The 144,179-nt window shown below is 33.8% G+C and overlaps 2 protein-coding genes, 1 long non-coding RNA gene and 1 pseudogene across 4 annotated transcripts; all 4 read left to right on the plus strand.

Moving 5' to 3' along the window:
* The first annotated feature begins 19,853 nt into the window (after positions 1–19,853).
* On the plus strand, positions 19,854–22,853 carry LOC114759404 (uncharacterized). Of its 2 annotated transcripts, XM_028948577.1 has the most exons (3): positions 20,103–20,114; positions 20,186–20,292; positions 20,796–22,853. In XM_028948577.1, exon 3 carries the CDS (start codon positions 21,822–21,824, stop codon positions 22,548–22,550), a length of 729 nt encoding a protein of 242 aa, XP_028804410.1. In that variant the 5' UTR covers positions 20,103–20,114; positions 20,186–20,292; positions 20,796–21,821; the 3' UTR covers positions 22,551–22,853. The 2 variants fall into 2 exon arrangements, with proteins under 2 accessions (XP_028804409.1, XP_028804410.1); XM_028948576.1 differs by having other exon boundaries at positions 19,854–20,292.
* Positions 22,854–36,822: 13,969 nt separating this feature from the next.
* On the plus strand, positions 36,823–41,349 carry LOC114759403 (G-type lectin S-receptor-like serine/threonine-protein kinase At1g11410; annotated as a pseudogene).
* Positions 41,350–62,249: 20,900 nt separating this feature from the next.
* On the plus strand, positions 62,250–69,684 carry LOC114759394 (uncharacterized). Its single transcript, XR_003741912.1, has 3 exons — positions 62,250–62,456; positions 67,393–67,398; positions 69,673–69,684. It is a non-coding gene; the product is annotated as an uncharacterized LOC114759394 (long non-coding RNA).
* A 22,781-nt stretch (positions 69,685–92,465) lies between these two features.
* LOC114759398 (receptor-like serine/threonine-protein kinase SD1-8) lies at positions 92,466–100,649 on the plus strand. The gene is made up of 10 exons (XM_028948567.1): positions 92,466–92,594; positions 92,791–92,965; positions 93,099–93,336; positions 93,717–93,804; positions 93,949–94,132; positions 96,019–96,131; positions 96,282–96,492; positions 96,624–96,861; positions 100,116–100,254; positions 100,341–100,649. Exons 1-10 carry the CDS (start codon positions 92,466–92,468, stop codon positions 100,647–100,649), a joined length of 1,824 nt encoding a protein of 607 aa, XP_028804400.1.
* The last annotated feature ends 43,530 nt before the right edge of the window (positions 100,650–144,179 follow it).

Below are 144,179 nucleotides of genomic sequence, written 5' to 3' on the forward strand. Positions count from 1 at the left end.
TTAGGTTAAATGGAAGAACAATTAAAAGGGAAAAGGTTGCTACAGCAAGGATTCAAACAATTCACAGCCTACCAAATTGTGTTAACTCCTTGACAACCTATGGAATGAATTTGGAACACAGCAATAAGGGAAACTACTCAACAACAAAGCACAAAAGTGAAAATGCAACACAACTCAAAAACACTAAAGCTACTTTTTCTGAAGTTTGGGTTTTCAAACATAAAAAATTTTCTTGGCACACCAGTGAATTGCTTAGAACCTCAACAAGTAAGGCTCCCCGGCAACGGCGCCAATTTGATAAACCTTGTCGCTAGGTAATCAAAGTTTTACTAGGGAAAATGCAGCAAGTGAGGCACTACCTAGGTCATTCTTCACAAGGAGCCTTAAGTTGTATTTCAATTCTTAACAATTCACTTTTAATTATCAAATTACCAAGATGAGAGCTTGAGTTCAGAAAAAGAGAAATCAAAACAAGAAACAAATCTAATGAAAGGTAAATTGCAAATGAGATTCAGATGAAGAGATAGTAGTTCCCCTAGCAATTTATCCAACCTTCCTTGTTCAATCTTATAATTTGGAGTCTCTTAGTGTCAATTAAATGGATAGATTCAGCTACTGCTCAAATCTCTCTTAACATAGATCAGAAACAACTATCTTACTAGATTCATTGTTTTGATCTATGAGAAGGAAAATCAATTGACAAGAACACTTGAGAAGCAAGTTGCAATTCTCTAAGAATGACCACAACTGTGAATCATCAATGTATTCAACCAAAATTCAGATTTACAGAACAACAGTCCAAGTAAAACGAATTAGATTTACAAATCAACAGAGAATCCTCTATTCAACTGAACTAAAGGACACAACTCACATCTGAATGTTCAATCAGATCTAAATTCCAAGAAACATAAATCTAATCACTCAACCTTCACTCTAATCACAATTGTTCAACTGAAACAAATGACTCTTAGAATAGAAGGTAGAAAATAGATCTGAAATGACTCCCTGTTCAGCTCCATGAACTCAGGTCAGCTTCATTGCTAGAAGAACTTGGAAATTCAGCTACTCATACTTTGGATTAGGGTAGAAACAGCAAGAATTGATGAGAAATCCATGGTTGATCGGTGGAAATTGATGAAATTGGACGAAAATGGAAGAGAGAAATGAGAGAGGGCGGAGAGAGCAAGAAATTCGCGTTTGGAGGGAGAATGGGTAACTGAAAATCTGGTTCCAGCTGAAGCGCGCGACTCTGGTTTTAAATCTGGAAATTTTGGTCATCCGCCGCGGCGCCTCTGTCCATCCGCCGCGGCGCCTGGCCTAAAGATGCCATTTTGATTAGTGATCCTGAGCTTCATGTAGACATCAATCCGCCGTGGCGCCTCTGATCATCCGCCGCGGCGCCTTTCACCGAGAGTCCCTTAGAAATCCGCCGTGGCGCCTCTCCTATCCGCTGCGGTGCCTTGGACAGCACTGAAACTCCCTGAAATTCACACCCAAGCAGGGATCAAAAGTACACACATACAAAAGCATATAAAAGCATGTAAAAACACCTGCAAAACCTCACAATTCCTCTCACCAACTCTTATTCAATATGGGAGCTAATTATGCCCAAAGTATGCAAATATAGATGGCAAAAGCATGAGTTTAGGGCTAGAAATATATGCAAATAATGAGACTTATCAGTTGTCTACAACAAAATTATCAATCTTCATGCTTTGGTCATATGTGATTTTAGATTAAAAATTATTATATAATATTCTTTTGTTATAATTTGATCTTTTGAGGATGTTATATTATCTCATGAATTTCGTTGCCAACAAACACTCCTTGACTTATCAATAGCTTCCCATTGACTTGTTAATCTATGCTCATGAGCTTGTTAATTGGGGACATGAATAACAACATAATTTCTTATTTAGAATATATTACTCTTAGTCCTCTAGGAGTCCTATTTATTTTGAGATTTCAAGGGATCTTAAATTAATAAATTGTGTTGTTTGGGATCTGTGTGTTATTTTTCCTAGAAAGAAACACATGCTTATACGAAGTTATGCAAAAAGAATATTATACATATATATATAAGTATCTAATTGGCTGCACCCTTTTGGATAATGTCCATGGCTAGGATTTAAACTCCTGATACACTTTGTACCCTTTTTGCAATATTAACAACAGATTCTAAAAGCACAAATTGTGAGATAGAAGATGGCATCCAGTTGAAGTAATGTGATCAAGGGCAAATTATATATTCTGTGTATAAAGAAGAAAAACATAGGGGGTTGTTTATTATGAAGACTTTTTGACATTGATCAAAAGGAAGAAAAATATTTCCATAAGGAAAATAGAAGAATAAGAAGGAGAATTCAATCTTACGAAGACGTTTTGGCATTGATCCAAAACAAACATTTTAAACCAGCTTTTGAAGAATAGCACAAGAAACATTGGCAAGGGATTCCTAGGTTGAGCTTCAATACCCTCTTCATTATATCATATAAGAAATTAAAATATAAAAAATTTGCTATGATTTTGCTGCCTCAAACAACAATTCGTAGGTCAATGAAGCAATATTTGTACATGGAAGAATGTGTGTGTATTCCAAGGCAGGCAAATAGAAAAGAGGGAGTACTTTAGATGAAAAGACTAAAAGAGGTGAACTAGCACAGCGTATGTAGATCGGCTTGCCGACAGATCTAGTGGTTATCAAAATATGAAGGAAGTCAGCCATGAACTTCTTTCTTTCTGTTTTTTCTTTCTAAATCCATGTGGAGCTTACTTTGTATAAAAATGATTAATTTATTAATTGGGAAAGGATTAAGGACTAAGTTTTAACCAAGTTAAAAGTTTAGGAACTGAGTCGTGTTGAGTCAGAGACTGAGTCATAACTCAATTAAAATTTGAAAGACCCCAAGATTAATTTTCCCATAAAAATAATTGCTTCTTGATTAACAAGCAAATTACCAACAAGCGATTGGTCAAACTAATAAACGGTTTGTCTGGCTTAACTAGTGGTCTTGTGTTTCAGCCTTGAGTATGTCGTTGCATTAAAGCTTGTTGGGGGAGCCTCCACGGAAAGTGGTCTTGCAAAGCTCGATCTGTGACGTTATGATTCCCTTTGGTTTAGTATACCAAGCTTTATGAAATTAAGGATGTTCTTTCAAATCATGGGACTTGGTTCAGTTAGAAAGTTATTACTTGTTGCTCTTGTACTTGTACTTTTTGGATTTTTTTGCATAGACACCATTAAAACATCTCAGTTCATCAAAAATTCTAAAGATATAAGCTCAAACAATGCTGTGTTTGAACTAGGATTCTTCAGCCATGAAAATAAAACCAATTGCTAAATAGGAAGCTGGTATGTTTCTATCACCAATGTCATCTGGGTAAGCTTACAGAAACCAACCAATGAAGGATTCTTCTAGGATTCTTACAATATCTCAGGACAAGAATCTTGATGCCTTGAATGAAGATAAAGAGGTTATTTGGACTCATATATATCAAAGGTGGCATCCAATTCCACTGCTTAACCTCTCAATAAGGAAACTTGGTCCTCCTAGACGATACTGGGAAGACACTCTAGTAGAGCTTCAAACATCCAAGTAATACATTCCTTGCAAATTTGGTAACGAGTGCTAACCAATAGATGCGTGGGAAATTGTTTATATCATGTGTTCCTCTGGAATCGAACATGGCCATATCTGGAGGTTAGGTTCTTGGAATGGTCATGTATTTTGGGTTGGCCATGATGCATACTGTAGGGTATCTAAATGGATTCAATATAGGAGGTCTATTCACTTGACATATTCTCCGCCAAATGAGTCTTTCTTGGGTACTTTGATTTGAGTTCAGAAGGAAAGCTAGTGTTAACCATCTGGATGAACAAAATGCAAAGCTGAGGTGTGATCAATCCGAGATTCAATCTGATATTTATGGCTTATGTGGTGCATTTAGAAGCTGTGATTCTAGAAATTCCCCTAAAAATGCTGGTGAATGGAAATGACAAAACTGGACAAGTGGATGTGTGACTAGGGAATCACTGTAGTGTGGGTAGGTGAAAATGGGAGGGATACTGGCAAAGGTGATTTGTTTTTGAAACTTCCAAGAGCAAAAGTGCCAGATTGTGCCGATCAGTCATTTGTTTCTCATGACAATTGCAGCATTCAATGGCTAAATAATTGCAATTCTACAGAATATGCATATGATGCTGCAATTGGCTGCATGTCTTGGATGGGAAACTTAGTTGACATTGTATGGTTCTCAAGTGGAGGAGTGGATCCGTGAAGTGCATTCTAAACTTAGTAAATACAATATTTCAAAAAAATATATATATAAAGATATTTCTTGCTCTGTCTATCTCTTAATTTGTGCAATATACAGATTCTAAATTATTTACTGCTTTGAATAAAGATGGAGGGAAGAGGGAGTTGAAAGTGGCCATTATAGTTTCAGTGATGTTGGAGTAATTATCCTTCTTGTTGAATATGTTGTTTGGTTGGGGATGCTAGACATTCTGGTGTGTTTTCCATTTCAATATTTAAGTTGTTTGAAGAATATTTATGTTCTGTTTCTCCTACCTAACTGTCTTTTTTCATTCTTTTCTTTTATATTATGTTTGAATTCAGCTAGAAGCAAAAGAAATAATGGAACACTAGTGCTGAATAGAGCAGAATTACACGTAACAAAACCAATATGCAAACCAATCTTAAGACATGAAAATAACTAACTCGGAGTAACTGCCACTGTTTGATTTTGAGTCATTTAATTTCAACGACAACAACGTAGCTTTAATTGTATTAATAAGCTTGGAAGAGATGGTTATATGGTTTTGTCTGTAAGGTAGCTTAGTCACAGAAGTTCAAATTCTTTTCAAATAATATTTATCAAGTAATTGTTTTTTCATAACATATTCTTATAGGGAGAATTGCAAGATGGACAGGAAAATGTATTGAACAAGGGTTAGTAGGACTTATGAATGAAGTGGTTATTATTTCAAAGCTACTAACTGTGATATCCTATTAATTTTAACCCTAAAAATAGAAAATATAAAATAGATCAAGGGTTAAGCAGTGTACTATACGAATAGACGGAGCAACTTTTGAATTGAAACCAACGTAGGGACCAGCTTGTGATTTTTAAAATATCCAATCAAGATAGAATAGAATAGGAAAGTGTACCAAACATTTCAAAAAATTCTCAACAAACCACAAAAAATTATATAAAGGGTTTAGGACAATATTTGAGGCTTGAAAAATAAAAATAGTATGAAAATAATTTATTTTTCAATGTTCTATGACTTCATGAAATTTTGACTAATTAAGAAAAAATTGGACAAATTGAATTATTTAAAATATATAGGGGCCTCAATAATTTCTAAAAAAATTAAAATATTATTTGAGAGGTTATTATGAATTTTAAAATTATTCTTGGCCTCTAAAGATTCAGAATTTAGTTTTAAAATATTTAGAGCCAAATTATATTGGTAAAAAGCTAATTTTGAGAAAAATTTAATTGAAAGAGTTATAGGGCAAAATAAAATCTGAGAAAATTAGAAAAACCTTTTATCAAAAGAAAGCTATTGGTGCAAGAAAACAAATTTTTGGAAATAGCAGATTTAACAAGATCTAAGAAAAATCTAACAATATTGTGAGATTATACAATGTAATAACCATAAGCTTGGCAGGGCAAAATTTTTTCCCATTTTTCTGGTTAATATGGAGTCAAATAAGGAGAGAGAGGACCTAAGTATCCCATGAGGTGGCATCTTCATTCAATAGAAGGACACCTAAGGGGGCATATATGGCAAAATCAAGAGGGAGGAGAGGGCAAGATGGTGCCAAGTGTCTAGGGTAAGAATTGGATGGTAGACAAAGTTACCATTTGGTAAAGAATGGAGCCAATGTTATATATACTCTCCCCTCCCTTCCCTAGCCAATTTTTGGCCAGCGTTAAAAGCAAGAGAGGGAGAAGAGTTCAGTCAAGATGAGAAGAAGAAGGGGGAGAAGAGAAACAAGGCAAATCAAGGTGGATTCAAGTCCTCAATCAAGATAAAAGCTTGGTTTTCCTTCTTAGTTTATGATACTCTATGGATTGATGGTTTTAAACATAATTTTGATGGAGTTTGATAGTTGTAAATCCTAAGTGTATTTGCTGTCCAAATTGGTTTATGAGAACATATGAATGATTCAAAATTTATATATGGATTACGGGATAGAAAATGATTGATTGATGGTGTTTAAATCTTGTTGTTGGAAAGAATTTAACTTGTGCAACTTAGGGATGTTGTTCGTCTAGAGCTGGTTCACCATGCTAGGGTTTGATTTTTGTTATTTTAATTCTTTCAATGAGTTTAGAAAGTGAATTTGTGTAGGGATATGTAGAGAACAAGTGTTTAGAAATATTAAAAATGAAAATGAAATTTTTGAAATCCTATGAGTACCTCTCAGCCAAGAAGGAAAGTAAGGGAAGAAGTTGGATTTTGATAAATCTAAGTTCATATATAGATTCTACATGAAAAATCATGTAGAAAAGGCATGTGGGAATCATATTAAGGAAGATGATACTAAAACCCTAAAATAATGATTAAAGAGTTAGCGTTTTAGAGTTAAGTGTTTGATAGAATTATGCAATTGATTTGGAATGCTATTATTGTTTGATGGGCATTATTGTTGATTAAGAAAGGACTCAAGGACAAGGACAACAAACCAAGGGATCAGGTGTATTAAGAGGTAGCATAGAACTTACAATTTAATACTAACTTATAAGGTTTGTTGCTATGTGTTATTCTTTGTTTACATGCCATGATGTGCTAGAGAAAGCTGGATAATAATATGCTTAACTCCTTGTATTTTATGCCTTGTCTATATTCATTGTTGAATTGATTATTAATATGGTATAGTGCTTCCTTTCTAAGACATGAATGTTACTGATTATCTTAAGGATAACATGCGACATGCTTTGCTTGTTTAACATTGTAATTGTGGTTGTTTGCTATTAAGATTTTCATGAAATCTCACCCTCCTTTATGCTTAAATTAACACCATTTAGAGGCTGCAAGTACTCAAGAGAAAGGCAAGGAAATGATGTCAGCATGAAGAATGGTTATGATGTGGTTATATAAACTTATGATCAATGTGTTACAATGTTGTAATATATATATATATATATATATGTATCTTTTGATGACTTAATAACTACTTGATGATATGTAATATAAGCAAGGAGTAGTTTATATGGTATGAAATGTGGTAGAAGCATGCTATGAATTGTTATGGCATAAATATACAAGTATGACACTTGGAATGAGATAAAAGTAACCTAAAATAAGCCAATAGAGTCCACGTGATTTTGGGCAAATGGAGGAATTTGATCATAAAACTTGGCATATCAATAGATCTTATTTTTAGCTTTAAAATGAGTGTTAATTCATTAAAATTGGAGTTTTGTACAAAAATTTATCCTTATCCAAAGTTAAGCATAATTTTGAAAAATGAAAAATTGATCATATGAACTATATACATTGGCCAGAAAATTGGGCATATATGAGATAGATTCATCACCTGAAAGTATTTTTACTTTAAAGATCTTTCTGAAAGCTTCAAAGAGAATGTGGAATCACTTCATTTTGATTTTTGTAAATTTAGTTATGAGTTTTCAAAGTTCAACTAGTTTTAGGGTTACAATAAACAGTAACATGAGAACATTAATTTTTTAAATTTGATTTTTTTCAATTTAAGGACTAATGGGTGGTTTCAATTGCTTCTGTTTCATGTGAAAAGAGATTAGAAGTTAAGTTGTTATACTAACATTGTATGTTTAGGGTTTAGGGTATAGGTTTTTCTCCTACTAAGATCATTTGTATGTGATATATAAATAAAAATTTGGGTTCTTGCATGCAAATTTTTTTTCTTATTTCCAAATATTATTTATATATTTGTTTATTTCTTTGACATCTTGTCTCTAACCTTTCTTTTATAAGGTATTCTCTCTTTTCTTTTCTTTTTTTTGTTGTTGTTTTGAGCATGAAGTGGTGATATTCGAATGAGAATATTGAGATAAATATGTGGTCATATAATAAAAGATAGGATTCATAATGAACATATGCAAGAAAAAGCTAGAGTGGCTGCTATTGATAAGAAAATGGTAGAAAAACCATTTGAGATGGTTTAGTTATGTACAAAGAAGACTTTGGATACATGGGTGAGAAGAGTTAATCAAACAGTATAAAATCCTCTAAAAAAGAGTAAAAGAAGACTAAAAACAACACTTAATGAAGTCAGTTGGTGAGATTTTTCAATTAACAATATATCCAAAAATTTGACTTGGGATAGAGCTCAATGGCTTCTTGCGATCTATGTAGCCAACCCCACCTAGTGGGATAAGACTTTATTGTTTGTTGTTGTTGCACCAAGATATTCTCTCTTATTACACTAATACATTAAAAATGAAAATGTAATTTGTAACAGACCCCATAACAAGTGGTAATTAAACATCTCCAAAACAATAATTAATTCTTTAAAGATCAATAAATAGAAAAGAGTTAACCAAAATTATTTAGGTAATAACTATGGTAGGACTAATAAATCATATAATTAAGAACTATCATAGTTATATAAAAGATCTTGCTAATCACTTTGAAAAGTCAACCATGGTGAAAGAACAAAACTGATCAAATAGAAATCTACCATAGTCATTAACAAGTTATATCCACAACAGAGCAGTAGCTACTATTCCAAAATAGCAAAAATAATTAATGTAATAAGAAATAACTAGCACTTGACTTTTCATGTGTGTATCAAATCTATCATGAAACTCTAGGACCCCAAAAATACAACTAAAACCAATCATGAATGGGCTAGGGCATTTGAAATCCACCAAAATAACTACCACTACTGCCCACATCAATCCCAACCAAAATAACATTCACATACATCTAAAAAGGCTCCGTCCAACAGCACAAAATGAAGCGAAAAAATTAAACATATGTTAAGTATAACAAAAAAGCCTTAAAGTTTGACAATATACATTCATCAAAAAATATAACAAAACAGAGGCTATACAAAGTGGAAAGGAAAACTCAAGCCTTGGACAACTTTCTCTTGAGACCAATACCTAAACCCTCACCTGAAATATTAAATAACCGTAGGGTGAATAAAATTGACCCAATAACACAATTCCAATTCAACAAGTATATATGGAGTGATTACAAGATAGTTAAGTGGGCAAAGTACAATTTCAAAATAACATATAGGGTAAACATCTTTACAGAAAACAACATATAATAATTCAAAAAGTACTTGCATGCACAGAACTTCATCAACGATCCTCATAACCTCCTTGTAACCTCTAACAAAACCTATGGGCTATTCACACATAATAGGATTTTTCTCTTTAACAAAACTGCACCAAGCTCTCTAATAATGAGGTGTAACTCAGCCAAACGTTATAGAGCTCATATCGGACTATAGGTTCCCTTTTTCTTGGAATATGAAAAGATGTCATGTTCCTTAGGCTGACTCTTGACTTGGCTAAAGGAAGGGAGATACCAAGGGCCCTAAGAATGTTGAAGCTAGCTATTGGGCCCTAAGTGGCGGCTATATCACGTGGTATAAAATAATCAAACCTCCTACAATTACATTTCAGCACAAGCCAATACATCTCCATAAGCATTTCAACCATCCAATTCCACACAATCCAATATTCATAAAGTATTCTCTTATTCAATAATCACATTTTGTTCAACATCAATAAGAGAATCACAAGATAAAATAATTCATGCCCACTTAACTAATAAATTTATCAAAACATAAATTTTCATATATATATATATACTGTTCACTTCTTATACATAAATCACCATAATGTATAATGATAACATTTTTAATATCAACACATGATTATAATCACATTAACAAGTATACAAGGTAAATTAGAAAGTGGTTATCTCAAGTTCTTGATACAAGAATTAAAATGGGAGGATTTAAGACTTGAGCCCAAACCAAACTCAATCTATAATAATAAATTTATAAACATATATTAAAAAAAACTAATTAATATAGCATTAAAATAGTTTATTAATTAAATCCCCACAATTGGCTTACTTGAAAAAAAATCTTTAGGAAAAATAATAATAATTCATCTATTCCTCCAAATAACAATTTCTAGAACTTCCTAACTCTATTTCACTCATAATATTATTAATAAGAATAATTCTTTCAAATCATTCGAAAGCCCTCAAAAGTGCTCACTTTGATTTTTAGAGAAAAATAACCATACATCACTATGCCTCAAATCATCATTACAATCATATTCCCTTCTTCCATTAATCATTCCTCACTTATTAGAATCAACAAATTATAATATTTTTCTCAATTTATTCAAAACATCCAACTTCTACTAGTTAAAGTCCCTCTAACAATCATCAACATTCATATTCCAACAAAATCCTCAAAGCTTAAGCATTAAATCTTCAATATAACCTCCAGTGAACTAAACTAAAAGATTAATTTCAAAATTAATATCACCAGTATTACACCTCATAATTTTTCAACAAACCCTAACTTATATTTTCTCAAATCAATCATTTAAATAAAAATCTAGGTTATAAGACTCCTATTCTAACCCTATAAACTCCATTAATATTATAAAAATAAGTTAGAAGTCTCAAGGATTGAAAATCTATCAAGCTCTAACAAACTTTATTTTTCTGCCAAGAACTTGAAAAATAAAAAGAAGAAGGTAAATAAAAAAAGGTAAGGTGAAAATAACTTAATAAAATATCTATAAAGAGCCCCAAAGCAAACCCTCTTTCTTCCTCTCACACTCACTCACTCTCACCGGAAGAACGCACGGACCAGGAGAAAAAAAAAACGAAGCAACCCAACTACTCCTGGCCTAGTGGTGACTGGCTAGGTCACAAGTCGAGGCGGGTCTTTGCTCTTTGAGGGCAGGGGTTCAAAACTTCGCTTGTTAAAAAGGGTACTGGGGAGAGCTTTACTTGTCGCCCGGCTCGAATCCGGATTAGTCGATCCCGGGTAATCGGGGTCGGATGCCGGATGGTTTATTACCGAAAAAAACGAAGCAGGAAGGGGAGGGGGAAAAGCTTTGATGGTGGGGGTACACGTGACCCCACTGTTAAAATGACTTCAAACTCCCCCGGGCCCCACCCCCAAAAGAAAGTGCCACGGCCCACCAGGTTTACCCCTCTTTCCAACTTGTTTTTGCTATTATTATTATTTATTTTTTAAAACTATTATTTTTTAAAATTTATATATATTTCATCAAAATTATGATTTGTAATTTAGGCAGTAAGATAAAATTTAAATACTATTAATTAATCACTTTTTAATGAAACTTAAATCCTAAAACAAAATTTGGAATGTTACATGATTCAATAAGTGAAATTACACTTTATAAAATTTGGAATGGGGTTACTTTGCAACCTATACGATACAATGATAATAACAGTATTGTCTTGATGTGATTATAGACAACTTGCAAGGTTAAATCGATCTTCTCCTCATCACTAATATGATTTTCTTTCTTTTTCATTGCATCAACTTCTTTTAGGGCAATTTAATGTTTAGAAAGTTTGATACCATGTGTATATATATTTTTAGGAGAATGGGTGAGTCCTTTTTATTAAAGGGAAAAAAAAAAGTAACTCCACATATAAATTTAGTCGTATGGATTTATTTTTCACAATAAATTTTTCTAAGTTCCAAAATTCTTGAATAGGCAAGAAGAATCATCATCGTCAGCAAATACTCATGAAATATTGACTATACCTTAGCTTTCAATCTCATGGTTGCTTCCTACAATTTAAAATATTAATATATGTAGTTGTCTTCCTTCTTCATATCATCCACATTCTTAGCAAGTTTTCCAAATAATGACAAGAAAAGCTTCAATATAATCAGCAAAAGGTAAAATAAAAATAGACATTTCTGAAAAATCTGTAATCTTTTTGTTATTTTGATAGCCAAACTCACACAAAATTTCTTTCCTTGGTAGGATTATTATCTTTTCGAGTTTTACTACTTATATATGGCTACAGGACCGACTATAAATGAAATGATGCAATGAAGAAAATGAAAATTTAGTCTAAGAAGTGGATCAGAATTATAATTTCTAAAGAGCCAAATGTTACGTTCTTCTCATTACTAACGTATCTTATAGGGTTACTCTATGATCTATATAATACAAATAATAATAATATAGTCTTTCACGGACACCTTTATCTCATCATTAACATAATTTTTCTGAACTCCTTCGCTGCATCAACTTGTTTTGTAAACAACTTAATATTTAGAAAGGTTGCAATAAGTACCCTTTAAATAAATATTGTTTGACTGCTAATGAATGCATTAATAGGGAACAAAATAGAAAACAAATCATTTAATATCTTCTTGAATTACTGACAAAAGACATGAATTATGAAATATGTCAAAAAATCTGCCTTGTTAGGCCTAAATATTTATTATGTTCGCTGTATTTAGTGAACATTTATGTGCCAGTTTCCTCCTAATGCTAGTTTGTAAATGCGAGATGTGATTGGTGTTTGTTCTGAGCACTATATATCTTTTGACATATTTTCACAAACTTATTTATACTGCTAATCTTACAGCATAAGAAATGCATCTAACACCTACAGTGTGTGGGATATGGGTGACTATTGCTTTTAGTTAAATTTTGCTAAATAGTCTGTTATCAATGAGAACTATGCAAGTTCTATCATGTGTTCATTTTGTGTGAAGTTATGAAGACGCTTTTGGATAATATCCTTGGCTAGGATTTAAACTCATGATACACATTGCACCCTTTTTGCAATTTTTACAACAGACTCCACACACAAAAATTGTCAAATAGAAGATGGCATCCGGTTGAAGTAATGTGATCAACGGCAAGTTATATATCCTGTGTATCTGCTAACAAACATAAGAGATTGTTTATTATGAAGACTTTTTGACATTGATCAAAAGGGAGACCAATATCTCCATGAGTAAAATAGAATGTGGAGAAGGATTAAATGTTATGAAGACGTCTTGTGTCAAGACAATTGCTAGGACTGGCGTAACTATGGGGAATGGATCGGATCACATGAGAAGGAATCAGAGAGCCAGGAAGAAGCCTTGGAAGCTTCGATAGGAGGGGGCGTGATTGATTTTGGGAAATCTTCTCTCTGCTGGATTTTCTGCTACCTCTCTCTCCCTTCAATTTTCTTTGCTCTCTGCTCCGTCATTTTTGCATTTTATTGTTCTCATCGATATATCCAGATATTGTATTCCAATCCTTTGATGATGGAATGATAAGCATATATAGTTGTTCTGAGCTGATTTTGACATTTCCATTTGTGATTTATCTTGTAGTTTGACATTTTGACATTGACCCAAAACAAACATTTTAAACCTGCTTTTGAAGAATAGCATAAAAAACATTGGCAAGGGATTCCGAGGTTGAGCTTCAATACCATCTTCATTATATCATATAAGAAACTAAAATATAAAAATTTGCTATGATTTTGCTGCCTCAAACAGTAATTCGTGGGTCAATGGAGCAATATTTACACATGCAAGAATGTGTGGGGCGCACATATATATTCCAAGATAGGCGGATGGAAATGAGGGAGTACTTTGGAATTAGTATATCAAGCTTTCTGAAATTAAGGAGTGTTCTTTCAAATCATGGGAATCGGTTCACTTGGAAAGTTATTACCTGTTGCTCTTGTACTTTCTGGCTTCTGTGCAGATTTTACCATTGGCTTAGACATCATTAAAACATCTCGGTTCATCAGAGATTCTGAAGATGTAAGATCAAACAATTGCAGTTTGAACTAGGACTCTTCACCCCCCAAAGTACAACAAATCGCTAAATACGAACCTGGCATGTTTCTGTCTCCACCGTCTTCTGGCTAAGCTAACAGAAACCAACTAACGAAGGATTCTTATGGGATTCTTACAATATATGAGGACAAGAATCTTGAAGTCTTGAATCATAAAGAGGTTTTTTGGACATCAAATATATCGAATTTAGTAATGGAAACATGATCCTGCCAGACGATACTAGCAAGACACTATGGTAGAGTTTCAAACATCCAGGTAATACATTCCTTGCAAATTGGGTAACGAGTAGTAACCAAAAGATAGGTGAGAAAGTGAACTTTACTTCATGGAAGAGCCCTTCTTATCCATCAACTGGAAGCTTCTCTCTCAGCCTAGAGCACCCCAGTACTCCTGATGTGCTCATGTGGAATCAAATATGGCCGTAGTGGAGGTCAGGTCCTTGGTATGGTCATGTATTTCGGTTGGCCAAGATGTATGCTGCAAAGTAACTAAATGGATTTAATATAGGAAGGGAAGAAAATGGGTCTGCTCAAATGACATATTCTTTGCCAAATGAGTCTTTCCCTGATGTTTTTGTTTTGAGCTCAGAAGGACAACTAGTATAAAACACCTGGATGAACAAATGCAAAAATGAGGTGCGATCAATCGAAGATTGTATTTATGGCCTATGTGGTGCATTTGGAAACTGTGATTCTAGAAATTCCCCTGAAATGCTGATGAATGGAATTGACAAAACTGGACAAGTGGATGCTTGAGAAGGGAATCATTGGAGTATGGGTAGGTGAAAAATGGGACTGATACCTACAAAGGTGATAAGTTTTAGAAACTACCAATGACAGAAGTGCCAGATTTTGCAGACCAGTCATTTGTTCATCATGACAAATGCAGCATTCAATGCCTAAATATTTGCAATTGTACAGCATATGCATATGATGCTGCAACTGGCTGCATGTCTTCGATTGGATATTTAATTGACATTGTATAATTCTCAGTTGGAGAAGTGGATCCGTGTAACCCATTCTGAACTTGGTGGATGCAATATTTCAAAAAAATGTATATAATATAATGATATTTCTTGCTGTGTATATTTCTCAATTTGTCCAATATATGGATTCTAAATTATTTACTGCTTTGTATAGAGATGGGGGGAAGAGGGAGTTAAAAGTAGTCATTATAGTTACGGTGACAGTATGAGTAATTATCATTGTTGCTGAATATATTGTTTGGTTGTGGACTACTAGACATCCCGGTGTGTTTTCCTTTTCAATATCTAAGTTGTTTGAAGAATATTTATGTTCTGTTTCTCCTGGCTACTGTCATTTTTCTTCTTCTTTTTTTTCCTTTTATATTATGCTTGGATTCAGCTAGAAGTAAAGGAAATAAACGAACATTAGTGATGATCAGAGCATAATTATATCTAACAAACCAAAATGCAGACCAAACTGAAGACATGAAAATAACTAAATCAGAGTAATCCGCAACAACACAACTTCAATTCTGCTAACAAGCTTGGAAGAGGTGGCTTTGTGTTTTTGTCTATGAGGTAGCTTAATCATGAGAAGTTCAAATTCTTTTCAAATAATATTTATGATGTAACTGCTTTTTCATAACATATTCTTATAGGGAGAATTGCAAGATGGACAGGAAGATGCATTGAAGTCTCTAGAGCATCTGGACAAGGGCTAGTAGAGTTTATGAATGAAGTGGTTATTATTTTAATGCTACAAAACTGGAACTTAGTTAGACTTCTAGCTGCTGTATCGAAGGAGAGGAAAAGATGTTGATCTGTGAGTACATGCCTAAAAAGAGTTTGGATGCTTTAGTCTTCGGTTAGTTTATTATTTTGTAGTGCCTGTATCTTATCCATGGGCTTTGCAATCTTCTTTCTTTCTTTCTTTCTCTCTCTTTTTTTTCCCCTCTTTTGGTTCACCCACCAACTTTGTTATACATCCTTATCTTTTCCAATATGAATTTCACAGCGGTCTTCTTGCTTCTGAGTCCACTAGAGTTTGAGAAAGAATTATTAAAAAAAGGATATTAATCAAGTAAACAAAACCCTTGCATTTTGTTGAATCAAAATATGTATTTGTATTTTAATAAACTTTCTCTTGTTTTGGTAGATCCTATCAATAAATTAAGAAGGCTTTAGATTGGAAGGGAAGATTTAAATTATTCATGGGGATCTAAAGTCTAGTAATATTTTGTTTCATGGAGGGCTTAATCCAAAGATATTAAATTTTGGCATGTCAATATTCTTCCAAAGTAATGAAGATGAAGATAATACTACGAGGGATGTTGGAAGACAGTGAACATGTTTTCTCTCTTCCTAGTACTACAATAACACTAGAAATATTCATATGATTTGATCTCCAACTTTAAGGATTAAACGCAATGGCTACATGTCACTTGCAATGGAATGACTATCTTTAGACAAATCAGACGCATTCGGCTTCAGAGTCTTGGTACTAGAGATCATCAGTAGTAGGAAAGTGACATGGTTTTGTATAAATGGACACTCTCCGAGCCTAATGGTATATCACTCAAATTTAACTTTGGTATAATTTCAACAAAGCTGAGTTGATAAATAATTTTTATGCTGCTTTTGCTTTTGTCTTTTAGGCATGGAAATTTTGAATGAAGAGGACATTACAACTTCTATTATTCCTGAAATCTCAGAACCAAATTTTTAGGCATGCAAATAGGACTTTCATGAGTGGAAGAACTTACGAGAGACAGGCCTTCCGTGACCAAAGTAATGTCAAAGGCAGGTTGTATTGAGTGCACAATAATCCCAACAAAGCAACAAGGCATGCTCTATCAATAGCGCCGCTGGCACTGACATGCGAGTGAGATGGAAGACAGTGATTTAAAAAAGCAGTAACCAAATTAATATAACTCAAATGCTTAGAACAGTTTTCATTCTAGTTATGTGGGTAGACAAGCAATATTCTGCTAGAGCATTTATATGAAATATCTAAAGAAGTATTATTTCTGGTTCTTAATATGAGAACTAGTTTAATATTCAATTTTGTTTTAAATATAAGATCTCAATCTACTTTATCTCTCATATTTATCTATTTTTTTAAAAGTAGTTCTTATAGTAGTTGCACATGATAGAGCTTCTATCAAATGGTAGTTCTAGCTAATACTAGTGATTAGCAAAAATATTCTAGAAAGATAACACCTATTGATTACAAATAACTAACTTAACAAGCTTTCTTAATCTACTCAAATTACTCAGCTAGCTCTTATATTAAGAACTGGATATAGTATTGGACATATTTGTTCATTAATATTCTTAGTTAAACTTGAACTGCATATATATGACGCTTGAGCTCTAGTATTACCGGTTTATTCCCACAACCTGAAGTTAAAAATGGTTGCTAATGTTTGGAATGGAACTTCATCAGACTGAATTATATTTGTATTTTAAAGCCTCCATGAAGCTACGGATACTGGTATTTTGTCTTTGAATAGGATGCATGCATAGCTTGCGCAAATATATGTAGGCTTCCGTATCCATTGCTCATTTCCTTATCATTGAGATGAGATGGAATGTGAACGCCCTAAATTTAATTTGAATAGTCCATACACAGACACTATGATCCAATTAACTAATTTAAAAAGATTAAAAAAATCACTAAATTACTTAATTATAGCATACATTATTATTTTTTCACAATATTTATATGTATTATTAGGTTATATATCAATTTATCAGTAAGACAAATTAGTTTGAAAAAAATAATAAATATAAATATTTTAAAAATAATATAGCAACTTTCTTAATCTATTTTAATTAATCAAGAGTCTTATATTAAGGATCGATAGACACACATACTCTTGATCATGGTTGAAATATCCTCTTCAGAGTTTACCGACTTGGCCGCTCTTCAAGTGGCGTGTCTTTTACGTCGTCATTTTCAGTGGCTATTTCCTGGAGGAACTTGTGTAAATTCATGGTTGCCCGCTAAGAACTTGACTTCTTCTCTGACCAAAAAATTAGACTTGCCATCTCTTTGCTTGTTGTGAAAGACTATTGAAAAACAGCTCCACGTAGATTCCCCTACATTTTTCCATAAGAATAGTCCCACCACTTCACATGTCATTTCCACATAATTTCCCATCTCTTGGCATCCTTGATTCTGAAACTTTGATAACAACTGACAGAGACCTCGCTCTACTGGTGAAATGCTTCTGGCTTTGCTTATCAGCTCCAAGGTTTGGAACTGCTTTTCCTAAATGTTTCTGCAAATTTACAATTTCAGTAAACGCAGCTTTTAATTTTATTGAAACGGTAACGACGATGTTTTTTTTGTGCAACTAACATCATTTTGACACCGTTTTAGGTCCGCAACATTTTGAAATAACTTATGCTTTCAAGAGGGGAGAAAAAAAGATTTTATGGCATAAAATACGGTTGCCAAAATAGCTCACCGATGTGATGGTCACGGGATACTACTAATTACGGGGCACGAGGAGAGCAGTCTCTACCAGTCCAGGATTGACGGGTCAAAGAATTAATATCACAGCTTTTTTTAGTTTTGAGCGAAAAATATCAAAGTGCTTTTTAAATGCAGATCATAACCCAAGGAAGCAAAGCATGTACAAGGAGTGACGTTGTTAAATTTCACAACCAACCCCCCGGGGGGGGGGGGGAGAAAGAAAGCTAGTCACCGCTAGATATGGAGAAGATTAAGTAAATAAGACGTCTGGTTTTCTGGTCCTTGAAGTAATGGGATTACTACACATACATATATTCTCATGCCTTCAACTTTCTGCGTCTGTTGTTAATCAGGGTCTTAAACACCATTCTATGATCTGTATTCGTCATAGATTCCAACTCAGACTTGGATTCTTCTTTGTCCAACTCCGAAGTCATACGTGTGGCTAAACAGAAACCAAGAAACACAAGATTCTAGCTCTGGCGCGAATAGTCATTAGTCTTTCTTCCTTGTGTGCATGTGTGAGCATGGGTGGGATACATACATACATACAAACACATGGTGATCATCCATCATGACACATGATAAGGTGTGATAGAGATACAACTAGAAATAAAAGTGTGGGACCGGTTTGCATCAAAGTCTTCTGTCCTCCTGTGGCCAAAAGTAAAAGTCATTGCTCTTCCAGTCTTCCTTATGTCACTATGTTGAGCTTACAAGAAAATTTAGAGAGAGGGAGAGAGTGTGAGGGACTGACTAGTTGGGGTGACCGCAGTCAAGACTCCCAGCAGCACCTTGGCCTGGCTTCAAAGACTTATGCCCAATAATAACAACAGGGGAAATGCTCCTGCTTGTGATGAAATGGGAAAGAGACATAGATAGTAACAAGAAATGGGAACTGGTTTTTCTCATGGGATTACAGCCAATTTTTCTCATGCTCTTAAGCCTATGTGTAGGTTTGATCACTGCCTTAGACTCCATTACATCATCTGTGTTCATCAAAGATTCAGAAACTGTAAGCTCAAACAACAGCGCATTCAAACTCGGATTCTTCAGCCCCCAAAATACCACAGATCATTGTGTCGGAATCTGGCATGTCTTCAATTCCAAAATCACATGGGTGGCTAACAAAAACCAACCATTGCAGGATTCTTGTGGGATCATTACTATATCTTGCAGTATTGAATGGGAAGAAAAAGATCTTTTGGTCATCAAATGTCTCAAACAAGGCATCGAGTTTCACTGCCCAACTTCTCAATTCTGGTAACCTTGTGCTGATAGACCAAACAGGCAAGACATTATGGGAGAGTTTCCAACATCCAGGTGACAGAACCAGAAAATTGGTTCATCAAGAAAAAAAAACCTTCTGAAAGAAAATTGCCTTACACAACAAGAACAAAGAAAGTAGGAGAGCAAAAGGTTCAAGAAAACTGTGACACTTATAATTACTGTGGGACATATGGGATCTGTGCCTCCAGCAAATCACCAACCTCCAGTTGTTTGAAAGGGTTTGAACCAAGAAATATCAATGAACGGAATAACCAAAATTGGACGAGTGTGTGAGAAGGGCGTGACTACAGTGTGCAAGTGATGGAGGCAAAGATGATTGGTTTCTTGAGCTGCAGGTGACAAATAATCCAAAAAATTCAACGCCATCATTTGTTTCTAAAGACACATACAAAAATCAGTGCCAAAAAAATTGCAATTGTACAGCATATGCACATGTTTCTGCTTTTTCCTGCATATACTGGACAATAAACCTAACAGGCATAGTAAGACTGTCCAGTGGAGGAATTAATCTTTACATCCACCAAGCCTATTCAGAACATGGTAGGTACATGTTGAGTCAATTATTTGATCTTATGATGTTTCTAAATGAGTTTATAATGCTAACAGTACAGATAGGAAGAAAAAGGGCTTCAAAGTAGTTATCACAGTAACAGTGATAGAAGGAGTGATTACCATTGCCATCTGTGCTTATATCTCAAACGCGTGGACTGCTAAATATTCTGGTACATTTCCCAAATACCTGTGTATTTCAAGAATAATCATGTTCTCTTCATTGATTTGTTGCTTTGGTAAACTAGCCTGTGCTTTCCGCGCGATGCATGGGGAGCTTATAAATATGAAATTATTTCATCTTAATTCTCGTTAAGAAAATAATCCATACCTTCCATAGCATATCAACAATGCATTATTACATGTTTTTTAGGTGATACATTAATATTTCATGACGCATGCAAGATCCCAAATCTTTCCTTGAAATATTTGCTACATGCAGACTTGTGCATGCAATCATTTTTCACTCTAGATCACTAAATCACCTAAACTTAGCCTTCATTGTATCCAGAAATAATTTGAATAACAGAAATGGTTTGTAACAATTCTTAGCCATGTCCCCCCCCCCAAATATCTTTGTCAACAAATGAAGAAGGAAAATATATTATAATCAGTTACTGCTTGATTTCTTGTATTGATTTACTTTGAGGTATTTCAGATATATGATTGTATTCAGCAAGAAAAAAGGAAAGCAAGGCAAAGTTATTGCAGAAAAAAAGAAGAAACCCACTAGGAGATGTGAAAAATGCAAAACTTGAGAAGCTACCACTGTTTCATTTTAGAATCGTTGCAACTGCAACCATCAACTTCAGCATTGCTAATAAGCTTGGAAGGGTGGTTTCGATCTGGTATACAAGGTAACTAAATCTTAAGAAATGAATCTTCTTTCAGATAATTTCTATGATCTACTATGTTTCTGATATGATATTGTAATAAATAAATAACAGAATTATGTGAGTTAGTTAGAATAATAGTTAGTTACCAGCAGTTGGACTTTGCCTATATAAACAAGCTTATCTCTCATTTCTAAGTGTGCTGTATTGTGATCAACCTAATGGAACTCTCTGTCTCTTCTGTCTATTGACTTCTACTCTCTCCCCCTTCTCTCTAATTTCCCCTATTCTCTTTGTTTCTCTTCGTTTTCCCTTCTCTCTCTCTGTCTCTCTCTCTTTTCCAATAACATAACAGTGGTATTCAGAGCCAATCTTTCCTTGGCCCTACCTCTCTTTCTTTTCCAATAACATAACAGAGCCAGTCTTTCCTTGGCCCTCCCCCCCTACTTGGTTCTTTCTCCCTCATTCCCAATCAATTTCAAGTTCCATGGAGGAACATCTCCTCAACATCGAACAGAAATTGAATTCAGTCGATGGACTACAAGGCTCCGTCACTAAATTAAGAGGCCCTTCTTGGCTTGTCCACGCAGCTTCAAGAAATCATGAAACAAAAGGACTTGCTCTGTCTTCGACATTGAGGGTTCTTGGCAAAATTTAATTCCGAATTTGACGCAATTTCCTCCAAAATCTCATTGCCTGAAAAATGGTTGGTTAATGCTTACATCTCGATGCTGCAAGAAGACTATGCCAAACCAGTACGTCTGTTCACGCCTCGGACGATGTGCAAAGCCAAAAGCCTCGCAAGAATGCAGGAGCTCGCTTTGTAATGGAAGCGCAAGAAGCACGAGGCCCAAGAGGTATTCGTTGAAATGCAAGAATCGTCTGGCGTCAGCGAGCAACCACAGAAGAGTCCTCAAGATGTTTGTGAAGACAGCAACATCACAAGAACCACAAGTCTAAGTCTTCTTGAACCTGCCCAAGGTGCGTCGAGTGCGCCAAGGGAGACCAACACTGTAAAGAAAGGTACAAAGAGCTTTGGGCTTGCAACTTCTGGCTCTGAGCGAATTACGTCGAGCACAATGGAGCAAAACAAAGAAGCAAAGCCAAGTTCGAATGACCTTGGGGTGTCCACGCAGATGTTCTTGCATGCGACAATGAAGAACAAAGGCATAAGGACATGTACAAATGGAGTTAGGCTCTACATGCATGGTATTAATCTTGAGTGTCAAGCTCCAAGAACGCGAGAAAGTATGAGAATAGCATCTGGAAGAGTTTTGAAAACCACTAACCCTATTTCAGGCTCTGTTTCTTCAAAGATGGACTCGGCTTCTTCACTTTCTTCAAGTGTCGTCTCTCTATTGATCGGAAACAATGTGAAAATGCCATCTGGTGTTAATGGGTCTTCCATATTTCACTTCGTTGGAGGTTTACAGTGTGAGGATAGGAAGCAGTCATCAAATGACAGTGGGTCCCAATTGGTGACATGCAAACGCAACTTTTGGATAAACTACCCAGTTTCCAGGACTGTTCAGCCTGCAGCTAGCACTTTTCCTTCATATATAGGATTACAATTGGCTTGCACTTTGTTTAAGCAATAGAAGTATTTTAGATTTACACTGGATTTAGTAATATCAGATAAGCATATGGGCTTTATCTTTCAAGAAAAGGGCCCAAGTTCATTGCTGCAATGGATTTCTCATATTCAAGTTTTCCCTACAAGAATTTTAATTCGGATATGGTTCAAGGGAAAGTTAATCAAAATGCTTCAAGGATCTAGGTTGATGCAAGGTTCTATGTACCTTGACCCTTGAGGACAAGGGTCTTTGGGGAGGGGGGTATTGATATGATATTGTAATAAATAAATAACAGAATTATGTGAGTTAGTTAGAATAATAGTTAGTTTACCAGCAGTTGGACTTTGCTTATATAATCAGGCTATCTCTTATTTGTAAGTGTGCTGTATTGTGATCAACCTAGTGGAACTCTCTTTCTCTTCCGTCTATTGCCTTCTACTCTCTCCCCCTTCTCTCTTGAGGAATTAGAACCAATAATAAAACTATTCAATATATTATTTCTGAAGCCAAGGAGTACAATATATAACCAGCTAGGGTAAATCAAAGATAAAAAGAGAATCAAAGAAATCTATCCTAATCTGACTAATAATCCTACTCAAATTAATAATCTAAATACAAAGAATGAGACTGATAAATAAAACACACGGCTTATTAGGCTTCGGCCTTGTCTTCCAATACTCCCCCTCAAACTGGTGAGTAGATGTCGATCATTCCCAACTTGCTCCTTAGTCCTTCAAATGAGTCTTTGGGTAATGGCTTAGTAAACAAATCTGCCACTTGATTTTTTGTTCAGATATGGGATAAGTCAATGATACCACCCTCAATTTTTTCCCTTATAAAGTGTCTGTCAATTTCCACATGCTTTGTCCTGTCGTGATGCACAGGATTTAGGGCCATTTCTATAGCTGACTTACTATCACACCAAAGCTTTATTGGCCCAGTATGCATTAGTCTTAGTTCTTTTAGAACTCTAATCATCCAGATCCCTTCGCAGACCCCAAGGGCTAGTGCCCTCAGTTCTGCCTCAGCATTGCTTTTGGAAACTACTGGTTGCTTCTTACTTCTCCAAGTAACTAGATTTCCCCATAAGTAAGCGATGTATCCAGTAGTGGACCTCCTATCTAGCAAGGACTGCCCATGATTTGCATTCAAGTATGTTGTTCTTGCGGTTGATTCATGAACTGACTTACAACTCCCACAGCGTAGCTATATCTGGTCATGTATGAGCTAGATAAATGAGCTTTCCTACCAACTGTTGGTATCTTCTAGTGTCATCTGGTACCCCATCCTTCTTGTATTCTAAATTGCACTCAGCTTCCATGAGAGTTTCTACAGGTTTGGCTCCAAACATTCCTGTTTCCTGCAACAAGTCTAGTGTGTATTTCCTCTAAAAGACATTTAAACCCTATTTGGTTCTACTAATCTCCATCATAAGGAAATACCTCATCTGTCCCAAATCTTTCATCTCGAACTTAGCTGCCAATTATCTCTTTAACTTTCTTATGGTACTTTCATCATTTCCTGTGATCACAATATCATCTACATATACTATCAGGATAGTTATTTGATCACGAGCATGCTTTATGAATAGTGTGTGATCTGATTGCCCTTGTGAGTATCCCATCTTTTTCATAGTTGTCAAGAATCTTTCGAACCAAGCTCTAGGGGATTGTTTCAACCCGTATAATGATTTCCGGAGTTTACAAACCTTTGAGCAATTTGTCGGGTTCTTTAAGCCCGCAGGTGTCTCCCTATATACTTCTTCTTTGAGGTCCTCATTTAGAAAGGCATTTTTCACATCTAACTAATAAAGTGGCCAGTCTAGATTTGCTGCTACTGATAAAAGAACCTTAATGGTGTTGAGCTTAGCTATCGAAGCAAAGGTTTCTTGATAATCAACTCCATATGTTTGTGTATATCCTCGGGCCACAAGTCTAGCTTTACATTTGTTCATGCTTCCATCTGGATTGTACTTGATAGTGAAAACCCACCGACTCCGCACGGTCTTCTTTCCTTAGGGTAGATCAGTGATTTTCCACGTTTCATTCTGTTTTAATGGTTTCAACTCTTCATTGATAGCCTGTTTCCAATTAGAGTTACCAATAGCCACTTGAAATGTCTTGGGTACTCTTTCACTGGATAAGTTTGCTACAAACATCTGCATTCTAGAAGACAATTTATCATAGGAAACAAATTGGATGCTGAGTACAAGATCTTACCCTTTTTCTGAGGGCAATTGGCCACCCAAGTTCTTCAGGACCTAACATTGGATTGGAGACTTGGTTATGCCTTGGAATGTGAGAGACTCTATTATTTTGCTACTCCTTTGAGTGTTGTTGTTCTTCTTTATTATTAGATTCAGTACCATGCTCCTGGTCCATCCCAGTATTCATCTCAACACTATTTTCCTGATTGCTGTGGTTTTGTTGGGTAGAAGAAACTTGTGGGTTTGGATTTTCAGGCTTTGATTGAGTAGGGGAAGTTTGTGGGTTTAGGTTTTTAGAAGTTTGTGGGTTTTTGGATATGACCCAGTATTGGTTTGGTTTAGGGCTATCTTGGCTTGTTTGAGCAGCAGGGGTATCTAAAGTTAGCCATCCCTCAGTATCATAATTCTCCCCCTGAATGGGCAACTTGGGATAGTAGGAATCTTCTTCTAAAAATACAACATCCTTAATAACATAAACTCTCCTGGTTGTGAGACAATAACACTTATAACCTTTTTGGGTAGGAGAATACCCAAGAAAGATACATTTTAGAGCTCTTGGTTCAAGTTTGTTGCCCTTATCTTGGTGTATATATACTACACATCCAAATACTTTCAAGGGAATGTCTGAAACTAGGGGTGAATTTGGGTAGGTTTCAAGAAGTGTTTGGATAGGAGTTTGGTAGCTGAGTGTTTTTATGGGCATTCTATTGATCAGATAGGCTGATGCGAGGATAGCTTCTCCCCAGAACAGGTTTGGAACATTCCTGGCAATCATAATGGCTTGAGTGACTTCTAGGAGATGTTGATTCTTTCATTCAGCTACCCTATTCTGTTGTGGTGTGTATGCACATGAAGTTTGATGGTGGATTCCTTGTTGGTCAAGGAATTCCTTAAAGGTTGTACTGAGGTACTCTCTTGCATTGTCACTTTTTAATATCTTGATTGTCCCTTGGAATTCAGTTTTCACAAATGTGTGGAAACTCCTGAAAATGTTAAACACTTTCGATCTTTCTTTCATTAGGTATACCCAAGTCACTCTAGTGTGGTCATCAATAAAGGTCACAAACCACCTAGAATTAGAGGTTGATTTAACTCTTGCGGGTCTCCAAATATCACTATGTATTAAGGTAAAGGATGCGGTTGGTTTATAGGCTTGTTTGGGATAGGAATTTCTTGTTTGTTTTGCAAATTGGCAAGTTTCACAAAAGAAAGGAACTGAACTTTTATTCAATAAATTTGAAAATAAATGTTTCATATAATCAAAGCTGGGATGGCCTATCCTAGAATGCCATAATAATACATCCTTATTTGAAGAATTTGAATGGAACAAAGCCTTGCCCACATATTTATTGGTGATCCTAGAGCCTTCAAGATAATAGAGTTCGTCCCATTCTTTAGTAATACCATTCCTCCTCCTTGTTGTCAAATCCTAAAAACACACCCGGTTTCATCAAAAAGCACTCAGCAGTGATGATTTTTAGTTATTTTACTCACTGATAGTAAATTACATGCAAGCACTGGGACAAATAAAACATTATGTAATTCTAAGTTATTCGAAATCTCGACTGTTCCAACACCATAGACTTTAGAGAAGATTCCATTAGCAACTTTCACTTTGAGGTTCTCATCATGACAATACTTTAAAATTCTGAACAAAGATTTATTACCCGTCATATGATCTGTAGCTCCAGAGTCAACAATCCAAGTATTTTCAATGGTTACCATGGCATTTAGGGCTATAATAGAATTACCTGACTTTACCAAATTTGCTTTAGGGGTAGAGATCGAGTTATTATGCTTCTTAAGGATTTGTCCGAGTACTTGTAGCTCTTCTCGACTAAGAGTTTCTCCATTCTCTTCATTCTCAGCAGTTGCAACATACCCCCTACTCTCCGGTCTTCATTTTTGTTTCAAATTTGCTGGCTTGCCGTGTAATTTCCAGCATATGTCCCTAGTATGACCATTTTTGTTGCAATGATCACACCATCCTTTGGAATTCTTCTTTCCCCTCTGTTCCAGTCAATTGTTGCCTTTTACTATTAATGCTGAACTCTCTGAGGGTGCAGATACACTCAGGGTGAGTAGTTTTCTGCTTTCTTCACACCTGATCATGTTGAAAGCTTCGAATAGCGATGGCAGCGGCTTCATTCCCATAATTCTTCCTCTTACGTCATCAAACACATCAACAAGACCAAGTAAGAACTCATAAGTTCTTTCTTTTTCGACTAGCTCCCTGTATAGTTGGGCATCACTGCTGTACTTCCATTCATGGACATCAAACATATCCAACTGCTGCCACAAACGTGTGAGAGCAGTATAATACTGTGTCACTGTCATATTTCCTTATTTCAACTCCCTTTGCAACTTCTTGATTTGAAACAGAGTAGTAATATTCTCCATAGCCGAGTATGTTCTTTTTGCAGCATCCCATATCTTCTTTGCTGTCTTAACAAGCAAATAGTCTTCATTGATGTCTACTATCATGGAACTACATAACCAGGTCATTACTAAATTATTTTCGGCGAACCATGTATCATACTTTGGGTCATTAAGACTTGGTTGTGGAGCCTCTCCACTGATATATTTTTCCTTTCTTTTGCCTTGTAAGTACATCAGGACGCTTTGAGACCATTATAGATAATTACTTCCATTCAGTTTGTGAGTAACAAGCATCTGTGGTGTCTCAGTGGTCATACCAGGTTCTATTCCCATTGAAGAGGAAGAACCCGATGCAAAAGGGCTTGATGTAGAAGAGCTCAAACTAGAAGAAGAAGTAGACGATGCTATACCTGCTGTAAACGCTAATGAAGATCACCTCATTGTGCCAAACAAGGGCGAAAATTCTCCAGAATCCATCTTATTCACGTCGGGTTCACTATATTGCACGATTACGGTCATGCCTTTGTGCGACAAGTCAGTCTAGTCTCAATCGCTCTCTTCGTTCCAGCCAGATTGCTCTGTTGGGTTCGCTTAGATTGCACGATTATGATCGTGCTTTAGTGCGGCAGTTACTCGGTGCTTCAGCACAACAATTACTTGGTCTTAATGGCAGACGAAGACGCGCCCAGTGCCTCAGTTGTCGACGTGTCTTCGTGTGACCAAGTTAATTGACTTTGACCGTGACTTTTATCCTCTCTCTCTGGGCGCTCTGATAGCATGAGGAATTAGAGCCAATAATAAAACTGCTCGATATATTATTTCTGAAGCCAAGGAATACAATATATAACTAGCTAGGGTAAATCAAAGATAAAAAGAGAATCAAAGAAATCTATCCTAATCTAACTAATAATCCTAATCAGATTAATAATCTAAATGCAAATAATGAAATTGATAAATAAAACATAGCTTATTAGGCTTGGGCCTTGTCTTCCAATATCTCTAATTTCCCCTATTCTCTCTGTTGCTCTTCGCTTTCCCTTCTGTCTCTCTCTCTTTCTTTTCCAATAACATAACAGTTTCCTTTAATATTTATATATGTCTCTACATAATTATGTATTACACTAAGGAGAATTGCAAGATGGACAGGAAATAGCAGTGAAAAGACTCTCAAGAACTTCTAAACAAGGGCTAGAAGAATTTATGAATGAAGTGGTTGTGATTTCAAAGCTACAACATCGTAATCTTGTAAGAATTTTAGGATGTTGTATTGAAGGAGAGGAAAAAATGTTGGTACATAAGTACATGCCTAACAAGAGTTTGGATGCTTTTATATATCGATCAAGCTTTGTTCTTGGACTTTTAACTAAGTTTTTCCAAACAATATTTTATTGATCACTTGATTGATCAATCTTTAATCAATCATCTACTTGAACATTATACAATCTATGTTTTCATCTCTAGCATTCATTTATTAATAAAGCATTCGATCATTATTCTTTGAAAATCTGCTTCTCTCTCACTTAGCTTTATCTACAACGTGATCGATTAAACAGTTTTCACTCACTTGATCGATCATAGACTCATTTCAGTTAACGACAACAAGCTACAATGATTCTCAAAATCTGTTGAATATTACTCTTCAAGCTTTTCTCAGCCTTCCTGTTTATCTTAATTTTCTATTATAAGGGATTTAAAGCCATAGGTGATCTTAGACAGTTTCCTGCTTAATCTTTCAAAGGTCACTCTTTTCATTTATCAATCATTTGATAGATCATTAGTTAATTCATAACTTGATCGATAAATATAGTTATTTGTTTCAAATTCCTTCACTTTGTTTAATCGATAACATGATCGATCAACCAATTATCGGTCATGATTTCGATCAAGGATGTTTAGTTTATGTTTAAAGTACTTGATGATTGATTGGTTCCACTTCCAACTGTCATATGACTATCAATTCTTATTGTTCGATCAGTTATTTTCATGAGTTTCATTCATAAAGAAAAATTTATTAGTCTCAAGTTGTTAGATTTAAGGTCTTGATGATAACAAATTAAAGAATCTGTGTTTTAGTAAGTTGATTGATCACCTGATGGATCAAGGGTTTATCGATCACTTAATAGATAAAAGTCCTGTATAAACAAATAACTTAGCAGAAATGTTAATTGATAACTTGATAGATAAATCAATTTGTATGTGTTGATCGATCAATTGATTGACTATCGTTAACATTGTTGTGTATAGAAGTCTACAGAAAATTATCGATCAATTGATTGATAATATAATGATCGAACAACGGACAGATAATGGGACACAATTTTTGGTAAGTATTTATCGATCACATAGTTGATAAATAAGTCATCGATCAAAAAACAGATAAATGGTAAAGCTTCCTACTCTCATCTATTTTGTTTTAACCATCGTTTATCGATCACTTTATCAATCACAGGATTATCAATAAATTTTTCTGTCCTTGCATAATAACTTACCTGTTTATCGATATTTTTCTTCTATTTGAGTCTTTTTGAAAAATACTTTATTGATCACTTGATCGATCAACGATTTATTGATCAAATGATCGATTATCACCTTTTCACTGGTTTAAACTGTTTAAGTCTTTCTTCGATCACTTGATCGATCATCGATTTATCAATAAAATGATCGATCATCCAATCTTCTGAATATTCTGTTTTCACATAATGTGATCGATCAAACATTTTCCTGGCATTTCAGAACTAAGCGTCTCAACTACATTTTTATCGATCGCTTGATTGACAGACCACTTGCTCGATCATCACAAGATTTGTGCTCTTCATGGAAATCTTTGTTAAACCTCTTTTTATCGATCAAATTTTCTATTATCCATTTATCGATAAAGTATTTGATCAATGTACCTTGAAAATCAAATTCTCTCTTGCTTATCTTGATCGATCAAACATTTTTCGATCACTTATTCAATCAATGGTCCAGCTCTTTCAATAACAAGAAGCTACGGTGAGATTTAAGAAACATCTGAATATTTCTCTTCGAGTTTTTCTTAGCCTTACATTTTATCTTAATTCTCTATTTTAAGGATTTAAAATCATAAGTGACCTTGAGCCTTTTCTCTACATATTCTTTGTCAAGTCACTCTTTTCAGTTATCGATCACTTGATCAGTCATGAGTTAATCTATAACTTGATCAATAAATATAGTTATCTGTTTCAAAATCATCTTAATTAATCGATAACGTAATTGATAAACCAGTTATCGATCATGACTTCAATCAAGGATGTTCAGTTCATAGTTATTAGATCTGATGTTTGATTGATCCCCTTCTCATCTACCATATAAATATTATTATCATTTGAGCAGTTATCTTTATGAGTTTCATTCCAAAGGAAAAACTTATTAGATTGAAGTATTGATGCAGAATACGAAGCAAGCTCAACAGTTATTTAAGTAGCCTGTAACCTACCATGTCAGAAGCATTAATGGTGAATACTGTTGCAACTGGGAAAACATGTAACCGAACTCTCAACGGCTAGAAGCTCTTTCATCTAACGGTTATTAAACTTCCCCAACTACAAAAGGCATAAAAAAGCATTAAATACAAGATTGAATACGGGAACTACCTTCTGCAAAAACTCTTACTGTTGCATTCAATACTCTGTTTTCTCTTTAACTGAGCTTTAGTGTTTCATACTCATTTACTTTATGAGAGAGACTAATACACCATCAGTAATCACGTTCTGAGTGTAACTCAAGAGTGTGGACTCTTGAGTGGGTTTGTAACCTTACGGGTAGTAAGGGGGAGTGATTGAGAAAATCAATTGCTATATTGAGGCACCAAAAGCCCGGCTAATCTTAGACTATATATAGTGGAAATCTCAAAGGTGTTCTGAGGATTGGACATAGGTCAAGTGATTAAGACCGAACCAGTATAAATCCGGTGTCTTTAATCTGCGGTGAAATCTTTTTAACTCTAAGCTCTCTGTTTTTATTAATTTCATTGTTTCAATTCAGTTAAAATTTTTATAACTCACCCAATTCACCCACCTTTTGGGTAAGACTGCCACTAACACAAGTGTTGTTACAGAATACGAAGCTCAACGGATATTTAGTAGCCCTTAACCTACCGTGTCAGAAGCATTAATGGTGAATACCGTTGAAACTGGGAAAGCATGCAACTGAATTTCCAACGGCTAGAAGCTCTTCAGTCTAATAGTTAATTAAACTTCTCTAACTATAAAAGGTACGAAGAGCATTGAATGAGTCATTTAATACGCAAGCTATCCTCTATTGAAATATTTACTGTTGTATTCAATACTCTATTCTTTACTGAGCATCAGTGTTTCATATACATTTACTCTGTGAGAGAGACTGATACACCTTCTTTACTTACTTTCTGAGAGTAACTCAAGAGTGTAGACTCTTGAGAGGGATTGTAACGTTACGGGTAGTAAGGGGGAGTGATTGAGGAAATCAATTACTGCACTGAGGCACCAAGAACCTGTTTAATCTTGGGATTATAGTGAAAATCTCAGAGGTGTTCTGAGGACTTTTTTTATTTGATTTGTAGCTTTTTTAATTCTCTTATCTTAATTAATTTAAAGTTCCTTGTTTATAAACTTACATATTTTTTATGATGAAAACTCTTATGCTAATAAAGAGATTGATAGTGTTCAAAATTGTTTGGCAGGACAATTTCTTCAAGAGTTCTTTTCTCAAAATGATATATGAGGTTTTTGGCCTAGATAAGTTAGGAAGATTTTATGGTGTTAAAGTTACTTGTGTTATATGATTAAGTTAGAATGTACAGGTTTTTCCTTTCTTTTTTTTTTTTTTTTTTTGCTTAACTATGTGGATGTTATTTTGATAAGTTAGGGTTTAAGGTGTTATTAGGATTGAGGATTCTATTTGTATGAAAACTGTGATGATTTGTCTATGCTGAATCACTACTATTGTTGTAGTATGTTTTGGTTCTATATGCTTTTGTCTGAATTGCAAGGTTCAAATAAAAACTAGAATAAACAAATTACCAAATTTTATTTTTAAAAAAATAATAATTGATTCATCTGTTCACCAGACTTGACAAATTGAATATGGTGGGGCATATTCGTTTGGTCCGGTGAATAGATGAATGTAGACGCACAATATTCATCTTTTTGCAACAAGTGAGTATATAGCTGCATCTACAACTTCTTTGTCCACGTCTCCCTTTAAACAGATGAAAAAGGCCACCAGAACACGAAAATGGACCTTTTTGTGTTAGTACAGAATATAAAAGTTAGTAGAAAAATTTGTTTTAGTTTTAAATATAAAATCTCAACTCATTTTGTTTCCTAAATATATTTTTTTATCTAAAATCACCCTATTGATTACACATGCTAAGAGAGTTTTTTGTCAAAAGAGTAATATCTAATGCAAATGATTAAAATCGTATTTTAAGAAAATCAACACATTTTTTTAATAAATGACTAATTTTTTTATAATATCTGTAAATTAATTATCTAACTGCTACATTTATATTAAAGGGAGTAATTAATGTGCATTTTGAGGGGGCATTTGCATTATTTCAAGGAAAATAATAATTAAAAACTATGCTTATACCACTCTATTCCTATTTATGTCACTTATAGGGCAGTTAACACTACAAAAAGCAGTTTATTACTAACAAAATTAGCAACTAAAAATTAGTCCATTGCTAATCTTTGATGGATTACCAACTAAAATTCGATCACTAAACTTAGCGACTGATTATCCGTAAAAAAATCTGTCACAATTGGTCACTAATCTATCAAAAATTTATATAATAAAATAATTAAGAATGTAATGATTTAAATATATTTTCAACTGTAAAATAAATTAATATATTTTTGGAGTTAGCATTAATGAATGTATTAGTATCATTCATCTCATTATTACGTACATATTGAAACAAGAAGACAATTTCTTATAAAAGCTTGTTTTATGCTTTATTAAAATCAATTCCTCTTGATTATTAATAATAATTAAACAAATATTATAAGAATATTAATAACTTTCTTATACAAATTAATGTAAGAAAGAAACAATTCTATTATATATACAATATATTGAAAGATGTAATATATGATAGAAATTCAAAACTAAACAATGAATTTATATAAACATATCAATTTATGATTATAGATCAAACTAATGTACGTTGAAGTAAATTTTGAGTTTGAATTATTAAACAATGAAATTTGATCATAATATAATTAATAACTCATGATATAGATTAATTTTGGTCTTCAAAACACAAACAAATTGTATATACAAAAGTTTTTTTAAAAAAATTATGTAAGACACACGCATAAGTAAGAGAAGAATGTTTATTATAATCTATTCAAATCATTTCATTTTTTTATATAGAATAATTTAGTTTTCATCAAATATATAAAACACAAATAGATACTATAATATAATGCAATATAATACATATATAATTAAATTATATATCTAATCAGTATTAATTAAAAAAAACTAAATTTAAAAATATATTTATGAAAAAATTATTCAAAATTTAAAATTCAAAATCAGTCTCATTAGAAATTAATATTATATTAAAAATAATTTTTTAAAGAAATAAAATATTATAAAATAAATAGTAACACGAATATTTAAAAATTATTTTGTCATAAAAATCATTAAAATTAAAATTTTCATATAATTTATTTTTACTTTTTAATAATAATATATATGTGTATAGATAATTGTTTGAGTAAAATAATATTATATATATTTATTTATTTAATTTTGTATAAAAAGTTAGCAAGTTCATTGCAATGCGCATGCACACATAAGGTCTCTAGTTTGAGTCGTGGAGAAGTAACTTGTAGGAGAAACTATGTGGTGGTGACACGTGGTGGTGAGGTGGCATGTGAGATGGCAACATGTGGAGGTGAGGTAGTGATATATGGCGGCTAAGTTGAAGTGATAGCAACATATGGAAGTGGCAGGTAGTCATCACCGGTGATAAGGTGGCAGCTAATTCCATCGCATTTTTCATCATAAATTAGTAATGGAGTAATGATAGAAAAATTAGCAACAAAATTTTTTTGTCAATAATCCAATTAGCGACAGAGGAATTTTTCATTGCTAATTCGATTCTGTTGCTAATCACTTTTTTTTTTGGTAGTGTAATTAGTTTTTTTTTCCCAATTTTACTCTTATTGACTTAATAAATGCATGGAGAAAACTAAAGTAAATAGGTGAGAGAAAATATAAAATATAGCTTTAACACCTTTTCTTTAATATGGCACATGTGAAAAAATTATCAATTTAATACATTTCTTGACTTGTGAGCTTGGGATATAAGTGACTTATAAATAAGAACTAAGAAGCATATCGGTTTAGAGAAATATTAATTATTAAGACATGTTTGTGTGTGCGGTAAAATAGTGGACAAGTCAAGATGAAGAAGGTCGATGTGGATTATTAGGAGGCAGGATTTACGAGCATTGAAGTCTTGTAGACAAATGAATGCACACCCACCTAAGTTGGAAGCATATGGCGGTTCCTTAATTAATAGGCCTATTTTGCGGATTCTCAAGGGAAAATGATCACATTTCTTATTATTCAAAGCTATATATTCATCGGTAACTGTCTTCTTGTGTTCGCAGTCATTATGTTGTTAGTAATTCTGGTCCACCTACGCTTTATAAGTTGTTAGCTTAGTTTTGTTTTTAACGTTACATGTCTATTTGTGGTCATGATATGATTCTATTATATTGAATGAAAATATTATGTGTTGGCGGTCCCCGAAACCACCCCCCCCAAAAAAAAAAAAACTCGTTCATTAATATATTATGAACACAAGTTCAAAGAGAGTTTAATCCCCCCCCCCCCCAAAAAAAAAGAAGCTTATTAGAAGAGAACTTAAATTTATACACCATACTACACTCGTGAGGCTCCTCACTTTTTCAAGAAAACTCATCCAAGACTTGTAACAACATGGAACTATGGATGTTCACCTCCCTAGAAAGATATCTTTCTCAAGCTGTGCAAAGATATCTTTTCTGAAATTTTATTCAGACCTGCCTTAACTACATAGTCTTGTGAGGAAGAAACCATTAAAGCCCAAAAGACTTTTCTTAAACAGTTCCACGTTCACTTCACACAACCACATCCATTATTTCTCCATTAGTATTATTGTTGTGCGTTGGAGGGAGCCATGACCACCATAATCTTTAATTATACAGTCTCGCTACATGTGCATCGGTCTAAATACACAGAAAATAGGTCTAGCTCGTGAAAGCCTAAAAAGATCATTTTACTGGGGAGAAGGAAAAAACAAAAACAACCCAAAGACTTTACAGGAAATAGAAATATTATATAATTTTCAATCTGGACTGTCTTAGCATGCCCTCCCAAAGACAGATTAGTAATCTGGACTCGCAAATGAATGGTCTTCAACAGAACAACATTGCACACACTGAAGGAAGACTTAAATGTAAGTCAGTTAAAGAGTATTATTACAAATATATCTGTCCCTTTTTTGAGCTATTTATAACTGACTTAAGAAATTTACTGGTCTGGATGGAAAAAGAAAAGAAAGACATGACCCAGTCTAAAGCAGTATTTGCTGGTCTGGAAGGATATTTTTCTCAAACAGTGCAAAGATCTTTTCTGAAATTTCATGGGAACCTTAAACATAGTCTCGCGAGAGGAAGAAAGACCAATGACTTTTTCTTTTGGCAAGATCAAGACCAAAGACCTTGAACAGGTCCCATAGCTTAGTTTCTCGTTGTGTGTCCCTATCGCACTTCACAATCACCATTTAGGCACCGTTTGGATGCACTTGCAAACCATGGTTTGGAAGCTCAAACCATGGTTTGCACAAAATGCTATCCAAACACCCCCTCAAAAACCAAAACCATGGTTTTGAAGCAAAAATTTTTTGCTTTTGAAGAAAAAAGGGAGAGTGTGAGAGCCTATAGGATATGTATCTTGTTATTTTTTTTATAAACATATTTTTTTATAAACATATTTAATCTTATATTTTATAAATATATATTAATTATTTATTAATTATATTATCTTATGTGTTATTAATTATGTTAATAAAAAATATATTATTAACAATTTTATTCCTCTAAATTAAAATATATCATAAAATCTATTTTTCTGTAATTATCATATTAACTTATTTCTTTTTTTTTAGTAATTTGTATATATAAAAAGTGCTACTGATAACAACTATCCAAACACTCTCACTTCTCAAAATCATTTTTTCATAAAATCTATTCTTTCTAGAATCTATTCTTCCCAAAATCGATTCTCCAGAATCACTTTTACAAACCACGGTTTGGTTTCATCCAAACACACCCTTAGTTTCTCATTGTGTCCCCATCACACTTCACAATCACCATTAATATTGTTGCCCTAGGGACCCATATGACAGCCATCACCTTAAGTCGTATCATTTTAATTTATTCAGAAAAGAGAAAACCCGAAGCCCTAGTATACACACGCGTACACGCAAAGTAATGATAATTTTTTGAACAGAAATATCATATAATTTTCAATCTAGGATGTCTTGATTACTTCTTTGACAGAGCAACGCTGCAGAAAAGCAAGACTTTATTGTAAGCGAGTCCTATACCTTTTGGACGACTCGCCTAACCAGTATATCTGACATGTTAAGAGGTACTATAAATATCTGTGCCCTTTTAGCTCCGCTGCAGTATAACCGACTGGAGAAATTTAGCCCCAGCTTTATCCCTTGCCCCGTTACCACCATGAAGCCTTATTCTGCGAAAGCCCTAATTCTGATAAATGTTCCATTGTTTCTTCTATTGGTGCTTCATTCTTCTTGCCATTCTCTTCATAGAATAACCCCAAGCCAGCCCCTCAAAGACGGCGATGTTTTGCTCTCAAATGGAGGAACCTTTGCCCTCGGTTTTTTCACTCCTAGCAACAATTCAAGAAAGCGCTATGTTGGAATATGGTTTGCAAGATCCTCTAAACCAGTTGTTGTGTGGGTTGCTAATAGACAGACTCCTCTCAATAATACTTTTGGAGTTTTGTCCATTGATGTCCATGGGAACATCGTTCTCATTTACAATGATACTAATCTAAATAGAAATGCCCCCATTTGGTCTTCCAGTGTTTCTTTCTCATCTTTTAGTCACACCTTTGCCGAGCTTCAGGACACTGGAAACTTGGTTTTAATCAGAAATAAAGGCAGGCCAATATGGCAGAGCTTTGACTACCCTGGCGACACGATGCTTCCGTTCATGAAAATTGGGGTGGACCTGAGAACTGGTTTTAATTGGTCCATGACATCATGGAAATCCCCAGACGACCCAGAAATGGGGGACGTGACTCACATGATCGACCCAACAGGTTATCCTCAACTGTTCTTGCTTAAAAATGGAGCTCCATTTTGGCGAGGCGGGTCTTGGACGGGTCAGAGATTTAGTGGAATACCACAAATGACGCCCAACTTCATCTTCAACGTCACTTATATTAACAATGCCAGTGAAGTTAGCACTGTGACCCAAGTCATGGACCCTTCAGTATTCTTAATAATGGTGCTAGACAACACTGGCCATGAGACACGAACTATTTGGCGAGCTAAGGAGAATAATTGGCTCCAAGTTTGGTATGGTCCGACAGAGGACTGTGACCACTATCGTCGGTGTGGGTCGAATAGTAAGTGTGACCCATATAATATGAACAAGTTTGAGTGTGTGTGCTTGCCCGGATTCGAACCCATGAACCCATATGAGTGGAATATGAGAAATGGGTCAAGTGGGTGCGTGAGGAAGAAGAATGTGTCCACGTGTCGTAGCGGGGAGGGGTTTGTGAAAGTGGCACATGTGAAGGTGCCAGATACATCAAAGGCACGTGTGGATAAGAGCGAGAGTATGAAATTGAAAAGTTGTGAGGAAAAGTGCCTGAGGGATTGTTCGTGTGTGGCGTATACGAATGCGGATGAGGTCAAAGAAAGTGGGTGTTTGACATGGCATGCTGATATGGAAGACATCAGAACATTCGAAAATGTGGGCCAAGATTTGTATGTGCGTGTGGATGCAAATGAATTGGGTAAATTCTTCACCTTCACTTCTTTTACGTTTTTCTTATTAAAAGTACAAAATTTAAAGCCAAAAAGAACTTTTAAGTAATATAGATGTAATTTGTGTATTTGTGATCATATTATTAAATTCTGATAAAACCACAAAATTCATAAAATAATTTATTTCTTTTGAAATATGCCCTGTTCTCTAAAATTTTTCTTCATTTAATTAATATTAATTAATTTTTTTAATTTTAAGAGATTGTTTAATGAGAATAGTATTTTATTTATTTTAATTATAAAATTTATTTTGGTCATTGTATACCATTTTATAACATGCAGCTGATTATTATTTATATTGATGATATATTAGCCAAAAATCATCATTGATAATGATTATATTTGCAAGGGATCAAATTGAGAGAAAATTATATGTGAGGGACAAATTGGGAAGATAAATAGTCGGAAGTAGAACATCTGGGGCCTTTAATGTGTCTCCCTCTAATATCTGTTGTGGTGTCCCAGCCTCCCGACCTTTAATGTGCCTCAAAATTTTAGGGTATATTTTCTTTGAAAAATAATAAAAATTTTAAAATTGCACTATTTTTTTACTCAAGATATCAGTATGCACTAATTTTATGTAAAATTGAATCATCAAAAGAAAATATTTGCAAAATTAGCATCATAATAGACAATAAAGATATCAGAGGAATGCATATTTGAGGCCTCAAGCCCGAAGCTGAATGTTTTAGGCACAAATTCAAAATAAAGACGCGTCTTTATCCAAACTATGTATAGATGGATCTTTAAATCTACATACTGAGATGATCTATTGTAAGAAGTATCATTTTCCCACACTAGTAAAAGTATATTCATTTAATCTCTCTCAAAAGTATCATGATAATTCCTTGGGGGGTGGGCATTTTTAAGCTTATATTAGTTGTTTGAACTTAAATTCCTCTTTGGTGTATTATTGTTTGCAGCTAGATATGAAAGGAAGCATTATGGTTCTCTTGGCAAGAAGGGGATGATGACCCTCATAGTTATTTCTATTTGCTTGATAACATTCCTGGTCATCTCTTTCTTATGTTGGTTTGTAATAAAGAACAGGAATCAAGGTGAGCTTTATTTCCATCATTTCGCCCACAAAATGAAGTTGTTGCGTTGATAAAATCTATACACGGCACTACACTTACTTGAAGATTTGTCTTTTTAATCTACAGTGGTGATTAATTGGCTGTATTACAACTCATCTCTTACATCTATTTTTTCACTTTTTATTTCACACAGCAAAAAGAATGCACGGAGAATATTTTTTTGACGGAGAAGACAATTCCAATTTAACTCTGTTTGACCTAAAGGACATAATTGAGGCAACAAGCAATTTCGCAGATGCTAATATGCTTGGAAAAGGTGGCTTTGGTTCAGTATATAAGGTAGATGTTCTATGTATAAATAGTCTGAAATTTCATAAATTGGAGTAACATTGTTTTCAATGCCATTAGCTTATTATTTATAGTAGTGGTTTCATACAACAAAGATAAAATGCATACATTCATGAATTAAATTATGGATTTTGACATCAGGGTCTACTTAAAGATGGAATGGAAATAGCAGTTAAGAGGTTATCAAAGTATTCTGGACAAGGCATCGAAGAATTCAGGAATGAGGTTACTTTAATTGCAAAGCTCCAACATAGAAATCTTGTAAGGATCTTAGGTTGTTGCATAGATGGGGAAGAGAAGATGTTGATATATGAATATTTGCCAAACAAAAGCTTGGACTCCTTCATATTTGGTGTGTCTTCTTCTCATTTAATTTGTCTACATATATAAGATTTTGTCAAAATTTACAATTGTTGAAAATGAGAGAATTGATCAAGCGATATTCTTTACTTCTAATAGTTTATCTCTTTTATCTAGATCAAGCAAAAAAATTACAATTAGATTGGAGGAAAAGATTTTACATCATTTGTGGAGTTGCAAGAGGAATTTTATACCTTCATCAAGACTCAAGATTAAGAATAATTCACAGAGACCTAAAAGCTAGCAATGTCTTGTTAGATCTTGCAATGAATCCTAAAATTGCAGATTTTGGTATGGCAAGAATATTTGGTGGTGACCAAACTGAAGCAAACACAAACCGTGTTGTTGGAACTTAGTAAGTACTCTATAGCTCATATTACTTCAGTTCCCTAGCACTGCATTACACGTACATATGCCTAGTTTCCACAAGTTCGAAAAATACTAGTAACACTAAAAGCTACACTTTGAAGTAGTACTTCGTTGGGAATGATTTTCTACAATTCAATATCTGTATATAAATAATGTAAATTTCAATGCTAGAAAATCCATTTTTCTTAGTCAAATATCATTTCAAACACGAGCTAGATAGGTTTGTGATTCATTCCAGCCCATTCAAATTCAAAGTCAATATATTCATATGACAAAATATGCTAGAAATAATTAAAAAAACAATTCAGTGCTATAAAACTAAGTATCTCTAGTCAGAATGATTATTGACAAATTTCATTAATATTTTGCAGTGGTTATATGTCACCGAATATGCAATGGAAGGAATTTTTCAATAAAATCAGATGCGTACAGTTTTGGAGTTTTACTTTTGGAGATTGTTACTAGCAGAAAGAATAGTGGTCATTATGATGACATTACTTCTACTTTGGTTGGACATGTAAATACAGATAATGAACAACTTGAGTTAAGTTTGCTCTTTTCTAATAGTCCGCTTGCTTAATGAATTCAATCATTTCAGATTTGGAATCTTTGGAGAGAAAGCAGAGCTATGGAGATTATTGATCCATCGTTAATAGGTGATCCATGCCTTGAACATGAAGTTCTCAAATGCATTCATGTTGGGCTTTTATGTGTGCAAGAATATCCAACAGATAGACCTACCATGTCAGAAGTTGTTTTCATGTTGGATAATGACTCAACTCTTCCTCATCCAAAGCAACCAGCATTTCTTTTCAAGAAAACTAATTGTGATGATTCAAATCCGTCAATCAGTGAAGGAGTTAATTCAGTTAATGAGATGAGTACTACTGTGATTGAAGCTCGCTGAAAATCATCACTCTCTTACAATTGGTAATGCTCTTATAATGCTATGATATACTTGTGATGAAGTGATGGATATATTTTACTATTTTTAAGACATTGTGAATGATAATAATGCATATATGTTTTTGCATTGAAGTCAAGTGTGAATCGCAATGATGCATAGATTTTTTTTCCCCCTATTGCGGTTACAAAATAAATGATGTTTAAAACTTGCTTCGTTATCAAGCTTGGTTTTAGTTGTTAATTACCATCAGTATTGGATATCTTCTTCCGCGTAACATTTTGTTGCCATACATATACGGCATACCCCGAAATTAATTGTCCTTGAAATTTAGGGTTATAAAGCTAGACATAACCTCAAAATTAATTGAACAAAATTTTTCGTGTTAATTACACAATTTGATTTGAAAATTCAATGCGCGAGAGGCAATTAATAAGGGTAAATTTTCAAATATTTAATACATTTTTAATATCTATAGAAAAGACACATTCTCAATATAAAAATAATAATAATAAGAGTTAAGGTGTAAATTTATCCTAAAAATTTTTTGCTAAAAAGCGCTAGATATCAGAAAGATTTTTTGGATTCAATTTCACCTTAGAAGTTTTCAAATCGTAGCAATTTCATCCCAGCCATTATCCAGATTAAATTTGACTATTGGTTGGCTAGATACACTGAGTTAGCAAGTCCTCATAGTTTCACTTGATCTTTAATCATGTCTCTAAATTTCTTTATTCATTCTATAAATTATAATAATATTCTTTGATAAATATAAAATATAATATTATATAATATTATCCGATAAACAATAATATTCTATAATAAGATATTACAAGAGTAATTTTATTTTAATATTTATTTAGAATTTTGAATTAAACTTATATAGTTAATTATATTAGTTATATTTATTATCATTAATTTTAAATGTATTATTAATAATTTATATTTCAATATTATATATAATTATTTTAAATTAAATTAATAAATAAATTTAAAAATATGTAGGGACTTTAATAAAAATCAGGTTAAACTATAAAAATCAAATAAAAAGGAAAATAAATGCAAGATCTAATTAAAAAAATTGAAAGTATAAGAACCTGATAAAAAGAACTATAAGATCTAAATTAGTTGAAACTATAATGACTTGCCTTAGTTGCCTATTAATGGTCCAAGATTTTCAATAATTATTTTTTTAATCTCATATTCTTAATTTTTTTAGCAAATAACTTGCTAAACAAAGCTCCTTGTACCATTGCTATCAGCCTGTCACATCCTATAAAATTTAACCTTAATAATGGTAATGAAAAATTTAGTCAAGGGCCAATAAAAAAAGTAGATTAGCTAACATAGCCATACATGACATAAAATCCAAATAGGGTCAGGACTAATATTTTCATAACATCCGGTATAGGTTGGACAAACTGTAAGGGGGTATCAGAAAAATTAAAAAATTCCCCAAAAATAGAAAAAAAAATTGGAGATTTGAGGATTTAGAATAGTATATAAGGTCACAAAGGTGAAAAAGGGGTAAAAATAATTTATTACAGAATTTTCAAGATTTATCAGTATTTTATGACCTAATAAGGATTTTTTGTCATAATTAATTACTTGAGTTACCCCAAGGCCTCAATAAATTTGAAAAAATATGAAAAAATTATTTAGAATATTATTATGAATTTCAAATTATCTTGGGTCTCAAGATGTGAAGGAAATTATTTTTTGATATTTTATGATGAAACTTTATTGGTAAGACATGATTTTAGAGAAAATTCAATACATAAAGTTAAAGGTGGAAATAAATTTCAGAAACATTCATGAGACCTTTTCATATTAAAAGAGAATTTTTGATGGGGAAAAATAAATTTTTGAAGGGCCAAAACTATTTTTGAAAATAGTAACCAATATTATGAGTTTTAGTTGAAAATTGCTAATTTGTGATTGGGCCACATTTCCTCTTTCTCTTTAATCATTTTTTAGCTCATTTTGGGCCAAGAAAGTCCATAAAATTTGTGTAGCCCATGGTCCCTCTTGCCAAGAGAGTTTAAACCCAATTTAAGCCCAAAACATATAAGAAAAATCAAAGACAAAGGGACATTTGGCATGACCTGAAAATTAAGGGTTGTGAACAGGAACACATGTCCCTTTAGATGGCAGAAAACGAGGCCATTGGGGTTTATAATACTCCCCTAAAAGAGTGAAATGGCCAAAATTAGGAAAAAGAAGAGAAATTTTGTTCAACTGAAAACTCAACCTTAAAGAGCACCTAAAACCTTCCAAAGCAAGAGAAAATCATCAAGCTTTAAGCAAGGATCCATTAAAGTATGTCTAAGCTTGATTTTGGTTAGATTTAATGGTTGTTTTGGTTGAAATTTCATGACAAAACCTAAGCTACCATGCTGCCAATTTTTTGTCACTATGAGGAAGCATTATGAAAGGATAGAAACCATGAATATGAGCTTGGAGTGATATGTTTGATTGATGTTTGGATTGAATTTTGGAAGAAAATCAAAGTTAGGGTTTTAACCATACTATTCGGCCACTATGTGTTCTTAAGATTAGAGATTGTTTTAATGTGATTTGATGATTTCAATGAGTTTAAAAGGTATTTTTGTGCAAAAAAATACAAGAAAAAGTATCTAAAATCATTGGAATCAAAAATAAAAATTTTGGACTCCTAAACCCTACTATTCGGCCAAAGCAAGTTAAAGGGGAAGGAATGTGATTTTGTTAAATCTGATTTGATTATTTGAATTTTACATGAAAAATTGTGTAAGAATGGCCCAAGAGATTGGTTGAAACAAAGAGAAAATAATAATGTTAAAAATCAAAGAAACATGGGTTTATATGAGTTTATTGTTAAGCAATGGTATTTATGCTTGGATTATTAGTAATATGGAATGTATTTATGCTTGGATTGATAGACATTGTGCAAGAAAACCAAAAGAAGCATCAAATACCTAAAGAGGCTGAATTGTATACCTAAGAAAGAGGTAGCATTGAATTCATAATTTGATTGCTTTCTTGCTTGTTTAAATCTATATGTGTTATTTGTTTTATGTTGCCATGATGTGATTGAGCAAGCAATATGTTTATGTGTGAAATTCTATGTCAAATATGCCTTGGCAATATGTAATGTGGAATGGCATAATAGTTGATTTATGGCTCTCTTTCCATGACAATTGATAAGCACATGAAATGTTGCATGATAACCTTAGTTTTATGATAACATGTCACATTTTTAGATAGCATGATTAGCATAATAATTGTGATTTAGTACTATTGAGATTTCTGATGAAATCTTATTCCTCTATGTTCAATTATTCATCAAATAGGGGTTGGATCAAGCCAGGAGATTATCTTGGGAGACAATCGAGTTTAATGCCTCTTGAAAGAATGTTGTATTTATTCATGAATATTTATGGATTATTGAGAATTATTGTGGATTTTTGTAATAATCATCAAGAATATTATACATGTGGATACTTGATTAAGAAATCATGTCTAAGCATGTGAAATGTGCTTAGAATGGTTCTATGGAATCAAAAGATGAGAAAAATCAAGAATTGCATGAAAAAGGGATAAAATAATCCTAATAATGCAACTTTTTCCCATCAACGAAATTTCTCCCTATCTTCCTCCCTATTTTAATGTTAATTTGATGATGAGAATAAGGTTGGAATTATACAATTTTGTTAAGGACAAAATTGGAAAGAAGTTACCTTAGATTTCAAACTACTTTTCAATTTGATTAGAGCACATAGGAAAAATTAGAAGAGCAACACATGGCATCTTAATTGGACATTTGGCAAGATCAAGGAATACATGGTTTTATCAAGTGACATGTGTCATAGTAAAATAGTAAAAGTAATTTGAATTGACCCAAGATAAATGGTAACTAGAGCCTTATGAATACTCCTTTCTCCCTCCCCCTTCAATGTTTGGATGGCCAAGAGAGGAAGAGCAAGGGGAGCATGAAATTTTAAAGCAAAAAAGGAGGAGGAGACAAGCTTCAAGTCCTAAAAAAATCTAAGTTTCAAGAGAAGATAAGATCATGATTTTCAATATAGTTTATGATGTTTTGTGTCTTGCAAAATTTGGTTATGCTTTTTGTTGAGATTTATAAGCATAAAACCCTAAGTATTTATGCTGTCCAATATTGATTAAGTCATGAAAAAGATGATTGATGATGGAATCATGTTTAATAGATAGAAAGGAAGAAGAATCAAGTGGCTTAGTGATAAAATTGGAAAGAATCTAACTTCCCTTTATTCATGAGAATTTCAGCCAAACATGGGGATGATGCTAGGGTTGCATTTAGAATTAAAAATTGCACCAGGTAAATATAAGAAAGCAAATTTAGAAGCATTGAAATTGAAAATGCAATTTTAAACCCTAACCCTATGCATTCGGCCAAGTTGAATTGAAGGGGAAGGAGTTGGATTTTGTTGAATTTGAGCTTAGAAATAGACTATCATGCAAAATTATGTGGTAATAGCGTGTAAAATTAATTTTATAAAGATTGAAATCAAAGCTCAAAAGTAAGATGTTAGAGTATACAAAAGAGGAAAGTATAAATGTAATTAATTCTATAGCTCTAATAAATGAATGATAATGATGTGCTAATGTGGTTAGCGCCATGTGATGTCAAGGACGATGAATGGAAAGGTTGATCAAGCAACCTTTATGATTGGAAGCATAGGGGAGTAAGAGGAAAGATTGAATGTGAAAGGCTAAAGATAAAAAACTTTACCCTACCCTTATATGCTTAGTATTTGCTTGCATGTATGGCATACTTGTATGTTTATGTGATGTTATGAACTGATGTATTTGTGAATGTGAATATGTTTAAAGTATGCTACAGGTCTATGTGTTTTATGATAAATACATGATGCTTTTCAAACATGTCATTATGTTATAAAGATGTCAGGTTGCAACCATGTTATGAATATCCAGCTTGTCATATATGTTTAAATGGTTATTGTTTGCTACTAAGATTTTTCTTAATCTCAACCTCATTTAACCAACCATAATAGGTATGATATGCAAAGGAAGAGGAATGCATGAAGAAGAACAAAGAAAGAAGAGAAGAAAGTGATAATTGTACTTATGTATTTAATGTAATCTTTATATTAATATATAAATGAATATGGTTATCAATGTTATGTAATGTTAAATGATGATGAAGGCATGTAAATTTGAGCATGGTGATACATGAGTATGATTTATGCAATGTTAGAATGATTATATGTATGAAAGAAATGAATATGAATTGTTGTTTTCAAGTAAAGTAGATAAATCACTCTTAATGAGTAGCAAGATTAAGACAGAGTGAACAAGAAGTAAATGGATAAATCTGCTCATGAAATTTGGTGAAAAACTAGTAAACATCCTTTAAGACAAGTGGTAAATCTCTTAAAATGAATGTGTGTGCTAAGAGATATGATTGCTCAAAGTTAGTGTAGAGATTCTGGAAATTTACTATTTGACCAAATGAGCAGTAAATTTTAGTGAATTAACTGTATAAATTAAGAAGATTTAAGTCCAAATTTATATTTGTTTCCTATAGAGAACTGAAAGATTTTTAAATAGAGACTTAGATCATCCCAATATGATTTTTGTATAATTAGTTATGAATTCGCAATATTGGATCAGAAATCTGGAATTTACTAGTGAATAGTAACCTGAGAATCAAATTTCAAATTTTCAATATGCAGGCTTACTTAGTCAGCTTGAACCATAACACTTCTAAACGCATGCTAAAAGGGATAAATTTTAGCTCTCCTCTTGCATGATTGAATCCTCCCATTCATCCAATCAAATGCCCTAAAATTCATTCCCCCCAAAAAATGGTTTGTTTAGCTTTCCTTGGTTGTGTTTATTATTTTTTTTTAGCTTCTTTTAATTCCTTTCCAATATGATATAATAACCTAAAATTAATTCCTCCATAATGACCTACAAAATAATGAGATAATACCATAAAGCCCCAAGTTTAATTATTTAAGTGTAAAGATAAAAATATAACAAAATTACCTCGTTTTGCTCTATTTTAATAAAGTCATTCATTAATTGAAAGTAGTAATAATAAATGCAAACTAATCTCATTTTAGTTGATAAAATCTTTAAAAAGATATAAAATAACACTGCAAAATAGAAGTTTATCACTTTTATCCCCCTAAAATAAGGGATAGGCCATGAGGATTCTTTTATGTCCCCATAGTGAGGGATTGACCTTTTAGCTCTTTCCCCCAAAGTACGAAATTAGCCTTCTAGGCTCTTACTTCCCCTTGAGTAAGAAAACACTATTGCAAATTTATAAATATTTGATACCAAATACTTAACGGTTATTCAAAAACCATCAAATAAGGGGAGGCACTAAATAGAGAAACAATACTTAATTCATGGCATATTCTCCATGATATTTTGCATCATATGATCCGAGATAATCTAACCAGTTATGCCAAGGCATACAAATATAAACTTCTAGTTTATTAAAATATTATTCTTAATTATCAGTAAACTTCTAGTTATCATGATATGTTATTCATTTTTCACTTTAATAATTCACAAGGAATATGTTATCAATCATAGATTTTATCTTCAGAATAATAAATGATGATATGACTCTTCTAGAGCCTTATTTTTTATTTTTCACCTAATGGTAGAAACTTATGCACTCTCAGAGGGGCAAGCACCACTAACTCTTTTAGAGCCTTTTTCAAAAGGAATATGAGATATAAGGAATGTCATAAGTACCAATGATAACAAATTCCATTCACATGATCCATGCTTGTATTCTAACAATCTCTCCCTTAGTGTGAGTCATGTAAATATACTTTTCTTCTTATTTCTATATATCAAAGAGTGAATAGCATATAATAAATTAGTAACATATCTTTGACTTGAAAATCCAAGTACTTTGCAATTCACATATAACCATTGGTGTTAATTCAATTAAATTGCCACTTTAAGACCCTTTAATGAACGAAGGTTTTGTGTGTGTGTGTATATCAATGGGTCATAATTTTTATTATCATTTCTTTTTTGCCCACACAGAAAGGGGGAGAATTACATTAGCTATTCAAGAACTACATCAATTTTGTTACTATTTTTTTTTTAAAGAATTATGTCAATTTTTGCTACTAATTCTTTTGAAACTATATCAATTTTTTTCTTGGTTGTATATAGTTCTTCAAAAAATATCATACATAAATCTTCAAGAACTAATATATATTGTTATTTTTCTATATGGTATACTTTACTTCCTTTTATACTTTCTCAACATATGAAGTATTCAAAATTTTTCACAACATATATATTTTCTCAATATTTCATTATTGGAAAAATATTGCCCTTAGTTTATATATATATATATATATATATTTAACATTTCAAAACCTATTTCATGAATTTACAAATTCAATGAAAATTTGAAGAGAACCATAAGGACTAAAACTCAAACTATATAGTCACAACATGAGTCTTTAAGGCTTTAATTTTTGTAAGTTATTATTCTTCAAAACTTTATATAATAAATATATTTTTGAATGATCATTTGTATCATTCTATATTGAACCATAAGCCTTTGGACCTTTGATATTTATAATCAAGTTATTAAAGTGTCACAAGTTATTATTTCATAACATTCAATAACATGAGTATGACCTAAAGGCCTTGGAGTATAGTGTTATGTAAGCTCCCTTTGTAAGTGGGAGGTCACAGGTTTGATCTTAAAGCATCCTTCCTTTAACCCCCTTAGAGTATGTATTTGGAAGTGTTATAGTTTAAGAAATTCATGAACAAGCCTGTAGATTGAAAATTTGCAAGTTAATTCTCGAGTTACTGTTTATTGGTAAAATTCTAGATTTTTCAGTCCAATTTAAAAAATCAGAACTAATTATTAAAAATAATCACATTGAAGTAGTTTAAAATTCTATTTGAAGCTCTTTCAGCTCTCTATAGGAAAAATAAAATAAAATTGGACTAACCCTTGTCAATTTGTATAGTTTATTCATGAAGTTTTACTGTTTGTTTGGTCAAAACTATACTTTTTAGTTTCTTTGCCCTAATTTTGAGTAAGCATAAATCTTAGCACACACATTCATTTCAAGTGATCTACCTCTTGTTTTAAAGCTCAAGATGTGTACTTTAATCATGCCAAATTTCATAGGCAGAATCAATCATTTGTGTCACTTCCACTATGTCAATATTTCGTGGCTCCTTTAGAGATGCTTTATCTTCCTAATTTGCATTAACAATTTATGATTAATTCTTTCCATGCATAATCTCATTGCATCAATCCATAAACTATTCCCACAAATTATCATAGTCAATTATACATGTCATCATCATTATTTATTATCATATAACATTAATGACATGTTTATATCATACATTAATATACAAATTATACAATTTAATATAATGAATTTCTTCAATTCTTTTCATCTATCCTTGCTTCCACGTCATGCATCTTTTGCTTAATCATTATCACTTATTATGGTTAGTTAAGGAAGAGTGAGATTCAAGAGAATATCAGTAGCAAATATTACTATTTATGCATGCAAAATGGATACAAATGTATGACATGCTTGCTTAGTCTAACTCATATTTGCTTTTAACATATTCTCATGCTCAATGTTTCACATTAAAATGCATGGCCATGAAAAACATCAATAAAATAGAGTATCGTACTAGCATTAGCATCTTATATTATCAACAAGCAACATAATGCATATCAATACATAAGAATACACATCAAGCACACAAGAAAGGTAAGTTCACTACTTGTTATCCTTAAGCTTTCTTCTTGCTTCTTTTACTTTCCAACCATCCAAGGTTGCTTGAACAATCTTGTCATTCCTCTTTCTTGGTATCTCATGGTCCTAAATTCATAATACACAATAATATCCAATCCATTAAGACCATGAAAAAAATCATTAACCATCTTAACTCTTAAACTTGTTCCTCTTTAGCCTTAAATATCACTTTCTTAATCTTGATTCCTAAATTCATTCTCTTAGTTGTTTCCCACTCAATTTTTCATGAGAAATCCAAATTTTTGGATTTATCTAAATCCAACTCCTTCCCTCATTTCTTGACTTGGCCGAATACTATGCACGTAGGGTCCAAAAATTTCATTTTCAATTCTAATGCTTCCAAACTTATTTTCTCACCTTTACCCCACACAATTTTTCATTATAAACTCATTGGAAGCATCAAAATAATTAAAATCCAATCCTAAGGTATAGAACTCAGCTTGGCCAAAATGTTTCCCCAAGTTACACAATCATGAACTTCAACCAATTTCAACATAAAACTACTTGGTTCTTGCTCCTTTCAAGCCTTTAAATATTATTCCAACATCAATTCTATCTTCCCCTACACTTAACAATTTTATACAGCATAACCCCCAAGGGTTTCAAGCTCCCAAAAACCATTAAAATCCATAACCAAGCTCAACAACAAGGGTAGTGAAAACTACATCAAAAACCATTTACATATGTAGTTTTGGAGCTTGATCTTGCTTAGAATCACTTGGCCTTTCTCTTCCTTTCTTCTTTTTCTCTTTAGAATTCAACTTGTAAGAGTTTTCTCATGATTTCATGAGTCTTGGACGAAAATGAGGAGAGGGGAGGGTATATATAGAAAACAAGATTGAATCTTGGCTCTTGATCTTGTAAATAGGTGGCTTAATCTTGGCTTTCCATTTTGCCTCTCTGTCTTGTGATGACATGTGTCATCTTGATATCATGCTTACATCATGTTAACATCATCAAGCCACATGCTTTTAATCAAACCATGCACATGTCTTGCACCTGACTGTACACATGTCTTGCATCCAACCATACATATATCTTTTATCTAATTGTACACTTGTCTCTTCCATGTCCCTTCATCATTTTGGCATTAAATTAGTAAGAAATTCATGCAAAATTAGCCTCTTGGCATTCCTCAACCTATCTTGCCATTCTATATCCTATCAGGTACTTTTCGAGTCTTAACTTATCTAGGACCACTCGAACATGTTCTGGCACCATTTTCTCACCCCAAATAAGTCCACATAGCATTATATAACATGTCTAAAGAGGAAGTGATACTCTTTCCTTGCTCTTCTATTAAAACAATTAATAATATTTATTTTGAAGTAAACTTAACCAAATTCTTTTTACCAGTCTACGTGTCACACCTTACTTATATAGTACCTTAGCATTCATTTAGAACCATTCCAGACCATGTTGGATGGTCTTACACTTAAAAATTTCAATTTGGACGTTAATTTTTGAAAAATTACTGTTCACTATCCAGTTTTCAGATTACAGGTCCAACTTTGAAAAATCAAAACTAATTTTAGAAAAATTGTATGGAGGTGCTCCAAAATTATACGGAAAGCTATTTCAATACTCTTTAAGGGAAAAAATATTCAACTGAACTCATCCTCATTGAAAACGTATAGTTTATTGGATTAAGATTACTATTCGTTTGGTAAAATCTGGACTTTCCAGATTATGTGCCTTAACTTTGAAAATTTATATCTCTTCGTATACACATCCAAATGAGGTGATTTACCACTCATTTTAAAGATTGGGATGTTCACTATAAGTATACCAAATTTCGTAGCTTAACTCATTCATATGATAGGTCAAACTGAAGCTTGAAACTAACTATTTCATGACCTACGTTTTATCCCTTAACATCTCTTGACTTTAATTCTTTTTATTTCTTTGGCATACCTAACATGGGCTTACTTTTTCCCATTCATGCTCATACATTCCTATACACACCATAAACTTTATAATTAAATACATGGCATTCACAAAATAAGTCATAACATAGGAGAATTATACATTGAATAATAATATCAATCATTAGCTCAATAACTCTCCACTTCTTCTCCTTGCTTCTCATACCATTAGTGCCCACCATTGATTGACCTAAATGGTTGGTTAGGGAGGGGGTGAGATTTGGGAGAATCTCAGTAGCAAACAATACCATATTAATTATACTAAATGGATGCTCATGCACTACACGCAACTTGTTTATTCTCTTGTTAATTAGTGACATACTAGTATGCTCAAAGCTAACTTCTTGATGCATAGCCATGGAGACATAATCTATTCATCATGAATAGAAATTATAGCAGCTAAAACATGTCACAATAACATTCAATAACATGTACACGGCAACACACAAGCATACCACATCAAGTAATGACTATAGGTAAGTTCACTACCTTACACCTCAAGCCTTCCTCTTACTTTTCCTTTGACTCCCTTGACTTTCCAACCATGTGGGCATTCGGTCAACATCACTAGACATCCTCTTGGATGTTCCAAAGGTCCTAAACATAACCATAATGATCACACAATCTATTAGGACCATTAGATTACATAAAGTTCAAGACTAGCTTTCTTTAACCTCAACCCTTTCTCTTAGTCTTAGGGTTTTCTTTCTAACTTTTCTAATATAAATCTCATCATTTTCCATCCTTAAGATCCATTTCTTATCAATTAGGACCACTTTAGATGGCCTTAGATTCAAGAATACCAAATCTGGAAATTTTGGTTCGCGGGTACTGTTCACGCAGAAACTCCAGAATTTTTACTCAACTTTGAAAATTCATAATTAAATCTAGAAAAATCCAAATTGAGTGATTCCAAGTCTCACTAAAATATCCTTAAGTTAAATTTAAAGGAAAAATAGTTTTAGGAACCAATTCTATACCGAACAGTACCGGAATTGTACAGAACTTGAAACTCTTCCAAAAGTTCAACACTGTTTCCAGATTTCAAACCCTAACTTTGAAAAATCACCATAAATCGTACACATATCCAAATGAAGTGTTCTACCCATGGATTTAAAGCTCACAAAGTGTACTTTAAGCATGCCAAATTTCAGAATCAGATATGAACAGTAACTAATTCGAAATAGGTATCAAATCAGCACATAATTCTTCCAATTTTCACATAGATCCACTTGGATCTACCATACTTTGAGGTGTTCTAGCAAGATCTAACAACCAAACTCCCTTCCCCACTCATCAACCATTTCCACCAGCCATCAAAAGGGAGAGAAGACATATTTTTCAACCTTAAAAGAGAAGGAAAACAAGACAAGAACACATCTAAAACCAAAATCTCACCTTGAATCCTTGATTGATGACCAAAGTTGATAGCTTTCCTTGGTTCTCCTTCCAAAACCCTCTCTTTTCCTCTCCTCTTTGCCTTGGACGAAATTCCCATCTGATTTAGGGGAGAGATGAGCTCCTTAGTGCTCTCAAAATATCTTATCTACCACATTTAATGAAAGTCCAAGTGTCAAATGCCTAAGCCTTCTTGAAACCTCTCTCTTAATTAACTTAATTCATAATATAATTACATTCCAAAGTCAAGATCCTCTCCATTGGTAGCTTGACACTTGGAAAGCTTTAATTACCATCCATTAAAGGCTTGACAAGTGGCGACTTATGGCCCAAGTAAAGTGCAAGACTCTGATTAACACTTTATCGGTGCACTTTTACTCCGGGTTTAACTTCTTTTCTATAATTACAGTGCTCTGGCCTCTGTAATTATTTTCTATCATATCCATAAATTCCCTTTAATTCTAGAGAGTATCTATGAATTTTCTTAGGCCATAACACTTCCTTTAAGCCTTGTATAAAAATCATTTACTAAAATACCTTTTTATCGGTATAATCTGCTCTTTAATTTATTAAAGCCATTCCACTAGCCATTTGGTTGCGGGACTAATTTTATAAATTAGTATAACCTTTCAACCAATTAATCCTCATTTTTACGTACATTTTTTAGGCCTCTTGCTATTTTAAATAATTACCTCAAACAGTGTACTTTTTACTCGTCATAACCTCATAAATTTCATTGAAGCTATCTCAGGGGTATTTTCATCTTTTCTCTTCATAGAAGAGTCTTATAATATTATTTTCCATTTTCTGGGATTTTCTTGGAATTTTCTGTATACTCTTCCATTTTTGCCCTTGCTGGTCATAACTTTTTGAATTTACGCTTTTACCCCTGCTTAAGCCTAACCTCATAGAACCATCTCTTTAAGGTTTCTAACTTACCCCTTGGCCTGTATCTAGCCTCTTTTCTCTTTATGGGCTTTCGAGACTTTACTGGAGCCTCTAACCTTAATTATACTCAAGCCCCTGAAAACTTTTACTTTGCAGTTTAGTCCCTGAAACTACTTTAACTTCCTTTCTCATCTTTGAGACTTCTGCTCACAGGGGTCTGGTAACCTATTTAATTTAGGCTATTTTTGGAACTTCTAGGCCCAAAAGTCTGGATGTTACACTCTGACTCTAAGAAATTGTCTCTAAGTATCAATACTGTACATTCATCACAGGGAATTTATCTAATTTTTCTTAAGTCAAAAGAGAATCTCTAGATAGTTTACTTTGACTTTCCTCAAATAGTGTATAAATAGGCTTTAAATTCTATTAAAGCCAACCTCTTTATTTTCTAGGGACAGAATTATTTTTAAAACTTGTGATAAGTCCTCAAGTATTTTTTTTTTCTATTTTTGTCCAATTATTTGAGGCCTCCCCCTATTTTGAATAATTCAATTTTTACTAATATTCAAAATTAGCCAAAACCATAAGAATTCCACAAATTCCTTTTAGGGGTATTTTCATCATTTTCAGCCTCATACGGCCCTTTAGATCTCGTTTCTATTTTTCTAGAATTTTTCTTAGGTATTCAAACCTACTTTCCATCACTGCCCTTTTTGACCAAAAACTTTGCAAAATTTGTATTTTAAGTCCTTGCTTGGGTTTAGCCTCATGAATCCTCCAACTAAGGTTCCTAGCACAACTTTTGGCCCTTAATTACCTCAACTCCTTATACTAACCCCCAGACTTCACATATAGGCCTTAGCATATATTGTCTCATTTTCTGAGAATTTTCTGAAATTTTCAGGCATAATTTTCATTTTTACCCTTACAGCTCGAAACTTTACAAAATTATGATTTTGCCCCTGTTTCGGCTTAACTCCATAATTCACCTTGTTGAGGCCTCTAACATGACTTTCGGCCTATATTCATCTCCATTTCTTATTCCTGGGTCTCAAGACCTCACTAAAGCCTCTATCTTCCTTTTCTCTTAGTCTCGGAGAACTTTCTCTTTGCGATTTAGTCCCTAGCACTACAAAAAAAATGTACTTTCTAGCGATTAAATTATGACGTTTTTAGCGGTTTTAACCACAACAAACAATATTTGTAGCGTTTAGACAAACCGCTAGAAAATCAAGTGTAAGAAATAGTTTTCTAGCGGTTCACATAACCACTAGAAAAAAGAAGGAGGCATCGGTTAATGTGATGAACTTTGTAGCTGTTAAAAACTACTAGAAAATGTAAAAATATTTCTAGCTGTCACATAAACCGCTAGAAACTTTTGGACAAAATTACATTTTTTCCTGGAAATGAAATTTTCATATTAGCACTAAAAATTTCTAGCGATTTGTAACCGCTAGAAATGTTTGTATGAAATAACATTTTGTCGGGAATCGAAATTTTCAAATTAGCGCCAAAAATTTCTAGCAGTTATAAACCGCTATAAATTTGGCACAAGGTGGAACAAAATTTTAATTTTGCTAAATTTTTTCCTCTTTTTTTTAAATTTCTAGCGGTTCAAAAAATATAATTTTGGTTCATTCTAGACCCAAAAAATAAAATTCAAATATTTGATTATTAAAAAATATAATTTTATAAATTAAAAAACCATTAAATCGATTATATTAGAGAATTTTTGTTGATATGTATATTTACCAATGTATTACATGTTATATATTTAAATTTTGTGATCAATAATAAGTAATTAAATTATGATTGTGTCAAATGAATTGAATTGAATTGAATTTAATAAGATAATTAAATTGGAGATGGGATAGTTTATAATATTGAACCTTAACTCTTATGTAAAAAAGTGATTGAATTAGTTAAGGAGGATATGATAAATGTGAGAAAAAAAATCTGAAAGAAAAAAATAAATAAATGTGTCAGTAAACTATAAAGGAAGATAAATAAAGAAAATTAAAATATATAAAATGAGTCTCATCTTACTATATAAAGAGGGAAAAAATACCATATGAGAGAGCAAGAAGAAAAGAGAGAATTATAAAGAAGAAGAGGAGAGGAAGGAAAAGGAGATGGGATAAATGAATGAGGAGGTGATATAGTATTTATAGATATCAACGAGATGTTTCTAACAATTTCTTACAATTTGTAGCGGTTTTATGCATTTTGTAGCGGTTTGTCATTTCTAGCAGTTTTATAATCGCTACAAATTGCATTTTTTTTAATTTTTAAAAAAGTGAACCAATTTTACTCTATACATATTTATTTATGAAAAAACAAATTATATAAATGATAAAAATTATTAAAATTGCTATTATTGATCATCACCTTGCTTGAAGGGAGATATCAAAAAAATTATTGTTAGAATCATAATATATTTAGAAAAAATCATTAATTAAATTAGTAGTAAATTATTTAAATAATTTAAGAAAAGACATATACCTGATAATGGCCAAATTATCGTCTCCTTGAGGAAAGAAATTTTCAAAATTCGTGGATTGGAAGGATTCGCTATCGTAAATGATACCACCATCACCCATATCATTAATATCTTGTGGCTTGAAATAAACGACTATATCCCAATCTTTATGTTTCTCATGCTCAACATACTAAATCTAGTGTGCCTCAGATTCCCTGGTATGAATGAGTCTAGAGAAATTAACAGAGATGATGTCCAAGTGGTCAGTAGTGTGTCACATCCAATAATATGACAAATAGGAATAAGGATATTCCTAAATATTCAAGGGTCAAAAAAGATAAGGAGAAATAGAGGATTTATAGTGGAAAATAATTATTATGATTTTCTAAGTCAATTATGAAAAGTTTGACTAATTAGGGAAAATGGGACAAGAATAATTATGGAAAAATGTTTCTAAGTCTCAGAAAATTAAGAAAAAATAAGGACAATGTTGCTTGAGAATTATATGAGGTTTTATAATTAGTTTAATGACCAAATTACCCTTGAAAAAGTTTCAAAGGAATTTAAGGGTGATTTAAGCTAGTTTAAGGCCTTTTATTTGGAAAATTCCAAATAAGTATTTGGAAGGAGAATAAAATCCCAAAAAAATTCTTATGATGTCCCAAGAAATTATGGAATTAAAAAGGAGACCCTTAAATATCCAAGATTTTTCCTAATTATTCAGAAAAGCGGAAAAATCACTAAAGAGGAGAAAATTAGTTTTCCTTTTTATTTAATTATTGAGAAATTGATTTTGAGACAAAGAGGGCATCTTGGGAAGAGAAAAATGAGGAGAATAATTTATGGATCTGACAAAAAATAATTACAGAGGTTAGAGTACTGTAATTATAGAAAAAAAAAAACTTGGAGTAAAAGTACACTGATAAAATGAAGACTAGAGTCTTGTACTTTATTTGGCCCACAAGTTGCCACTTGTCAAGCCCCTATTAGAGAGTAATTAAACTTTTCAAATGTCAAGCCTCAAGTGGAGGAGATTTTGACTTTTGAAAATTAATTACAATTGGAATTAAATGATTAAGAGGGAAATTTCAAGAAAGAGTAGACTTTTGACATTTGACATCTCATTAATGTTGGTAGGAGAGATATTTTGTACACATTAAATAAGCAATCCTCCCCCTATTTTCAGATTATATTTCAGCCAAGTGAGAAAGGTGAGGGAAAAGAGAGAGCTTGAAAGAGAAATCAAGAGAAAAGGAGCAACTTTGGTCATCTAAGTGAGATTTAAGTTTAGTTGTTGGTTTCAAGTTGTTCCTTGTCTTGTTTTCATGCTTTGTATGGTTGAAATTTCTGATTTTTTCTCTTTATTTGGAGCTTGCCAAAATTGTTATTGTGTAGGGGAGGAAGTTTTATTGTTCAAACTAGCTAGAACAATTAAAAGCATGGTTATTCCAAGTGATTTCAAGCAGTTATGTATTGTTTGTGAAGAGATTCCTTTGAGATGTTGCAAGAGGGACTGTTCGGCCAACACAATAACTATATCCTAGGATGATTTTTCAAATTTTTGATGCTTCCATGATGTTCAAAATGAAAAATGATGTAGGATAAACCTAAAGAACAAATGTTGGAAGCTATAGAATCAAAGTTGTAATTTTTGGATAATAAACTCTTTTGGTTCGATCAAGCTGAAACTGGAAGAAGGAATTTTCTTTTGTTAAATCCAAGTAGATATTTGGAATCTACATAAAAAATCATGTAGGAATGAGTCAAGAGAGAATTTTTAGGGTCAAGGAAACAAACTCTAAAAATTCAAAGAACACAGATAGAGGCTTTAAGGGGTTAAGAGTTACTTGAACTATGTTGTGAACTTTTTATGTGAAATGGTTGGTAACTTTGTTGCCCTTTTTGTGATTTATCATGATTAGGGTTTTTTAATTGTGGAGAAGAGGAAGAAGGTTAAAGAATCAAAGAGCATTGGATTAAGGTAATAAGACTTAATTAACTTTAATGTTGAGTGTTGGATTGATTGCTATGTAATTTCATGTGTTATTATGTGGTTGAGCTAAATAATGATGATAATGATGATTGTGTAGCTATAATCTTTGCCTTAAGTGCCTTGGCTATTGCATGTTAGAATGCTACATGTATGAGGTAAAGTAGTTCCCTATTAATAGCAAAAGGTTGGAATACTTGTAATTGATGCATGTTGATGTTTTAGCTTATTGATCTTGCTACTGAGATTTTATTAAAATCTCATCCCCCATATGTAACCAACATTTTAGGGACTAAATAATAAAAAAGGAGGCTACAAATCCAAGGATAAATATGGCGATGAATCATGAGGAAACAATTATATTTGGTTATGTATAAGTATGTATGGTTGGTGCTAGAATCCCTAAGCAGGAAGCCAATTTGGAGCCACGTTTTTATTAAGTTCCCTAATGAATTTCTTTGCGAAATTTGGTATGCTTAAAGTTCATGTCATGAGCTTCAAATCAATGGGAAGGATGTTAAAAATGGCCAACTATATGATTTTTAATGATTTTTCAAAATTAAAGTCTAGAATCTAGAAAAAGAGTTTTTACTAAAAGGACAGAGGTGATTTTCACAAAAACTTGACACTTTTCCAAACAAAATTGGTTCACAAGATTATTTTTTCTTAAAAGAGCATTCAAAGATCTTTCTATAGAATTTTGATCCACTCTATTTCAATGTTTCTTGATTAAGTTATGATTTTTTGAAGTTGGACCAAAAAACTGGATTTTTACCACATGAAGAGTAAAAATCCGAAAATCAGCATTTTTTTGGATATTTTTGAGCCCAAGACCTCAAAAGTGGTCTAAAATACCTCAGAGTGAATTCTAAACTGTACTAGAAGTAAGGTGTAACATAGTGAGTCCCCGTGAAGTTGTCGTATTTGCCCAAGAGCACTTGAATAGAGTTACGGTGAAAAGTTGGTAACTTAACTCAACGATGTCAATTAGCTTTCCATAGTAAGTGACGCCTCCAAAGTGCATATTGTCGTCACTGCTGCTAGCATAACATCTCATCCTGAATGTCCTGCAAATTCCAAAGTTTTGTGTGAGTAATCCCTGATCACGTCCAACCATACAGAACTTGAACCCGTTGACATTATATGCGGTAAACCTTCATTCATGGTCTAACCGACTAAGGGAAAGAGATTTCAATTAATCTGTGTATGGGGTGTTGTCATTATGTATTCAACGTGTAAACCAATTGGGAAACTCTCTATGGAATTTTTTTATCAATGTTAGTGGAACGCGCACACCCTCATAACTGCCGCCTGAGGTAATTTCTAAACTCACTACAATAAAGTATAATTTGTTAGAAGAGTCAGTAAGAAACAAATATAAAGTGTCAAAGTTAGTGAACTTATATAATGTTTACTGCATGAAGGGTTCAACTTTGCTGCAATTTATCAAAAGATAATCTAGTATCTCTCTAAGGGGACATCTATCGATATTGAACTAGGCCAGCAACCTTTGCTTCTCGAACAAGGTGGACAGTCAAGTGAACCATGACAATGAAGAATAATAGAGGAAATATCATCTCCAAGTGACAAAATGTAAGAATTATTTTATTTTGCAATTGATTGAACTCTACCGATATCAAGACCTTCGCACACAACTTCTTGAATAATGAACACAATTCCATCAAAACCACTGATACATAAGAAGGAAGTGTGTTTCTCAAAGCCAATGAAAGTAACTATTGCATAAGAACATGGGAGTCATGACTTTTAACCTAATAAATTTTTAAGCATGCAAATTGATACACCTTGAGATGTTGCTAGAATATCCATCAGACACTTTTATGTTCTTCAGCATCGAAAAGAAGATATCATTGTTCTGCTTCATAAAGGTGAATTTAGCTAGTTGAAACTTGTTATTTTCATTAGGCCAAGCCTCTTCACAAATTTCCCAGGCTCGTAAATCTTTCTTAGCTGTGAGATGGTCTTTGGACTTTCTAGCTTCGTTGAGCAACATATATAGCACATTATCGCGCACATTTTTTTCAACGTGCATAACATCCAAACTATGTCATAGCAAATTAGATTCCCAATAAGGAAGAATGAAAAATATGCTTCTCTTCTGCCATTGCATAGGTTGCACATCAGATGTCCCACGAGACCATCATCCCAGTTGTTCGAGATCTACATTCTTGCCAAACTCAACATCAACATCTTGTAACTGCTGCAAAATATCCACACCAAACAATATAACAAGAGGATCTCTCTTTTCTTGTTTTTTATTAAAGCGAATCCGTTGCAATCTAAATCTATACTTGGAATCGAGGAACCGTCAATATCCTATGAAGCACCACTTGCGATTGTGTGGAAGGCGACATGATATGATGTCAAAATTGCACTTAGGACAAGCCAACCTAGTATGTACGTTCCAGCTGGACAAAGTTCCCAAACCAAGGAAATCACTTATTGTCCATATCAAGGCTGTTTGGAGATTGAATAGTTACTTGTCATATAAGTCATATGTCTCAACACTATTCATCCACAGGTCGATCAATTCATGTATCAACAGTTGCAGGTACCTGTCTATATCATTTCCTGGTGCCTTCTTGCCAGGAATGATAATGGAAAGAAAAAATGAGCTTTATTTTATGCACATCCAAGGTGGGAGATTGTATGGAATTAACACCACCAGCCATATACTATAGCTTGTGCTCATATTTATGAGGGGATTAAAACCATCGATTGCCAACACAAGACATACATTTCTAGGATCACTGGCGAAGTCTGGAAATTTCACATCAAACGTTTTTCATGCCTCCGAATCTCGTGGGTGTCTTAACCTGCCTTTTGGATTTTTCTCAATCGTATGCCACCTTATGTGCTCAGCTATTTTGATGACATATACATTCTTTGCAACCGCGATTTCAAAGGAAAGTATCTAACAAAATAATGTATTAAGAATTTCAAATATCAAATATTTAGAGATAGAACAAGTAACACATTATAATGAATTATATTGAGAATTTCAAATATCAAATATTTAGAGACAGAACAAATAACACATTATAATGAATTGTACTTGAGAATTTTGGTTGGTTTCTTCTTCTGCTTTTTCCCCTTCCGTACAGACTTATAGCGAGATATGTTACATCTCGTAAAAATCTTCTTGCTTGCATCATCTCCCTAGTATAATATACAATCATTTAGGCATGCATCTATCTTCTTGTAATTCAAGCCAAGCTTGTTAATAATCTTCTTTGCCTTATAAAAAGATGGAGGGAATTCAACTTGAGGAAAAGCATCTCCCAGCAATTCCAATAGCATGGACATTGCCTTGTCACTCATACCACACAAGCATTTGATATGATAAAGCTTCACCAAGAATAACAACTTAGAATACTTTGTGCACCCAGAATAAAGAGGCTTATCAGCCTCTTTCATAAGGTTGAAAAATTCCCAGGCAGTTTCGTTTCTAAGAAACTCTGGTTGAGGCCCCTCTACTTCATCTTCATTGGGATCCTTACTTTTTTTTTTTGGTATAAACCATTCGGTATCCAACCGCGCCTTTTCTGGGCCCCAGCCTCTTTGGGCCAGTTGTACCCGAGCGATCGACTAGTCCGGATTCGGGCCGGGCGACAAGTAAAGCCCTCCCCGGTACCCTTTTTAACAAGTGAGGATTCGAACCCCCACCCTCAAAAAGCAGAGACTCGCCTCACTTGTGGCCTAGCCAGTCACCACTAGGTCAGGAGTATTCGGGTTGGGATCCTTACTTTCATCAACGTCAAAAGCATCACACACAGCATCGTTCACAGTATCAGATTCTTCCGCTCGAACCCCCATCTGTGAAACTACTGGAACTGACTTAGCAATCACATCTGGTCGTTCCTTATATAGTTGCCAAAATACATACTCTCACAAGAAGGGCTTAAATATCAAATGCTCTCTAACAATATCTCTTAAATGCCACTTCTTGAAATTACATTTAGGACATAGACACTGAATCTTACCATTTACGGCGGCATTGGTGAAAGCAAAATCCAAGAAATGGTTTAGACCAGCCAAGTAAACTGGTTCTTCTACTAGGGTGACTAGCTCAAACTCCGCATCCACTTGCATGCAGCCACGTGTTAGGCCTACTTGAGAAAATAAAAAATTTCTAGCTGTTAGAGTGAAAATCGCTAGAAAATTCATTTAAATTTCTAGTGGTTATGTAACCGCTAGAGAATGCAACGACAATTTGCATTCTCTAGCAGTTCCAGCAACAAAATCGCTAGAAATTAAATACTGGAAATATGGCGCCAACTTCATGCTAAATGGCTGCAGCAGTTATAGCCGTCACTTTCTAGTGATTGGTATAAAACCGCTAGAAAATTGTGGGTCCCACTTACTTTCTGGTCAAAGCGCTTTGGATTTCTAGTGGTTTGTGTTATAACCGTTAGGAATGTCTACTTTTGTAGCGATTTTTTTTAACTGGTAGAAATGGACTGCTGCTAATTTACTATTTTTATGTAGTGTAGGAATCCTTCTGTCCTTTCAGGAAACCTCTGGGACCTCTACCAAGAAAGGTCTCATAGTCTATCTATTTCAGGCTAATCTTGATACTTCTAGATGTAAAAGTTAGGATGTAATAGATCCCACTTGTAATGTTAGGTCGTTAGTGTCTTCCCTTTTAATTCAAAAAGAAAAGTAACATGAGCATGATGGCTACTAACCATTTAATAATATAAAATTATAATATTAGTAAATATCAAATTAAATATAAAAGGCATACAAGAATAAGATAGAATAAAATATAAATTTTAAATTAATAAAATGTAAGTTCTTGTACGTCATATAACAAACATGAATTCCATTGCAAGGCCATGTTCCCTCTCAACAATTTGGAGTTATAAGGAATTAACATAGCTACTAGCTAATTACTTCATGTAATGAACAATGATCCCATCAACTAACATTATATATTGTTTTCAAAAAGTCAAATTACCATAATTTTTCTTTATAAACAAACCATATAATGATTGATAAAGCTTAATTTTTATATATTTTATCCCACATCAAGCTAGGAATTAAATGATATTTTGGGCTTAAATGGATTTCTCATGCATTATTAGATTAATTGATTAATTTTAGAATTTTTTTTATAAAAATTGGGATTTTGGATTGAAAATATGATATTTTGTACTTTCTATTTTAATTTCCCATTTCTTTGAAAACAATTTTCATATTTTTGGGAAGTTAATTTTTAGAAAGTTTTGTAATTTCTTGTCTTATTTTTGATATGTGGATATACTTTACATTAATAAATGCACATAAATTCTTGTAGGTCAAGGAAGAGCAAAAGAGAAAATTCAATATTGCAAAATTATTTCTTGAAATTCAAGCATAATCCAATGACCAAATTCAAGTGGATCAATTAATTGTTAATGGGCTTAAGTTTTGCATCCGAAAAATTCCCTCTTCTCCTATTAAATAACCCTAGTTGCCACACAATGATAAGAGGCTCATGTCATACTTTCCTCATCACATGTCACACATCCCTTCTTGGATTTAACAATTATTTTCTCTCACATTTGTAATATCTTACTTTTATACCCAGTAGTGCATCAAGCAAAAGCATTTGGAACCATATTTGTTGGCCACAAGATTAGAAAATCAAGTTTTCAAGAATTTTGTTCTCGGGTTACTACTCATATCAATCCTTAAAATTTTGGCCAACTTTGCAAAATCATAATTAATTGTAGAAAAATCAAAATGGAGTAGTTTCAAGTTTTATTTGAAGCTCTATTAATTGTCTACATAGGAAAAATACTCATTTTAAGTCAAAGAGGTACTGTTTATTTTGTCATTTTCTAATTTTTTAGAATTTATGTCTAACTTTGCAAAGGCATAACTTTTTAACAAATTATCATTCATTTTAAAGCTTAAAATGAGCTCTAATAGTTTGCTAAATTTTGTGATCACACTCTACTATTTGTCCAGATTCACGTGATGTACAATTTAGACCCTTATTTGGTCATTTATCCCTTGTCATGCCATTTCTTATGAATTCTTACCTTTCTCAGATCACATAATCATAATCAAACATAATGGCATATAAACACCACTTAGCTATGTTTTGCACCGCTACATAGCTATTAGATCATTCATACATAACCTTTGTAAATTATACAAAATAGATCTCAAGAGCATAATTCATTATCAAGGGGGTCCAAACGCCAACTCCATTTACTCCCTTTGCTTCTTAATAAATCAACCCCTAGATGGTATGATTTAAACATGGAAGGGGTGAGATTTTGGGGTAAATCTCAGTAGTAATAAACCACAACAAAATGTTAACAATACAATGCATGTCATGCTCTATATTAATGTACATCTCGTGCATCATTATATTCACTATGCACATCTATTATTTCACCTTTATGCCATATGACAAGAGAGCATGCTATTATACCATTCCATTTCACAACTCAACCATACATATCACCAAGACATCAAATGCAAAGAGTTTCACATATCACAACACATCTAGTTCAACCACCTCATGGCATAATACAAATAGCAAATAACACACAAGGCAAGTTAACATTAACTTATAGGTTTTTGCTACTTCTTTCAAGCTTTAACTCTTGCCTCCCTCTCTTGCTCTTGGAGCTCTCTTTTTACCAATGCCTAATGCCTACCAAGCATTCAAGAAGGCATTCTCAATCACAATCCAAATCAACATATTAATACTTAATCCTCTTTAACTTCACATTAACTTTTGACTTTTGAGCGTAGTTTCCTATCTTTCTAAATTTAATACCATGTGCTATTCTCCCATAATTTTGCATGTAGAATTCATTTCCAAACTCAAATTAAATAAAATCCAAGTCTTTCATCTTCAACTTAACCTAGCCGAACACTAGGGTTTTAGGGCAAAAATTTTATTTTCAATTTTAATGCTTTCAAACTTACTTTCTCACATTTATCTCACACAATTTTTAATTCTAAACTCATTGGAAGCATCAAAATCATCAAAATTCAACCCTATCAAGAACCCTAGGTCTAGTTGAAAATTACACAAGTTAGAAAAAATTGGATTTCTTGCAAACTCATCACAAAGCCACTTGATTCTTATTCCTTTTAAGCCTTTAAACATTATTCTAATACAATTTCATCTTGTTTTCACTCAATCAATTTTGTGCAGCACCATACCCAAAGGTTTCAAGCTTCCAAAATCCAACAAAGCCTATAACCAAGCTCAACAACAATGAGGGTAATAGAAACTATATCAAAAACCATGAACATACCTTCTCTTGGAGCTTGATCTCGCTTGGTTTTCTTTGTTCTTTCTCTTCTCCTTCTTCCTCTCCAAGTTTCAGTCTCTCCCCCTTTTTTTCTCTTAGCTTGGTTGAAATGTTAAGAAAATGGGAAGGGAGGGGTATTTATAGAAATTTTGCTCAAGTCCTAACCCTTGTTCTTGTGTGTGTGGGGCTTGATCTTGGCCATTCATTTTGGCTCTTTTTCTTGTGATGACATGTGTCCTCATGACATCATACTCATATCATCTTGCTTATATCATGTTTGCATCGTCATTCTATGTGTCTCTTGCATATTTAACAAGTGCTTTAAATAAACAATTGTAATATTGTAATTTAATCTTTTTCAATTATACCCTTGCATAAATATTAAAATTCCAACCTTACTCCTACTTAATATTGGTGTTGAAAACATCCTAAAAATTGGAAGGGAATTGTCTAAAAATATTTCTTAAGTCATCTCCTAAATTACCCCAAAAAATTATACCAATCGGGTAACTCATTGGATTTGGACAATTCTGACCAGTGAAAATTGTACACACATGGCACCACCTTAGAAGCATATAGAGAAAATTTTGGGCTTTTAGGGATGAGACTAATTTTATAATTTTTTTTCTAGTTTTTTAACTCATGAATCCCTATTTATACTTACCTTTCTGAGGCCTCTTTATGACTCAAATAATTAAATCTGACTGTATACCTCAAAATGAGTAAAAATCTTTAAAATTCATTTAAAGTCAATCCAAGGGTATTTTCGTAATTTTTTTATGTACAAGACTTAACATGCTATTTCTCAATTTTTGGGATTTTTTTACATGTTTGGGCATAATTTCTATTTTTACTCTTTTTGACCCAAAACTTTACAAAATTATGTTTTTGCCCTAAATTACATGTTTGGGCATAAATTATTTTTTTACAAGACCTAAAATGTCACATCCTAAATTTTTGACCTAGAAGTGCCGAAATTAGCCTGAAATAGGTAGACTACCATATCCCTTTAGCAGAGGTCCTAGAGGTTCCCTAGAGGGATAGAGGGATTCTCAGGGATTAAATCACAAAGGAAAAATTTTTTGGGATTGAGAAAAGAAGTTAGAGACTCAGAAGTAGTCTTGAGGCCCAGGAATAAGAAACAGAGATAAATGTAGGCCAAAGGTTATGTTGGAGGCCTCAGTGGGGTGAATTTTAAGGTTAAGCCAAACCAGCGGCAAAATGGTAATTTTGCAAAGTTTTAGGCTAGTAAGGGCAAAAATGGAAATTATGCCAAAAAATCCCTAAAAAATCCCAAAAAATAGGAAATGGTAGGTTAAGACCTGAACACTTCATAAAAATAGGAACAAGGTTAAGAGGCCTATATGCGGCAAAAAATGACAAAAATGCCCTTGGAAGGAATTTGTGAAATTCCCAAGGTTTTGACAATTTTTCAATATTATTGAAAATAAATTATTTAAAGTACAAGGAGGCCTCATATAATTGGAAGAAAATGGCAGAAGATACTTGAGGAATTATCACAGGTTTTAAAAATAATTCTGTCCCCAGAAAGTGAAGAGGTTGGGTTTAATGGAATTTAAAGCCTATTTACATATTATCCGAGAAAAATCAAAGTCAAATGTCTAGAGGTTGACTTTTGACTTAAGAAAAATTAGAAGAATTCTGTATAATGAATAAATAATATTGGTACCTAGAGACAGATTCTTGGAGTCGTAGATCGGTAGAAAGAATTCGGTTAAATTCACTCCGAAATAGATATTATTAATTATTTAATTATTTCAATGGAAGAACAAGAGAAGAGCATCAGTCTCTCTTTGGGCATGTTACATAATGTCATGTGGATTTATTTGAGGATAGAAAATGGTGCCATAACATGTCCCAGTGGTCCCAAGAAAGTCAGGACTCGAAAAAATACCATATACGGTGCAAAATGACAAGATAGGTAGGGGAATGCCTAAGGGTGGTATTTTGCAAGAATTTTTATATTAATTTCCTCCTTATTTTAATGCCTTAATGATGAAGGAAAATGAAAGAGACAAGTATATGGTCAGATGGGGAAAAATGGATGACAAGTGTACAGTTAGATGCAAGACATATGTACGGCCGGACACAAGACATGTGTATGGTTGGATTGGAAACATGTGGCTTGATACATGATGTTATGGAACACTTATCATCATAAGATTAAAAGAAAAATGGATGGCCCAGATCAAGTTACATATTTTTAAGATCAATGGCCCGAATTCAGTCTTGTTTTCTATAAATACCCCCTCCCCACCCCTCATTTCATCCAAGCTCATGGAAACATTGGGAAAGCTCTAGCAAAATGGTTTCTAGAGAGAGAAAGAAGAGGGAGAAAGAAAGGCCAAGTGGTCATATGTAAGACCAAGCTCTAAAACAAGGTATGTTCATGGTTTTTGATGTAGTTTTCACTACCCTTGTTCTTGAGCTTGGTTATGGATTTTAATGATTTTTGGGAGCTTGAAACTCTAAAGGGCATGCTGCATGAAATTCTTAAGAATAGGGAAAGATGAAATTGATATTAGAATAATGTTCAAAGCCTTGAAAGGAACGCAAATCAAGTGGTTTTATACTAAAATTGGTTAAATTTCAGGACTATGTAACTTGCGTAATATTTCAGCTAGGGTTGGTTCTTGGGGCTAGGATTGGATTTTGATTATTTTAATGCTTTTAGTGTGTTTAAAATGAAAAATTGTGTGGGGTAGAGGTGAAAAAATAAGTTTGGAAGCATTAGAATTGAAAGTAGAATGTTGAGCCCTAAGACCCTATGTCCGACGAGATCAAGTTGAGTAGGGAGGAGTTTAATTTTGATTATTTTGAACTTGAAAATAGATTCTAAATACAAAATTATGTGGGAATAGCATGTGGAATTAATTTTAGAAAGGTTGGAAATTAAGCTCAAAAGTTAGAAGTTAATATAACTCAAAGAAAACAAAGTATTAATGTTGTTGATTACCATGACTCTAACGAATGAATAGAAGTGACGTGTTGATGCATTTAGGGTCATGAGGCATTGAGGAAGATGAATGGCAAAGGTTAAGTAAGCAACCTTAGTGGTTGGTAGCAAAATGGAGCAAGAGGAAGTAAAGAGAAAGTTTAAAGACACAAAGTAGCAAACTTGACCTTACTCTTATGTGCTTGGTATTTACTTGTGTGCATGACATGTTTATATGCTATATGATTTTATGAAATCATGTGTTGTGATTGTGAATGTGTTTGGAATATGCCATAGGCCGATGTGTTTTATGATAAATGCATGATGATTTCCAAACATGTCATTATGTTATAAAGATGTTAAGTTGCAAGCATGTTATAAATGTCAAGCTTTCCATTTATGTTTGGGGTGGTTATTGTTTGCTACTGAGATTCTCCTGCATCTCAACCTCCTTTAACCAACCATAATAAGTGATATGATTAAGTGAAGGATACATGAAGTGGAAGCAAGGAAAGAAGAAAAGATTTAGGAAAATTTGTTGTATTACGTTGTACACTGAATATACCAATGTATATTGTAAATGTGCCATTAATGGTATGTGATGATAAATAATGATGTTAGCTTGTGTAATTAGCTATGATAATATATGGGAATGGTTAGTGTATGAATGGAATGGTATTATGTATGGGAAGTCTTAATTATGAACTATTAGTGTAAGTTAGGGGAAAAGCTATCCCAAATTGAGCAATAAAATAAGTATGGAAAATGACTAACTCTACTCATGAAACTTGGTATGATTAAAGTACACATCCTGACCTTTAAAACAAGTGGTAGATCACTTAAGACAGATATATGTGCTAAGAGTTATGCCCTCCCAAAGTTGGACCTGTAATCTGGAACTTAAACAATGAATAGTAACCTGGGTAATTATGTTGAAATTTTTAATCTATGGGCTTGTTTCATGAATTGCTTGAATCGTAATGCTTCCAAACGCATACTCTGAGGGGTTAAAGGAAGGACATTTTACAAAAAACTTTCACTTTGTGATTTAGTCTGTAGGAATCCTTCTGTCCCTTTGGGAAATCTTTAGGACTCTTGCTAGAAGAAATCTAATAGCTTTTCTGTCTTAGACTATTTTCTATACTTTAGAGCCCAAAATTTTGGGATGTTACAACATTAATCTCTCCCCCGGTCAAGGATTCAATTCCTATCAACATGTAACCATCACCTTCCATCAATTCACAGCCATGGCTTCTAACAACTTTGGAGTAGGAAGTGTCACACCTTACTTATATAATACCTTAGCATTCATTTAGAACCATTCCAGACCACTTTGGATGGTCTTAAGCTTAAAAATTTCAATTTGGACATTAATTTTCGGAAAATTACTGTTCACTGTCCAGTTTTCAGATTACAGGTCCAACTTTGAAAATCATAACTAATTCTAGAAAAATCGTATGGAGGTGTTCCAAAATTCTACAGAAAGCTATTTCAATGCTCTTTAAGGGAAAAATATTCAACTGAACTCATCCTCACTGAAAACATACAGTTTATTGGATTAAAATTTCTATTCATTTGCTAAAATCTGGACTTTCCAGATTCTGCACCTTAACTTCGAAAATTCATATCTCATTGTATACACATCCAAATGATGTGATTTACCACTCATTTTAAAGCTTGGGATATGCATTATAAGTGTACCAAATTCCGTAGCTTAACTCATTCATGTGATAGGTCGAACTGAAGCTTGAAATTAATTGCTTCAGGACCTACGTTTTATCCCTTAATATCTCTTTACTTTAATTCTTTTTATTTCTTTGGCATACCTAACATGGGCTTACTTTTTCCCATTCATGCTCATATACTTTCATTCATGCCATAAACATCCTAAGCACATACATTGAATTGATGGTATTCATAACATAAGTCATAACATAGGAGAATTATACATTGAACAATAATATCAATCATTAGCATCAATAACTCTCCACTTCTTCTCCTTGCTTCTCATGCCACTAGTGCCCACCATTGATTGACCTAAATGGTTGGTTAGGGAGGGGGTGAGATTCGAGGGAATCTCAGTAGCAAACAATACCATATTAATCATGCTAAATGGATGCTCATGCACTACACGCAACTTGTTTATTCTCTTGTTAATTAGTGACATATTAGCATGCTCAAAGCTAACTTCTTGATGCATGGCCATGGAGACATAATCTACTCATCATGAATAGCAATTACAGTAGCTAAAACATGTCACAATAACATTCAATAACATGTACACGGCAACACACAAGCATACCACATCAAGCAATGACAATAGGTAAGTTCACTACTTTGCACCTCAAGCCTTCCTCTTACTTTTCCTTTGACTCCCTTGACTTTCCAACCATGTTAGCTTTCGGTCAACATCATCAAACATCCTCTTGGATCTTCCAAAGGTCCTAAACATAGTCATAATGATCATACAATCTATTAGGACCACTAGATTACATAAAGTTCAAAGCTAGCTCTCTTGAACCTCAACCCTTTCTCTTAGTCTTAGGGTTTTCTTTCTAGCTTTTCTAACATAAATCTCATCATTTTCCATCCTTATGATCCATTTCTTGTCAATCAGGACCACTTTAGATGGCCTTAGATTCAAGAAGATCAAATCTGAAAATTTTGGTTTGCGGGTACTGTTCACGCAGAATCTCCAGAATTTTTGCTCAACTTTGAAAATTCATAATTAAATCTATAAAAATCCAAATTGAGTGCTTCCAAGTCTCACTGAAATATTATTAAGTTAAATTTAAATGAAAAATAGTTTCAGGAACCAATTCTATGCTGAACAGTACCAGAATTATACGGAACTCGACACCCTTCCAAAAGCTTAACACTGTTTCCAGATTTCAAACCCTAACTTTGAAAATCACCATAAATCGTACACATATCCAAATGAAGTGTTCTATCCATGGATTTAAAGCTCACAGAGTGTACTTTAAGCATGTCAAATTTCAGAACCAGATATAAACAGTAACTAATTTGAAAAAGTCATCAAATCAGCACGTAATTCTTCCAATTTTCACATAGATCCACTTGGATCCACCATACTTTGAGGTGTTCTAGCAAGATCTAACAACCAAACTCCCTTCCCCACTCATCAACCATTTCGACCAGCCATCAAAAGGGAGAGAAGACAGATTTTTCAACCTTAAAAGAAAAGGAAAACAAGACAAGAACACATCTAGAACCAAGATCTCACCTTAAATCCTTGATTGATGACCAAAGTTGATAGCTTTTCCTTGGTTCTCCTTCAAAACCCTCTCTTTTCCCTCTTCCTCTCACTTGGACAAAATTCCATCAGCAATTAGGGGGAGAAGAAGCTCATTAATGTGTACAAAATATCCCACCAACCATCATTAATGTTATGCCAAGTGTCATTAGCCTACTTAATCTTAATCCTCTCTCTTAATTAACTTAAATCATAATGTAATTAAATTCCAAAGTGAAGATCCTATCAATTGGTAGCTTGACACTTGGAAAGCTTTAATTACCATCCATTAAAGGCTTGACAAGTGGCGACTTGTGGCCTAAGTAAAGTGCAAGACTCTGATTAATACTTTATTGGTGCACTTTTACTCCGGGTTTAACTTCTTTTCTCTAATTACAGTGCTCTGGCCTCTGTAATTATTTTCTGTCAGATCCATAAATTCTCTTTAATTCTAGAGAGTATCTATGAATTTTCTTAGCCCATAACACTTCCTTTAAGCCTTGCATAAAATTCATTTACTAAAATACCCTTTTATCGGCAAAACCGGCTCTTTAATTTCTTAAAGCCACTCTACTGGCCTTTTGGTTTAGTACAACCGTTCAACCATTTAACCTCATTTTTGTATACACTTTTGAGGTCTCTTGCTATTTCAAATAATTATCTCAAACGGTATACTTTTTACCGGTCACAACCTCATAAATTCCATTTAAGGGGGTATTTTCATCTTTTCTCTTCATAGAAGAGTCTTAGAATATTATTTCCCATTTTCTGGGATTTTCTTGGAATTTTCTGTACACTCTTCCATTTTTGCCCTTGCTGGTCATAACTTTTTGAATTTACGCTTTTATCCCTGCTTAAGCCTAACCTCATAGAACCATCTCTTTGAGGTTTCTAACTTACCCATTGGCCTGTATCTAGCCTCTTTTCTCTTTATGGGCCTTCGAGACTTTACTGGAGCCTCTAACCTTAATTATACTCGAGCCCCTGAAAACTTTTACTTTACAGTTTAGTCCCTGAAACTGCTTTAACTTCCTTTCTTGTCTTTGGGACTTCTGCTCACAGGGGTCTGGTAACCTATTTAATTTAGGCTATTTTTGGAACTTCTAGGCCTAAAAGTCTGGATGTTACAGGAAGTGATTTGATGGCAACTTGAGCTTATTTGGGAGGCAACTTGGGAGGAGCAAGAAAGAAGTTTAACCCTTTAGCTAGCACTTGAAGACCACAAAAGAGTAATGTTCCATTTATCTTTGGAATTCAAGATCTAGAGATTATTTAGTTTTAAATAGTTTTGAGTTATATATTCCATGAGACAATTTAGTTCTAGGCTGTCATTTTTATTCTCGGATTGTATTGATTGGATTATATTTGTGATGAGATATTCACTGGATTTTATGTTTGTGGACCTTTGCATTGTTAATTGAATTTATAATTAGGTTTTCATTATGGATTTAATTATCAATGTGGTTTGAATTGCAAATTTGGGTTCTTTTGCCTCTTGATTGTTTAATTAAGTTGGTAAATTCTCTAATTGTTTAATTAGATAATTTTAAACATAATTTTCAGAATTAATTTGAATAAATTGTTTTAGTTTTAATGGTTTAATTAATTGGCCTTATCCAGTTATGAGTTCTCTTGAGGGTTTTTCTTGTTTCAAGTAGGTATTAAACTTATTAATTTCACTTTCTTGTCACTTCTCTTTGGTCTAATTAATTAATTAATTTGAGTTATGAAAGTTGACTTTGTGAATCCTAAATTGTTCCCTCTACTGTACCTGAAGAAAACCTTACATTTTTGCTTTGTTAATTTTCTGTGCTTTTTCTGCTTAATTTTCCTTTTAGCATTTTAATTTTTCCTTGTAAAAAAATTCTCCCCAAAAATTGTATTTATATTTATTTAGGCTCTGTTTGGATAGCACCCCAAACCATGGTTTGGGGACCCAAACCATGGTTTGGGGAAAATGCTACCCAAACAGCCTCTCCAAAAACCAAAACCATGGTTTTGGGTCAAAACCATGGTTTTGGGTCAAAACCATGGTTTTGACTCCAAAACCATGGTTTTGGAAAAAGCAAAATTTTTTTGCTTTTGGAGAAAAAAGGGAGAGTGTGAGGGCCTATATGATATGTATCTTGTTATTTTTTTTATAAACATATTTTTTTATAAATATATTTAATCTTATATTTTATAAATATATATAGACATTAATTATTTATTAATTATATTATCTTATGTATTATTAATTATGTTGGTAAAAAACATATTATTAACAATTTTATTTCTTCAAATTAAAATATATCATAAAATCTATTTTTTCTGTAATTATCATATTAACTTATGTCTTTTTTTTAGTAATTTGTATATATAAAAAGTGCTTCTGATAACAACTATCCAAACACTCTCACTTCTCAGAATCACTTTTTTACAAAATCTATTCTTCACAGAATCTATTTTTTCCAGAATCTATTCTCCAGAATCACTTTTCCAAACCACGGTTTGGTTTCATCCAAACACACCCTATTTAGGGCATTGACATATTGCATTTAGATTTAGTATTTTGCATTTTAGTTATGTTCATTCCATCGTATTTTTCACCACCTAAATTTATATCTAAAGAAAACCCATGAATTGCTTTTTGGAAGAATGACCTAGGTTGCCACTATATTATGTTTGCAATTGGACCTAGTTTAATTAAGTGCTTTAACGACAGAGACATCGTCAATGATCCTTCTCAAAATCAAAATTATACGGCTTCTAGCCTTTTAATAAGATAAAAGAAATTAAAGATATATGGCCTCTAGCCATTTAATTTCAAAATAGAAAATCAAAGATATGTGCCTTCTCACCATAAGATAGAAAGTCAAATTTATATGTCTTCTAGCCATTCAATCTCAAGATAGAAAATCAAAGACATGTGGCTTTTGACTATGGGATAGAAAGTCAAAGTTATATGGCTTCTAACTATTTAATAAGATAAATAAAAATCCAATATATGTGGCTTCTAGCCATAAGATAGAAATTCATATCTATATGAGTCCTAGTTATTTAATAAGATAAAAAATCAAACACATAAGGATTTAGGCCACTTAATAAAATAGAGAATTGAATATATGTGTGTGTATATATATGACTTGTGGTCATAAGATAGAAAATCAAAATTATGTGGCTTCTAGCCATAACAAAAAATCAAGATTATATGGCTTATGACCATTTAATCTCAAGAAAATAAAAATAAGAGTTATGTAGCTTCTAACCATTTAATTTCAAGGAGATAGAGAATCAAATTTATATAGACAAGTCTATCTCAATCTCAATAACCGCAACCTACAAATATCAATTAGAACCTGAGCTTCCATCAAAATCAATGACATTAGGTCATCAAGGAATATATAAGAATATTGATTGGAACTTCAAGTTTCATTGAAGACAATGATGTCAGGTCGCTGAGGTATAGATAAAAACAAATTTCTCGTATCACAATTATTTTGAAAAGGTATAATACTCATATCAAAATTAACTTATAGTGCAAAAATGTAAAGTAGTAATAATAAGAATAATCTCCAATCTTTAAGGACGATGCATCATATATTGTGCATATAAAAAAGGAGATCTGCTTCTTGAAAAATCATTGATGGTGATTGCATTTGAGAAAATAGTATATTTCATTAAGATGAAATGATGAAAGTGATGTTGTCATCAAGGGGGTAAAAATGATATTTTTCATAAGGTGAGTAAAGATTATGCTGTACACTTTTTCTTAACCAAGATTTTGTCCCACAAGATTTTCCTGGTATGGTTTGTAATAAGACAGTTTTAATATATATTGTTTATCCTTTCCCCTACACCATGTTGTTATCCCATTTAGTTTTTTCTAGTAAGGTTTTAATCCGACACGTCATTTGTCTATAGATATCCAAGAGAGTGTTGTAAATATTATAATTATGTAAATTTCCATAACATCCAAGAATGAGGTTTTTTCACTTTCCACCTTATATTGAATGACATATTCATTATCATGCCTAAATTAGAGGGTTTCTTTTATTTATTTCCTAGCTATAACTTCCATCTCTTCTTTATCTACTTGTAAAAATACACATCAAGATTTCAAAAATTTGTAAAAATCCCATTACAGTTAACCATTGTAATGTTGACCATTTATTTGATCGAAGATGATAATATGGATGCTAATGTAGCTTAGATGGTATGTTAAAAAGGCAATAAAGGTGCAAATATACTGATGAACTTTTTCCAAATGTATGCTTAAGACCACAAAGAAACTTTGAGTGTAGAAAGACCTATGATCATTCCAAAAATACCTATGATTCAAAATTTTGACTAAATAAGGTGGCATAGATGCTAAGTGAGCATTTCAACCTTCTTTCTTCAAGTGTAACTCCCCTCTCCTTACAAACAATTGCGTTTCACTCTCCCTCAAAGAGAAGAAGGCAAGATGAAGCTCTCCATAGTCACTCTTTCATTCCATCTCTCTTAGTCTCTCTCATTCTACGAAGAATAGTGCTACTTTCTCAGCTCCACTCTAGTCTTCATTAGCAAGTAATTAGAGGAGGCCGATAGGAGTAATTGAGTAGCACTATTCTTCTTAGAAAGAGAGACTTAAATAGATGAAATGAAGGAATAAGTTTTGTAGAGAGCTTCCACTTGCCTTTTCCTTGATGAAATTGCATGACCAATTTACTAGTGAAAAATTTGCTTTTTTATTAATAGAATAGAATATTAAAAAATTAATAATATTAAGAAGTTAAAAATTTTAACTTATTATTATACAATAATTTATATCCAAAGAGTGAGATAAATTATTGCACCAAAACTAAAAAGTATTAATTTATTTTGATATGAATTATTAAAAAACAATCTATCTAATTTAAAAAGATAAGAATTTTTTTGTCATTTTTTATTCCGAATCATTAATTTGTTTTGGCACTAATTTTTTATTTTTCATAAAATACATACATCTTTGGAAAAAGGTTTGTAAAAATGATTATGATATTCAACAGTTTACATTAGATAAAAAATAAAAAAAAGAAATTAAGATAAAAAAAAAATAATGTATCTCTTAAACATGAAGTAAGCAGGATAAAGATGAGGGTTGGGTTCTTAAACTTTTTTGTATATTTTATTCCATGTGTAAATTCAGTATGATCCAAAAAAAGACTGTTATTTTTACATATACAAATTCTTTATGAAAATGAGTAGAATAGTATAATTTAAAAAACCAAAGAGAGAAGATAGATATATGTTTAATGTAATTAAAGAGTAATTCATTTTGACCAATAGATGTCTTTTACATCCAACTATAGCAATAAACAAACTAGTTTACTTATGAAAATGGCAGCTCCAAGAAAAAAAACACTTCTATATAAAAAAACTGAAGGATTTAGAAAACAATTTGGAAGAAGAAGGCATGTTGGGTAGCATTGAAAGCTTTTTTGTTGGCAAAATCTCTTTCCACAGGAAGTCACAAATTTTTTTTTTGTGTGGAACAAATACTCCTTCGATCCTAAATGTAAGACCCTTATACTAAAGTGTATAAGGGTCTTATATTTAGGATCGGAGGAGTACAAACATTGCAATAATTTGAATCAGCTGGACTTAAAGAATAGTATAATTTCAAAAAAGACACTACTACAAATTTTGCTTGATGGTTAAATAAATGACAGTCAAATATTATGGGATGGCGATGAGATAAACTATTACTTGATAGTTACTTTACTAACCGTCAGATATTTTAGAAGAATAAACCATTTGACAGTTATATAAGAAAACTGTCAAATAATCTTTTTATTCTAAGTTTGTCTAATAACACTTGATTAATTAATCAATTTTCAAGATCTTTCTCCTCTTGTTTCCCGGATACGTTTTCTTGAACCCTCTCTATCATCACTCTTGCCCCCATTCCCTTTTCCTTCGTTTCCTTTTCACTCAACCTTTCTTGCCATCAGATCTCGTCATTTCTTGATGGGTCTCCTTGCCACTGCCATCAGTGTTCTTTCTCAACTTTAGCTTCTTTTGTTTCTTTCCCAGGATTTACTTTCACTCAGTTGCAAGTCACCATTCCGCCTTTGTCTTCTCTTTATTCCTCTCCATTCTTCATTTGCATTCCTCTTGTTAGACATTAGGCCCAAGTCCGCTCTTGATGGGCCAGACTACTTGATCTAAGAGAAGAGAATCCCTCAGATCAAGAAAATTAATCATAAATCAGAAGCAATTAATGATTGATTATGGAATATTCAATCAAGCATTATGTACTTGATTGATTGGAGAGAAATCAATCAGACATTAATTGTCAATTGTAAAATCAGAATATTATCCTGTAATAAATGAGGAAGATTACACCTTCCTCAAATAAGGGCCAGATCCTATAAATAAGAGGTGCCTCCTGTCACATCCAGTAATATAGCAACTAGGAATAAGAATATCCCTAAATATTTAAAGGCCAAAAATGACAAGGAGAAATAGAAGAATTTTGCTAGAAAATAATTATTATAATTTTCCAGGACAATTATGAAAAGTTTGACTAATTAAGGAAAATTAGTCAAGAATAATTATGGAAAAATAATTCCAAGTCTCATAAAATTAAGAAAAAATAAAGAAAATATTCTTTGGGAATTATATGGGATTATAAAATTGGTTTTATAACCAATTTGCCCTTAGAGAAATTACAAGGAATTTAAGGGTAATTTAAGCTAGTTTAAGGTCTTTATTTGGAAAATTCCAAATAAATATTTTTAAGAAGAATAAAATCTCAAAAAAATTTCTATGATATCCCAAGGAATTATAAGAGATTATGGAATTAAAAGAAGACCCTCAAGTATCTAGGATTTTTTCCAATTCTTTTGAAAAGTGGAAAAATCAATAAAGAGAAGGAAATTAGTTTTCCTTTTTTAATTTAATTATTGGAAAATTAAATTTGAGACAAATAGGGCAATTTGGAAAGATAAAAATGAGGAGAATAATTTATGGATTTGATAGAAAATAATTACAGGGGCCAGAGCACTGTAATTATAGAAAAAAAGTTAAACCCAGAGTAAAAGTGCACCGATAAAACAAAATTAGAGTCTTGCAATTCAAATGGTTCATACTTAGCCATGTGTCAAGCCTTTAATGGATGGTAATTAAAGTTTTCCAAGTGTCAAGCCACCAATGGAGAGGATCTTGACTTTGGAATTTAATTACATTATGATTTAAGTTAATTAAGAGAGAGGTTTAAGACTAATTAGGCACTTGACACTTGGCTCCTCATTAATGATGGTTGGTAGGATATTTTAGTGCATTGAATGAGCTTTTCCTCCCCCTAAATCTGATCCATATTTTGTGCAAGGCATGAAGAGAGGGAAAAAGAGAGTTTAAAGGAAAACCAAGAGAAAGGCATCAACTTTGGTCATTCAATCAAGGATTCAAGGTGAGTTCTTAGTTCTAGATGTGTTCTTGTCTTGTTTTCCTTCTCTTTTATGATTGAAAAATCTGTTCCCTCTCTCTTTAATGGTTGGCTGAACTGAATAATAAAAGGGGAAGGGAGTTTTGTTCATCACATTTGCTAAGACACAACAACACAAGTTAGATCCTAGTGTTTGCAAGTGATTATAGTTGGTTTTGAAGCATTTTTTATGGTTATTTCTTTGAGTGTTATTTTCGGCCAAAGCAAGATCTAAACCCTAGGATATGTTTTTCAAAGTTTTGAGGCTTCCATTGTGTTCAAAATGAAGAATAGTGTAGGGTAAACCTAAAGAACAAGTGTTGGAAGCCATAGAAGCAAAGTTGCAATTTTTGAGTTTTAAACCCTAAGGGTTTAGTCAAGCTGAAACTGAAGGGGGGCAATTTATTTTGTTAAATCCAAGTAGATATTTGGAATCTACATCAAAAATCATGTAGGGATGAGTCAAGAGGGAATTTTTAGGATTTATGGAAACTAACTCTAAAAATTCAAGAACAAAGATGAAAGCTTTAAGGGGCTTAGGAGTTACTTGAGTTATGCAATTGATTTTACAAGGAATGGTTGATGATTCTTGCTACCCTTTTTGTGGATTGCCATGTTAGGGTTTGGCACTTGTGGAAGTATGAAGGAACAACAAGAAAAACAAAAAGCATTGGATTAAGGTAGTGGGATCTAATTAGCCATTAATGTTAACTTTGCATTGTTATTTATGGCATGTATGCTTGCTATTATATGGTTGAACTATGATGTTGTGATATGGTTGCTCCTTGCATTTGTTGCCATGGCCTTGCATGTTGAGGTTACCTATTTATAAAAGATTAGTTCTTGTAACATCCTGAGTTTTATCGGGTTTTAATAACCTCTTTTAGTTGATTTTGAGGATAGATTAGTGATTTAAATATTGATCTTGGTGTTTGGGTTGGAATTGAGGTATGTTGGAAGAATGCGAACCGGGAGTTCCGGGGGAGAGTATCCTTTTGGGAAGGTTCCATCGTGGCGAAGGTGAGGGCATGCCGCAGCGAAGATTTTCTAGGCGAGCGAGAGTTTCCTCTCAAGAAGCTTTCGTCGTGGCAAAGATTGGAGTTCACCACGGCGAAGTCGGGTTTTCAGGTGAGTAATCCCTCTCGGGATTAGTTCGCCACGACGAAGGAGTCTGAATCTATATAGTCACGGGAGGGGTTCAGTTGTGCGAAAATTAGAAAAATCTGAGGTAAAGAGAGAGGCTCTGCTAGGGTTTCGATATTTTGGCTTGGAGGGAGCATTTCTAAGGATCCATTACCTCAAGTAAATGATTTTAACCTCTAATCTACTTTCTTTCTTGGAATTTTTGAGGATTTATGGTGGAACCCTAGAATTTTCTAGGTTGTGATAGAATTGAGGTTTTTGACAGATTGTTTTGAGTTTAATTGATTGCTTTGGATTAGTCTAAGTTTTTAATCGGTGTAATTTCCTTGGATTTGAAGAACTTAGAGTTTTTGAAGTTAGGGTTTATGAAAAAGGGAGTTTTGTGATTGAGGATGATAATGTAGAGGTTGATTTTGAGTTTTGTGAATTAGGTTATGTCAAGGGGGTTAAATTGGATGTTTAATTAGTTTAGATTGTTGTTAAGACTTCAATTGTTCAAATGGGATGTTTGGGTGTAGAATTCCTATAGTGGGTCCTTGAGGTTTGAACTCTAATTGATGCTTAAAAAGGGGATTTGATGTTTTAATGGACTTTTATGACTTTGGAGTGTTGTTTTGATGGTTATACCCTTTGAGTTGGGTAGAGTTTTGGTTGGAACTAGGAATTTTGTGTCCCCAAGTATTGTTTTGGCCACATTATTAGTTTGAAAGCTAATACATGATGGTTGTGTGTTTATGTGCTTGTGTAGATCGGTTGTGAGCCTTGTTGGTGCACGGACCGTATTGTTGATTGTTATTCCTTGCTTAGGCGAGAGGTAACCACTTTCCAATCCTTTGTACATGCTTTTGTGGTATTGTGAGTGGATTTATGTTTTGTGCTCCGGATAACAAATGTGTTCAAAGTGTATGTTGTATATTAAAAAGGAAAATCATCTTGTGGGGTCTTGATTGATGATGAGTGAATCTTGAATTTGTGAAAAATATGCCACTGAAAGAAGTGATTTGTGAAACGATCATTTACTCTTGATTACGGTTTAAGCATGATGCATGAATTGGGAATTGGTGAGAGTTTTGATTGTTACTGCCACGTGGTAAGACCTCCATTAATGCATGATGGTTGGCTCTTTACGTTCCCCATAGTGAGAGATAGGCCTTTTAGCTCCCTACGTCCTCCAGAGTGAGGGATAGGCCTTTAGACTCCTTACGTCCCCCATAGTGAGGGATAGGCCGGCTTCAGCTCTTGAAAATCCCCCAAAGTGAGGGATATGGTTGATGGGATTGCATCTTTACACTTGCATGATTTGTTGTGGCTATCATTTATAATATTACTTATGAAATGCCCCACTTGACACCTCACAAGCACCTATTTAGTAGTACCTTGAATTGGAAAGGTTGGTTACTGGGACATTTGTCTCACCCCGTGGTTTACAATACTTTCAGGTTAAGGTTCTAGGCGTGCGCCTTCGAGAAGAGACGCAAAGGCTTGAGCTTGGTTAGCTTTAGGCCTCTAGCCTTTGTTTATATATGGCTAGTTGTATATTGCCACATTTAGGGTCCTTTTGAACTATTTTGATTGTTGATCCTATTGTAAACTGGAGGGAATCTTACCCCTTATTTTGGTTGGCCGGAGGCCATTACTAATGTTATGAAACTTTAATCTACTTTGTTGGAAAACCAATTATATGGGCTGACGTTGATGTCTTTTGTTACCCGGGCCGAAGGCTTGGAGGCCCAGTGTATATTATTGACTGATTTTAGTTGCATGCAACTGGGTTTGAGATGGAACCAAGTTTAAATGTTAATCTCTAAAATTACGCAATCTATTTCTATTATGGTAGTTCGTTGTAACCTCTTTCCTTTTCTACCATAGTAGTGACTTGATAATGAGTTTATAATGTTTTGTGGTAAAAGGTTTTACAGTTCTCCTATGATAGCTAATGTTGAAATGCTTTATAATGATACATGTTAATGTTTGGTTGATTGATCTTGCTACTGGGATTTCTTAAAATCTCATCCCCCAAATATAATCCAACATTTTAGGGCCTAAAACTACTATGAGCAAGCTGCAGATTGGAGGCTAAAGTACGGTGTTTTGCCATAAAATTCGTGGACCCTTTTTGGTTATGTATATATTAAGCTAATAGTATTGTAAGCACACTGACATTGCCCTGTTTACACGACTTTTTGACTATGCTCCCAAACACGTTTAATCACGAAATTTGGCATGATTATATATAACATCCTGAGCTTTAATTTGATAGCTAATACATTAAAAATGGCCAAGTATACGAATTTTAATGATTTTTCAAAGTTAAAGGTCAGAATCTGGGAAAAAGGGTTTTTGGCAAATGGACAGTGTTGCATTTCACAAAAACCTGATGCTTTTTCATAAGGAATTGGATCATGAGATTATTTTTCCTTGAAAGAGGACTTAAATAGATTTAAATAAAATTTTGAACCACTCCAATTGGATTTTTTTGGAATAAGTTATGAATTTTTGAAATTAGGCCAGAAAAACTGAATCTTTATCCGATAAACAGTAAAAATCTGAAATTTAGCATTTTGAAAGTGAAATTGAGCCCAAGACCATCCAATGTGGTCTAAAGTAGTTTTAAATGAAACCTAAATGGATATAATAGTAAGGTATGACACCTCCACCCATTCTTTTCGTCCCAACTATTAAGTTTTCTGGTGTTCTCTTCTCCTATCTACATCTACTGCGCCATTCTTATTAAGACTCTAGTAGTTAAGATACTGAGAGAGCTTGAAACTGACCCGGTAAATTTCTTTTCTCTATTTATATTATTTCCTTCACCTCTCCAAGCCCTAGTAGTCTTCTCGTGCATCTACGCTAGACTCCTCCTCCCTCTCATCGGCGTTTTGGTCTTCATTCTCGCCAATGATTCACTCCAAGCCGTCTCCTCAGTTACGGAAAGATGAGGTTCATCTCTCCCCGTCACTCCTCTCTATTGGCTATTATGACAAAAGGAATTATGCAGATAAATTTTTTACACTTACTTCTAATTCTTCTTATATTTATCATTTTCTATTACGAGATTTCAACTTTGGATGTTTTCTTATTTAGATTTTGGATTTCATATACCAGATGAGGTTCATCTCTCCCCGTCACTCCTCTCTATTTGCTATTATGACAAAAGGAATTATGCAGATAAATTTTTTACACCTACTTCTAATTCTTCTTATATTTATCATTTTCTACTACGAGATTTCGACTTTGGATGTTTTCTTATTTAGATTCTAGATTTCATATACCAGATCTGTAATTTTTATTCACTATGAAGTCTATTTGTTGGGTAAATTCAGAATGAATTGTTGAATGAGATATATTATAATATTGATAAATCGAAAGACTAAATTATTTTGAGACTGAATATTAGCTGCTCACCTTCCCAAAATATATTTTAAAAAAAATGATCTCTACAAGACTTGTAAATTTGATTCTCCACTGCATTAATGGTGGTTTTTGGCGCCAACTTCTGAAATGTGTTGTCACTGCTGTTGATCATTGTAAATTGGATTATTTGAATTGTCAACCATGATTTCTACAACATTGATTTCCAATAATTAATGCCTTACATGTGTACATGCGAAGAGAACTCATTTAGCATACTTGTCTATTTACTCATCCTGCAAATTTCAGTCCATTTTCAAGACAAATTTTTCGCCTGGGATGATCTATATCTCTTTCTTATCATTCTCTAGTAGTGTGCTCAGTAACTTGATGATAACAGGTCAAGAGAAAGAGGAACTGACTGGGGCTGGGGGGTTATGGTCAATGCTGTTAAGAGACCTTCTGGTGGTGGTTATACAGTCGATACTTTACTTCATTGCTTGCCTGGTTCAACTGAGAATAGTTCACGGCCAAAACCTTGTCCGCCCCGTCCTGGGGAGAAAGGTGAAATGCATGTGGTGAGTTGGCATTTGATATAGTAACATTACATTTCTATTTCTTTTTGTAACTCACTCCATGCATCTGGTAATTTTTGTTACTTACCCTTGGTCACTTCTTTTTGCGTTAGGTACCTGTTCAATTACCCTTAATTTCTGCCCTTAGTAAATTGAGGATTTCTATACCTCCTGATCTATGACCCTTGGATAGTAAGACAAAGCAAACATCAACCCTTAGTAAATTTCTGTCCTTAGTAATGTGGGTTTACAATTACATGCATGGGTTGATTGAGCTGAATAACGTTAGTTTTTAAACACATTACGAGGTTGATGTTTGTTTTCCATGCTGGCTTATTTTTCCTTTATCCATTTGGAAAATTTAGTTCAAATATCAGAACTTTTGTGGAAAATGCCATTAGTGTTGGATCTTTTGTGGATGAAAGCATCAGCTATAGTACCGGTGCTTCTCAATGCTACGCGGCTGTCTAGATGGAACTTCCTTGATTGGCTCCTGTCTGTTAACCAGAAATTTATTGATTGTCTTTATTGGTGTCTCCGTTTGCCCTCTATTCTTTACCCCTTACTTCCTTTTCGTTTTGTCCTTTTGCTCTTGCCATTATATCCCCAAGACATCAGCATCTCTCCCCCTCTTGAACAGGTGCATGGTTGTATAGGTGACAGCAATATGCCCCTCTTGAATAGATGATTGTATAGGTGACTGCAATATCCCGGCAATGCCACTCTTCTGTACGATATTTCATCGGTATTTATCTTGGTAATGCAAGCTTAAAGGATAGAAGATCAGCGGAAACATACATATATAGATAGATGCACACGATTAGATAAGTGAGTTCTTGTTCTCGTGAAGAAATCACTTCACATTCTCAGACACTCAAGATGGTAAATAAGCATTTTTTTAATGCCTGATTTCTACAGTTAATATTTACTTAAATGAACATTGGATAAGCGTTAGCTTATCTCATTAGTTAAATACTTAAATTATAGTTGTGAGCTGTCTAGTTGGTCAGTTTAGTTTTTGTAGTTAGCCTTTATATATGTAATTGTGTAGTCTATCTTTGAATACCTCAATGCGTCGTAAATAAAAGGGAAAATCACAAATGATGACCCCCCAAATTACCAATATTACACAAAGGTCACCTAAATAAGCAAAATTACCATGCGGAACCCAATCCTATATTGTAAATATGAAATCTTGGTGAAATGTCTGAAATGCCCTTAAGCTAGATGACAAGTTGACTATAGAAAATAAAAAGTTCACTTTAGTGAATGACAACTTCAGTAAACCAAATCACAACTTGGTTGAAAGTATGTCAAATGACAAGTTGACTATAGGAGACAACAAGTTTACTTTAGCCAATGACAATTTTAGTAGACCAAATTACAACTTGGCTGAGAGGTATTTCAGACATTTCACCAAGATTTTATATTTACAATATGGGACTGGGTCCTTTGTGGTGATTTTGCTTTTTTAGGTGACCTCTGCATAATTTTGATAATTCGGGAGTCTTTATTTGTCATTTTTCCTAAATAAAATGAGATCTTTTTTTCTCCTAATCACTTTGTTTTCCCTCGCAGTCTTCTTAGTACAATTAATATTTATCTTGATGTTTACTTCTTTTAGGGAGTTTGAGGCAACAAAAGGGGTATCATTCACTACTTTCATAGTGAATATTGCCGCTATGAATGTACATGCAAAGAGTGGAACTTGGAATATGGTACATGATCAAAAACCAATTTTTTTGAATTTTTTATTTATAGAATTTCTTTTAGTATTCAAAAGATTTATAAGACAATGTTCTTTTGCATAAGGAGTAATCAAATGATTAATTTCTTTCAAATTGTATGATGTTCATGGATAATGCATTGGATTGTGAATTCTATGAATGTAATTTTTTATTTAATAATATTGTCTTATTATTATTTAACAATTATATTACACTACTATATCATAATCAATATTAATAGAAAAGAATATACGAAAATAATTATATAAAATTAAAATAAATATCTTATTTGATGGTTATTAACAAAGAACTGTCAAATAAAGTGACTTTATTTGACAATTATTTAAAAAAAACCATCAAAATATTTGATGTTTATTAACAAAGAACCGTCAAATATTTATAGTGAATATTTGACTGTTTTGAACCATTATATATGCTATACATAGAATATTTGACGCGTCTTTATTTGATGGTTTAGAGGAAAAATAACCATCAAATATTAACAATTTCGTATACATATTGAAATCTTTTGAAGATTATTGGTTTTTTTGGTTTTTTATATTATATATTAATTATTAATGGGGAATTTTTTTTTTTTTACTAGTGAAGTAACTTTGTCTTATTTTGTTAAAAGTTTGATTCATAAGGTCAAATTTGATAAATTAAGTGACTATAGTATTTTATAGTTCTTTTGGATTGATTATAGGTATTGTTGCACAAGAAATTTGTTTGTGGCATCAAGCGCACATTTGAAAAAAATCTTATAGACATACTTGCACCTTCACTCTTTTTTATTCAAACCCTCTAAACCACATTAGCATCTATATCATCATCTTCAGTCAATCAAACAGTCAACATCATGAAATTTTTATATGTATTTTTACACTCAAGGTTTATTTATTACGCTAGATGCATATTTAGTAAAGATTTATAAGCATATTTGCACCTTAACTCGAAGCTTACCTACCAGCTCTCTCATAAAGGGAAAAAATGATGGACGTGATCGTAACGGAGACGCGCATGCGAAAATAGAGGTATGGAATTGTTCAACTCTTTTGGTCTTCATCTTGCCAAAAGTAAAAGTCGTTAGTATTTGAATTGAACTATTAGGAGAGATCTTTGCACTGTTTGAGAAAAATATCTAAGGCGTCTAGGTGAACATTCATGGAATCAGTAAAACTCATCTCATTTAAACCCTCCAGAGATTTAAATAGTTTAGATTTAATCTTTTTAATTAATTATTTTTATATAGCACAAATTATTTTTTAAAAAAATGATAGTTAAGAGATCATTTTTATTTTAGAATCTATACCCATCAAAATAATTATTTAAAAATAAATAAAGAAATTAAATCTGGATTTTTTAGATCTCATTTCGATAGTCCTAAAGAGATAAGCTCTGAGTGCTTTAAGATGAGCATTTAAACTCTTTCCCATATTCATAGTTTTATGTCTACCATTTTAACTCTAAATATTAAAAAGGATGCAATATTGCTACTATTAAATATAAATTATTTTTAACGTTAGTTAGTTGGACAATTACCCAAAAAAAAAAAGAAAGAAACTATAAATAAGTATCTTAAAAAAATTATATCAATTAAGTTCCAAAAATTATAATTAAATTCCAGGTGACTGATGTTATTTCTTACTCTTTGTACATGTGTGTATAGTAAAATAATGGATATATATATATATGTTCGCCTAGCTCTAGATATTTTTCTCAAACAGTGCAAAGATATTTTTCTGGAATTTTATTCAGACCTCAACAACAATGCCAAAAGTCTCATGGGGAAGAATGAAGACCAACGACTTTTAGCTTTGGCCACATCAATACGAGAAAGTCTTCACAGTGCCATACCGAAATTTTCGGATGTGTCTCTATCTCAATGATACCATCACTTTCCGGGACCCGTTTCCTTGCTCGGCGGGAGATGAGCACTGATGACTCATCTCCCAATGTGCATCATTTCATTAAGCAAAGAGCATAACGTATATATTTCCAAACCAAGTCGCTTCTTTGGTTAAAAAAAAAAAAAAAAACCAAGTCGCTTCTGCTGTGCTCCTAGGTGAATATTATTTCAGCCCAAATTGTACTGATAACTTAGAAACCTCCCAAATAATACTACGTTGCTACAATTTTACTCTGGATGTATTCTTTGCTTCTATTCTTTAATCTCGTTGAGAAAACAAAACCATCTAAACCCACTTTAAATTGCAGTTATATATAACAACAACAATAACAACCTGCATTTGACTCCATTTTAATATATATGAAAATATATATATCAATAAGATTGTTAGAGAATGCAAAAAGAAATCAAGATAAGAATCCTTTGATGCCTTCTTCTCGTAAAGGTTTGAAATTCGATACCTTCTTCAATTTGAAATTTTTTCTGCACTGAAATTCAACTTTTCTCCAATTTTCAATGGCACCAAGTGTGTTAATTCTCTTTCTCTTGTGACGGCTAGCACGGAAAATTTTTTTCCCTAAGAGCACAACAGAAGTGATGTGGTTTGGGAATATATAGGTTATACTCTTTGCTTAATGAAATGGTACACACTGGGAGATGAGCCATTGGTGTTCATCTCCCACTGAGCAAGGAAACGCAGTCCTCATTTTTCCCATGACAGCCATCGCATTAAATTGTAAAAGTCTCTCTGCAAATTGGTCAAGCATCATGTTAGAATTTTTTTTTTTTTTTTTAGTCCTGGTTTCTCTAAAGACACGTAAAATAGGTCTAATTCCTGCATTGCTAAGAAAGTCGTATAATTTTCATTTACTTGGGGGAGGGGGACCTCAAAGCCTTACTACCCACGCAAAGTAGTCTAAATTACATGCCCTTCGTGACTCTTCAACAATCTGGACCCGCAAACTAACGTTGTTCAGTAGGACTACACTGCACAAACAAAAGGAACTTAATGCAAACAGTCCTATACCTTTTGGACGACTCACCTAACCAATATACTCCTAAATATAATACCTATTTATCATATTTATCAGTTTTTTCTAAATTATCTCTATGGATACTCCGTCAATCATAATTAAGTAGAAGAATGAAGGAGGATATTAAGATAGATGATTATGATGTTTAAAAAAAAACATGTCATATTTCTTATAATTAACTTACCTAACTTCCTTAATCTAATCAAATTAGTTAAATAGCTTTTATATTAAGTACCAGATGCGTATCTAACATGTTAAGAGGTCTTATAAACATCTGTGTCCTTTTAACTCAGCTACAGTATAACCGACTTGACAAATTTAGCCCCAGCTTTATCCCTTGCTCCGTTACCACCATGAGCCTTATTCTGCGAAAGCCCTAGTTCTGATAAATGTTCCATTGTTTCTTCTATTGGTGCTTCATTCTTCTTGTCATTCCCTTCATAGAATAACTCCAAGCCGGCCCCTCAAAGACGGCGATGCTTTGCTCTCAGATGGAGGAATCTATGCCCTCGATTTTTTCACCCCTAGCAACAATTCAAGAAAGCGCTACGTTGGAATATGGTTTGCAAGATCCTCTAAACCAGTTGTTGTGTGGGTTGCTAATAGACAGACTCCTCTCAATAACACTTCTGGAGTTTTGCCGATTGATGTCCATGGAAACATCGTTCTCGTTTACAATGATACTGATTTATATAGGAATACCCCCATTTGGTCTTCCAATGTTTCTTTCTCATCTTTTAGTGATCACACCTTTGCCGAGCTTCAGGACACTGGAAACTTGGTTTTAATCAGGAATAAAGGGAGGCCAATATGGCAGAGTTTTGACTACCCTGGTGACACACGATTCCGTTCATGAAAATTGGGGTGGACCTGAGAACTGGTTTTAATTGGTCCATGACATCGTGGAAATCCCCAGACGACCCAGCAATGGGGGACGCGACTCACATAATCGACCCAACAGGTTATCCTCAAGTGTTCTCGCTTAAAAATGGAGCTCCATTTTGGCGAGGCTGGTCTTGGACGGGTCAGAGATTTAGTGGAATACCACAAATGACGCCCAACTTCATCTTCAACGTCACTTATATTGACAATGCCAATGATGTTAGCGCTGTGACCCGAGTCATGGGCCCTTCAGTATTCTTAATAACGGTGCTAGACAACACTGGCCATGTGACACGAACCATTTGGCGAGCTAAGGAGAATAATTGGCTCCAAGTTTGGTATGGTCCGACAGAGGACTGTGACCACTATCGTTGGTGCGGGTCGAATAGTAAGTGTGACCCATATAATATGAACAAGTTTGAGTGTGTGCGCTTGCCCGGCTTCGAACCCATGAACCCATATGAGTGGAATATGAGAAATGGGTCAAGTGGGTGTGCGAGGAAGAAGAATGTGTCCACGTGTCGTAGCGGGGAAGGTTTTGTGAAAGTGGCACATGTGAAGGTGCCAGTACATCAAAGGCACGTGTGGATAAGAGCGAGGGTATGAACTTGAAAAGTTGTGAGGAAAAGTACCTGAGGGATTGTTCGTGTGCAGCGTACACGAATGCGGATGAGGTCAAAGAAAGTGGGTGTTTGACGTGGCATGCTGATATGGTAGACATCAGAACATTCGAAAATGTGGGCCAATATTTGTATGTGCGTGTGGATGCAAACGAATTGGGTACGTTCTTTACTTTCACTTCTTTTTGGTTTTTGTTATTAACAGTACAAAATTAAATATAACTACTTTAATAGTGACAAAAAAACTTTTAGTAATATGAATGTAATATGTTTATTTGAGATCATATTATTTAATTTTAATAAAAACCATTTACGAAATTAAAAAATTAAAAAATTTATTTCTTTTTGAAACATGACCTTTTCTCTAAAATTTTTCTTCATTTAATTACTATTAATTATTTTTTAATTTTAAGAGATTAGTTAATGAGAATAGTATTTTATTTACTTTAATTGCAAAATTTATTTTGGTCATTTTATAACATTTTATGACATGCAGACTGATTATTATTTATATTGATGATATTTTAGCCTATTATCATTATTGATAGATTATATCTGCAACTGATCAAATTGAGAAAACTTATATGTGAAGCACAAATTGGGAAGATAAATAGTCTGAAGCGGAAGGTTTGTGGCCTTTAATGTGTCTCCCCCTGGTATCTGTTGTGATGTCGCAGCCTCCCGACCCTTAATGTGCCTCAAAATTTAAATTGTTTTTTGAAAAATCATAAAAATTTTAAAATTGCACTATTTCTTTTTTAATTCAAGATATCAGTATGTCACTAATTTTATGTAAAATTGAATCATCAAAAGAAAAATTAAATAAAATATTTGCAAAATTAGGATATCATAATAGATAATAGAGTATTAGAGGAATGCACATTTGAGGTCAAGCCTGAAGCTGAACGTTTTAGGCACGAATTCAAAATAAAGCGTCTTTATCCAAACCTATGGATAGATGGATCTTTAAATCTACATACTGGGTGCCCTATTATAAGAAGCATCATTTTCCCACACTAGTGAGAGCATATTCATTTAACTTCTCTCAGATAACACACACACACGCATCACATAGTTAGGATGACTTATCTCACAGGTTCTCATGTAACCTCGTTGTATGTTTTGGAGACACACAAAGTTGACTGACCTTACCGCCAACAATTTAACACTATAAGCTCTCAGGAGTATCATGATAATTCATGCGGAAAAAAAAAAGCATTTAAAGCTAATATGATTTGTTTGAACTCAAATTCCTCTTTGGTGAACTATTGTTTTCAGCTAGATATGAAAGGAAGCATTATGGTTCTCTTGGCAAGAAGGGGATGGTGACCCTCATAGTCATTTCTTTTTGCTTGATAACGTTCCCGGTGATCTCTTTCTTATGTTGGCTTGTATGAAAGAAAAGGAATCAAGGTGAGCTTTATTTCTATCTTTTTCCCCACAAATGAATTTCTTGAGTTAATACAATCTATACACTGCACATAAACTTACTAGAAGGTTTGTCTTTTCAATCTACAGTAGTGCTTAATTGGCTATATTACAACTCATCTCTTACGTTTTTTTTTCAATTTTTATTACACTCAGCAAAAAGAATGCCCGAAGAATATTTTTTTGATGGAGAAGACAATTCCAATTTAACTCTGTTTGCCCTAAAGGACATAGTTGAGGCAACAAACAATTTCGCAGATGCTAATGTGCTTGGAAAAGGTGGCTTTGGTTCAGTATATAAAGGTAGATGTTCTATGTATAAATAGTCTGAAATTTCATAAATTGCATTAACATTGTTTTCAATGCCATTAGCTTATTATTTATAGTAATGGTTTCATACAACAAAGATAAAATGCATAGCTTCATGAATTAAATTATGGCTCTTGACATCAGGGTCTACTTGAAGATGGAATGGAAATAGCAGTTAAGAGGCTATCAAAGTATTCTGGACAAGGCATTGAAGAATTCAGGAATGAGGTTACTTTAATTGCAAAGCTTCAACATAGAAATCTTGTGAGGATCTTAGGTTGTTGCGTAGATGGAGAAGAAAAGATGGTGGTATATGAATATTTGCCAAACAAAAGCTTGGACTCTTTCATCTTTGGTATGTCTCCTTTATCATTTAATTTTTCCATATATATAAAAGTTATTGTCAAAATTTTCAATTTTGGAAAAAAGACAGAACTGATCTTGCACCATTCTTCACTTTTAATATATAGTTTACCATTTTTATTTAGATCAAGCAAACAAACTACACTTAGATTGGAGGAAAAGATTTGACATCATTTGTGGAGTTGCAAGAGGAATTTTATACCTTCATCAATATTCAAGAATAAGAATAATTCATAGAGACTTAAAGGCTATCAGTGTCTTGTTAGATCTTGCAATGAACCCAAAGATTGCAGATTTTGGTATGGCAAGAATATTTGGTGGAGGCCAAACTGAAGCAAACACAAACCGTGTTGTTGGAACTTAGTAAGTACTCAATAGTTTATATCACTTCAGTTCACTAGCATTGCATTACACGTACACATTCTAGTTTCCGCAACTTCGAAGAATACTAGTAAAAGCTACATTTTGAAGTAATATTTCGTTGTGAATGATTTTCTACATATATTCAATATCTATATCTAAATAATGTAAATTTTGATGCTAGACGAATCCATTTTTCTTAGTCAAATAACATTTAAACACGAGCTAGATAGGTTTGTGATTTATTCCAGCCCATTCAAATTCAAAGTCAATATATTCATATGACATAATATGCTAGATATAACAACAAAACAATTCAACGCTACAAAATTAAGTATCTCTAGTTGAAATGATGATTGAAAATTTTCATTAACCTTTCACAGTAGTTATATGTCACTTGAATATGCAATGGAAGGCATTTTTTCAATAAAATCAGATGTGTACAGTTTTGGAGTTTTACTTTTGGAGATTGTTACTAGCAGGAAGAATAGTGGTCATTATGATGACATTACTTCTACTTTGGTTGGACATGTAAGTACAAATAATGAACAACTTGAATTAAGTTTGTTCTTTTCTAATAGTCTACTTACTTAATAATGAATTCAATCATTTCAGATTTGGAATCTTTGGAAAGAAAGTCGAGCTATGGAGATTGTTGATCCATCATTACTAGATGAAACATGCCCTGAACATGAAGTTCTGAAAAGCATCCAGATTCAGCTTTTATGTGTGCTAGACAACACTGGTCATGAGACACGAACTATTTGGCGAGCTAGGAGAATAATTGGCTCCAAGTTTGGTATGGTCTGACAGAGGACTGTGACCACTATCGTCGGTGTGGGTTGAATACTAAGTGTAACCCATATAATATGAACAAGTTTGAGTGTGTATGCTTGCCCGGATTCGAACCCATGAACCCATTTGAGTGGAATATGAGAAATGGGTCAAGTGGGTGTGTGAGAAAGAAGAATGTGTCCACGTGTCGTAGCGGGGAGGGGTTTGTAAAAGTGGCACATGTGAAGGTGCCAGATACATCAAAGGCACCTGTGGATAAGAGCGAGGGTATGAACTTGAAAAGTTGTGAGGAAAAGTACCTGAGGGATTGTTCGTGTGTAGCGTATACGAATGCGGATGAGGTCAAAGAAAGTGGATGTTTGACATGGCATGCTGATATGGAAGACATCATAACATTCGAAATTGGAAAATGTGGGCCAAGATTTGTATGTGCGTGTGGATGCAAATGAATTGGGTACATTCTTTACTTTTGAAAAGAACTTTTAGTACCATGAATGTAATATGTTTATTTGTGATCATATTATTTAATTTTAATAAAAACTATTTACAAATTAAAAAATTAAATAATTTATTTCTTTTTGAAACATGCCCTTTTCTCTAAAATTTTTCTTCATTTAATTAATATTAATTATTTTTTAAATTTAAGAGATTAGTTAATGAGACTAGTATTTTATTTACTTGAATTGTAAAATTTATTTTTGTCATTTTATAACATTTTATGACATGCAGACTGATTATTATTTATATTGATGATATATTAGCCAAATATCATTATTGATAATGATTGTATCTGCAAGTGATCAAATTGAGAAAACTTATATATGAGGCACAAATTGGGAAGATAAATAGTCTGAAGCGGAAGGTTTGGGGCCTTTAATGTGTCTCCCCTTGCCATCTTTCGTGATGTCCCAGCCTCCCAACCCTTAATGTGCCTCAAAATCAAAAAAATGTTTTTGAAAAATCATAAAAATTTTAAAATGGCACTATTTTTTTTATTCAAGATATCAGTATGTCACTAATTTTATGTAAAATTGAATCATTAAAAGAAAAATTCAAAATAAAATATTTGCAAAATTAGGATATCATAATAGACAATAGAGAGCATTAGAGGAAAGTATTAGAGGAATGCACATTTGAGGCTTCAAGCCTGAAGCTGAACGTTTTGGGCACAAATTCAAAATAAAGAAGCGTTTTTATCAAAGCCTATGGATAGATGGATCTTTAAATCTATACACAGCGTGCTCTATTGTAAGAAGTATCATTTTCCCACACTGGCGAGAGCATATTCATTTAACTTCTCTCAGATAATACACACACAGAGAGATATATATATATATATATATCACATAGTTAGGATGACTTCTATATCTCACAGGTTCTCATGTAACGTCGTTGTATGTTCTGGGGAGACACAAAATTGACTGACCTTGCCGCCAACAATTTAACACTATAAGCTCTCATAAGTATCATGATAATTCATGCGGGGAAAAAAAAACATTTTAAGCTTATATTATTTGCTTGAACTTAAATTCCTCTTTGGTGACCTATTGTTTGCAGCTAGATATGAAAAAAAGCATTATGGTTCTCTTGGCAAGAAGGGGATGGTGACCCTCATCGTCATTTCTTTTTGCTTGATAACGTTCCTGTTGATCTCTTCCTTATGTTAGTTTGTAATAAAGAACAGGAATCAAGGTGAGTTTTATTTCTATCTTTTTGCCCCACAAATGAAGTTGTTGAGTTAGGACAATCTATACCGACTAGAAGGTTTGTCTTTTCAATCTGCAGTAGTGATTAATTGGCTGTATTACAACTCATCTCTAGCGTTGTTTTTTGTTCAATTTTTATTTCACACAGCAAAAAGAATGCACAAAGAATTTTTTTTTTTTGAAGGAGAAGACGACTCCAATTTAACTCTGTTTGACCAAAAGCACATCGTTGAGGCAACAAACAATTTCGCAGATGCTAATATGCTTGGAAAAGGTGGCTTTGGTTTAGTATACAAGGTAGATGTTCTATGTATAAATAGTCTGAAATTTCATAAATTGGATTAACATTGTTTTCATTGCCATTAGCTTATAATTTATAGTCATGGTTTCATACAACAAAGATGAAATGCATACATTCATGAATTAAATTATGGCTCTTGACATCAGGGTCTACTTGAAGATGGAATGGAAATAGCAGTTAAGAGGCTATCAAGGTATTCTGGACAAGGCATTGAAGAATTCAGGAATGAGGTTACTTTAATTGCAAAGCTTCAACATAGAAATCTTGTAAGGATCTTAGCTTGTTACGTAGATGGAGAAGAAAAGATGGTGGTATATGAATATTTGCCAAACAAAAGCTTGGACTCTTTCATCTTTGGCATGCCTCCTTATCATTTAATTTTTCTATATATACAAAATTTGTTGTCAAATTTTTCAATTTTGGAAAAAGAGAGAATTGATCTTGCACCATTCTTCACTTTTAATATATAGTTTACCACTTTTATTTAGATCAAGCAAACAAGCCAAAGTTAGATTGGAGGAAAAGATTTGACATCATTTGTGGAGTTGCAAGAGGAATTTTATACCCTTTTCAAGATTCAATATTAAGAATAATTCATAAAGACTTAAAGGCTAGCAATGTCTTGTTGGATCTTGTAATGAACCCAAAAATTGCAGATTTTGGTATGGCAAGAATATTTGGTGGAAACCAAACTGAAGCAATCACAAACCGTGTTGTTAGAACTTAGTAAGTACTCGATAGCTTATATCACTTCAGTTATCTAGCATTGCATTACACGTACACATTCCTAGTTTCCACAAGTTCGAAAAATACTAGTAAAGTTACACTAGTATTTCGTTGGCAATGATTTTCTACATATATGCAATATCTATATCTAAATAATGTAAATTTTGATGCTAGACAAATCCATTTTTTTACTCAAATAACATTTCAACATAAGCTAGATAGGTTTGTGATTTATTCCAGCCTATTTATCACACCTCCTTTATTACCTTATTAATATCCATTGGAACCATTTAAAGTCATCATACAAGGTTGAAGGGTAAAAGAATTTCAACTTTAAAATTTCCATTTTCGGATTTCTGTACACTATTCACAGCAATTTGAGCCAGCTTTAAAAATTCACAACTAATTGTAGAAAAATTGAAACGGAGTGATTCCAAGTTCTATGAAAAGCTCTTGACATGCTCTTTAAAGGAAAAATAGTCATTGGTATCTAGATCTCATGCATCAGTCCCAGATTTCACTCAAAGTGGCACTATTCATTTGGTCATTTTTTAATTTTTCAGGATTTATGCCCAACTTTGGAAGGGTACTTTCTATAGAAAACTTCAAATTTAATAAATTACCACTTGTTTTAGAGATAAAAATGAGATCTATAGGCATGCCATGTTTCAAATCGAAATTCATCCCATTACTCAAAATTACTTGGTCAAACTTTGCTCCTAAAAAGTCAACCTCAAACTTTGCTCCTAAAAAGTCAACCTTTATCCTTTTTCTATACCATTCTTGCCTTTTCTTTTTCTTTTCCTTTCATCTAGCTTTTCTAATGATATGACACATGTTTAATCATGATTCCTTAACCAATTATTCACATGTAAAGCACCCTTATCACTGATACAACAATTCGATATAATTTCATACATGCACATAACAATGCATATAATTACATAGTATTATTTCAACAACAATATACTTCCTCCTCTTCCAAGTGAATCCCTTTTCTTTCTTCTTGCTCTCAGTGACAACATCTGAGATTCCTATTACTATTTATACATTGAGGGGAGTTAGATTTCATTGAAATCTCAGAAGCAATGAATTACAATCGTCAAGTAAATCAAGCAAGTATAATGTGACACGTTATAAAACTTCAAATATCCTCAAGTCACATAAAATCATATATGGCATGATACCAAAAGAGGAACATCAACAATTTCACATGGACATATTTCTATGCATTTGGCCAAAGCACAAACAAATGTCATAAAGTCAACCATTATCACCGTATAAATTCTTCAACTCAAGTAATCAACATAATCACAATAAACAAACAAGATAAACAATCAAATTATAATTCAATGCTACCTTTTATCACTTGATTAATTTGGTCTCCTTAAGGGATAATGATCCTCATCGATTCCTTCTCACAAAGCCTATTAAATCAAGCATTAAAATAGGCAACATTAATAGCCAAACCACTTAAACATAACACTTTCTCTTTAACTTAACATTTTCCCCATTTTTCTTGCATTTTTAACAAAATAATTCCTCCTTAAGAATCAAGAACATCATGACTCATTCCTACACAATTTTTCATGAGGAATTCAAATATGGAATCATATTTTTGAAAATCAAACTTCTTCCTCATGAATTACTCTTGCCCGAATAGGGGGTTTTAAGCTTCCAAAATTTTCATTTTTGATTCTAATGATTTTACACACTTCCCTTTAGTATATCCCTACACAAAAAACATATTTTAAACCCATTAGAATCATCAAATTAATGCAAAACAAACTCCTCCAGCAAGAACACCCCATTGGCTAAAATGAACATATAGAACCCTAGGTATATTTTCTTTCAAAAACCATTCCATATACAACTTGAACAAGCTTATTCCACTTGATATTTAAGGTTTTCTATCCTTCCATAAACCTTCCACGATCGTTGAAATGGGGTAGCATCTAGCCTTGGAATTTCAAGCCAAAAATCTAACTAAACTAGCTTGAAATTTAATGATAAGAGGGTTTAAGCATACCTTGATGCTTTTTTGATGTAACTTGAATGATTCCTTATCCAAAACCTCCACAAATTCAATCTCCCTTGGTCAAAAATGAAAATGGCAGCACCTCCCCTCTTTTTTCCAATTTTTCCAACATTTTCTTGTATTTTAGGAAGGGATATTTATAGAAAAACCAAGCTGCCTTTCCCCTCTGATTTTTGGACATCCAAAATGGCTGAAATAAGGTGATTTGGCAGCCATCAAATGCCTCATAGCTTCAGATCTATCCATATGTCCAAGCTCTAGATTATTCCAACAATTATCCCTTAATTTTGCATTTTATTTAATTAAAAATAGAGCTTTCTAGAAGAAGCACGAAATTGGGCTTGAATTGGGCCTAATATGGGCCTCACAAATTGTTTAGGCTGGTCCAAAAAGATAGCCCACAATCCAAATCAAAATCCCAAACCATTCCGAAACTTTATCAGTTACTATTCACTAGTAACATTTCATAACTTTTATAGACCTCCAAAAATTTATTTCTCTTCATGATAATTCACTTTTTAATATGAGAACATGGTCTGAAAATTTTCATAATTTTTTGCCTCCTCTAGGTATTTATTTTAAATTTTCTCCGATTAGGCCTCTATTGGTGTTACTGTAGGAAAATAAATTCCCTAAAATTAATTCCTGGACTTTCAAGGCCTAAAACCAATTTTATAAATTCAAATAAATATTTAGATGATTTTTTTCATATTTTTTTAGAATTATTGAGGCCTTTAACTAATTAAAATAATTATTTTCCTCCGATTTCCCAGTATTTTCCCAAAAACCTCCATTTGCGGGAAATTCCGTAACAATTTATTTTCACAATAATTCCACCTTTTGGGCCTCAACCAAGTTTCTAAAACCTCTAACTTATACTTTTACCATTTTTCGGGAATTTTCTAAAATTATTCTCCAAATTTCCCATTTTGCCTTTCCTAAACTGATAATTACGAAAATACCAGCCCAGACCTCATCAGGGTTTTACCTCAAAAGTTATTTTGTCTCCCCATCTAGTTTCTATATTAGACCTTATTCCAATTTTTAACTTCCTATGTCCAGGTAAAATTTCTCAGGATGTGACACCATTCAAATTCAAAGTCAATATATTCATATGACATAATATGCTAGAAATGCAAACAAAACAATTCAACGCTATAAAATGAAGCATCTCTAGTTGAAATGATGATTAACAAATTTTATTAATCTGTTGCGGTGGTTATATGTCATCTGAATATGCAATGGAAGGAATTTTTTCAATAAAATCAGATGCATGCAGTTTTGGAGTTTTACTTTTGGAAATTGTTACTAGCAGGAAGAATAATGGTCATTATGATGACATTACTTGTACTTTTGTTGGACATATAAGTACAAATAATGAACAACTTGAGTCAAGTTTGTTCCTTTCTAATAGTCTACTTAATGAATTCAATCATTTCAGATTTGGAATCTTTGGAGAGAAAGTCGAGCTATGGAAATTGTTGATCCATCATTACTAGGCGAAACATGCCCTGAACATGAAGTTCTCAAATGCATCCAGATTGGGCTTCTATGTGAGCAAGAATATGCAACAGATAGGCCTACCATGTCAGAAGTTGTTTTCATGTTGGATAATGACTCGACTCTTCCCCCTCCAAAGCAACCGGCATTTCTTTTCAAGAAAAATAAGTATTATGATTCAAATCCATCAATTAGTAAAGGAGTTAATTCAGTTAATAAGATGAGTACTACTGTGGTTGAAGCTCACTGAAAATCATCACTCTTATACTTAGTAATCCTCTTATAATGCTATGATGTGCTTGTGATGAAGTGATGGATATATTTTATGTTTTTTAAAACATTGTGAATGATAATAATGCATATATGCTTTTGCATTGAACTAAGTGTGAATGACATTGATGCATATGTTTTTTTTTACTATTGCGGTCATAAAATAAATGACGTATAAAACTTGCTTAGTTAACAAGCTTGGTTTTAGTTGTTAATTACTAGTGCTATTGGATATCTTCTTCCGTGTAACATTTTGCTACTGTGCATATATGGCATAGGCCCCAAATTAATAGTCCTTGAAATTTAGAGTTATAAGGCTAGACATAACCTCAAAATTAATGGAACAAAATTTTTTCAACTCTACTTTTGTTTCCTTTCATGTTAATTGCATAATTTGCTTTTGAAACCCTATGTGCGAGAGGTAATTATTGAAGCCCAATATGCACTCAAGCCTAAATAGCTACTGTCCATAAAGATAGGGTATGATTTGAGCTTTCCAGATGAGGTAGTTTTCTTCGGTAAGCTTAGTGGTGACATAGTAGGGAAGATGGGAAGGTGGTGTAGACATGGTGGTGAGAGAGGACGATGGTGTGTGTGGTGGTATGGTGGTGGAAGAGACGATTGGAGAAGGAGACTAAGACATTTTAAGCAACTGGGGCTATAGCTCTGATACCATAATGAGCAAATGTGAGAAACAGAACGACACAAAAGAGATGAAAGGAGACAGGATACACATAGTAACACTCGACAAGTATTGTATTCCTCATTAGCACCCAATACAAGTGTGCCACATAGAGATACAATAAAGTGCTCAATGGAAAAAGTCCTTTTGAATTGCTATTTAAAGCCAAACCGGACTATAACTTGCTAAAATTTTTTGGCACTGGTTGTTGGCGCAATTTACGGCCTTATATGCCCCACAAACTTGCTCCCAGATCTCTTTTGTGCGTCTTTATTGGCTATGCTCCCAACCATCTCAGTTATCTTTGTCTTCATATTCCCACAGACTAAACCTATATGTCCAGGGACGTTATATTTGATGAATATCTATATCCTTTTTCCAACCAAGGCCCACAAATTGAGCCCATCCTTCCTACCACTACTAATCTGCCTCCTCTACTTCACTAGTCCATTTCCTTGAACCTAGGCCCATATCTCTCTCCTAACCCTTGGCTCTCTCCCCAAACCTTCTCCTTACCCGCCACTTCACGCTACTCCTTCACCCTTATCGTCTTCTTCCTTTGACACTTCCTCGGCCTCCACCACACCTACACTGGCGCTGCTTCCTCCTCCCCCTTCTCATCCTATGATCACGCATTCCAAGGCTAACATCTTCAAGCCTAAACCTCTCCTACCCAAATTTGTCTCTTCTGCCTGACCACGTGCCCACATTGCCTCGTTAACCTCGTCTTCTCCACCCGTCGTACCCACCTCCATCACTCAAGCTCTCAAATCACTTCAATGGACTCAAGCACTCCAGGCCGAGTTCGATGTGCTCAAATCTAACTGAACATGGTCTCTTGTTCCCTTCTCAACCTCCATGAACATTGTAGGTTGCAAGTGGGTTTTTCGCAAACAAATTTCTGGTCCACAGTTACCTGGACAAATGCAAAGCTCGCCTTGTGGCCAAAGGCTTTCATCAACAACTGGGTATAGATTTTTTGGACACCTTTTCTCCTGTGGTGAAGCCTGTTATTGTCCGCCTTATCTTATCTATTGCTATTTTAAAAGGCTAGACTATTAACCAGAATGACATTTAAAATGCTTTTTTTTCATGGTTTTTTGGATGCTGATGTTTACATGCACCAACCCCTTGGTTTCGTTATTATCCTTATCATGTTTGTAAACTTAATCGTGCTATCTATGGTCTCAAACAAGCTCCCTGAGTTTAGTTTGCTCGTTTAAGCTCTAAATTACTTGAATTGGGTTTTTCTGCATCTAAGTCTGACTCCTCTCTTTTTATCTGCCGTAATTCTCAATGCACTATTTATGTCTTGGTTTATGTTGATGACATTATTGTCACTGGTTCCTCCTCTGAAGCTGTTCAATCCTTAATCTCTGCTCTCAGTGTCTTTTTCCCTGTCAAAAATCTCGGCCCCATTCATTACTTTCTTGGTGTTGAAGTTCTTCCTTCCGCCTCTCGTCTTCTTCTTTCTCAACGGAGATATATCTTAGATCTTCTCTCCAAAGCCAAAATGTCTTGTGCTCGTCTCGTTACCACCCCTATGTCCTCCTACACAAGGCTCTCTACCCATAGTGATCATGACTACTTTGATCCTCATTTTTACAGGAGCATAGTCGGCAGCCTTCAATATCTTAGCTTCACCAGACCTGATACCACCTTTGCTATCAATTGAGTTTGCCAATTCATGCACAATCCCAAAGATCATCACTGGACGGCTGTTAAAAGAATTTTAAGATATCTACATGGCACCTCCCATTATGCACTTCATCTTTGACCCTCTTCCTCATTAACTATCTCTGCCTTCACTGATGCTGACTGGGGTGGTAATTTTGATGACTCATGGTCCCCGGGTGCCTTTGCTATCTATCTTGGTCCTAACCTTATTGCTTGGAGCTCTAAGAAACAACCCACTGTTGCACGATCAAGCACCAAAGCTGAGTATAAAGCAATTGCTACTGCTACCAGTGAACTGATCTGGCTATAAAATCTACTTTATGAATTACATATCTCCCTACCTGAACCTCCCCTGCTTTACTGTGATAATCTTGGTGCTACCTACTTAACTGCAAATCCTGTTTTCCATTCAAGAGCAAAACACATAGCACTAGACTATCACTTTGTCCGTGAAAGACTTGTTGTTGGATTACTTCGTGTCTTTCATATCTCCTCCAAGGACCAAGTTGCTTATATACTCACCAAGCCTTTATCTCCTTCCAGTTTTCATCAGCACCGTTCGAGTCTCACTATGCTTCTAGCCTAGCTCCACTCGCGGGGAAGTATTGAAGCCCAATATACACTCAAGCCCAAATAGTCCAAATATGTATTGTTCTAGGACTTTACTGTATCTCTACATGGCACACTTGTATTGGGCTCTAATGCCTATTTATTGGACCAATACTGTTCATTCTAATTGTCAATGAAGAATACAATACTTGTAGAGTGTTACCATGTGTATCCTATCTCCTTTCATCTCTTTTGTGTCATTCTGTTTCTCACAGTTGCTCATTAGTAATTAATAAGGGTAAAATTTCAAATATTTGATACATTTTTAATATCTATAAAAAAAATATGTTTTTAATATAAAAATTAATAATAAAAAGAGTTAAAGTGCAAATTTACCCTAAAAAGTTTTCACCAAGAAGCATTGGATATTGAAAAGTTCTTTTGGATTCAATTTCACCTTAAAATTTTTCAAATCATAGCAATTTCATTCCATCCATTATTCGGATTAAATTTGACTATTAGTTGACCAAATATGTTGAGTTAGCAAATCCTTATAGTTTCACCTGATTTTTAATCATGTCTTTAAATTTCTTTCTTTATTCTATAAAGTATAATAATATACTTCAATAAATATAAAATATAATATTATCTAATATTATCCTATAAACAATAATATTCTATGATAAGATATTATTAGAATAATTTTATTTTAATATTTATTTAGATTTTTGAATCAAACATATTAGCATGTTTATGTAATTAATTATATTAGTTATTTTTTTTATCATCATTATTTTTTATTATTAATATTTTATATTTCAATATTATTCATATAATTATTTTAAATTAGATTAATAAAAAATTCAAAAGAATTTAGGGACTTGACTAAAAATCAGGTTAAACTATAAAAATCAAATAAAAAGAAAAATAAATGCAAGATCTAATTAAAAACAAGTGAAAGTATAACATGATAAAAAGAACCATAAGGATATCAATCTAAATTGGTTCAAACTAAATTGATTTGCAAATTAATTGTCCAATATTTTTCAATAATTATATATATTTTTTGATCTCATATTCTTAATTTTTTAGCAAATAACTTGCTAACAAAAGCTCCTTGTACTGCTGCAAAACAATCAGGGAACAAAGAATTTAGGAATTTAATATCATCATGATGAATAGCATCAAAACCTTTGGGTATCTTTTGAAAATGACAAAACTGTGCTTCTGATTTTATAGCTATCACCAACTGCGACATTCTAGGTTTTTAATCCTAAGGTTTAGAGACATTTTAAGCTTGAATATGGGTAATTAAACTAGTTATTCTTTTATCTTTAAGGTTACAGATGTTTGGTAGTATGGAAATATTAGAATGACGTATAAGATGGTAGAAGAAAACTTGAGTATGCTTCATTGCCCAGCTGCTCAAATCAATGTTGAGGCGCTAATCCAAGTGGTAAGGACCAGTGCCTAAGCACTTGATATTCGCACCTAGGTCATGGCTGTCACATCCAGTAATAAGGTAATTAGGAATCAGAATATTTCTAAACATTTAAGGGCAAAAAATGATAAGGATAAATAGAAGAATTTTGGTGTAAAATAATAATAATTATTTTCCAAGTTAATTATGAAAATTTGACATATTAAGGAAAATTGGTAAAAAATAATTTCAGACCTCATAAAATTAAGAAAAAATAAGGATAATATTCTTTGAGAATTATATGAGATTACATAATTGGTTTTGTTAGGATTATGGTTTTGATGATAACAAAGTTAGATTAAAACAGTTAAGTGTGTTGATCGATCATCTGATCGATCAAGTGTTTATCGATAAGCTGTCAGATAAATCTTCAGTGCAAATTAGTAAAATATTAGATGTTTTGATCGATAAGCTGTTCGATAATCCATTGATCGATAAAATGATCGATTATCGCTAACATAGAAGTTATACAAGTTTACAGTTAATTATCGAACACTTGATCGATAATGTAAAGTAATCAAACAAGTAACGGATAAAAAGAAGTAAATCTGAAGTGTATTTATCGATCACATGATCGATAACAACCTGGATATGTAAAACCCTTAACCTCAAAACATTATAACTCATCACAAAATCACTACTATGGTAGAAAAGGAAATCTGTTAAAATGAACTACCATAGTAAAAAGAAATTTGCAAAATTTTGAATTAACATGTAAACTCGGTTCCAACTCAAAGTCCGTTGCATGCAACTGAAATCATTCATTCATTCATATCCACTGGGCCTCCGAGCCTCCAGCTCGGGTAACAACATACATCAAAATCAGCCCATCCAATTAGTTTTCAACCATGTAACAAAGTTTCATAAAACAATAGAAATGGCCTCCGGCCAACTAAAATGAGGAGATAACATATTCTCCAATTTACAATAAGGCCGGGTAATCAAAGTATTTCAAAGGACCCTAACTGTGGCAATATACAACTGATCATACATAAACAAAGGCTAGAGGCCTAAAGCTAACCAAGCTCAAGCCTCTGCGTCTCTTCCCGAAGGCGCACGCCTAAAAACTTCACCTGAAAACATTGTAAACCACGGGGTGAGACAAAGTCCCAGCAACCAACCTTTCCAATTCTAGGTACTACTAAATAGATGCTCGTGAGGTGTCAAGTAGGGCAGTTCACAAGTAATATGATAACAAGATAGCCACAACAAGTTATGCAAGTGCAATGATGCATTTCTATCAACCATATCCCTCACTTTGGGGGATTTTCAGAAGCCGAACCCGGCCTATCCCTCACTATGGGGGACGTAAGGAGCCCAAAAAGGCCTATCCCTCACTCTAGGGGATGTAGGGAGCCAAAAGGCCTATCCCTCACTATGGGGGACGTACTGAGCCAACCATCATGCATTAATGGAGGCCTTGCCACGTGGTAGTAACTATCAAAAACTCTCACCAATTCCCACTTCATGCATCATGCTCAACCATAATCAAATAGTAATTGAACATTTCATAAGTAACTTTATTCAGTGGCATATCCTTCACAATTTCAAGATTCATTCATCATCAATCAAAACCCCACAAGACGGTTTTCCTTTTTACATATACAACATACAATTTGAATATAATTGTTACTTAGAGCACAAAACATAAATCTACTCACAATACCACAGAAGCAAGTACTAAGGATTGGAAAGTGGTTACCTCTCGCCTGAGCAAGGAATAACAAACCAACAATGTGGCCCCGCGCACCAACAAGACTCACAACCGGTTTACACAAGCACACAAACACACAACCATCATATATTAGCTTTCAAACTAATAATGTGGCCAAAACAACACTTGGGGACATAAAATTCCTATCTCCCATCAAAACTCTACCCAACTCAAAGGGTATAACTATCAAGGCAACACTCAATGGTCATACCAATCCATTAAAACCTTAATTCCTTTCCAAACATCAATTAAAATTCATAACCTCAAGGACCCACTATAGGAATTCTACACCCAAACATCTATTTTGAACAATTGAAGTTCTAACAACAATCTAAACCGATTAAACATCCAATTTAACCCTCCTTAACATAACCCAATTCACAAAACTCAGAATCAACCTCTACATTGTCATCCTCAATCCCAAATCACCTATTTCCATAAACCCTACTTCAAAAACTCAAGATTCTTTAAATCCAAGAAAACTACACCGATTAAATACTTAGACTAACCCAAAGCAATCAATTAAACTCAAAACAATCGGTCAAAAACCTCAATTCCATCACAACCTAGAAAATCCTAGGGTTCCACCAAAAATCCTCAGAAATTCCAAGAGAGAAAGTAGATTAGAGGTTAAAATCACTTACTTGAGGTAATGGATCCTTAGAAATGCCCCCTCCAAGCCAGAAATTCAAAACCCTAGCAGAGCTCCTCTCTCCTCCTTCAGATTTTCTAATTTTCACACACTGAACCCCTCCTGCGACTATATAGATTTGCGACCTTTCGCCGCGGCGAACCCATATCTTCGCTGCGGTGAACTAATCTCGGGAGGGATTACTCGCCTGAAAACCCGAATTCGCCGTGGCGAAAGCTTCCCGAGAGGAAACTGTCGCTTGCCCCGAAAAATCTTTACCGCGACATGCCCTTACCTTCGCTGTGGCGAAACCTTCCCGAAAGGGAAGCCTCGCTCACCTGAACAACTTCGCTGCGGTGTCCCTATAACTTCGCCACGGCCAAACCTGCCCGAAACACAAAGCCTACCTGGAACTCCTGGTGCGCGCGCCGCGGCGAACATACCCTGAAAGGGGTACGTTCACCTATTCCTCCAACATACCTCAAATCCAACCCAAACACCAAGATCAAGATTAAATTGCTAATCTATCCTCAAAATCAACCAAAAGAAGTTATTAAAAACCCGATAAAACTCAGGGTGTTACATGATAAATGGTAAGACACTCTACCTGTTCTGTACATTGATTCTGTCATTATTTATCGATCACATTATCGATCATTTGTTTATCAATAATATGATCGAACATGGTGCTCTAACTCTTTGAATGCAGGTACTCATTATAGACTGTTGATAGATAACATTATCGATCACCAAGTTATCGATCACATGATCGATAATTTTAGTTCTAGCTACTCATACTTGGTTTTTTCTTCAACTAAATTATCGATAACATTATCGATAATCTAACCTTTCTACATAATATCTTTTCAGATAACATGATCGATAAACAACTTCAGAATAAAATCTTTACTTCACTGTTTATCGATAAGCTGATCGAACATTCATTGATCGATCACCTATTCGATAATTCCAGATGTCCTTGGTCTTCACTGAATATTTTTTTGACATGACTTTTATCAATAACATTATCGATCATAATTTTATCGATAATATGTTCGATCAACATGCAGTAAAGTTTTAGTTTTGTAACACTTGAATTATTGATAAAGTGATCGATCAACAAATATTCGATCAACTAATCGATCATGGAACACTGTCAGTTTAATTTCAGTTAGCTATAATACTTCTCATATTCACCTATCTAGTTACTTCCAAACTAATGTTATTTTGCATAATCAACATGATTATTTTGCTAAAAGATTTATATTCAAAGGGACTCTGGTTTACATATCAGCATAAGTTTTTCTGTTGCATTTTATCAATCACTTGATCGATAAATCAATGTTCCATCATCTAATCGATAATCTTTTTCAACTGATTCAAAGAACCTTAACTCCGTTTATCGATAACCTGATCGATCAACCAATGATCGATCATCACTTCGATCGAACTGCCCAGATTATCTTTCTGCACATTTAACGGACTTTTGATTTCACCTAGAATCATTGAGCAATCAGATTATCATTCATTCAATCTTGCTTACACTGCAGGGTCTAACTTATTGAAGTTTAAAATATGGTTGCAGATTACGAAGAGAAGTCACAACGGCTCTTCAACGTTATTACATAGCCTGTAACCTACTATGTCAGAAACCCAGAAGCATTAATGGCAAAACCCGTGTAATTGGAAAAACACGCAAACGGAGTAACAACGGCTAGAAGCTCTTCCATCTAACGATTACTTAACGACCTTAACTATAAAAGGCATGAAGAAACATTAATGAACAGAATTGAATACTCGAGCTACCGTCTGTAATCAGTTACTGTTACATTCAATACTCTGTTTCTTTATTATTATTGAGTGTCAGTGTTCATCACTTATTCTACTCTGTAAGAGAGTCAATATTTATCTTTTATTAATCACATCTGAGTGATACTCAAGAGTGTGGACTCTTGATTGGGTTTGTATCCTTACGGGAGTAAGGGGGAGTGATTGAGTGACTCAATTACTGTACTGAGACGCTAAGAGCCCGATCAATCTTGGAAGATAGTGGAATACTTAGAGGTGTTTTGAGGACTAGACGTAGGTCAAGTAGTTAAGACCGAACCAGTATAAGCCTTGTGTTTGTCTCTCTACGGTGAAACCTTCCTAAACTTACACTCTCTGTTTTCAATAGTATTAATTTTTAATTACGCAATTTTTTCTATCTCACCCAATTCACCCCCTCTTGGGTGAGACTGCCTCTAACAGGTTTTATGACCAAATTACCCTTATAAAAATTACAATTAAGGGTGAGTTAGGGTAATTTAAGGCCTTTTATTTGGAAAATTCCAAATAAATATTTGGAAGGAGAATAAAATTTCAAGAAAATTCCTATGGTGTCCCAAGAATTTATCAGAGATTATGGAGTTAAAAGGAGACCCTCAAATATCAAAGATTTTTTCTAATTCCTTTGACAAATGGAAAAATCACTAATGAGAAGGGAAATAGTTTTTCTTTTTATTTAATTAATGAAAATTTGAGATTTGGATAAAGAGGGTATTTTAGGAAGAGAAAAATGAGGAGAATAAATTATGGATCTGACATAAAATAATTACAGAGGCCAAAGTACTGTAATTATAGAAAAGAAGTTAAACCCAAAGAAAAAGTGCATTGATAAAGTGAAGACTAGAGTCTTGCACTTTACTTAGCCCACAATTTGCCATTTGTCAAGCCCCTAATAGATAGTAATTAAACTTTCCAAGTGTTAAGCCTTAAGTGGAGAAGATTTTGACTTTTAGAAATTAATTACATTTGATTTAAGTTAATTAGGAGAGAGGTTACAAGAAGGAGTAGGGAGATGACACTTGGTAAATCATTAATGTTGGTTGTTGGGATATTTTGAGCCATTAAAGAAGAACTTCCTCCCCCAAATTCAGATTTCATTTTGACTTAGAGGGAAAAGAGAGCAAGAGTGATCTTGTGAAGGAATCAAGGAAAAGCAAGCAAATTTGATCTTCTAACTAAGATTCAAGCTTGGTAAGTTGTTCTAAGATGTTCCTTGCTTTGTTTTTTTGAGTTGTATGATTGGAAAAATCACTTTTTGTCCCTTTTTTGCTAGTTGAAATGGATATAGTGTAGGGAAGGAGGTTTTTGTTGTTAAACATAGCTAGGACGCTATGAATCAAGGTGGTTTCAAGTGGTTTAATGTTGTTTTGAAAAGTTTTTCATGGTTGAAGTCCAAGTGGTATAGTTCGGCCCCTTTCAAAACTAGAACATAGGATGAGTTTTTTAATATTTTGATGTTTTGATGTTTCCATTGTGTCTAAAATGGAAAATGGTATAGGGTAAGCCTTAAGAACAATTATTGGAAGTATTAGAATCAAAGTTGTGATTTTTGAGAAAATAAGCCCTAGTGTTTAGCCAAACTGAATTGGAGGAAGAAGTTTTCTTTTTCTAAATCCAAGTGCATATTTGGAATTTATATGAAAAATCATGTAGGAATGAACCAAGAAAGGATTTTTAGGGTTAAGGCAACGAAGCTCTAAAAGTCAAAGAACAAAGATGAAAGCTTTAAGGGGTTTAAAGAATTACTTGAGTTATTTGTTGATTTTTATATGGTATGGTTGGTAATCTTGCTGACCCTTTTGTGATCTGTCATACTAGGGTTTGATATTTTTGGAGGAGAGGAAGAGGATCAAAGAATCAAATAGCTTTTGGATCAAGGTAGTAAGATTTAATTAACTTTAATGTTGATTGTGGCATTGATTGCTATACAATTTCATGTGCGAATATGTGGTTGAGCTAAATGATGATGATGGTGATGATTGTGTAGCTATACTTCTTGCTTTAAGTGTCTTGGATATTGCATGTTAGAGTGCTGCATGTATGAGGTAAAGTAGTTCTCTATTAATAGCAAAAAGTTGGAATGCTTGTAATTTATGCATGTTGATGTTTGGTTGATTGATCTTGCTACTGGGATTTCATTGAAATCTCACCCTCCTAAAATAATCCAACATTTTAGGGGCTGAACCATCCAAAGAGAAGCTAAAAATTCAAGAGTAATTGTGGTGGTGAACCATGAGAAAACAATTCTAATTTGGTTGTGTATAAGTATTAATGGTTGGTGCTGTAACCCTAAAGAAGCTATCAACTTGGAACAGCATTTTGACTAATTTCCCAAATGATTTTCTTTATGAAATTTTGTATACCTAAAGATCACATCTTGAGCTTCAATTTGATAGGTATCATGTTAAAAATAGACAACTGTACTATTTTTGGTGATTTTTCAAAATTAAGGTCCAGAATCTGGAAAAAGGTTTTTACCACAAGGATATAGGTGACTTTCACAAAAGTCTGGCACTTTTTCATAAGGAATTAATTTCTAATATTATTTTTTCTTGAAAGAGAATTCAAATAGATTTTCACAAAATTTTGAACCACTCCATTTTCATTTTTTTAGATTAAGTTATAATTTTTCAAAGTTGGACCAGAAAACTGGATTTTTACCAAATAAACAGTAAAAATTCGAAAAGTAGTGTCCTTAACGTGCTAAATGAAAATTTTGATTTTAAGACCATCCAATGTGGTCTAAAATAGTTTTAATTGAACTATAAGTCATTCTAGTAGTAAGGTGTAATATTTTTGGTATCAGAGCAAAGGTTTTGGTATAAAAGATAGAATGCTCTGCTTGAATAATATGCTCGTTGAAGGAAAATTGACATATTGTTACAGAAGAATATTACTGTTCATTTATTAGATGGTTTGGTTATTACAATGTAGGGAAAAGAAGAATGGCTTGCTATGACTACAATAATGACTCTAAGGGTTCAGTTAACCAGAGGAGGCCAGGAGAACCTTTCCTTAGGTGGTTCGATAAGGATAAGGACTATAACATCCTAGCGGACTTTTATTACAATACCTTATGGGAGAGTAACCCCCCACTAAACATAGCCACAATTGCTTTCAATGATCCTCAGAGGATTGAATTCATTAAAATATTAGACAAGGAAGGGGCTAGACCAAGTGAGGTCAGACCACTTCCTAACAAGAAAGGAGACCCGACTAAGTGGAAGAGGGATGTTAGTCTAGGACACCCACTCGTAGGGCCCAACCAAGCACCAAAGTTTCAAGGGTGTGATCTTACAGAGCCTAGTCAGCCTTTACTCCCAATCTCCAACCCAAGTGACATAGCTGGCCCTAGTACTGTATCACAGGTACCCTTGCCACCTAGTCTAGTTCTACCTAAGCCTGAGATCTACTGTTAGGAACAACTGAGAGAGAAGTTTAAATTCTTGGCACATGATGATAAACCTTGTCGCTAGGTAATCAAAGTTTTACTAGGGAAATGCAGCAAATGAGGCACTACCTAGGTCATTCTTCTCAAGGAGCCTTAAGTTGTATTTCAATTCTTAACAATTCACTTTTAATTATCAAATTACCAAGATGAAAGCTTGAGTTCAGAAAAGGAAAATTGAAACAAGAAACAAATCTAATGAAAGGTAAAAGGCAAAAGAAGATTCAGATAAGAGATAGTAGTTCCCCTAGCAATTTATCCAACCTTCCTTGTTAAATCTTATAATTTGGAGTCTCTTAATGTCAATTAAATGGATAGGTTTAGTTACTGCTCAAATCTCTCTTAACATAGATCAGAAACAACTATCTTACTAGATTCATTGTTTTGATCTATGAGAAGGAAAATCAATTGACAAGAACACTTGAGAAGCAAGTTGCAATTCTCTAAGAATGACCACAACTGTGAATCATCAATGTATTCAACCAAAATTCAGATTTACAGAACAACAGTCCAAGTAAAACAAATTAGATTTACAAATCAACAGAGAATCCTCTATTCAACTGAACTAAAGGACACAACTCACATCTGAATGTTCAATCAGATCTAAATTCCAAGAAACATAAATCTAATCATCCAACCTTCATTCTAACCACAATTGTTCAACTGAAACAAATGAACCTTAGAATAGAAAGTAGAAACTAGATCTGAATGACTCCCTGTTCAGCTCTATGAACTCTGGTCAGCTTCATTGCTAGAAGAACTTGGAAATTCAGCTGCTTATACTCTGGATTAGGGTAGAAACAGCAATAATTGATGAAAGATCCATGGTTGATCGGTGGAAATTGATGAATTTGGACGAAAATGGAAGAGAGAAATGAGAGAGGGCGGAGAGAGCAAGAAAATCGCGTTTGGAGGGAGAATGAGCAACTGAAATCTGATCCCCGCTGAAGTGCGTGACTCTGCTTTTAAAATCTGAAATTTTTCGTCATCCGCCGTAGCGCCTCAGATCATCCGCCGCGGCACCTTTTACCGAGAGTCCCCTTGGAAATCTGCCGTGGTGCCTCAGATCATCTACCGCGGCGCCTCAAACAGAACTGAAACTCCCTGAAATTCACACCAAAGCAGGGATCAAAAGTACACACATACAAAATCATACAAAAACATGTAAAAACACCTACAAAACCTCACAATTCCTCTTACCAACTCTTATGCACAATGGAAGCTAATTATGCCTAAAGTATGTAAATATAGATGGCAAAAGCATGAGTTTAGGGCTAGAAATGTATGCAAATAATGAGACTTATCAACTCCCCCACACTTAGCTTTTGCACTCCTGGGCAAATCAGGTCTAAACATGATGTGAAAGAGAAGGATGAGAGATAAGGAATAAGCAAACTCGAAAATTCAGGTTACAACTGCAATTAACAATGATTCTTCAACCAACATCCATCCATGGAACATTCTAATGCAAAGAAACCAAGCAATGATATGTAATTTAATCTAAGTGAATAAGATATAGAAGACCACACAAAGGAATTAGTGTATCACTCAACTCACAAGTATTAAAGGTTCTTTTACTCAATTCACTTATTCAAATGCTCTACCATATGCTTGTAATAGCTCTACCTCTCCACCACTCAAATACATAAGTACTCAAGAATCAAGAGGACTTTTGTGGCTTGAAATGTAACGGTGGAGAAGAAATGCACAAGGATGCATATAGGGATAGAGATAATATGTGAATTAACGTGTAGAATTCAATAGCATTAGTAATGTTCAATTTAAGGTTTGATTTCTTGATCTTGAATTCTTAAGCTATAAAGGTGTTTTTATTCTCACTTTCTTTTCTTTTCTTACTTTTTCATTTCTTTTCAACTTTTCTATTCTCTTTCTCTCTTTTTTTTTCTTTTCAGCTTTTTTTTTTCTTTTCACCCCAGCTCAAGTATGCACTTCCTCATATCAATCCATCAATTGAATTCATCATAATACTAGTGAATTCTGAAAAGAATGAATGAAATGAAATGTGCATCCTTATAGGAAAGAAGTTTTATAATTGAGAGTGAAATGAATAGAAAAATCAGCTAAAAGGCTCAAATGGGTAACAAAGGATAAATCATGTAGGGGTTGGCCATTTGGTCTAAGTAGCTAATTTGAATGAATGCCTCAATCATGTTCCAGAGATACAAATGTTACATGTGGTCTTGATTAAGAACTAAGACAAGTTCTAGAGAGCATAAGAACTAAGTGAATGCACACACCAGAAATGAATATAAAGGCTCAAAGAATCCTTCCAACTAGGCTTTGTCTTCCATATTCATTCACTTCAGCTAAAGAACACATCATGCTTAATCTCTATGCATTAGAAAATTTCACTTCAGGATATTTAATTTCCAAATCAAATCAGTCACAAATGTAACATTAGAATTCTTGAAGCAAGCTTAAACCTTCAAAAAGTTTTTGAAAACTGAGGTTCTACAAAAGACACAAAACACACAAAAACACAACATTCACTCCCCCACACTTAATCCTTGCATTGTCCTCAATGCACATTTGAACAAAAGATAGCAAGGAAAATTGGTAAAGGAAGGAATGGAAAGAAAGAACAAAATACTCAAAAACAAATTAAAAATAACCTACACTTGCTACTATTTATGTCCCCCCCACACTTGTTCAAAAAAATGGAGTTCAAGAATGAAAATAATCAAATAACCACAGACTAAGGTATGTAAGGAAGGGGACAACCTGAGATTATGGTGGATCAAAATTTTCCTTATAGATTTTAAGTAGGTGGCCATTGACCTTGAAAGTCTTACTGCTCTTTTCATCTAGCAACTCTATCATGCCAAACTTGTGCACTTTATTGACCAAGTATGGTCCTTCCCATCTAGTGCTCAGCTTCCTAAGTTTAAATGTGAATCGTGCCTTGTACAGCAACACTTTATCTCCAACCTTGAAAGTCTTCCTTAGGGTTTGCTTGTCATGAATCATCTTTGTCTTCTCCTTGTAGAACCTGGAATTCTCATAGGCTTCAAGTCTCAACTCTTCAAGTTCCTGTAATTGCAATAATCTTTCCATACCAGCAGAATCAAAATCAAGGTTACATGCTTTTACAGCCCAAAGAGACTTATGTTCAATCTCAACCGGTAGGTGACACATCTTACCATAAACCAATCTATAAGGAGACATGCCTATTGGGGTTTTAAATGCAGTTCTATATGCCCACAAAGCATCATCCAATCTGGCACTCCAATCCTTCCTAGATGGTTTAACTATTCGTTCCAACACCTTCTTGATTTCTCTATTTACATTTTCAGCTTGCCCATTACTTTGGGGATGATAAGGTGTGGATGTCTTATGTGTCACACCATACTTGGTGAATAGCCCTTGTAGCAATTTATTACAAAAATGAGTGCCATTATCACTAACTACCGCTTTAGGAATGCCAAATCTAGAAAAAATGTTATTTTTCAGAAATTTTGAAATAGTAGCAGCATCATTCTTTTTGGTTGTTATGGCCTCTACCCATCGTGAAAGGTAATCAACTGCAAGAAGAATGTATGTAAAACCCATAGAAGGAAGAAAGGGGCCCATAAAGTCAATACCCCATACTTCAAACACCTCACAGAAAAGCATTGGGTGTTGGGGTAATTCATGTTTCTTAGTTAGGCTACCAAATCTTTGACAAATATCACAATTATTGCAATACTCATAAGAGTCTTTAAAGAGTGATGGCCAATACAAACCAGCTTCCAATATTTTTCTTGCAATCTTGTTAGCACTAAAATGACCTCCACAAGTTTGAGAGTGGCAAGCATGCAGGATGTCTTGAAATTCTTCATTTAGTACACATCTTCGAATGATTTGGTCGCTGCATACCTTCCAAAGGATTGGAGGGTCCCAAATATAGTGTTTAGACTCACTCTTAATCTTTTGCATCTGAAAATGAGACAATGAAGAAGGAATTAGACCAGCAACTAAAAAGTTGACAATGTGACAATACCAAGGTTCCATGAGAGGCAAGGCAAAAACAGAACAATCCTTAAACTCATCACAAACAGAATCTGAACCAATTACTCCCCTTGTAGTTTCTGGTAAGCGACTTAAATGGTCGGCCACTACATTTTCTGCTCCAGGTTTGTCTTTGATGTCAATATCAAACTCTTGGATCAACAACATCCACCTTAAGAGCCTCGGTTTGGAGTGTGGCTTGCTGAAAAGATACTTAACAGCAGAATGATCAGTGAAAACAGCAACCTTAGAGTTAATTAGGTAAGGCCTAAACTTGTCTAATGCAAAAACAATAGAAAAGAGCTCCTTTTCAGTAGTTGTGTAATTAGTTTGAGCCTTATCTAGTGTCTTTGAAGCATAAGCAATAACTTTGGAAGCCTTACCATCTTTTTGTCCCAAAACTGCACCCACTGCATTGTTAGAGGCATCACAACACAATTCAAATGGTAAATTCCAATTAGGGCAAGTCAAAATAGGTGGAGAAGTCAATCTGGATTTAATCTCATCAAAAGACATCTTACACTCATTAGTGAAATCAAAGGAAGCATCTTTTTACAGCAATTTAGACATTGGAAAAGTCACTTTACTAAAATCTTTTATGAATCTTCTATAATCATTTTCAAGTGACACATCAATCATATTAAGCCTCAATAGAGAATAATCCTCATGTGGATGTTTCATCATCTCATACATGTTAAATTGAATTTCTTGACCACCAAATTCCATTTTTATAATCCCATCCTTCATGCAAATCATGGTGTTGGCGGTTCTTAGAAATGGTCTACCTAAAATCAATGTGCTTTCACTTATGGCCTCATTAGTCATATCTAGCACGTAAAAATCAGCAGGGAATACAAGGTCTTTTACTTGAACCAAGATGTCTTCTAAGATTCCCTTGGGATTCTTAATAGACTTATCAGCTAGTTGCACTAAGACACTTGTAGGTTTCATGATTTTAACTCCTAAAGCATAATAAACAGAACTTGGCATCACATTAATAGTAGCACCCAAATCTAGCAAAGCTTTAGAGATATGAAACTTACCAATTTGACAAGGAATGGAGAAAGCTCCTGGATCTTGGCATTTCACAGGTAATTGAGCTTTAAAAAGGGCTGAAACATTAGGGCCAACTTGCACTAATTCATTAGTTTTAAACTTTCTTTTGTTAGTGCAAATGTCTTTTAAGAATTTTGCATATTCAGGCACTTTCTTCAACAAATCCAGCAAAGGAATGTTAATTTCTACTTTACTAAAGAAATCTAAGACTTCTTTATTTTGTTTTTCTTTTGCAACCTTCTGCCCAAACATAAAGGCTCTAGGAAAAGGTAGATCTTTCAAGCTTACCTCCTTACCTTGACTTCCCGGTTTATTGCTCTTGTGAGAATCTCCAACTTTCTCTTGCTCAATCTTTCCATTGTCCTGGTTAGGCTCTGAAATTCTTGAAGAAGATTGCCCCAAGTCCTCTCCTAATGGTGCTTCATGGACGCCTTCATTATCCTAAATTAAAGAGCTTGCTTCATTTGTGCAACCTTCAGTAGCTACACTTCTAAATTCAGCTTCTTTTCTTTCTTACAGAAGTTGCTTCTCTCTTAAGCTTTTAGATTCCACACTTGGTGATGTCTTTTTCTAGATAGAGCTTCTTTTAGTGTAATGATCTTTCTCCAAGTCGGATTCTTCATCATTTTCATTGAATGTCACCTTTCTTCCACTTCTCAAATTTATGGTATTCAATGACTTGGGATTAATCACAGTATTGGAAGGCAAAGCTCCACTTGTTTTTGCTTGAAAACTGCTGAGATTATCTGAAATTTGGGTAACAAAGTTAGCCAGGTTTGCAGTCTTAGTCTCCCATTGTTCAACCCTATTCTCTATAGTAGCCATTCTTGCATCAGATGCAGTGGTATGCTTATCAATTCTGTCCATTTGAGATGCCATAGCACTAAGATTAGCGTTCATACTGTTCATGCTTTTCAACAAGAGGGACATGTCATCATTCCTTGAATTACCAACTTCTTGAGTAGCTTGGGAAGGAACCATAGCTTGTTCTGAATGTTGACGTTGCTGGAATTTATTCTGCATGAATCTCTCCTTGTTGTTCTCTCCTCCTCCCCATCTAAAATTAGGATGATCCTTCCATCCTTCATTATAAGTGTTGGAGAAAGGGTTCCTTTGCTGATATTGACCGGATCTTTGTTGATACATGGCTGACACTTCTTCAAATTGAGAAGGGCAAGATTTAGTCCAATGCATCATGGAACCACAGGAGTCACAAGAGGGAGCTACCAAGGCTTAAGATGTTCCCATAGCACCACATTGTTTAGTTGACAAGAGTTGCTCCATCCTAGTCATTCTCTTGTCCATCCTTTCTGATAAGGCAGCAAATTGAGAGTCCAAGTTAGTAGGATTTGACCTCACAATTTCATTGACAGATTGGTTGTCCCTTGTGCTGAATTGTTGATTGTTGTTGGCCATTTTCTCCAATAATTCCCAAGCATTGTGAGGAGTCAAATCAAACAGTGAACCATGGGCTGCAGCATCTATTGTGTTCTTGTGATGAGATAGCAAGCCCTCATAGAAATATTGGACTAGATTAGACTTGCTGATTTGATGATTTGGACATTTAGAAAGCATGGCTAGAAATCTTGTCCAATACTCATACAAGGTTTCTCTATTATCTTGTTGAACTCCATAGATAGCCTTCCTCAATTTAGATGTCCTTGATGCAGGAAAGTATTTCTCTAAAAAGGCCTTCTTAAGTTGTTCCCATGTAAGTGTTGTGAAGTGTTGAGGCAGACTTTGCAACCATTCTTTGGCATTTCCCTCTAATGTGAAGTGGAAAGCTCTTCTTAACACATCTTCTAATTGAGCACCATGGGGCTTCATAGAAGAATAAACCGCATGCATATTCTGAAGGTGTCTATATGGATCATCTCCTGCAAGACCAAGGAATCTTGGTAAGGTATTAATCAAGGTACCTTTAAGTTCAAAATCAGCTTCAAAATTATAAAAACCACATGGATCACAGTTTACACTTGAATTATTAATTTCTCTAATGCTCCTATTCTCCTCATCTCTATTCAATTGAATATTATCATTATGAATAACAATTTCAGCTTGCCTTTCATTTTGAGGTCTATTTGTAGCATCACCTCTCTCAGTTTGAGCATTGTTATTATTTTGATCCATTACAAAATGATTGTCTATAAACCCTCCTAAAGTAGGTTCAGATTCTGAGGAAGAACAAGATTCAACTTGAGGAAGAGAGTCACTTACTATAGGTTGCTTACTAGACTTAGTTATTTGTTTGGTTTTCTTGATTTGCCTAAGAGTTCTATTGATTTCCCAATCAAAAGGTAAAAGAGCCTTATCCTGGGACATGCAACTAAAGAACAAGAGAATAGACTAATAAAATAAATGAGAAAAAGTAATTAGATAAAAGAAAGAAATCAGAGAGAAGACAAAAAGTTAAGAGGGGATTCTGTAAATCTGCCGCGGCCTCTATTACAGAGATGGCTATCGAGCTGAAAATGGACAGGCGCTGCGGTGCCTGGTGAAATCCGCCGCAGCGCTTGTTGCAGAATTGATTCTGTGAAAGGCACTGCGGCGCCTAATGATATCCGCCGCGGCGCCTGATACTGATAAACCAGGTGGACGAATTCTGCAACAGCTTCTGACACTGTTCACACCTTCACTCCTGCAAATTGAACCTCTTAACACAATGGTATTAATTTTTCAACAAGAAAAAGATCTCAAAAGCATAAAAACAACCAACCATCATTATGTTAAATGGAAGAACAATTAAAAGGAAAAAGGTTGCTACAGCAAGGATTCATACAATTCACAGCCTACCAAATTGTGTTAACTCCTTGACAACCTATGGAATGAATTTGGAACACAGCAATAAGGGAAACTACTCAACAACAAAGCACAAGAGTGAAAATTCAAATACAACTCAAAAACACTAAAGCTACTTTTTCTGAAGTTTTGGGTTTTCAAATATAAAAATTTTTCTTGGCACACCAGTGAATTGCTTAGAACCTCAACAAGTAAGGCTCCTCAGCAACGGCGCCAATTTGATAAACCTTATCGCTAGGTAATCAAAGTTTTACTAGGGAAATGCAGCAAGTGAGGCACTACCTAGGTCATTCTTCTCAAGGAGCCTTAAGTTGTATTTCAATTCTTAACAATTCACTTTTAATTATCAAATTACCAAGATGAAAGCTTGAGTTCAGAAAAGGAAAATTGAAACAAGAAACAAATCTAATGAAAGGTAAAAGGCAAAAGAAGATTCAGATAAGAGATAGTAGTTCCCCTAGCAATTTATCCAACCTTCCTTGTTAAATCTTATAATTTGGAGTCTCTTAATGTCAATTAAATGGATAGATTCAGTTACTGCTCAAATCTCTCTTAACATAGATCAGAAACAACTATCTTACTAGATTCATTGTTTTGATCTATGAGAAGGAAAATCAATTGACAAGAACACTTGAGAAGCAAGTTGCAATTCTCTAAGAATGACCACAACTGTGAATCATCAATGTATTCAACCAAAATTCAGATTTACAGAACAACAGTCCAAGTAAAACAAATTAGATTTACAAATCAACAGAGAATCCTCTATTCAACTGAACTAAAGGACACAACTCACATCTGAATGTTCAATCAGATCTAAATTCCAAGAAACATAAATCTAATCATCCAACCTTCATTCTAACCACAATTGTTCAACTGAAACAAATGAACCTTAGAATAGAAAGTAGAAACTAGATCTGAATGACTCCCTGTTCAGCTCTATGAACTCTGGTCAGCTTCATTGCTAGAAGAACTTGGAAATTCAGCTACTCATACTCTGGATTAGGGTAGAAACAGCAAGAATTGATGAAAGATCCATAGTTGATCGGTGGAAATTGATGAATTTGGACGAAAATGGAAGAGAGAAATGAGAGAGGGCAGAGAGAGCAAGAAAATCGCGTCTGGAGGGAGAATGAGCAACTGAAAATCTGATCCCCGCTGAAGCGCGTAACTCTGCTTTTAAAATCTGAAATTTTTCGTCATCCGCCGCGGCGCCTGGCCTGTACAGTGTCGTTTTGATTAGTGATCCTGCGCTTCATGTAAACATCAATCCGCCGCGGTGCCTTTTACCGAGAGTCCCCTTGGAAATCCGCCGTGGCACCTCAGATCATCCGCCGCAACACCTTAGACAGAACTAAAACTCCCTGAAATTCACACCAAAGCAGGGATCAAAAGTACACACATACAAAATCATACAAAAACATGTAAAAACACTTGCAAAACCTCACAATTCCTCTCACCAACTCTTATGCACAATGGAAGCTAATTATGCCCAAAGTATGTAAATATAGATGGCAAAAGCATGAGCTTAGGGCTAAAAATGTATGCAAATAATGAGACTTATCACATGATATCAAGCAAGATGAGGACCAGCAAGACTCGACTATTTACCTAGACTACCTTCAGGGAGTGAGGGTGTTATATCAGACTCTTAGATCGGGTAACCCTTATCTGGATACTGAAGATTGGACTTATACGATGATGTAAATGTTTCCATACACCCCCTTATGGGTGCATGAATTCTGCCGCCTAGATGAGATACTGACATTAGGCATTAAGGATTATATCCAAAGCCTTGAAAGCTTTGTTATGAGTCACTACTTTTAGAACAGTAGCACCTTCATAACATTGACATAGGACTTGTTTTGATACAGCTAACCATAGTAGGTCAGACTGGTAGTGCTTGGCTGTATGTCTATTTTGTTTGGCATGTATGTACTGAACTTGCTATTTTGCTTGATGTATGAAAGCTGTGTGATGTATGCATGTTTATTAACTAAAGTCCAAGCATGTTGTCTATTTCATGTTTCTTGTTGTGCATTCCATTTAGTTATTGCAATGGTTCGAGCAAGAAGAAACACGTCATCAAAGAACTTTCAGTTCACGACACAAGGATCCCTCATGATGCATCACAGTTAATTTTAGATCGTGTAGAGCAATAACAAAACGTTATTAAAGAGTTAAGGGTAGCCCGAGCTTGCCAGGAACAAGAAAGTGACACCGTGATAGCTGTAGCGGTAACCGCGATAGTGGCTAACCTCGATTGGAGGTAGCCAAAACAAGAAACTTTCGCACCTCAAGCATCAAAATAGTTGCTTAGACCGATAATGCTAGTAGTAGACCCTAACAGCATCCAATAGTGGATGACTCACTTTTGCAAGCACAATCTACGATCCTTCGATGGAGTGTTTGACGTCTAAGTAGCAGAGAACTGGATTAACTGCTTGGAAAAGATTTTTAAATTTTTAGACTATCTGATTAGGCAGAAAGCCCATATGGCGATCTACAAGCTAGAAAAGGACACTGAGTGTTAGTGGAAGAACACCAAACTCATTCTTGATGCTTGGAACACAAGAGTGACATGGAAAGTGTTCCTGGAGCAGTTTTACGAGAAGTACTTCCCGAGATCAGTCAGGGACAAAGGGGAAATGGAATTCCTAACCTTGAAGCAGAAGGATAACGAGCCAATTGATGAGCGCTTAGTTAAGTTTATATGTCTCTCTCACTACTCTAGCTACCTCTGTTACCGAGATGATGAGAGGTGGATGACCAAGAAAATGGTCAGAGGACTGAAACAGTCCTTAAGGGAGATGATTGCTAGTAAAATGTATGAGTCACGGAGCATCTGTAGATCTTTAAACTTGTTCCTGCCATACCCGAGTCTTCAAGAGTTATCTAATAATACCTATTTCTATAGGACCTCAGTAGTATTCAGTTCCTCTTCTATCACTCACTTATATAGTAATCTTATATTGAGGAAATAGTTCAAATAAGTATAGCAATACCGATCTTGGGTCTGGTCAACGTCTTTATTTAGATCCATCCACTCTTTGTAGATATCATCATATTCTTTGAATTCCTTAATATTGACCTAGCTGGGCCTAACCACTCTTATAGGTATTGCTTAGATTGCACTGGGACCCGCTTCCTTTAGGTTGGGCATAGGCCTCATCGCACTTTGTGTGTCATCTACCAGCTCTATGATGTCATTAGAACCTTCCTTTGAGTAGATATCCTCTACTTTCCTAAGGAGCTGATAGTACCTTCATGATGGAGTATGATCATCAAGGTCAACGATATGTAACACCTTATGTTTATACCAAATAACTTATCTTGAGGAAGCATTTGGAATCACTGATGAAGACTACAAGTTATGAAAAATCACGTTTGTAACTTCATATGACCTTTTAAGTATGAGGAAAGGCTTAAAAATATGAAACTTTTTCATTTTCCCAGTTCAGGCCGCGACTTGGTGCTTTCAGGTCACAACTTGAAGTCACAGAGGCTATTTTTGGCTATTTTTACCTCCAGGTCATGACCTCAACTTCTCAGGTTGCGACCTCAAGTCATAGAATGCTTCTGCGCACTATTCACATTTCACTAAAATCTTTGCCAACTTTAAAAATTCATAACTAATTGTATAAACATCAAAATTGAGTGATTCCAAGTTCTATAGAAATCTCTCTGGATAAGCTTTTGAGGAAAAATAGTTTCTGGACTGATTGACTTGAAATTTGAGCACAATTTTCTTTGAAAATGTTACTGTTCATTTGGTCATTTTCAGATTTTACTTTATTTTTGCCTAACTTTGGAAAGGCATAACTTTCTGCTCGGTTATTGGAATCAAGCAAACCACCCCTCATTTTAAAGAGAAAAATAAGATCTCTTTGCTCACCAAATTTTAAAACCTAACTCACTCGTTTACTCAAATGGTCATTGGTCAAACTTTAATCCCTTTTAGTTGACTTTCTACCCCCTTTGGAAGGGTAACTTAACTTAATTGACCACTTAACATCATAGCATATGCTCCTTAGCTATATTAGCTATTTCTAATCATGCTTGGACTATTCTACTCATGCTTGTATACCTCTAGCCTTAATCATACTATTGGAAACTTAAAGCATACTTCATATTACATTCCTCCAAAATAGAAATGTTCAAAGCCATATAAAGTTACTGTGGCTTACTACCTCTTCAAGTAAGAGCCAACTCCTTTCCTTTGCCTTTGGATATTGAAGGCCCTAGGGTTTGTTTAAATATTGGGGTAAGATTCTTGGGAAATTTTAGTAGCTATTGCATATATTATCAAGGTCACACAATACATTGTAAATCATGCTACATGCATGCATACTTTAACTTTATGTTCATGCTATAGCAAGGACATATCATCATAAACATTCATGGCACTCAACATAGCATAAGCCAAGGCATAATTTGCATGGAGGCAACATCATATAACATAACATTCTTATCCACCTCATAGCATAACAGGTTAGCAAAACACATAGCCATAATCATACAAAGTAAGGTGACACTCTAATATAATGAATTGCAAGGCTACCTTGAATGCTTTCCTTCCTTTTAAACTCTTTCCTCTTGACTAGATCTTTGCCCGTTTGTTGTGTATAGCCTATTAGGCAACCAATGACACAACATTAAGTATCATTGCAACTTCACAACTTAACATAACCCCTTAAACCCATTTTTTTCTTGATTTTTAGGGTTCATTTTTCTAGCTTTGATTCTTGAACTTTCTTGGGCTTTTCCTACATAATTTTTTATGTAGAATCCACTTATCATATTAGTTTTATGAAAATCCAATCCCTTCCCATTGAACCTAACTTGGTCGAATCATATATATAATTATAGGGAAAAGGATTTTCAACAAAACCTTTAACCATTCTTAATCTTAATCATACTTCATCTAAACCATTCCCTATCATTTTGATAAAATTTGGACAGCACTTCCTCTTAAGAAAATGACTTCCCATCATCATTAAAATAGCCTAAAACTAACATACCATCATTATAACTTGAAACAGAAGAGTTGGAGAAGCTTACCTTGTTTCCAAATGACTTTCTCTCACTAGAACTCTTCTCTTTCTCTCTCTACATGAAAATTTGCAAGAGGTTTTCTACTTGAAAGGTCTTGCATGAAATGAACATGTGGGGAGTATTTATAGGCTTCATATTTCACTAATTCCACATATGCCTTTTTTGTATAAGACTTAATCTTAGCCCTGCAATTTTTACCTCTTTCCACATGTACAAATCTTAGGCTATGTAGCTTAGTATGTTGACACTTGGATGATGAGTCATTAGGGCTTATGTCATCTCTTCTTATCCATTAAGATTAATTAGGCTTTAATCAAGGTTAACTCTCTTAATTCGTTGATTAACTTAGCTAATTACCCTTCTAGAAACTTTTGACTTTTCAAAGTTAGATGGTTAAATCCTAGCCATCTAATGAACTATGTTTGCCATGTGTCAAGATCTTATGGAAGATGGCTTAACCTTAATCATCTTACTTATCCCTAATTAGATTTTAATCTAACTTGATTTATTATTTTCTTTTTCTTTTTCTTTTTATTTTCTTTTTCCCTTTCTTGGCCAATTTGGGCATGACATGTGTCCTTGGCAATTTGTAGGAAATTTTATCACCCCTGTTGTCCTGATAGTCCACTGAGTCTTAATATAGTACTGGTTTACTTTATCTGATAGCTGAAAAATTCTAGTATCTCAAAATTTTTATATCAGCTCACCATTAATTATATCTCAGTAAAGGGAACATCCCTGATTAATTTCATAATTTTTCTCCCTGTATAACTCCTTAAATTGCCGTTTTTGTAAAAATAGACAATCTACCGATCTTAATTTAGCTCTAAATTCAATTAAAGCTAACATCCTCATCATTTAGGGTTGGAAATAATTTTAAAAATTTCCATAATTCCTAGATAAATTTTCTTTAAATTTTCATAATTTTCTGAGATCTCTAAATATTTTTAATAATTAATATTGGCTAATTTTTTTTAATTTAGCCAGAATATTAATAATTAAAATAATTTTTTTATAAATTATTTTCAACCTGTATTTACTTTCTAAACCTCAATTACTATTCTATGGCATTAATTCTATTTTTCATGATTTAGTGAAAATTTTTAGGATTTTTGGACAATAATTACGATAATGCCCTTTATAGATCAATCATTTTAAAAATGACAATTTGGTCCTTTTTCAATTCTCACTTCAATTGTTGTGCTGTTTATCTATTTTTTATCTCACCTGGCCTTTGTCAACCCTAAATCTTTCATTTATCATGTTAAAGATATCAGGGTATGACATATTTTCCTATTTCTAGGTTAGAAACTTTGGGATGTTACAACTCCCCTAACATCCTTTGGTTCACTATTTCCCCGAAACCACTATTTCCATAGCAGGCCATATCCTTTCCTGTACTTAACTTACAACATACACAATCCAGCACAGAGTATAAACTCACCCAATACCATTCAATCAAATAACCACAATTCATAATCATTGCCAATAACCAATCACAATTCATAACAATTATTCAATAGCCAGCCATATATCATAGCACAATTCAATCAATACAGTGCAACTTAGACACAGCTGGAACCTTTGCTCTGATACCAAAAACGTCACACTTACCTTTATTACCTCATTGTACATCAATTAGAACCATTATAAAGCATTTCTCAAAGCTTAGGAAAGAGAATTTGCAAAATCAAAACTTCTCAATTCCATACCATCTATACACTATTCACAGAATTTAGAGTCAATTTTGAAAGGGCAATGTAAAAAAATTTGGGTGATTCTAATTTAGGGAAAAATGATCATTAGCCTAAATTCCATCCGAAACAGTACTAGAAAATTCAACAAAATGTACTGTTCATATGGTAGATTTTTTAAATTTCCAGGATTTCAGCCCAACTTTGAAAGGGCATAACTCTTTACACAAAACTCCAATGTTAACGTTCTACCCTTTGATTTGAGCTAAAAATATGATATATAAGTTTGCTAGGTTTTTAGGCCCAAACTCAAAGATATTCTTATTATTTTATGTACCCCAAGTTTGGTCATTTTTAGGGACATTTTATCCCCTAATTATGTCTAACTTTAACTTTTCCTTACCTTTTACCCGTCCTTGTTCTTTTAGGACTTATAACATGCTTGTACATAAATTCTAAAATGCTTGGACATAATCATACATGATCATACTTGTTTATCTCTTTAAAGGAGCTATTATCTAACAAACATATAAACGTTCATAATATTACATAACATAGTATTGGTCCATTAGTAATATCACTAAGTATTTACATGCCTTTAGTCACCACTTCCTGGCCCTTGCCCTTGCTTGATCCTCCTCCTAGAGTTGGTTTAAACAGAGGGGGATGAGATGTCAAAGAAATCCTAGTGGCAAAGAATCATAATTATCATGCAATCATGCAAACATAATGTGACATACTTTTGTGCACATAACTTCATCATACATATATAGTGAAATGTCATGGAAAATAAGCCAATTCATGCATATTCACATAACAAAGTGCCAAGGCATACTTAACATCAATATTGCAATCATAACTTTGCAGCATAGCTTAATCACGTCACGGTATTCATAGCACGTATACATATACACATAAATATAAGCAAGAAAGCACTGTAATCATAATTCAATGCTACCTTTTGTGTACTTAGTGACTTGTTCCCTTTAGGTCAAGGGTGTCTCCTTGATGATTGGGCAAAGCACCTAACAAACTAACATCAATGCCAATCATTTGCCAACCATTCAAACAAATTACACAATACTTGAACATTAAATCCCTTTTTCTTGGATTTTTGACCTAATCATTTCCCTTTTGTTTCAATCAATCTCTTAGGTCATTCCTATATGATTTTTCATATAGAATCTAAATATCCAATCAAATTTTACAAAATCACATTCCTTTCCTGTGAACATGATTTGGCTGGAAGGTAGGTAGTTTAGGGTTTAAAATTTTATTTTTGATTCTAATGCTTCCAAACTCATTTTCTCAACATATACCTACATAAAATCATGATATAAACTCATTAGAAGCATCAAAATTATCAAAATCCAATCCCTTTCCTAAGAACTCATGTTGGCTAAAACATAGGTTTAGCATTTCAAAATTTTCATCCTTGATTCCAATGATTTTAAACACTTTTCCTTAGTGTTTCCCTATATAAAACACATTTTAAACCCATTGGAATCATCAAAACACATTGAAAGAATTCCTAGCCCTAAGAACAAGTCTTGACTGAATTGGATATCATAAATCCTAGCTTGATTTTCTTTCATAAATCAATCCAAACAACATCTAAACATGCCAATCCAAGCTCATGATCAAAGTTTCTATCCTTCCCTAGTGTTTTCTCATGTTGGCTGAAATTCAAGCATAATTTCCCCTTAGGATTAGTCATGATTTTACCATTCCAAATACATCAAAATCAAGCTTACACATACCTTGATTAATTCTTGGTTCAAACTTGATAGCTTGGCCTTTGCTTGAAGTGGTTTGATAGTAACTTAAGGTGAGTAGAAATTTTGGCAGCACCTCCCCAAGTTCTTCCCTATTTGGCTGAAATATGAGAGGAGTGGAAGGGGTATTTATAGACCTTTATGAGCTGCCCAAACCTTGCGCTTGGTCAACTATTTTTCTACCTAAAAGGCCCTCAAAATCTTGGTCAAAATGGTAGAAAATATGGGCTATAAGATCTTTGCTTGCTCTCTAAGAAAAGTTGATCTTATGGTCAAAAATGTGCCACCAAATTGACATGTGATCTTGGCCCTTGGGGAGCACATTTTTCCAGACCAAATTGGGCTAACTAAATGTCCAAATTTAGTTGGGAAGTAATGGAGTTAGTTTGGTTCAAATCCAATTACAATCTTCTATCCAATTTACTCCTTTTTAGCCCTATATTAAGAAAAATAGCTTGGGGCCTCTAAAAATCCATTTCCTTCCATGAAAAATCCTGATTTATTCCAAAAGTATGATCATGAAAGTTGGGTATCTTTCACAACCTCTAACTATTTATTTCACATTTTTCTCCGAAATCGGGCTCTTACCGATAGAATTTCATAAGTAAATTCCCTATAAATTATTCCTTTCATTTACAATACTTGAAAATAATTTTAGAAATTCACATATATTCCCAAGGAATTTATCCATATTTTTTCTTGAATTATTGAGGCCCTTATATAATTAAAAAATTATATTCTGTTAATTTTTCACTATTTCCCTCCAAAATAATTATTTTTGGGGAAATTCTATCATAATTTATTTTGGGTCATTTTCCCTCCCAAAACATCATATATACCTCAAAAACCTCTAATTTGGCCTTTTTCCATTTTTAGAGAATTTTCAAAAATTTCTGTGAAATTTCCAGTTTTGGCTCTAGGAGTCTAATATCATTAGCCTAGCTTCCTCCAGGGTTCAAATTTTGGGATATGAAAATCCACATTTTAGTAGACCACAAAAGGGTTACTTGGCTCATGATATTCAAAATGTTGATCTATGATATCAACTAATGTTGCCAAGAAGGGGGTGTTATACATGCTATACTTTTTTTTCCTTGTCTATGGTTTTGTCTCACTGGGTTTTTCTAGCAAGGTTTTTAATGATACAATATTAGATAGTGTATCAACGAATGATGTATTCTTTTTCTTCTACTAGATTTTTGTCTCATAGTATTTTTTTTAGTTGAAGTTTTTTAATAAGGCATATTCATACGATAGACATCCAATGAGGAGTATTATGAATATAATAATATCTATGTGGATGTTCATATCTTCCCCATTATCTTTAGTATTTATCTTATTTTCATGATCCTCAATTATCTTCTATTATTATTTATTCTGTATATTCTACTAAAGTTGTAAAGTTGTTTATATAAATAGAGGGCATGGATCATGTATTTAATACCTTCAATGGAATGAGAAATACTCTTATCTTCTCTTTTCTTTAATTCCGTTCTCTTCTTTTCTACTCTTTCTTTATTTTAAAACATTTGATGCACTAAAAAATTATATACCTCATCATAATCATCATTATTAGACATTTGTGAATTTTTTTTCATTTTCACACAAATATTCATATATCCCATGATAACTTTGTATTTCATGTGTTTGGACTGTAGATCTATAATTTTCACATATTAAAATAATATTTTTCATTACACCTTTTTCCTTTTCTTTTCGGCCAAATTTCTATCCACTTTGTATGATAGATTTACCTATAAAATCCTTTTTAATCAGATGATATTAATGTTATCGACAACTTTATCTTTTTGGTTCTATGTTTTCTCTTGTAATATAACTTATTGATATATCTTCATTACTTTTTAGGTACCTAAATCTCTTTTGGGTTTTTTTTCAATTAATTATATCTTGGCACTCTTCTAAAATACATGTTTCCTTAATAAAGCTTCTAAATTTTATACTTGTAACACCTTACTTTTATCTCTCAGAGCATGCATTCGGAAGTAAATTAGGTAAGTAGAATTTTCCAAATTTCAGTCTAGGTCGCGACTTGGTACCTTCAAGTCACGGCTTGAGATCACAGAGGCAACCTTTGCTGCCTGGTCGTGACTTGGGATCCCTAGGTCACGGCTTGGGATCACAGAGAGCACTTGGGTACTATTTATTATGCATTTTTCAAATTACAGGTTTAACTTTAAAAAATCATAAATAATTATGAAAAAAATTGAAATGAGATGGTTTTGAGTCCTATGGAAAGCTCTTGGCACGCTCTTTAAAAGAAAAATACTCATTGGTATCTAGAACTCATGCATCAATCCCAAAGTTCATTGAAAGGGGTACTGTTCATTTGGTCATTTTTTAATTTTTTAGGATTTATGCCCAACTTTGGAAGGGCATAACTTTCTATATAAAACTCTAAATTTAATTAATTACCACTTTTCTTAAAGCTAAAAAATAAGATCTATAAGTATGCTAAAATTCAGCCTAAGACTCATCCAACTGTTCAAAATCATGTTGGTCAAACTTGACTCTTAAAAAGTCAACTTTTATCCCTATTCCATAAAATTCTTACTTTTTCTTTTCCCTTCCTTTCACCCAAACTTTCCAATCATGTAACATATACTCAACTTTTATCCCTATTCCATAATAACATATACTTTACCAATTGTTGAAATGTAAAGCATACTTGATCATTGATGTAATATTCCAAAGTAGTCCAAATATATACATAATAGTACATAATAAATTACAACAGATGCATAAGGTGCAAGCAACATGTATATACTTCTATAGCATAATCCTTCCATCAAAATATCATCTCCCTGTCCTTGAACACATCCCTTGAGGTTCCTATTAATTGTTTATATATTGAGAGGAATGAGATTTCATAGAAATCCCAGTAGCAGGAATTACAATGATAATGTCAAACGTGCAAGGCATGTTACATATAGATTCAGGAATATTCTATGCTATGCAAAATCATCACAATTCACTAATAAATTCATATTGTTAATGCATGTTGCCAAGGCATACAATGCAATCAACTCACGTATCAAGTTCATCAAATAATCTTAGACATAACATAACAATTATTCAAGCAATCATATGATGCAACAACCAAGCAAGTTAACATTATAACTTGTAAATTCCATGCTACCTCTTATAGCCCAAGATTCTCGGCCTCTTTGATTCCCTTGGTTCCTTATTATTCCTTTGCATAATACCTATCAATTCATGCATAAACACATCCCAATTTATCAATAATTCAAGCATAAACACTAATGCTTGACATTAAGCTTAATTAAACTCTTTTTTCCTTGATTTTTGACATAATTATTCCCTCTTTGTTTCTATTAATCTCTTATTCCATTCCTATACAATTTTTCATGTAGAATCCAAATATCAAATTAGATTTTACAAAATTACATTCTTTCCCCTTCAATTTAATTTGGCCAAATAGGGGGTATTATGTTCCAAAATTTTCATTTTTGATTCCAATGATTTTAAACACTTTTCTTTGGTGTCTCCCTACACAAAAACACCTTTTGAACTCATTGAAATTATCAAAACACATCAAAATAAACTCTTACCCCAAGAACACAAGGTAGCTGTATAGGGTGTCTTAAACCCTAACTTTGATTTTCATCCAAAATTCAATCCAAACATCAATTAAACATGTAATTCCAAGCCTTAAATCATGGTTTCTATGTTTCCCTAATGATTCTTCATACCAACAAAAATTTGGCAACATTTTAATCTTGTAAAACAACTTGAATTTCCAACCAAAACAAGCTTTAAACTTAACCAAAACAAAGCCCAAACTTACCTTCATCAACCATTGATCAAAGCTTGACACTTCCTCCTCAATTTGGAAAGTTATAAGCTCTCTTCTAAGGTCAAGAATTTAGTTTGGTAGCACCTCCGCTTAGCTTCTCTATTTTGGCTGAATTAATTGGAATTTAGGGGGGTATTTATAGATTAAAAAAAATCTGACTTCTTCCCCTCATCAATGGCCAAAATTTGGCCAAAAAAAAATAGCCATGTAGCTGCCATCAAACCTCCTGACTTTCAAATCATTCCCTGTGTCCAATCTTCAGAGCATTCCTATTGATATTTTGACTAAAATTAGGGTTAAATTCATTTAGTTATTGGGCCAGGTTTGCACAAATTTTTAGGCCTTTCTTGGGCCAATGTGGGGCTCACTTTTGATCTGGAAAGTCTTAAGAATTTAGCCCAACAATAAAATATTAATTCCAAGCAATAACGAAGCTCAGTTACTATTCACTAGTAACTTTTCATTCCTTTTCTAAGCCTCCAAAAATGTATTTCTTTCCATAAAAAATCCTATTTTAATATAAGAATTCATTTTGGAAATTTTCATAATTTTGCCCACCTCTAACTTTTTATTTTGTATTTTTCCCGAATAGGCCTTTATTAGTAAAATTGTTGGAAATAAATTCCCAAAGATAATTTTCTGTACCTCTAAGGCCTGAAATCAATTTTATAAATTCAATCTAATTTTTAAATAATTATTTCATATTTTTCCCAGAATTAATGAGGCCTCCAACTATTTAAAATAATTGTTTTTCTCCAATTTTTCACTATTTTTTTGTTAAAAACCTCCATTTTCGGGAAGTTCAGTAATAAGTTATTTTTATACTGTTTTTACCTTCTGGGTCTCAATGAGGTTCCAAAACCTCTGATTCACCTTTTTACCATTTTTTAAGAAATTTTTTAGAATTTTTTTTCAATTTTTTTCATTTTGCCCTTCCTGGACTGATAATTTTAAAAATGTCAGTCCATACCCTATCCAGGTTTTATGTCATGCCTAGCTTTGTCAGTCAGCCTACCTTCTGTATTAGTCCTTGACTTAATTTTTTATATGCATTTTCAAGGTAAATTTTTGTAGGATGTGACGATACCCCTCTTTATTCAAGATATTTATATTAGAACTGATTAATCTCTCATGCTTCAGGCATGTCTCATTTTTATCTATACTAATTGAAACATTTTAGCTAGAATATGAGATTTAGTAGCATCTGACAAATATTTTATAATATCTTATTAATGCATTGTTTGAGGATATGATAATAATATAATGCATCCCATGTGTTCTATTTTTTGGCTACTCAGTTTCTTCTCCTCATGTGGGGAAAACTTTGTTGAATGAAAATTATGTAATCATGTAGTATAAGTCTCGTAAATCCATTTACTTTGTTTATAAACATTCTTTCATTTTATTTAGAGACAAAAAGGAGGTTCTTACCCAATATTTATATCAACTTTCTTTAAACACCTATCTATATGTATTGTGACAGATTAATGGGAATAAGTATTGCACATTTAAAATAAAAATATATTTAGCTCCTAGTCAAAAGCCAAATTTAGTGGGCCAATTTTGTTGGTTTGATATATATATATATATATATAAGTGCTATAATGAATTAATCCAACGTCTAGAACTGCATCATTTTTGGTTTTCAAACTTAAAGAATTAAATGCTATTTAAATTAATCTAACATTCACAAAATTTTCTTAAACTATAATTATCATTTGTATGTGCTTAATTTCTATTCATAAAAACACTCATATAGTTAAAACAAACCCCCAAAATGTGGAAGATTCTTTAAAATAAGGGTTAAAGTGCAATTTTAACAAGAAAGTTTTGTGCCAAGAGCATTTGGCACCATTTAGTTTTGAAGTGTACAGAAGTAGACATAAACATTAAAATGTAGTGCAATGTTGCTCAAACCAACTTTAGACACTTGTACTCTTTTTGACCTTTGCTTCTATCCCTCCTCTGTCATCTTCATTTTTTGTTTCTAGTATACCCTTTTTCTGCCCTCGATCTCTATCATACATACCCTCTACTTTCTCTCCATTTTTATTCTCTAATGGCCCCACCATTTTCTCTCTTCTTCACTTGGCTTTTTGTTTGCAAGCCATTCTTTTTCTTCTTCCTAAATGTTATGCCTATCAGTTCCCAATTCAAGGACCTTTACTGCTCCACATACTTTCTCACCATGTCTCCCTCTATTTCTTTCCCCTGTTTTTTCTTTTTCTTGGGCTTACTGTGTCTTCTTCCATTTGAAAGACCTCTATTTCTTGATCTTTCTTGCTGATTGATCTAGTAAAAGAAAGTAATAGGTAAGATGAAGAACTTCTTAACCATAAGGACTAGCTTGAGACAATTCTGAATGGTTTGCATCGGGAGTCGCAAACCCCACAACTTGTAGCCAATAAAGCAAGAGATTATAGCTTGTTGGAGTGGATGCTTTCAACAGTGTTTACAAGCTTAGACATGTCTTATACTAGCTTGACCAAAAGTGGATCTCTCTCAGATGTGTGGTCCCTTGACTCCCTTGAGCTCACATATATCTATTAAGAGCAAAGGTCCTTATTAACTCCCATATAGCCCTTGGTTCCATATTCTCCATGAATCCACTAGCAGTAGCATCCAAGACTTGGGCATCATAGGGCAACAATCCATTATAGAAATAGTGTACTAAGTGCTCCTTAAGGATTTGATGATTAGGGCATTGGGTAAGCCTTTCTTAGAACCGGCTTCAGAATTTGAAGAATGACTCGAATAGTTCTTGCTTAGCCACAGAAATTTCCGTTTGGGAAGGTAAGATCTTGGTAGAGGGTAAATACTTGTCCAAAAATGCTTTCTTCAAACTACTCCATGACTCATAAGCGTTGTCCACGTAGAGTGGCAGGTTCATGTACTATTCTTTTGCTTTTCCCTCTAAGGACAGGTGAAACACATTCCATATGACATCATCGATGCTTGCCCCTACTAGCTTCATAGACAAGTACTGCATGTGAGAGTCCAAAGATGAAGGTATTGGTTTTCTCCTGTAAGACTATGAAACTTAGACAATGAGTGGATCAATTGACTTTTAATTTCAAAATCTGCATTAAAAGTAGAAAAAGCACTAGGCATAGGTTTAAAATTCCCATCAGATTGAGTTAATTCCTTGATAGTTCTACTTCTAGGTTGTCTAGGGATCCTATTCTAGCTATTATTCTCTCCCTGCCCCTCATTACCACCATTATTAGGTCTATTATGATTGCCATTCCCATTTCCACCATTAAGAGGTACTTCAACTATGATTTCCTCTTCTACTTCCTCACTCTCACTTGATGAATGGAATTGGTCTCGTAAAAGAAGTGGGCTACGAGATCTTGTATGTCTACCTCTCCTACCTCCACGTGCTCTAGAGATGCACAATTACTCAAAATCAAGCATAAAAGAGTGAAAGAGAAAAGTAGTGTCAAAACTTTGATATTTACCAAATGTATATTTCAAAATTGAGGCAAACTCAATGATTTCAAATAATGCTCAGTGAGTTTGAGGTGTGTGAAGTACTATACACTCTCAAAGTATGTGCAGAAAGCAAAGCTATGCAAAAGAGCGAGTCTGGACACTCAGGAAATATTTTCAGTGCAAAACCAATTCAGGTTGTGACTTGAAGCATCCGGGTCGCAAACAGAGAGGAACCATAAAAGAAAAAGGAACTGAGATTGCAACTTGGCAAAGTCCAGGTTGCAACTTAAACAGACCGAGAGCAAAACTAGAAAACAGAAGGCTGGGGTCGTGATAAGCCATAAGTTAGGCCCGACTTAAGCACTGAGGTTGCAACTTTAAAGATTCGAAGTTGCGACTTCAAGTCACAAAGAACTACTTTCACAAATCCTTTGAAAAATTCACTCAGTACTTTAACCAAATGCTCAACAAACTATGGACATAGTTCAAAACTTCAAGCAATTAGCCAAAACACTTAGGATCAAGTCAAAACAAAATGCAAAATGTTGTGCAAGAATGCAAATGTTAAAGTATAGAAAAGCAAGATATTTGTTTCTATTTGTAAAAAATTTTATGCTATGAAATGCAAAAGCTAAAACTCAACAAGAATCGACCCAGATCACAATGGTATGGAAAACCAATTACTAGGGAACTAATTTCTTAGCTTCCCAACAACGACACCATTGATCAGCCCGAAATATCACCTTTCTGGATTGTCAAAAATTGTGATTGCTCCATATAATGTAGTATAGGGTGCAACCAATCATTCTTCTTGAGGAGTGCTTTAATGAAAAACAACATAGTCTAAATTGGTAATAAAAAACATGATGATTTGGGTAAATAAAAAGGGGATTTTCAACTATTTAAAGGTAGTGCAATAAATGTAAAATGCAAAGAATTAAATGTTTTTGGTGTTTTAATTGAATGAAGAAATGTTTTGGATTAAAAGGGAATTATGGTGAAACAGTCTCTTGATGATAGAAACTCAGCTATCACTGCTCTTTAAAATGATTGGGTGTTTTAGAAAGTCTTCAAGTCTGAAGAAAAACCCCAAGTAATCACTTGGGTCCAATGTCTTAATTAATGAAAACTTACTTTAATCAAAGTTAATTAACACCTCTTAAAACATTATTAGAAACCACTTAGAGTGTATCTTATGAATGATGCAAATGTCCTCAGAAAGTCAATCAACAATCATTGAATACTAAACACACAGATAAATCACCAATGATCACTGATAATTAAATGAACACAAGGATTCAAAACTGATATATATAAATATATGAATAATCCAACATTAATAGCATCCAATCTAAATACATTCAAATAGTCTAAACACAAGATTTACAATCATAAATCAAGTCTAAAATAGATACAGAAATCCCTAAATCAGGAAATCTCTAATACAGAATCAAACATGAGTTTAGACAGATAACTCCCCTATTAGGTCCTTAAGCTCAAACTGTCCTTCATCACCAAAAGGCTAAGGATTTAGCCTCTCATGTCTTTAAACTGATCATAATTGCTCCAAGAATGAACAGCCATGGTTGATGCTAAAAAAAAGGTTGGAAAAATGAAGAAAAAGGTAATTAAAGTGTTTAATCGGTTCAGAAATGCAAAAAATGATGAAGAGATGAAGAAAAATGGAGACTTAAGAGGAGTTGATGGTGGCTTAACCCTATGCAAATCTGCAGAATAGGAGTGTGTCTCTTCATGGTCATTGCTCCTTTTAGGTATAGAAGCTCAGAAATCTATTCTAAAACACACTACTTCACTTAACGCATTTAGGTCATGACCTCAAGAGTGTCAGGTCATGACTTGGGGGGGGCCAGGTCATGACTCGGGAAGATAGAGACCATTCAGTCTTGAATCAGGTCCAAAACGTGTAGTTTTATTAAAAAGGCATCCAGGTCACAACCTCAGCAATCCATGTCACAACCTGGGGAGGCAAAACACTCCAAACTCTTGTGTTTTGGTCCTTGTAACATTGTGGCTCTATCAATGCTTTACCTTGGGTTTTAAGTCCTTCTCTAATTGCCTAAAAATCACAACAAAGGAGCTTTGTAAAGAGTACAAATTACAGATCAAGGCAATTATAATTAAGGAAGGAGAATTGACCCTTTTTACCCCTTAAACAACAAAATGCAATGCATGAACGAATGTAATAAAAAAGGTATAAATACATGCACAATGAAGGTAAAATTATTGCAAAACATCAGAAAATGCTTGAGAAAACCATATAAAAATAGGGTTCTATCACTCCCTCACACTTGAACTGGCATGTTTAAAAGTGATCTCACGAACTAATCGATCAACATCTTTTAGGGAGGCAAGAATGATAACATGAATAATGCCAAGTAATTAGATACAAAGTGCAATTGACTCTAAATGCATGAACAGTAGAGATTTGCTCAAAGGGTATAAGTGTTTGATTTGCTTGTCTCTCCTCATTGGGGTTCTTTTCTCTCAAACATCCAAGTAGCAAACATCCTACCATAAGCTTATAATAACTCTAAAATCTCCACTATTGCTCAGCATTCATGTAAAGAATCAAGAAGACTTTTAAGGTTATAGTGATGGAAAGGCTAGATGGAAATGAAATCAAGTATTAAGAATTAAAGAAAGGAGAGTCAATATCGTCTAATCTTAAACAAGGAAGTTCAGATCCTAACCTTCTACCACTAAGGGAATACTTTATTCAACTTTATTTTGTTGCTATAATTTATGTATATAAAAAGTATTTCTTTACTCTTTTTGTTCCTTTTTTTTTGCATTTTTTTTTAGAACTTTTCTTTCTTCCCCTCTTTTCTTCTCTTTCTTTAAGCAAAATTAAAATTCCCAATAAAAGTCCATGAAGATTAGGAAGTTGTATTTATCAAGATGAAATCAACTCAATTAACATCATGGTTCAAATACTCGAAATGATGGACGAAATGAAGGAAGTGCAGGATCAAAAGGGTTAAGCAATAGATAGATGGTTATAAGTTGTGTTTGAGTAGAAAGGTGTAGAAACGAATGCTTCTATCATATTCAAAAATCATAAATGCATATGTAATTTTGACCAAGAGTTAAAACAAGTTCTAGAGAATTTAAGCCATATGAATAATCACTCAAAATAGGGATTATGGTTTAAGAATATCCTTCTAACAAAGGTTTCATATCTCAATTGATCATACAAGAAGTTTCAATCAATATGCATTAGTCACGAGACATTAGAACACTTATCACAAAAGTAACTCATAGGATGATGATTAAAAAGATTAAAATAATCACTTAAGAACATGCTTGGATCTTAAAAATGACTATAAAGTCTTAGAGAACTCATTTTCAAAACCCAGTGTTCTTAAAAGTCCAACGATGGGCATGGTTTTCAACAAAAACTATTTGACGCAATGAGGGTAGATTAAAATGGTAATGGTTTGCTTGAAAAAGATGCAAAGGTAGCTTAAAAAGGTTCCTCCTACACGACATTGCAAAAAGCAAAGAGAAGGAAAGTGGTGCATAGTAAAAGAGGCCAGGTCGTGACTTGAAACTAGTGAGGTTGCGATCTGAGTACATAGAAAGCACCAAGTCAGGAAGGGGGTTAAGGTCGTGACTTAAAAATCAGTGAGGTCACGACCTGAATACACAGAGAGCCTTCCCTTGCCAAAGCTACATCTCAAATCATGACCTGAAGCAATCAAGTCACGACTTGAGGTCACAGAAACTATGAATGAAAAATTTTCAAAGCTTGGCTAAAATTTAACAAGTAAAAACCCTTTCAGCAAGCATCAAAACAGACAAAAATGATCCAATTCACAGCAATTCACCATCCACAATCAATTCAAAGCCAACAAATAATGATGAAAGATTGGATTTTTGAAAAAATCTTGCCAAAAATTCTAAAACAACCACAAAAATGATGTAGCACTGGGAAACAACAAAGCAAAATGAATCCCTCCCCCACACTTAAACTTGATAGTGCCCTCACTGTCAAAGAGGAAAGGAAAAGAGCAGCAGCAACCACAAATAAGAACACAGTAAACCAACCATTTATTGTAAGAAAGTTTAAATACATCAAAGGGAAACTATTAAGTACTGAGTTCGCAGGAAAGAGCAATAGAATAAAAAGAAAAACACAAAAACAAAACAAAAAACAAAAGACTTTTAATAGTGTCACATCTAGAAATAGGGTAATTAGGAATTAGGAATATTTCTAAATAATTAAGGGTCAAAAGTGACAAGGAGAAATAGAAGAATTTTGGTGGAAAATAATTATTATAATTTTTTTCAAGTCAATTGTGAAAAGTTGGACTAATTAAGGAAAATTGGTCAAGAATAATTATGAAAAAATATTTCCAAGCCTTAGAAAATTAAGAAAAAATAAGAAAAATATTCCTTGAGAATTATATGGGATTATAAAATTGGTTTTATGACCAAATTACTCTTAGAGAAATTACAAAGGAATTTAAGGGCGATTTGAGCTAGTTTAAGGTCTTTTATTTGGAAAATTCCAAATAAATATTTGGAAGGAGAATAAAATTCCAAGAAAATTCCTTTGATGTCCTAAGGAATTATAAGAGATTATGGAATTAAAAGAAGACCCTCAACTATCCAAGATTTTTCCTAATTCCTCTGAATGGTGGAAAAATCACTAAAGAGAAGGAAATTAGTTTTCCTTTTTATTTAATTATTGGGAAATTAATTTTGAGGCAAAAAGGGCAATTTGGGAAGATAAAAATAAGGAGAATAAATTAGGGATCTGACAGAAAATAATTACAGAGGCTAAAATACTGTAATTATAGAAAAGAAGTTAAACCCAGAGTCAAAGTGCACCGATAAAGCAAGACTAGAGTCTTGTAATTCAAATGGTTCACAATTAGCCATGTGTCAAGCCTCTAATGGAGAGAATTTGAACTTGCCAAGTGTCATTCCTCAAATGGAGAGGATTTTGACTTTTGGTAATTAATTTCATTTGGATTTAGTTAATTATGAAAGAGAAAGTAAGATTAAAGGGGGTCATGACACTTGAAATTTCATTTATGATGGTGGTTGGGATATTTTGGCTCATTAAACAAGCTCATCTTTCCCTAATGTTCAGATGTTACTTCGTCCAAGAGGGAACCAAGAGAGAAAAGAGAGAGTTCAAAGGGCAATCAAGGGAAAAACTACCAACTTGATCATACAACCAAGGATTCAAGGTTGGTTCTTAGTTCTAAATGGATCCTTGCCTTGTTTTCTTTGTTCGTATGGTTGAAAATTTCTGTTCCAAAAAGCAAATGTTTACAGCAAATGTGATCCCAAGCAGTTACAAAACCAGTTAAACAACATTTTAAACATCTAGGCAAAACTCCACTCAATCAAAATCAAAACCTTGGAAACTAAAACCCTAGAAAACACAGAACTAAACTGAACTAGAATGAACAAAAAGAAAAACAGATCAAACATTGAAAGAGTGCAGGAAGGGTGGATTTCGCTCAAGAATAACTTGAATTTCAGACGACAAGGGAGGATTTCCAGAGGTAAGAAAGCATAGCAAGCGCAGGAGAGTAGGTTCAGGTTGAGAGAGATGAGGGAGTGAAGAAGAGACAGTTTTTTTTTGAAGAGGAAGGGCAGTTTCACTTGAGGAAACTAAAAGGGAAAGACAGTTACAAAAGAAGAGAAGGTCGAGACTTCAGGGAGGCAGAAGTTCATTCGTGGAGAGAGAGAGTAAATGTTCAAGCGAAGCTAAAGGGAGGGTATATGTGGTTTTACAAAAAAGAATTAGGGTTTTAGGCCCTTGCAGTGTAGAAAGCTTGAATTCAAGGCAGATTTAAGGGGTAAAAAGGTAATTAGGGTGAACATAAGTAAGGGTAAAGAGGTGAACTCGAAGAAAAATCTTGACTTTTCATGTCAAGTCATGACCTAAGGGATGTGAGGTTGTGACTTTAGCAGATAGAGGGGGATTTAAGGTTTTAGAAAGGCTCCAGGTCGTGACCTGAAGGCAGTAAGGTCGTTACTTCAGCTCACAGAGAGCCTTTGCCCAGTTTCTTCCCCAAGTCACAACCTGAGATATCGAGATCATGACTTTAGCTCATAGAGTGCTCTTTTTCTCAAACTAACCTCCAAGTTGTGACTTAAAAGCAGCTAGATCACGACTTGGAGTCATAGAGAGGTCTCTGATACTCTAGACCTTGAAAAACCTCAAAATAAAGACCCTATGCCAAAACCACTTACCAAAATACCTATCAAAACAACCCAACTCAGCAATCTATCACCAGATTCTCAACAATTTAACACAAAACTTCAAAAACAAGTGATGGAAGATTTAGGAAACTTTGAAGGTTTCAAAAATTTCTCAAAAATTTTGGTAAGTTTCCACAAGAACTACCTATAATAAGGAATAACTCAACAAATAAAATGCAAAACCACTTTTAAACCTCCCTCCTCCACACACTTAAAGCAATCTCCACATTACAACACACAATCACACACCAAAACATAAAGCTCAAAAACAAAAACAACAAAGGTGGAAGTTGTGAAGTTCAATTTAGGATTAAAGCACAACACATCACTCGTCTTAAGAAAAGAAAAGAGCTAAATACAAGGATGGGAAAACTAAAGAATGCAATTAAGTGTGTATGGTGATGACAAAATAGAATCACAATCATAATCACATCAAACTCAAGGCTAAGGGAGATTATTCAAAACATACAAAACAATAGAATTTAAAACTACTTCTACTGAGAACATCTCTTTCACAATCTCAAACAGTCATAGTAAGATAATTTAAGCATAAGTAAATTCATGTGAATAGTAAGAGATAAAGGAAAGAGACAACATGGCCTTAAGAAGGTGGAGCAGGGTCTTTGTAGAGCTTGAGGAGATGAACGTTGCACTGGAACATTTTGCTTATGGCCTCCTCCTTTAGCTTTATCATCCCAAAATCGTGCACTTTCATAACAGTGTATGGTCCATCCCAGCTCATCTTAAATTTTCCCTTCTTGAATTTGAATTGAGCTTGGTATCTTAATACCTTGTCACCCTCCTTGAACTTTTTTCTCAAGATATTGGCATCATGAAAAAGCTTGGTTTTCTACTTGTAGATGTCAGAGCTATGGCAGGCGTCTAACCGTATTTCTTTAAGTTCTTGAATTCGAAGGAGTCAGTTTAGGCCAGCTTCTTTCAAGTTAGCATTACAGTTTTTAACCGCCCAATATGATCTGTGCTCTAGCTCTACCAAAATGTGACAAGACTTCCCATAGACGATCCGGTACAAAGACATTCCTATTGTCGTCTTGTAGGCAGTACGGTAGGCCCACAGTGCATCATCTAGTCGCAAGCTCTAGTCTCTATTGGAAGGCTTGACAATCCGTTCTAGAATGCGTTTAATTTCTCTATTTGATACCTCAGCCAAGCCATTGGTTTAAGTGTGCTATGGGGTGGATACTTTGTGAGAAACCCCATATTTAGCCAACAAGTTATTAAGTAACTTGTTGCAGAAGTAGGTTCCTTGATCACTGATTAGCACCTTAGGCACTCCAAATATATTAAAGATGGTAGACTTTAGAAATTTGGAAACTGTAGGCGTATCATCCTTTCACGTAGGGATGGCTTCTACCTACCTAGAGAGGTAATCTACAGCTAGGAAGATGTAGGTGTAACCGTGAGAAGGTGGAAAAGGGCACATAAAGTCTATTCCCTAAGCATTAAAGATTCACAGAATAGGATGGGTTACTGTGGCATTTCATTCCTTCTACTAACCCCCCCAAATCGTTAGCATTTATCACATGCCTTACAAAAAGCGAATGCATCTCTAAACAGGGTAGGCCAATAAAAACCTGCATCTAG

This window comes from Neltuma alba, unplaced genomic scaffold, assembly GCF_004799145.2.
Source record: "Neltuma alba isolate B1F8T4 unplaced genomic scaffold, ASM479914v2 tig00010840_pilon, whole genome shotgun sequence".
Lineage (NCBI taxonomy): Eukaryota > Viridiplantae > Streptophyta > Magnoliopsida > Fabales > Fabaceae > Neltuma > Neltuma alba.

Excerpts from the sequence above, each read along its gene's own strand:
- LOC114759398 (XM_028948567.1), top strand. The coding sequence starts at position 92,466 with ATGCCCGAAGAATATTTTTTTGATGGAGAAGACAATTCCAATTTAACT. Across the intron at positions 93,337-93,716 it reads AACCGTGTTGTTGGAACTTA|TAGTTATATGTCACTTGAAT; the intron begins GTAAGTACTCAA and ends AACCTTTCACAG. Across the intron at positions 94,133-96,018 it reads AATAATTGGCTCCAAGTTTG|GAGAAGACGACTCCAATTTA; the intron begins GTATGGTCTGAC and ends TTTTTTTTGAAG.
- LOC114759404 (XM_028948576.1), top strand. The coding sequence starts at position 21,822 with ATGCAAGAATCGTCTGGCGTCAGCGAGCAACCACAGAAGAGTCCTCAA.